Genomic DNA, 144,179 nt, shown 5'->3' on the forward strand with positions numbered 1-144,179 from the left:
GATCATGATTCTATTGAATTATGATAAATATGAGGCACTCTCGAGCAGTATTCCCTGCATGTCTGCATGATTGAGCCACTAACTTAAAGCCCTGGTGAAAAGTGTCGGCAGTTGAGAATTGTGGAATATAAAGTCTGTAGCTGGCCGTAGCTCGCCGGGCCGCCGTGGGCGGCAGGTAGCGGGACAATACGGCGCTTTTGGGGATAGCCCGGCATCCGGAGCCACCTGTGCTGGGCAACACGTGGCGAAGACGGAAATTTAGTTTGCCTAGGGGCGTTATGACCTACTCGATCTTTGGGTAGATCCCAGAAATGCCGTCGGAGGGATTTCGGCGATGATAGAGCGTTCGACATTGGCCGAAACTGAGTATTCTTCCGCCGCGTTTTCGTACTCGTGGGAGACGGGAGAATCGTGGAGAGAGTGGACTTCACCTTCAGCCATCGAGCGGTACTGACTTGGAGACGGCGCCTTGTGTTCCGTGCAGAGTTCTGCTGTTAGAGTTCTTTGTGTGCTCAGAAGCGAGATTTTCACCAACGCTTAACCACTTCCAACAACTTACCTAATATTCTAGATCTGGTAGTTATCCTTGCGAGGTGCCGAGTATTTATCAACGCAGCTGCCGGTAATAGGGGCGCGTAATTGTGAATTGTTAATGTGCCAGTCTCAGGAGTGTGTGGGTGGACAAAGAAATTCACTTTTTTTTGTAAATTTTGTCAGTTATGGGGGATATCAGATTAAAATGCCAATATTACAATCGAATTTCGACTTCACTGTAGCTAGCATTTACCCTGTCCCAGTGAGCTTTACTGCACAGCTTGCCCAGGCAGGAAGGAAAGAAGATTTGCGGTCTTCTATGTCAGCGACGGAGAAATATGCTTACAAATGATTCATACATGATGATGATGATGATGTTTGGTTTGTGGGGCGCTCAACTGCGACAAACATAATATCGCCGAAATCGCCTGCTCTGTTGGTCAGATAACAGTGGAAAGAATTGACATAAATGTAGCCTGCATTTTAAGAATCACGAAATTTACGACACATACGTGGAATAACAGTATTCCACGTCTGTATAAGGGAAGGGGATGTAATTGTTTGTGTAGAGTGGTCATATGTATGAGCACCGTGTTTTATTTTAGAGTTTGCTTTATTGAGGCAATTTTACATTTAATAATCAGACTTTGACTGGACGGAATGTGAAGACTGTGACACTGGAACCCTGGTTCACGACTTGCTCTCGACCACCTCCCTGACCTGCTTCGTCAGCCACTCGACGCCCTCCTGCAGCCCCTCGCCAGTGAGGGCGTTGCTGGCGCAGATGTGCCACGGCTTGTCCAGGATGCGCTCGAGACCGAGGGCGATGGCGATCTTGACGCTGGAGAGGGCCTCGCGCACGTCGGTCTTGTTGGCGAAGAAGAGGATGGGCAGGCGGCGGCCCACGACGTCCGGGTGCTGCAGCAGCAGGTCCAGCTCCTCGCGTACCACCACCAGCCGGAGCCGGTCGCTGCTGTCCACCACGAAGATGACGCCGTGGCAGTCCTTGTAGTAGTGCTCCCACAGGTCGCGGTAGCGCCCGTGCCCCGACATGTCCACCGCCGTGAACGCCACGTTCTGGTCTGCAACGACAGCCACTTACAGGGACGACCACCAAAGTCGCGTAACGGTGCAATACTTAGAACAATACTGGCCCAGATTGATGATAAAATCTTCAGAGTCAGCAATAATTTCAAATATGTAACTACGTATTTTCACGCAATTTGGGTGAATAGATCCTGAGAAATCAGTACCCAGAAAAACCAACTCTGGCCGCAATAACGGCCTTGATACGCCTGGGCATTGAGTGAAACAGAGCTTGGATGGCGTGTAGAGGTACAGCTGCCCATGGAGCTTCAACACGATACCACAGTTCATCAAAAGTAGTGACTGGCGTATTGTAACGAGCTAGTTGCTCAGGCACCATTGACCAGGCGTTTTCAATTGGGGAGAGACCTGGAGAATGCGCTGGCCAGGGCAGCAGTCGAACATTTTCTGTTCAAAATGTTCAAATGTGTGTGAAATCTTATGGGACTTAGCTGCTAAGGTCATCAGTCCCTAAGCTTACACACTACTTAACTTAAATTATCTTAAGCATAAACACACACACACCCATGCCCGAGGGAGGACTCGAACCTCCGCCAGGCCCAGCTGCACAGTCCATGACCGCAGCGCCTTAGACCGCTCGGAACATTTTCTGTATCCAAAGAGGCCCGTACAAGGCCGGCAACATGCGATCGCGCATTATCCTGCTGAAATGTAGGGTTTCGCAGGGATCGAATGATGGGTAGAGCCATGGGTCGTATATGAAATGTAACATACACTGTTCAAAGTGCCGTCAATGCGAACAAGAGGCGACCGAGACGTGTAACCAATGGCACCCCGTACCATCACGACGGGTGATACGCCAGTATGGAGATGACGAATACACGCTTCCAATATGCTTTCACCAGAGCAAGTATGGTGGGTCTGACACACCGGTGTCAATGTGTCCTTTTTTTCCATTTCCAGGAGTGTAGTATTATATTACAAAAATGGGTCTGAGCACTATGGGACTTAACATCTGAGGTCATCAGTCCCCTCGACTTAGAAGTACACAAGTGGCCATTAAAACTGCTACACCAAGAAGAAATACAAATGATAAACGGGTATTCATTGGACAAATATATTATACTAGAACTGACATGTGATTACATTTTCACTCAATTTGAGTGCATAGATCTTGAGATATCAATATCCAGAACAACCACCTCTGGCCGTAATAACGGCCTTGATACGCCTGGGGATTCAGTCAAACAGAGCTTGGATGGCGTTCAAAAATGGCTCTGAGCACTATGGGACTAAACTGCTGTGGTCATCAGTCCCCTAGAACTTAGGACTACTTAAACCTAACTAACCTAAGGACATTACACACATCCATGCCCAAGGCAGGATTCGAACCTGCGACCGTAGCAGTCGCACGGTTCCGGACTGCGCGCCTAGAACAGCGAGACTTGGATGCGTGTACAGGTACAGCTGCCCATGCAGCTTCAACACGATACCACAGTTCATCAAGAGTAGTGACTGGCGTATTGTGACGAGCCAGTTGCTCGGCCTCAGTTGGTGAGAGATCTGGAAAATGTGCTGGCCAGGGCAGCAGTCGAACATTTTCTGTATCCAGAAAGGCCCGTACAGGACTTGCAACACGCGGTCGTGGATTATCCTGCTGAAATGTACGGTTTCGCATGGATCGAATGAAGGGTAGAGCCACGGGCAGTAACACATCTGAAATGTAAGGTCCACTGTTCAAAGATCCGCCAATGTGAACAAGCGGTGACCGAGACGTGTAACCAATGGCACCCCATATCATCACGCCGGGTGATACGCCAGTATGGCGATGACGAATACACGCTTCCAATAAGCGTTCACCGCCATGTCGCCAAACACGGATGCGACCATCATGATGCTGTAAACAGAACCTTGATTCATCCGAAATAATGACGTTTTGCCATTCGTGCACCCAGGTTCGTCGTTGAGTACACCATCGCAGGCGCTCCTGTCTGTGATGCAGCGTCAAGGGTAACCGCAGCCATGGTGTCCGAGCTCATAGTCCATGCTGCTGCAAACGTCGTCGAACTGTTCGTGCAGATGGTTGTTGTCTTGCAAACGTCCCCATCTGTTGACTCAGGGATGCAGACGTGGCTGCACGATCCGTTACAGCCATGCGGATAAGATGCCTGTCATTTCGATTGTCAATGATACGAGGCCGTTGGGTTCCAGCACAGCGTTCCATATTACCCTCCTGAACCCAACGATTCCATATTCCGCTAAGAGTCGTTGGATCTCGACCAACGTCAGCAGCAATGTCGCGATACGATAAACCGCAATCGCGATAGGCTACAATCCGACCTTTATCAAAGTCGGAAACGTGATGGTAAGCATTTCTCCTCCTTCCACGAGGCATCACAACAACGTTTCACCAGGCAACGCCGGTCAACTGCTGTTTGTGTATGAGAAATCCGTTGGAAACTTTCCTCGTGTCAGCACGTTTTAGATGTCGCGACCGGTGGCAACCTAGTGTGAATGCTCTGAAAAGCTAATCATATGCATATCACAGCATCTTCTTCCTATCGGTTAAATTTCGCCTCTGTAGCATGTCACCTTCGTGGTGTATCAATTTTAATGGCCAGCAGTGTACTTAAACCTAACTAACCTAAGGACATCACACACATCCATGCCCGAGGCAGGATTCGAACTTGCGACCGTAGCAGCCGCGTGGCTCCCGGACTGCTCGGCCACCGCGGCCGGCTATTGTATTACAAGCAACATGGAAAATACCTTATACTTTAGTTGGATGCGAAGTGTATTGACATCACAAATATACAGGAAATTACCCGAATATGACATGATGGTCTGTCACTTGTGGCATGGTCGACTTCCTTAGGTTAATTATGGTGCATTATTGGATTAGAAAATGTCTGTTACATCCAATTAAATATACACTCCTGGAAATGGAAAAAAGAACACATTGACACCGGTGTGTCAGACCCACCATACTTGCTCCGGACACTGCGAGAGGGCTGTACAAGCAACGATCACACGCACGCCACAGCGGACACACCAGGAACCGCGGTGTTGGCCGTCGGATGGCGCTAGCTGCGCAGCATTTGTGCACCACCGCCGTCAGTGTCAGCCAGTTTGCCGTGGCATACGGAGCTCCATCGCAGTCTTTAACACTGGTAGCATGCCGCGACAGCGTGGACGTGAACCGTATGTGCAGTTGACGGACTTTGAGCGAGGGCGTATAGTGGGCATGCGGGAGGCCGGGTGGACGTACCGCCGAATTGCTCAACACGTGGGGCGTGAGGTCTCCACAGTACATCGATGTTGTCGCCAGTGGTCGGCGGAAGGTGCACGTGCCCGTCGACCTGGGACCGGACGGCAGCGACGCACAGATGCACGCCAATACCGTAGGATCCTACGCAGTGCCGTAGGGGACCGCACCGCCACTTCCCAGCAAATTAGGGACACTGTTGCTCCTGGGGTATCGGCGAGGACCATTCGCAACCGTCTCCATGAAGCCGGGCTACGGTCCCGCACACCGTTAGGCCGTCTTCCGCTCACGCCCCAACATCGTGCAGCCCGCCTCCAGTGGTGTCGCGACAGGCGTGAATGGAGGGACGAATGGAGACGTGTCGTCTTCAGCGATGAGAGTCGCTTCTGCCTTGGTGCCAATGATGGTCGTATGCGTGTTTGGCGCCGTGCAGGTGAGCGCCACAATCAGGACTGCATACGACCGAGGCACACAGGGCCAACACCCGGCATCATGGTGTGGGGAGCGATCTCCTACACTGGCCGTACACCTCTGGTGATCGTCGAGGGGACACTGAATAGTGCACGGTACATCCAAACCGTCATCGAACCCATCGTTCTACCATTCCTAGACCGGCAAGGGAACTTGCTGTTCCAATAGGACACACGTCCGCATGTATCCCGTGCCACCCAACGTGCTCTAGAAGGTGTAAGTCAACTACCCTGGCCAGCAAGATCTCCGGATCTGTCCCCCATTGAGCATGTTTGGGACTGGATGAAGCGTCGTCTCACGCGGTCTGCACGTCCAGCACGAACGCTGGTCCAACTGAGGCGCCAGGTGGAAATGGCATGGCAAGCCGTTCCACAGGACTACATCCAGCATCTCTACTATCGTCTCCATGGGAGAATAGCAGCCTGCATTGCTGCGAAAGGTGGATATACACTGTACTAGTGCCGACATTGTGCATGCTCTGTTGCCTGTGTCTATGTGCCTGTGGTTCTGTCAGTGTGATCATGTGATGTATCTGACCCCAGGAATGTGTCAATAAAGTTTCCCCTTCCTGGGACAATGAATGCACGGTGTTCTTATTTCAATTTCCAGGAGTGTATAAAAAGCACAACTACTGCTCTCCACAAACACCAACTAAGTGCTATTGTCCGCCATGAAGATCACATCGTTGTAGTACTTGTAGAACTTTTCTTACAAATCACGATATTGCCCTATCTGTACATTGCTGTAGTGAGAACATTTTGGTCTGCAAAGATAACTAAAACATTAAATTATTATAAAATATCAACATTATTTATGCTTTGCAGCCACCGGCGAGTTCCACAATTGTCGTGAAGAAATCATCCCCTCCCTACCAAACTCTCAGAAGGCAACTCTTACAACAATATGGAGATCATTTCGCTGTAAGCACTACCATCAGGGTTTGGACATTCCGTCCCACTCAACATCAGTATAGAACTACGGTTCATTCCATGTCCTTTCCCCATTATCCAAGTTGTTTTAGATAGATTATCATCTGACGCACCCTCCTGTTTCCTGGAGACAAACTGAGGCCAGAATTTCGGACCTACATTTACTGAAGATTTAGACGGGTCACAGCTAGATTCTGAGCACTCTGTATCCTGGTGAGCAGAGGATGGGCGGATGGCATGGGGGGAGAGGGGGGTGGCAAGGGGGGGGGGGGAGGAGGGAAACCATGGATCAATGGATCAACTGGCACAGTTTGCTGATTTTTTGGTTGTACTCCAAGGTCAGTCCATTTTTCGCCCAGAGTGGCGGAGGAATGAAATTGCTCAGGACAGAACGGTGTTAGTCGCATTATAATGTTCTTCTGAGCCTTGCTACCGGGTCCTAGTATCAACTTGACATAATATTTCGGGTATCCACTTGGCCGCCATCTTTAGTGTCCATCCGAAACGATGCCAACGCCAAAGCGGGCCACCTTATACAGCATGCTGAAGCTTTTGTGCTGCCCTAACCTAATGAAAAACATGCAATGCCTCCACGTGATAGCTTATCGTTATCGAAAATTGTTATCAAAATTATTTCGCAGCTGAGCCCAAGTAATTTTTTAAAAATCAGGTTAATACAGGGTTTCATTTCTTGCTTAAGCTGAAGCCATTATTCTGTTAATACGATTATTACTAATTTTAATCGCTTCTTTAAGTTCACAGTCCCAATAGCGGGATGTAGCAGCAGCTACCTGTGTCTCCTCATATTTCACGTAGTGTCCCTCGATCAAGCAGTGCCTCGTCGCTTCGTATTATTCCGATTGTTGCAACCTAGTGTGGCGGTCATGTTCCACAGGCCTGTCGTGGATAATGTGAACAGTCTGGCCTACATAAGCTTTCCTGTAGTGACACCAGACCATCTCAGCCTCATACTATCTTTAACAGCGTCCTAACCTTGCTAAACGGACGAATGTACACTTGTTTAGATTTGTGATAATGAGGTGAATCCTGAAATATTGTTGTAAGTTGATCTTAGAATCCAGCCGCAAACATGAAAAGAATACCATAAATTATTACAGCGAGAAAACATACTTAGTTACACCAGAGATCATTTGCACAATGCAGCTGAGTTGGGACTCTCATGAACCTAGGACCTTGTCGAGATGGGGCGGCTTGTGTGCCTCAGCGATAGAGATTGTTTACCATAGGTGCAAAAACAACAGAGCGGTATCTGTTGAGAGGCCAGAAAAACGTGTGGTTCCTGAAGAGGGACAGCAGCCTTTTCAGTGGTTGCAGTACAAAAGTGTCGGTAATCGACTGATATGGCCTTGGAACAGTAGCCAACAGGGCCTTCTTATGCAGATCCTGCAAACGGCTAAAGGCAGAAGAAAACTATAATCGTTATAATTCCCTAGGGCATGAAACTCTACTGTATCGCAAATTGATGACGGTATGCTCTTGGGCAAAATATCACGGAGGTAAAATAGTCCACCATTTGGATCTCCAGGCGGAAAGTACTCAGCAAGATGATGTAGTCAGAAAAAACAAAACAACATTCTACTGGTAGGAGCGTGGAATGTTACATCCCTTAACCGTTTAGGTGGGCAAAACAATTTCAAAACTGAAATTGGCAGACTGAAGATAGACATAGTGGGAATTAGTGAAGTGCGATGGCAGGAAGCACAGAACTCCTGATCAGGTCATTGCAGGGATATAAACACAAAACCAAATAGGGGTAATGAAGGAGTGGATCTAATAATGAATAAGAAAGTAGGAATGCAAGCAAGCGTCTGTGAATAAGACAGTGAACGCATTATCTTCGCCAAAGAAGGCACCAAGTGAACACTCATAACAACATCACAAGTTTATGTAGCAACTAGCTCCGCAGATGATGAAGAAATTGAATCAGTGTATGATCGGATAATATAAATTATTCATCTGGTTAGGAGCAGCGAAAATGTCTTTGTGATTCGATAGCAGGAAGAGGAAGAGAAAGAAAACTACTAGGAGAACATGGAATAGGGACAACGAATGAAAGAGGAAGAAACCTTACAGAATTTTGCGTAGAGCACGGTTTACTCGTGACTAATACTTGCATTAAAACCATGAAGGAAGTTTGTACACGTGGAAGATACCTAAAGACACAGCCGGGTTTGAAACAGGTTACGTAATGGGAAGACAGAGGCTTCGAAACCAGATTGGAAACTGCAAAACATTTTCAGGGACAGGGACTGCCAATAATTTATTGGTTATTAATTGCAGATTAAAAACAGATGAGATTGCAAAAATGGAGGAAATTAAGCAGGTGAGACATGGGCAGATGGAAAGAATTAGAGGTAAAAGAGATTTCTAGGAGAAGTTTAGACAACGACTGATTGAAGCAAGGGAAAGAAATACTATAAAAGACAAATGCCTAACTGTGAAAGTTGAAATAGTGGAGACAGCATAGAATCAGATAAGCAAAGAAGGCAAAGCTCAGTAGAAATCTTGGCTAAAGCACAAGATGTTGAAGCTAACTGACGAATCCACCAAATGGAGTCAAAAGGAAAGAGAGATGTTAAGACAATGAGACAAACAGGAAGTACAAAACGGCAAAGCTAGAATGACTAGACGAGAAAAGCAAAAACGTAGAAGCATAAATAATTAGGTTGGAATTAGATGCTGCCTTCAGGAAAACTAAAGAAATCTTTGAAGAAAACTGAAGAAGCTGCATGAATATCAGGAGCTCAGATGGCAAAATAGTACTAAGAAAAAACTGGAAAGTTGAAAGGTGGGAGGAATGTATAGATCCAAATAAGGGAAACAAACTTGAAGATAGTATTATAGATAGAGAAGATGAAGTAGATGAAGATGAGATGGGAGAAACGGTTCTACGAGAAGAATTTGACATAGCCCCAAAAGTCATAAGTCGACAAAAGCTCCCAAAGTAGACGACATTCCCTCAGAAACACTTAGGACCTCGGGAGAGCAAACCACGACAAAACTATTCCACCTGGTGTGCAAGACACATGAGACAGGCGAAATACCCTCACACTTCAAGAAGAATGTAATAATCCGAATCCCGAAGAAGGCAGATGCTGGCAAGTGTGAATGTGACCCAAACCATCAGTTTAGTAAGTCATGCATACAACATGCTGGGACGAATTATTTATAGAAGATTGGAAGAAGCCGTCGAAGCCAACCTCGCGCAAGTTCAGTTTGGGTTCCGGAGACATGCAGGAACACGCGAGGCAGTACTGACCTTCGACTTCTCTTAGAACAAAGACTGAAGAAAAGCAATCCTACGTCTATAGCATTTGTAGATTTAGAGCAAGTTTTTCACAATGTTGAGTCGAATACACGCCTTGAAATTCTGAAGGTAGCAGGGGTAAAATATAGGAAGCGAAAGGTTATTTGCAACTTGTACAGAAACTAGACAGCAGTTATAAGAGGCGAAGGACATGAAAGTTAAGCAGCAGTTGAGAAGGGAATGAGACAGGGGTGCAGCATAACCCAAGCGTTATTCAGTCTGTACACTGAGAAAGCAGTGAAAAAAACCAAGGACAAATGTAGAGAAGGAATTAAAGTTCAAGGAGAAGAAATAAAAACTTTAAGGTTTGCCGATGACCTTGTAATTCTGTCAGAGACGGCTGAGGAGTTGGAAGAACAGTTGTACGGAATAGACAGTGTCTTGAAAAGGGGGTATAAGACGAACCGTAACAAAGTAAAACAAAGGTAGCCGAATGTAGTCGAAACAAATTTGGTGATGCTGAAGAAATAAGCTAAGGAATTAAGACGCCAAAAGTAGTAGACGAGTTTTGCTATTTGGGCAGGAAAATCACAGACGTTGGCCGAAGCAGAGAGGATATAAAATGCAGACTGACAATGGCACGAAAAGCTTATCTGGTAAAGAGAAAAAAAATAAATGATTGTATGGCATTGCCGACCAGGAGGACCCATCCGGTGAAGTTGGACCACCGAGTGCGAGTCTTATTTCAGTCGACGCCACATTGGGCGACTCGTGTGCCGGCGATCAGGATGAAATGATGGCGAGGACAACACAACAACCAGTCCACGAGAGGAGAAAACCTCCAACCCGGACGGGAATCGAACCCGGGCCCGCTGCATGGTAGGCAAGCAAGTAACCACTTTTTTTGTCTCATTTTGTTCGTTATGGTTCGTTGCATTTCGTCGTAGCGGAAGTCACATGACATCCGTCGAAGCTAGTTGTTGATCTTTTCACTCAGTTTTTTTATTACACAGGGCAGTCAGCTCTTTGACCGAACACGCTGAGCTACCGTGCCGGCTAACCACTCAGCTAAGCAGGCGGACTGGAAAATGTAAATTTATTGGTATCTAACACAAATTTAAGTGTTAGGAGTCTTTTCCGAGGGTATTTGTTTGGAGTGTAGCCTTGTACGGTGTGAAACATTGACGATAAGCAGTTCAAACAAGAAGAGAATAGATGCTTTTGAAATGTAGCGCTACAGAGAAATGTTGAATATTAGAAGGGTAGATCGAGTAACTGACGAGGTGGTATTGAATCTTAAGTCGAGAAAAAAGAAATTTATGGTACAGTTTGACTAAAAAAAGGGATCGGTTGATAGGACAAATTCTGAGACATCAGAAAATTGCCAGTTTGGTAGTGGAAGGAAATGAGAGGGGGTAAACGTTATAGACAAAGACTAAGGGATGAATACAAAAAGCGGATTAAAATGAATGTAAGTTGAAGAGGCAGGTACAGGACAGAATAATGTGGAGAGCTGCAACAAACCATTCTTCGGATTGGAGACCAGAACAACATCGTTGAGGTGGTAGACTCTAAGTTAGACTTGGGAGTTGTTCAACCATATTGTAACACAAATGACTCAGCTGTCATGAAAACCAGATCCAAATATAGGTATTTGTACGTCACGGTTGAAGCACTGCACATTGTTGCAGAAATTTTTTGTATTATGGGGTAGAGACTTAGTACATTTGCTGCTGCAGTTTTAAGTGTTTCCTGTATACCAAGGTGCTATCCAGACTGATTTTAGAATATTTAGTGTACCAGTTACGCCTGTGAATCTTAACGTTAAAAGGCGTCTGAAGGGTAATTTTGGCCATCTACTAGATCAGAGCCCCAGGGCGCCATTTCGAATCCCGGAGATGAAAAAAATTTCATCACAACAGCTTGGGCAGAAAGGTGATGAGGTAATATAAACATTGCCCTATGATCCGATTCCGCGTCTATGTCTTGAAGTAGATCTCAGTCGTCTCTTTAGTCCTTGGTGCCATTCGAGAGAAGCGATCCAAGTCTCGACGAGACCGCTGACATATTGTTACTTCTCGCTTTCGTTCATTTCTGAAAACACAATACTACACTGCGAATTCAGTGAGCACAATGGTCTATGCGCTATTGCGCAACACTTACACATCGAGTAAGACCAATCTATAAACCTTAATTCTTACCACGCATGCCCAAGGCGACAGGAGATAAGACCCTGCCTAGTACTATTGAAGAGCTGGACGTTGATTTAATTTCTGCAAATATATTGCCAACACAGTATTTTGCTTCTAAATCGGATAGGTTGAGAAAAATGTTAGCGATCTGGCAGTGGTAAAGCTGAAACATAGACCTAGTACAAAGTGAACCCCACCGAGAAAATTTCGGAAACGGTTCAAAAATATTTTCTGAGTGTTTTGGTACGAGGACCCTAGGTATCCGGTCGCTATTTACAAAGTAATTCATTTTGTTTGATTTCTCATCTCGGTTTATTGGACTAAAAATATCTGCACTACAGTACAAATATAGATGGCATGAACAGTATATTGTTTCGAAACAAACTTGTCCCATTGACTCACGTTAATCGCTCCCACTTCACTCTTAGCCCTCAAACTTGCATTTAGTACTGCTCAGTTTTGTCTCGGGTTTGTTTTCCTGGCAGTTTTAGTTATACGTTAAGACCGATACACGAAGCAGTATAGACAGGTTCAAACGGAAGAGCGGCATAACGACGTTATGCTGAACATTTCCCGCATCGACAGCAGGTCACAGTACTTTTGCTTTTGCAACTTTCACAACCCTTCTAAGTAAACCTATCCGTACTACTGTTCATAATTGTAAAGGCACAAGTAACTCGCCAGTAAAACAAACTCGACACATACTCGAGCAGTAATGCACGCAGAGTAAAATGTGCGTAACTGTTGTCAACAGCAAGTATCGTGAGTGAATTGAACAAGTTTGTTTCCAAATACAACACACAATGGAGACAGTCAACATTTGCAGTGTTGTGCAGATATTTTCAGTGCTTTACACATACAAAGATACATGGTGGTAAGAAATCAAACGATTACTCTCTAACGAAACAACGGAGTCTCCTTGTTCCTCATGCCAAAATACTCAGAATATATCCCTGAACAATTTCCGAAAGTTTGTCGGTAGTGTTGGGGTTAATCCTGTATGTCGATTCGACTTTGGGCGGTTTCTCTTTCTTTCGAATCACTCTTCCTCTGGCTTGTATTTACAGAAGACTTGAAACTTCTTTAAGTAAACGTACTGAGATAGTGAATTAAATTCATTATGGTACCAATTATTTACAACTTTTCATACGCTACATTCTTTTCACAAGTCTTATTTCACGCCGACCGATGTGGCCGAGCGGTTCTAGACGCTTCAGTCCGGAACTGCGCGACTGCTACGGTCGCAGGTTCGAATCCTGCCACGGGCATGGATGTGTGTGATGTCCTTAGGTTAGTTAGGTTTAAGTAGTTCTAAGTTCTAGGGGACTGATGACCTCAGATGTTAAATCCCATAGTGCTCAGAGCCATTTGAACCATTTGTTGCTGTACATGTCATGACTTCGGGGTTTCAAATTCCCTGTCTGACCAAAAATGTCCGGACACTTATTAATGGACATTAATGTGGAGTGTGTCTACCATCTACCTTTATGACTGCTTGAAGTCTGCTGGGGACATTTTTAATGAGGTGTCTGAATGTCTGTCGAGGAATGGCTGCCCGTTGTTCCTCAAGAGATAAAACTAAAGACGTGAGTGATGTTGACGCTGGGTTTTCGAGTGAAGTCGATGTTCTACTTCATCCCAAAGGTATTCCATTTGAGTCAGATAGGGACTCTAGGCAGGCCAGTCCTTTTCATGTTTTTATCCTAAATCCATTGCCTCTGTGATACTGCTTTATGAGAGGGTGCAGTGTCACACTCATACAATCAATCATCGTCTCCGAACTGTTCCTCTACTGTGTGCAGTACACAGCGCTGTAAAATGTGCTCATATTCTCCAGCATTACGTATTTCCTTAAGTGCGATAAGGCGTCCACACCCTAAAGAAGAAAAGCATCCCTATAACGTAACACCCCTATGCTCCATACTCCACTGTTAGCGCTACATGTAGTAGCAGGTGAAGTTCTCCAGGCTTTCGACAAGCACAGATCATTTCTTCGGATTTCCATAGGATATAGCGTGATTCATCACTTCAAATGACTTGTTTCCAGACATACTGTCCAGTGGAGTCGCTTTTTGCACCACCTCAGCCGTCCGTTAGCACTGATTACAGAACTGTGTGGCTTCTGAGAAGCTGGTCGAACGTAGTACCCATTCTTTTTAGCTCCCTACGCACAGTCATTGTGCTAGCTAGCACGATAGAGCTCAGAACGACTTCTAGCTGTGATTTCATGCGACTTTTTACAACCACTCTCCACAATGCTTGACGATTCCTGTCCGTCAGTACATGAGACCTGCCTGGTCTAGATCAAGCTGTGGTTGTTCCTTCGCGTTTCCACTTAACAGTCACATCTCCAAAGTCGACCTGGGCAGCATTAGAAGGGTTGAAATGTCCCTCATGGATTTCTAACACAGGTGAAACTCGATGACTGGTCAAAGTTTGAAGTCACTGAGCTCTCTTGACAGACCGATTCTGTTGTTTAATGCTTCTCTACTGACAGCACAATACTCCCCTCCTTCTTTTATACTGGCGGGTCCGCCTCTCGCAACATGTGAGGTCAATTCCGCATTACATAGGGGTGCCCTGATATTTTTGATCAGATAGTGTGTACTTATACTCTGACGATAAAGAAATGCGATTGCTCACAATATTAAGGAACCACACTACTGGCCATTAAAATTGCTATACCACGAAGGTGGAAAGTTTCCAACTGATTTCTCATACACAAACAGCAGTTGACCGGCGTTGCGTGCTGAAAGATTGTCGTGATGCCTCGTGTAAGAAGGAGAAATGCGTACCATCACGTTTCCGACTTTGATAAAGGTCGGATTGTAGCCTATCGCGATTACGGTTTATCGTATCGCGATATTGCTGTTCGCGTTGGTCGAGATCCAATGACTGTTAGCAGAATATGGAATCGGTGGGTTCAGGAGGGTAATGCGGAACGCCGTTTGCAGCAGCATGGACTATCAGCTCGGAGACCGTGGCTACAGTTACCCTTGATGCTACATCACAGACAGGAGCGCCTGCGAAGGTGTACTCAAAGACGAACTTGGGTGCACGAATGGCAAAACGTCATTTTTTCCGATGAATCCAGGTTCTGTTAAGAGCATCGTGATGGTCGCATCTGTGTTTGGCGACATAGCGGTGAACGCACATTGGAAGCGTGTATTCGTCATCGCCATACTGGCGTATAACCCGGCGTGATGGTATGAAGTGCCATTGGTTACACGTTTCGGTCACCTCTTGTTCACATTGACGACACTTTGAACAGTGGACCTTACATTTCAGATGTGTTACGACCCGTGGCTCTACCCTTCATTCGATCCCTGCGAAACCCTACATTTCATCAGGACAATCCACGTCCTATGTTGCAGGCCCTGTACGGGCCTTTCTGGATACCGAAAAAGTTCGACTGCTGCACTGGCCAGCAAATTCTCCAGATGTCTCACCAATTGAAAACGTCTGGTGGCCGAGCAACTGGCTCGTCACAACACGCCAGTCACTACTCTTGATGAACTGTGGTATCGTGTTGAAGCTGCATGGGCAGCTGTACCTGTACACGCCGTCTAAGCAAGCTCTGTTTGACTCAATGCCCAGGCGTATCAAGGCCGTTATTACGGCCAGAGGTGGTTGTTCTGGATACTGATTTCTCAGTATCTATGCACCCAAATGCCCAGGCGTATCGTGTTGAAGCTGCATGGGCAGCTGTACCTGTACACGCCGTCTAAGCAAGCTCTGTTTGACTCAATGACCAGGCGTATCAAGGCCGTTATTACGGCCAGAGGTGGTTGTTCTGGATACTGATTTCTCAGGATCTATGCACCCAAATTGTGTAAAAATGTAATCAATTGTCAGTTCTAGTATAATATATTTGTCCAATAAATACCCGTTTATCATCTGCATTTCTTTTTGGTGTAGCAATTTTAATAGCCAGTAGTGTATTTGTCATGATGGATTAGTACGCGAACAGTGTTCTTATGCTGTGAGAAGTTTAATGAAAACAGTTAACTTAGTGGGAGTGGTCTCGAAATTTTTACAGATATTCTTACGCTCGATGGAAGGTAAATAAGAGTGAGCTCCTATATAGCCTCACAGAACGCACCATGCGGAAATTATTTGGACACTGGAAGGAACGGTTTTAGTCGCGTGTGGACTCAAAGTGATCCTTCTTTCAAAGCGGACACTACTAACTGAACATATTTCATTTGTTGTTATTGTGGTCTTCAGTCCGAAGACTGGTCTGATGCACTCCGTGCTACTCCATCCTGTGCGAGTCTCTTTATCTCCGAGTAGCTACTGCAACCTACATCCTTCTGAATATGCTTACTGTATTCATCTCTTGGCCTCCCTCTACAATTTTTACCCTCCATGCTTTCCACCATGCTAAATTGGTGATCCTTTGACGTCTCAGAATGTGTCCTATCAACTGTTCCTATCTTTTGGTCAAGTTGTGCCCTAATTTCTTGTCTCCCCAGTTCTATTCAGTACCTCTTCATTAGTTACGTGATCTACCCATCTAATCTTCAACATTCTTCTATAGCACCACATTTCGAAAGCTTCTATTCTCTTTTTGTGTAAACTGTTTATCGTCCATGTTTCACTTCCATACATGGCTACACTCCAGACAAATACCGGGTGATCAAAATGTCAGTATAAATTTGATTACTTAATAAAGGATGGGATAATGTAGATAGAGAGGTAAAAAGTGACACACATGCTTGGAATGACGGGTTTTATTAGAACAACCCCATATTGCTATACGCGTGAAAGATCTCTTGCGAGCATCGTTTGGTGATGATCGTGTGCTCAGCCGCCACTTTCGTCATGCTTGGCCTCCCAGGTCCCCAGACCTCAGTCGTGCGATTATTGGCTTTTGGGTTACCTGAAGTCGCAAGTGTATCGTGATCGACCGACATCTCTAGGGATGCTGAAAGACAACATCCGACGCCAATGCCTCATCATAACTCCGGACATGCTTTACAGTGCTGTTCACAACATTATTCCTCGACTACAGCTATTGTTGAGGAATGATGGTGGACATATTGAGCAGTTCCTGTAAAGAACATCATCTTTGCTTTGTCTTACTTCGTTCTGCTACTTATTGCTATTCTGATCAGATGAAGCGCCATCTTTCTGACTTTTTTTGAACTTTTGTATTTTTTGGTTCTAATACAACCCCATGTCATTCCAAGCATGTGTGTCAATTTGTACCTCTCTGTCTACATTATTCCGTGATTTATTCAGTTTTCAAATTTATACTGACTTTTTGATCACCCGGTACTTTCAGAATAGGCTTCTTAACGCTTAAACCTACGTTGGATGTTAACAAATCAATCTTATTCAGAAATGCTTTTCTTGCCATTGGCAGTTAGTATTTATATCCTCTCTCCGTATGCCATTGTCACTTATTTTGTTTTCCAAATAACAAAACACATTTACTGCTTTAAGTGTCTCGTTTCCTAATCTAATAATCTCAGCTTCACTTGATTTAATTTGCCTTATGCTTGTCCTGCTTTTGTCGAGTTTCATCTTATATTTTCCTTTCAAGACAATGTTCGTTCCGATCAACTGTTCTTCCACGTCCTTTGCTCTCTCTGACAGAATTAAAATGTCATCGGCAGACCTTAGTTTTTATTCCTTCTCCCTGAACTTAAATTCCTACTCCAAATTTTATTTTGCTTCCTTTAATGCTTGTCAATGTACAAACTGAATAACATAGGGGGTAGGCTACAACTCTGTCTCACCCCCTTCCCAACCATTGCTTCCCCTTCATACCTCTCGGCTCCTACGACTGCCGTCTGGTTTCTATACAAGTTGTAAATAGATTTTCGCTCCCTGTATTTTGCCCCTGCTAACTTCAAAATTTCGAAAACAGTATTCCAGTCAATACTGTGAAAAACTTTTCCTAAGTCTACAAATGCTATAAACGTAGGTTTGCCTTTCCTTAACCTATCTTCTAATGTAAGTCGTAGCGTCAGAATTCTCTTTAATCCCAACAGATCTTCCCCGAGATCGGCTTCTATCAGTTTTTCCATTCTTCTGCAAAAAAATTCGTCTTAGTATTTTGCAACCATGTTTTATTAAACTGATAGTTCGGTAATTTTTTCACCTTTCAGCAACTATCAGCAAGGCTATCAGTAGTTCTGACGAAATATTGTCTACTCCCGGGGCCTTGTTTCGACTTAGATCTTTCAGAGCTCTATCAAATTCTTCTCGCAGTATTATATCTCCCACCTCATCTTCATCTATGTTCACTTCCCTTTCTATAATCTTACCTTCTAGTTTATTTCCCTTGTATAGGCCCTCTAGGCACTCCTTCCACCTTTCGGCTTTCCCTTCTTTTGTTAGTACTGGTTTCCCATCTGGGCTCTTGATATTCATACAGCTTCTTTTCTTTTCCCCATAGGCTTGTTTAATTTTCCTGTAGGCAGTATCTACTTTTTCCCCTAGTGAAATGTGCTTCTAAATCCCTACATTTGTGCTTTTTAAACACTTTATTTCATTTCATCTTTTCATTTTGCGCATTTTTTTATATTTCCTCCTTTCATTAATTAAATGCAGTATCTCTTGTGTTATCCAAGAATTTCTACTAGGCCTTGTCATTTTATCTATCTGATCCTCTGTAGACCTGTTAGCTGACAGGGAGACCTAGTCACAAATATGTTTTCCGCCTAGCGGAGTGGCCGCGCGGTTAGAGGCGCCATGTCATGGATCGCGCGGCCCCTCTCCCCGGAGGTTAGAGTCCTCCCTCGGGCATGGGTGTGTGTGTTATTCTTAGCATTATGTAGTTTAAGTAGTGTGTAAATCTAGGGACCGATGACCTCAGCAGTTTGGTCCCTTAGGAAACACACATCAGTACTCCCCGCAATTTGAAACATACGTGCTAAAACATGGATCTGTGGCTGCTCACACTTTTAACTGGTGTGTGATTGACAAACTTGGCGATCTCAAAATCAAAATATGCTGTTTTTCTACAAATTTTTGGCTTCTACCAGTTGAGTGCGAGTAATCGGAGTTGCAGATAAAATCTGTGTTGACACTAATTACCCAGAATGTACCGTAATGTCGTGGAAATCATCAACACAGTGACTAATTAACTGGTTGTAATATCATGTAGTTTTTCAGATGATGGTCATCAGGCATCACTTATCTTTCAACGTCAAATTATTTATCGCATTATAAAACCTAAATTAACAGAACTCGTAAGCAAAAGAACCATGTCATTCTCAACTTATTTGTGTATTCTGACAAAAGAATTACGAACATTTATTTTCTGTGTCAAACTAGCTCTAAAACACATACTTTGAAATTTCTCTATGTTGAATCCCACTGTAGGTACAATTTCCATGGCTCTGTCTTCTTCATTCTTGAAATGGTTGATTACAGTTGACTTGCCGCTATTGTTCAGTCCAACGACGAGAACATTCACCTCTTTCTTTTTTCCAAACAGCGTCGTCAACTTTTCCCACAGACCCATAGCCAACTAAAGATTTTTCTGCAGGAGAAAAATTAGAAATATTTCCGAATTTCGTAATAGAGAAAGATGCAGTACAGAATTTTGTTCGGACATAGTGAATTCTGTCTGACTCTACTTACTTCAATCAACATAGCAGAATTAAAATGTTATTTGCAATGGTGTTACTTCTTTGTCGAGTCTCAGTCGATACGGGCAAGCAGTAGTTATTAGAATTCTTAAGTCCTCTGGTTGTTTATAGTCAGCGAATTAATAAATCGTTTTTTTAGGCTACTCGCCAAACGTAGATTTTCCACCTGAAACAAAGACCATAAAAAGTGCCTGTAAATTTTAAGAATTAAAATAAGATGAAATCAAGAAAATATGAACGCTTAGACATACAGACAGGAAATTCATATCACATACAGCATTCAATGTAGAGGTAAAATATCACAGCACAATTGAATAGTTTCAAACCTGAAAATTATAACGATTAAGGGATCTCCTTTACTTCGACAACAAATAACGAGATGAAACCATACGGAGCACCTGTACAAATACGTGACTGACTCGAGCAATGTCTGACTAATACAATGTAGTACGTTATACTGGAGAACGAATGTTCCACAGAAACGAAAGTAACGTCGGGGTGTTCACCAGGGAAGCTTGAAAGGACCTCTCATATTTTCAGTATAAATGAAGTACTTTTTCAGATATTGTCAGCAGCGTAACGGTAAAAGATTGTTCACTTTCGATGCAATTGAGCACTGGGAAGTATCGTCTTTGGATGATGGTAAGGAATTACATAAGGACTTGGACAAAATATCCGCTTTGTGTAATGAATGGCAGCTCTCTTTAGACGTGGATGTATGTAAAATAGTGCCAGTAACAAAGAGAAAGAACCTTATATTATCTGATTACATGATTAATGGTGAATATCTTCAGAACGTCACATCGCGTAATTATTTAGGTCTAATACTACCAAGTGATATAAAATGGGAAGACTACATAAAGTCGTTTCAGGGAAGACGAATGGAAGACTTGGATATGTTAGAAGGGTTCTGGGGAAGCGTGTTGTGTCTGTAAAATAAATCGCATACAGGGTGCTCACACCAGCTTGCGATGTATACCATAGTTTCCTCCCAGTACGCTGCCAGCTAGCGTGGCGTTACCAATACGAAGTGTGTCCCCTTGTGAGTTGCGCTCTGTCATTCGCTTTTTTCGCAGGAAAACAACTATCCGCTGTCGACATCCATCGGGAGTTAACCTCTGTTTACGGGGACGGCTGTTTGAGCATTAAAATGGATCGACGTTAGCGTGTACAGTTTGTGGAAGGCATGAAGATGTGCATGACGAACAGTGAACAGGGAGGCTTGCTGCAGTGAGGTGTGATGATGCCATTACTGCACTTGCAATATTGTGGAGGAATAGCGTCGCGCTACCGTTTACACCATCCTCAAGCGGCTACCTTTTGGGGCTGCAATTTGACACTCAGCTATTGCAAAGACCCTGACAGACCATCTGCACCACTGCAAAATCTATGCAAGATGGATGCCACGTTTGCTGAGTGAGATCTACAAGCAGCATAGGATGGATTCGGCCAGATTTTTTCTGGAAACTCGTCAGAGAGAGGGAGATCTGCGCTTCACTCAACTTGTCACTGGGAATCAGACCTGGATCCACCATTCCAGTGCATGGTGTGGAAGAATCCTAGCGAAAGTGCCCCGAAAAAGGCAAAGGTCACACCATTTGGCAGGGAAAGTTACGCCAACCAACTCCTGAGACTGTCAGGGGGGTTTTGCTCGTTCACCGTCTGCCTTGTGATGGATTTCGATCGATGATGATTCTGCCATCAGCCCCAATAAGCGTAAGATACAAGACCCTGCTGACCTACCAAGTGCACTTGTTTGTTCGCCTAAAGTATCCCATGACAGTTCTGTACATTTATGCAGACAATTGACCTTATTACTAACTAATTATGACAGTATGGCTCCATGAACATCTCACGATATGAGATTCATCTATACTGTTGTGCAAAACTTAAGAATGAAAGTAGCTTTCACTGCTAAGTAACATACCTCAATGAAACTTGGACCAAACATAGAGAGAGCTGTTACAGTATATTGTGAATTGCGTGTTCCCACTTGTCACCATATGAGAGTACGTAGAGCATTGTCGAACGTGACCGTTTTGAAGGTCTGTGTATTTTGGTGTGGGAACACATGAAGTTTCTTCTTCTTCTTAAGCGTCTGTTATAACATCACAACACTTTAAAATCTGTTACTATACATCGATAAGGAGTGCTAACCTCCTAGACATGGGCGCATCTGAAGAAATCTTGTACACTTGGATGGGCGAGGATTCGACAAAATCCATTCATTGACGGGGCGTGGAATGTAGTGGTTTACTTGTGGTCGGCTGCAGATTGAATCGGTATCGGTGCTGCAGGGCGCGTTGGTCAAAGACAGCGCGACATTCTCTAATTTTATCCTCAGACTGCGAGAATGCTCTGTGTCTCCCATCCGCTTAGAGACAGATTTCAAATTAAGCACTATGCTTGAGGTGCTATAAATATGTAGAGCGCTGTCTGGTATACTTTGATGATGTATGTTGTTGTTGTGGTGGTCTTCAGTCCTGAGACTGGTTTGTTGCAGCTCTCCATGCTACTCTATCCTGTGCAAGCTCCTTCATCTCCCAGTACCTACTGCAACCTACATCCTTCTGAATCTGTTTATTGTATTCATCTCTTGGCCTCCCTCTACGATAATTTTACCCTCCACGCTGCCCTCCAATAAAAAACTGGTGATCCCTTGATACCTCAGAATAGGTCCTACCAACCGAGCCCTTCTTCTAGTGAAGTTGTGCCACAAACTTCTCTTCTCCCCAATCCTATTCAATACTTCCTCATTAGTTATGTGATCTACCCATCTAGTCTTCAGCGTTCTTCTCTAGCACCACAAAACTACACTCCATACAAATACTTTCAGAAACGACTTCCTGACACTTAAATCTATACTCGATGTTAACAAATTTCTCTTCCTCAGAAATGCTTTCCTTGTCATTGCCAGACCACATTTTATATCCTCTCTACTTCGACCATCATCACTTATTTTGCTCCCCAAATAGCACACATCCTCTACTACTTTAAGTGTCTCATTTTCTAATCTAATTCCCTCAGCATCACCAGACTTAATTCGACTACATTCCATTATTCTCGTTTTGCTTTTGTTGATGTTCATCTTATATTCTCCTTTCAAGACCATGTCCATTTGGTTCAAATGCTGTTCCAAGTCCTTTGCTGTCTCCGACAGAATTACAATGTCATCGGCAAACCTCAAAGTTTGTATTTCTTCTCCATGGATTTTAATACCTACTCCGAATTTTCCTTTTGTTTCCTTCACTGCTTGTTCAATATAGAGATTGAATAACATCAGGGAGAGGCTACAACCCTGCCTCACTCCCTTCCCAACCACTGCTTCTCTATCATACCCCTCGACTCTTATAACTGCCATCTGGTTTCTGTACAAATTGTAAATAGCTTTTCGCTCCCTGTATTTTACCCCTGTCACCTTCAGAATTTGAAAGAGAGTATTCCAGTCAACATTATCAAAAGCTTTATCTAAGTCTACAAATGCTAGAAACGTAGGTTTGCCTTTCCTTAATCTAGCTTCTAAGATAAGTCGTAGGGTCAGTATTACCTCACGTGTTCCGATATTTCTATGGAATCCAAACTGATCTTCCGCAGCGCGGCTTCTACTAGTTTTTCCATTCGTCTGTAAAGAATTCGCGTTAGTATTTTGCAGCCGTGACTTATTAAACTGATAGTTCGGTAATTTTCACATCTGTCAACACCTGCTTTCTTTGGAATTGGAATTATTATATTCTTCTTGAAGTCTGAGGGTATTTCGTCTGTCTCATACATCTTGCTCACCAGATGGTAGAGTTTTGTCAGGGCTGACTCTCCCAAGGCTGTCAGTAGTTCTAATTCACAAGGCTGTCAGTAGTTCTAATGGAATGTTGTGTACTCCCGGGGGCTTTGTTTCGACTCAGGTCTTTCAGTGCTCTGTCAAACTCTTCACGCATTATCGTATCTCCCATTTCATCCTCATCTACATCCTCTTCCATTTCCAAAATATTGTTCTCAAGTACATCGCCCTTGTATAAACCTTCTATATACTCCTTCCACCTTTCTGCTTTCCCTTCTTTGCTTAGAACTGGGTTTCCATCTGAGCTCTTGATATTCATACAAGTGGTTCTCTTTTCTCCAAAGGTCTCTTTAATTTTCCTGTAGGCAGTATCTATCTTACCCCTAGCGAGATAACCCTCTACATCCTAACATTTGTCCTCTAGCCATCCCTGCTTAGCCATTTTGCACTTCCTGTCGATCTCATTTTTGAGACGTTTGTATTCCTTTTTGCCTGCTTCATTTACTGCATTTTTATATTTTATCCTTTCACCAATTAAATTTAGTATTTCTTCTGTTACCTAAGGATTTCTATTAGCCCTCGTCTTTTTACCTACTTGATCCTCTGCTGCCTTCACTACTTCATCCCTCAAAGCTACCCATTCTTCTTCTACTATATTTCTTTCCCCCATTCGTGTCAATTTTTCCCTTATGCTCTCCCTGAAACTCTGTACAACCTCTGGTTCTTTCAGTTTATTCAGGTCCCATCTCCTTAAATTCCCACCTTTTTGCAGTTTCTTCAGTTTTAATCTACAGGTCATAACCAATAGATTGTGGTCAGAATCCAAATCTGCCCCTGGAAATGTCTTACAATTTAAAACCTGGTTCCTAAATCTCTGTCTTACCATTATATAATCTATTTGATACCTTTTAGTATCTCCAGGCTTCTTTCATGTATACTGTCTTCTTTTATGATTCTTGAACAAAGTGTTAGCTATGAATAAGTTGTGCTTCTTCTTTCGTTTCTTACCCCCAATCCATATTCACCTACTACGTTTCCTTTTCTCCCTTTTCCTACTGACGAATTCCAGTCGCCCATGACTATTAAATTTTCGTCTCCCTTCACTATCAGAATAATTTCTTTTATTTCATCATACATTTCTTCAATTTCTTCGTCATCTGTAGAGCTAGTTGGCATATAAACTTGTACTACTGTGGTAGGCGTGGGCTTCGTATCTATCTTGGCCACAATAACGCGTTCACTATGCTGTTTGTAGTAGCTTACCCGCATTCCTGTTTTCCTATTCTTTATTAAACCTACTCCTGCATTACCCCTATTTGATTTTGTTTTTATAACCCTGTAGTCACCTGACCAAAAGTCTTGTTCCTCCTGCCACCGAACTTCACTAATTCCCACTATATCTAACTTTAACCTATCCATTTCCCTTTTTAAATTTTCTAACCTACCTGCCCGATTAAGGGATCTGACATTGCACGCTCCGATCCGTAGAACGCCAGATTTCTCTGCTGATAACAACATCCTCTTGAGTAGTCCCCGCCCGGAGATCCGAATGGGGGACTATTTTACCTCCGGAATATTTTACCCAAGAGGACGCCATCATCATTTAACCATACAGTAAAGCTGCATGCTCTCGGGAAAAAGTACAGCTGTAGTTTCCCCTTGCTTTCAGCCGTTCGCAGTACCAGCACAGCAAGGCCGTTTTGGTTATTGTTACAAGGCCAGATCAGTCAATCATCCAGACTGTTGCCCCTGCAACTACTGAAAAGGCTGCTGCCCATCTTCAGGAACCACACGTTTGTCTGGCCTCTCAACAGATACCCCTCCGTTGTGGTTGCACCTACGGTACGGCCATCTGTATCGCTGAGGCACGCAAGCCTCCCCACCAACCGCAAGGTCCATGGTTCAAGAGGGAGGTTATGATTTATATGTCCGAGAATTAACACCGAATGGATGTAATGCACAGTCATCTATCTACATTCGCAATGATACTCGCAAAATAGAGAAGGGACGGTTTAGCTATGATACTGAAATTGGAAAACATGCTGTCGCATCATTGGTTGGTATTGAAACTACTGTAAATTTGCTCAAATTGTTTGCACTATCAACTGTGATGCTTATTATTTCAGTACATGGATGGTGTCTTTTCTATCCCATCTGCCCACTGGTACGCTGTTGGTTACCACATAATGATTGACTGACATGGCTTGTTTGAGTTGCAGAATGAGTTTTAGTGGAGGGACAACACCTTCTGGGGGTCGCTAGCACTGAAACAGTGCTCGGGTACATGACTTCAATACGAGGAATCAGTCTAAACGGAACGCAGAGCCATCAGCTATGTCGTCACTGTGACAGATGAGTTTAAATGTAGAAGTTGTCAATCGCCTTCGAACAGCAGTTTGGAAACTCTCCACAACGCCGCCAAACTCTTCGAGTCTTTTACTATGTAACTGTCTTTTATTTAAAATCATCCAGCGTGTGTGGTGTGTTATGATAGCAGCAGTAACAACATGACTTATACCACGTGATGTCTAGTTTTCTGTGAGAAGCAATGGATCAGAACATGTTAATGTTAGTTTAGAACCCGACACCGACCTCGAAGTCGTGGCGGAAAAATCAAAATGTAAGGCAGTGTACAAAGCGTGTTACAGCACAAAAAAACAATGTTTCAAACAATGACACAAGGTCACAGGGAGGATCTCTTCGACTTATAATATAGTTTGTGGAATACGGTTATGCTCCTACAGTGCAGGCGATGCATCTTTATACTGGGCCGTGCAATGGATCAAATAGCTGTATTTTGAATAGGATCATCACATGTGCTCGATGCCGGCACGTAGACAGTATCAATTTTCGATATATGGGAGTAGAGAGATGCAGTAAAAATCTTATCGAGTTCTCTGTCAGATGAAGTTAGTGGAGCTTTTATAGTATGTAATTTTTCTCTGTTGGATGGTACAGAATAACAAAGATAGCATGTTGGGGTGATAGACGTGAATGGGTCCTGAGGGACTACTTAAAACAATGTTGGAATTTTAATGTATCAGATAAGTTCTAGAAAGGTTGATCTTTTCGAGATATGAGAGTGCCAGATTTATGATTCTCTAGTGACTGTAATCATTAAAGGACTTCTCCATAGGATCCAACGCAGGTATGTAGTTGAATGGAGAGACTCGATTCCAAATCCCAGAGAGCATTTTCAGCAGATAGCGTAAAACTAGAGATCTGAAATGCTAGTGTACATTTCTTACGATCTCAATCAGCACACCATCTACTTTTTGTAATACTTCTCAATCAACCATCTCCTTTAACCCAGTCGATATAGCACCGAACCTCTAACATGGCATTGAGACAGAATGCATTACAAATACTGGAGAAATATCTAGTGCCAGCGGCGTGAGGGAGTTTCAAATACCTGTTTCATACCAAGTCCCTTTCACTTTCTAAATTTGGTAGTTTTATTACGAGGTTGCACTGTTGGCGACGTGTAACCGCACTTTTGGTCTGATACTATACACTCCGGCGATCACTGTCTATATTCAGTGTCACGGTATTTGTCTGAAAAAAAAAAACAAACACTTCATTCAGAGGTAATGACATACCTCGATTTATAAAGCTAGTATAGCTTTAAACATGGATACTTGTGTGCACCTGTAGAATCAAGACCGCTTGTGACCGTAACGTACAGTAGTTGTTGCGATCAGGTTTTTTAACATCTGGCGGTTTGTAAGACGATTACGCCTCTCTTTCTAAGACACAGTGGTAGCACTCGCAAGAAAAACTTATAAGACATGTCCACCCATTGCTGATTTTCTCTCAGTATTATTTCGTATCGTCAGCAATCATTTATTGGCGAAGTATTATACTTAATAGTAGGGGATGCTTGATAGGTTCGCCATGAGGCTTATAAAGTATGTGTGTGCATGTTCCTATATGTGCAAAGGGAATGACTATGTCTGGTGAAAAGGAAGGTATGGATTTGACGTGGAATACCGTGATAGCAGAGGGAAAAGTATGTCAAGTCATAAGAATGGTACAGATATTTCTATTTCCAGGGCTGCAGCCGTCATCAGGGTGTATTTCTGATACTTCACTCAATGTTGAATGTCGTTCACTTGAGACTGCAATCGTAACATTTAATTGCAAGCATAGCAATCAAATACGTATGTGACCGATTTCCTAGGACAATTCTGTCTAGGGGTGCGTGGCGCGCTGGCGATGGTCTGTGGCGAGAATGATTCACGTTTCCCATTAACGGCAGGAGATGTCCGAATGGAAAGCCCTGTTGGGATGCAGGAATGTAGCTGACTTAACCATATCATCCTCTAGACGGCCGAATAGCGAACTAATGCTTAGTATGTGATGTACAGCTGTCGTGGTCACGTGAAAATTTGAGAATATTCAATATGGACATTCGTTTGCGCTGAACCATTATTCCCTCCTATGTAAATTGTCCGGTGGACTGCTACTTCAAATTTCCCATCTTTATTTAGTTGAGAGAACATCGATTGTGGTATGCGCATCTAGCAGGTGAAAGTCGAATGGAAGACACATTTACTGGTTCTCTAGACATGAGAAACACCTTAGCTGAGTTTGTGAACTATAAGGATGATATCAGTTTCCTGTATTTTTTCGATGTTTCACGTAAAGATCTTCGCAGACATGTTAAATTTCTAGTCACTCCTCCTCGCAAAAGTTTCGGGTTTGTAGAGAAATAATTTCCAGTCTATATCTTCGGAATTATGTTGCACGAGCGATCGGTAGGATACTGTTATATGCTTGATATCACGAAGTATCGCGAAAATGGCATAATATTCTGGCAAATCATGTGAAAATACATGTGTTCTTGTAATCCCAGAGTCTGGAGATTGGTGTAGAAAGCAAGCAAGCAAGCAAATAGGTTGGGACCCAAAACGGTGACGCCTTTGTGCTTAGGGGAACCGACCCAGCCTTTGTACAACAGTCTTTGCAGTATATGTACGAGTGTCTGGTGGTCGCTACTCCGGTCCTATCGTGAGTACATCGATAGCCATAAGGGGAATGAAAGATTTTTTTTACATCGAAAATTATGTGCGCTATAGATACTGAGATTCGTTCCAGAACCACGGCCGTAAAGAGGAGACATATCCAGAACACTGCTCGGTGTCAGACAAATTTTTTGTTTTTTTTTCTTTATTGTTATTTTTAAATCTGTTTACAGGCACGCCAGCAGCAGCATACTACACCGCTCTTTGGCCGCAGACAAACATTAAAGATACTAATGAAGACAATTAAAGAGAAAAAAATATGGTGGACTCAGAAACGGAGACAAACACTTTTTAAAACACATGGAGCCGTTCACAGGCGTAGAGTCCAAGAAAAAATTTGTTCAGACACTTGGACACATACATAGACGAAAATTGTCACACGTTAACGTAGGTGCACAAAACGAATAACACTGAACCACTTAAGCACAAAACGACGGCACACACAGAAACACGAGGCGTTGATCTCCGGCGCGCGAATGTTCACTAACCATGTACGAGTCCGAGGACCTACCAAGAGAGGAGGAGAGGGGGTGGGAGAGGGAGAGGGGAGAGCAGCTGCCATGGGCAGAGGAGATAGGGGGAAGGGAGAAAGGGGGAGGGGAAGCCCTGGGGAAGAGGGATGGAGGAAGGGGACAGGGGAAAAGGAAAGAGAAGGGAGGGAGGGTGCCTAAAGGAAAGGACACAGGAAGTGGGGGGCGGGGAGGATCAAAGTTGATAGGAGGGGTAGATGGAGGGGAGGAGAACATCATCAGGGAGGGGGAGCTGGCGTAAGCCACCTTGGGAGAGGGTAAGGAGGGTGGAGAGATGGAGACCGGGTGGGACGTGGGAATACAGGCGCGGCAGCAGGCAGGGGTGGGAGAGGATGGGCGAGACAAGCGTGTGAGGAGGATTGAGTTTGCGGGAGGTGTACAGGATCCGTATCCTTTCAAGGAAAAGGAGGAGGCAGGGTATGGAATGAGGTCGTACAGGATCCGCGTGGGGGAGGGGAGACGGATACGATAGGCGAGGTGGAGAGCATGGCGTTCAAGGATTTGAAGGGATTTATAAAATGTAGTGGGGGGGGGGGGGGCGGAGATCCAGGCTGGATGGGCGTAACAAGGGATAGGGCAGATGAGGGATTTATAGGTGTGCAGGATGGTGGAGGGGTCCAGACCCCACGTACGGCCGGAAAGGAGCTTGAGGAGACAGAGTCGGGAGCGTGCCTTGGCTTGGATTGTCCGGAGATGGGGGGTCCAGGAGAGACGACTGTTGAGGGTGACGCCAAGGTACTTGAGGGTGGGGGTGAGGGCGATAGGACGGCCATAGATGGTGAGATAGAAATCAAGGGGTGGTTTTGCCTACAATGATCGCCTGGGTTTTGGAGGGATTGACCTTGAGCAACCACTGGTTGTACCAAGTGGTGAACTGGTCAAGATGGTATTGGAGAAGGTATTGGGAGCATTGCAGGGTGGGGGCAAGGGCAAGAAAGGCGGTGTCATCGGCAAACTGGAGAAGGTGGATGGGAAGTGACGGCGGGGGCAAGTCCGCCGCATACCAAACGTACAGAAGGGGGGAGAGGATGGAGCCTTGGGGCACACCGGAGGAGGGAATAAAGCTGTAGGAATCCGTGTTATGTAGGGTGACGTAGGAAGAACGGTGGGGGAGAAAGGAGCCGATCAGATGGACGTAGTTAATGGGAAGGGCGAAGGTTTGGAGCTTGAAGAGGAGACCAGAATGCCATACGGAGTCCTAAGCACATTCAAGGTCCAGGGAGAGGAAGATTGCGGAGCAACGGGAATTAAGCTGTTCGGACAGGAGATGAGTGAGGTGAAGGAGAAGGTCGTCGGAAGAGAAGGATGGCCGAAAGCCACACTGGGTAACGGGAAGGAGGCAGTGCTGGTGGAGATGCTGGTGGATGCGTCGGGTGAGGATAGATTCCAGGACCTTGCTGAAGACCGAGGTAAGGCTGAAGGGATGGTAGGAGGAGACGGCGGACGGCGGTTTGCCAGGTTTAAGGAACATCAGGATATGGGAGGTTTTCCACAGGTCGGGGTAGTAACCGGTGGACAGGACTACATTGTAGAGCCTGGCCAGGGTGGAGAGGAAAGAGACAGGAGCTTCATGAAGGTGACGGTAGGTGACACGATCGTGACCAGGAGCGGTGTTGCGTTTTGTGCGGAGCATAGCAATGAGATCCTGTGTAGTGATAGGGGCATTGAGTTCCGTGTGTGTCAGACAATGGCACCAATCTTAATATTTAATTGTAGTTACACTGATAAATATGCCTGTTTCCCAGTATTCTTCAGAATCTGGAGATGGCGTTAGAAAGCGTAGCAGCAAGCAAACATGTCGGCGCCAGAAACAGTAACGCTTTTGTTCCGAGGTCGGGCTTGCCCATTCTTTGTACACCGGTTCAGAGAGTCCGAGAAAGCTTATGGCTTCTGTCGATTTGGCTCGTGGCTCCTCCTGCGCGGGCGAATAGTGAACTAATACCCAGTTTGCGTTTGCGCTGGGAGTATTGATAGCATTCTTCCGGGATGTGGGATCGTCCACAATTGGCAGGCCTCTCTCTTTGGTTGACGCTCTTCCTGGTGGTCATGGACCACGTTTACAGTTGTAGTTTCATCCGTCGGTGCTGCGCAGCGGGACGGTGAATAAATGGGATGTATTTGACGTATCTGTAGATCACTTTTGCAGGGTTTAACTGTCAGTGCAATATGGCGAACTGTACAAAATAGTTTTTTTGCCGCTGAAAGTCTCATCTGCAGAAAAAAAGGCAGACACTGCTTCCATACAAGGAGCATCAAAATTTGGCGGGCAAATTGAGCAAGAGCCAATCATAATGCTCCATCCATTCACAAAACATCCTTTGTGCTGGGTCATAGTAGCCTCTACATAGCGGTGAGAACGTTTGTGTTTCGGAGATGTTAGTTGAAAGCAGCACTTAACGATTTCCAGGAAGGATAACACGTGATGAACAGAGTGCCTCGTTATTTTCGTGAACAGGAATTCCCATTCAGACAAGCTGATACATCACGATGGCTACAACAAAAGCGAGGGTTAACTATTACTGTGGAAGCTTACCAATTCCTAGAAGGGACTGATAGGTAATACACAGGCTGTCCCATTAGGATCGCAAAGAAGAAAGCATTCGGTGTTATTCTATGCTATTTTCGTTAGCAGTTTCTGAAAGCATTATTGAAGATTTCTATAGCGCAACCAGAGGGGAGCTTGGCTCTTATTTACATAGACATGTGACATCAGTATAACATTTAACTGCACCTGCGCGGGTGAGTAGCTTGGCAGACATCTCTCGCTTGGCAATTAGGCCTGCGATGGACTAGCAGGTATGCGTGGTGGCTGGGTAAGCCCATACGCGGCCAGAGGTGTCTTGCGTATCCCATTAGGATTGCTAGGAACAATGCACCCTGTGCTGTTCTGGGAAGCATTGGAACAGAGTTCTATAGTATGACCTGTAACGTCAGTATCCATAGATAGAGAGGTATCGCGCCAGCAACGGAAACATGCACTTGTGTCCCAGAGGGTGACTTGCCTCTTATTTACATAGTCATGTGACGTCAGTATAACACTCGAAGAACTATACCTGTAGACGCGGCTTTAATCTGCCATCGGCAGCAGCCTGAGAGCAATAGCTTGCACTCCGGCACTAGCTTTTGTTCGGTGGTGGCTCGCGGCGGCGTCTGCGCATCCGTGGGTTGGAACAGTTTGCTGATGCATTGCGACTGATGACACTGCGAAACCATTTTTTACATGCACTGAGTTTTTGTGCACTGCATTACTTTCGGCTGTTTAAGCGTTGTGAGCGTGGCTGCAGAACCTTTTACATGTATTATTTTGACAATTTACTAGTTGCATGCATGTCTGTAGGCTGTACATTGCGTTATTTCGATAGTTTCTGAGTTCTTTGCATATCTGTACATCAGTGTGACGCATTATTTCGGCCATTTACGAGTGGTTGGGGTTTCTGTATGCTGTGTTATTTCGGTAATTTACGAGTTTTTTGCCTCTCTGCACATCAGTGTACTGCGTTATTTATGAGTAGTTTGCAGGTCTCCAGATTCTTTACTGTGACACCAAGCACGTCAGGGCGAGTGTTTTGTATCAGTCTAATAAATAAACTATATGAAATTCGTCCCTAAATAAATTGTTCGAAAAATAAATAAAGTGCACTCCTTCCTCTCTCCAGCAGCCCAGAACTGGCTGAGTCCTTTTCCTGCCCTTTTCCCCCTTCAGACCGCCATCTTGGATTACTTCATGGGAGGGACGACAGCACCCTCTGGTGGCAGTACTGTGTACTAGGTCAGTTTGACTCCAGACCTTATGGTAAACACACTGGACCGATCTACTGCCTCAAATAGTTTAAATGAACTCTGCATGCAAAATAAAACCTTACATCAACCCTATCCAGCACAGGCAGAGTCCTTTTCCCGCTAAATCCTTTTTTTCAGCTATTTTTTTAGGTTAGTGTAGGTAGCTGTGGTGTGTTGCATTGTCCTGCTGGAATTTGAAATTCCCGCCATTTTATGGGGGATGGGAGGGGGAGGGGAAGGGAGGGGGTTAGGTTAGTGGAGGTAGCCCAATTGACCTATTCTCCCTCCAAAATTTGAACTTCCCACCATGACGTGATAGCGATGTTGCCATATCTACCGCCGCCATCTTGGATCCGCCATCTTGAATGAATTTGGCAACAATAGAGAGTGGGGTGGTGCCGCCCTTGTTTTACTACTCGCACACCCTATTAAGAACCATATCCCGGCAGTTGTTACACACAAGGTACCATCACGAATCAGAGTGACTTCAGTGTAATTATTATCTTTGAATAAAAGTGTCATTCTGTTCGTCTCATTGCATATTTCTTTAAGTTACCTTCCGTGGTATACTGTAGTATTTCTTTGTATGTATGGTCCAAGTTTCATCGAGCTATCTTACTTGGCAGTTATACACCATGAGAAAGTTACTTTCGTCCTTAAGTTTTGCACGTCAGTGTGGTCGTTATCGTACCGCGTCAGTTTTGGATAATATCAAGATGCAGACGATTAGTTTGGCACGTGCTAAATCCAGTTTCCACGAGTATTAGAGGGCTATTGAGAGGTTAAGGATCGTTTACGGCCTTTCAGTGTTTTCGGCATTTTGTTGTATCCACCTCATCTTAAACTACTTATTTCTTCAGATGTACTACGCTTTAGTAGTGAGGAGATATTTTGGCACAAAAATGTAGTGTTGTTAGATTTTGTAGCACTTGACTCATCTATGTCTAAATAGTATATATCACACAAAACTCAAAATTCTCTGAAATAGGCAGACCCTTCAGTTGAATGAAGTTTTGGAGAAAGTCGGTCTGAATCGCCTGTTGCTCTAAGTAACCACACTTATTATTTACACAAATGAAATGAGTAGTTCTGTCGGTTATTGGAGTCTGAAAGTATTCTCCAGATAATCCTAAATATCTAGTATGAACAGTGTTCTGGAGTTTTCACAAATTTACGGAATATCATATTGAGAACTCCATAAGCTACTCGGTGAAAATATTTTCGATATAATGATTAGTTTCTATATGTACTGATCGTCATGTTGGTGACAGTGCACAAGTGAAACAACATATAAAAACTGTACATGCCTAATGAATCAGGCAGATTTACGCGGGACAGATAGCTTCCAAGACCATTGCAACAGCATTTTCTTACAAAATAACGTTATGATATCCAGTTCGTAATGACGAACATCACAAAATATGGAACAGACATCCGGAAACGGGGATAGAGAGCACAGGGAGACAGCCACGAAACAATTGGCTAACTTGCATTGACCGTGTCTTTCTCATTATGCAATTGGATTTCCGCGACAGTTCTAGGATTTTCGGTAGCCCAAATTCTACAGTTGTGGGCGCTGACAGACTCTCGGAGTGTGAAACGGGATTCGACGCTCCACAGCACTTGTCCCATTTTTTTTTTTTTTAAGTGCCCACAGCGCAAACTCTCTCTGTGTCTCAAAACTGGTGGTTAAGAGTTCATAATGACGATAGATTTTGTACGGATAGCACTGAAGGGTACATCTTAGTGCTCTTCAAACGATAATGCGTGGAATGCCAGTGCGACGTGGGACTTCACGAGTGGTTACTCCGTCATGCGGAGATGAACCAGAAAAAATCTCCATTTCTAACTGAAACGTTCGAGATGCAGAAGCATTTGCGTCTGGTCACTCACTATGTGACCGACCGTCTAAACAACCCGTTGCCTCGGACACCGTGATCATTTTCTTCACAGCGACATTTGTCACAGGACCTTTACCCGTTCGAGTACTGTGCTTATGGCGACTGGATCATAAACCTGCAGTAGCTGATTCTCTGTTCTGATAGTGAAGCTTCACTAAGAGAGCCTTTTCTGGTAAAGTCAACATTCCGCGACAGCCGGCGCATCTGACTCCCTCTCTCACTACAGCTCGTTTTATACACGATTCTCTTGCGGCATTACTGACATGTTGCTGCCCAGTGCCATCTGTTGACCGATTTGTGCACGCTTTTTCGGTTTCAATAAAACTCCATTTCATTCCAGGCATGTGTGTCAAGTTTTTCCTCTCTATCTACATTATTCCGTGAAGTAGCGCATCTTCAAATGCCAACAGACTTTTTGGTCACCCTGTAGATTGCTATGTTTCACTATTCCAGACAGCGTCAGATAGGATGACAATGCGATTATTTAGCGAGTCAGTCGAGGTATGACAGTGTACCTAAGTGTTCGTCATATTAGGAAAGTTTGCATGAAGTCCTGTAAACATTGTTGTTGCCATTTTGGCAAAAAGGGGTCTGTCCACAGCAAGCTCGTGATAAAATGATGAAGAAAGGGCAAAATTTGCCACCAAGAATGTTGAATTAAACGTTCTGGTTCATGTTAATGTTAACCTGAATGAGTGTTGGCTAGTCATCGTACGAAAATACCCCGCACAATTGTACATAACCACATCCAGCCTGAAGTGCATCATTGATACAAATGGAGTTAAACGCCTCAGTGGGCCCTTGTTGTACTGGAAGCCTCGTATCATTTGAAAAAGAGGCTAACCAGCAGCTCGTCGGACCGCTCTACACACCTCGAATCAGCTACTGCCCAGTTTCTGTGTTCTTTGGCTCAGTAAAGATGTGCAGTTCGATGTGCTGGTTTGAGCAGCAGACCTTTGCGAGGTTCCGAATTCCGAAAGTCTAACTGTGCAGTTGTGTTTGCAATGAGCATTCGGAAATTGGTTGAGATTGACCTCCATTCCTTGACTATAGCAATTATTATCCGGTTTGAAACCGGCTGTTGTTGACAAAACGTAACACTTGTCTCCGGTTCCCGTCGGTAAGGATGCTTTTAGAATCACTGTTATTGCGCCGTGTTACATGGCTATGAGTGGTTCACAATTCCTTGTGGACAGGTTAGTCAGTCTGCGTCGATACACGAACAATTCGGACAACTTCTTTCACTGTGTGATCATGGGCACGTCCAAACACGATAGCTCCTTTAAGCCATTCTGTACTGTCTCCACGCTGATCCACCTTAATGCGTTGATTCCATACCACCGACTGACGTATACACACCATTTCACTGTCATCACTTACGTCAGCATTAGAGTGTCACATGACGGCCTCTACCAGTTCTACACCACCCACATCGTTCCAAAGCGACTACTGTGCAATTTTAAGGTGGGTCATTGGTATTTTGTCTAGTGAGCTTATGTAACAAATTATTTTCAGCCATAATGGCTGGGCTTATTGGCAGTTGGGAGCTCCAACGTTAAGCGTGTAATGGGGCCCCTTAGGGATATGGCGGCTAAGGAGGGGAAGAAATCCAGTGTGCACTACGTGTGCATTCCAGGTGGAGTCATTCCTGATGTGGAAAGGGTCCTTCCGGATGCCATGAAGAGCACAGTGTGCAGCCAGCTGGAGGTGGTGGCACATGTCGGCACTAATGACGTGTGTCGCTTTCGATCTGTGGAAATTCTCTCTGGATTCCAGCGGCTATCTGATTTGGTGAAGGCTGTCGGTCTTGCTTACGAGATGAAAGCAGAGCTCACCATCTGCAGCATCGTTAACAGAACCGACTGCGGACCTTTGGTGCAGAGCTGAGTGGAGGGTCTGAATCAGAGGCTCGGACGGTTTTGCGGCCGTGTTGGCTGCAGATTCCCTGACTTGTGCCATAGGGTGGTGGGGTTTCGGGTTCCGCTGAATAGGTCAGGAGTTCACTACACTCAGCTGGCGGCTACACGGGTAGCGGAGGCTGTGTGGCGTGGACTGGGCAGTTTTTTAGGTTAGAAGGCCTCGGGAAAGTACGGGGCGGGCTGCAATCTCAAAGGGTGCATGGCAAATACAGGACGTGCTTGGATCAATGAACAGTCGGAATTGTAGTTGTAAATTGTTGTAGTTGTGCTGGGAAAGTCCCTGAGCTTCAAGCGATAATAGAAAGCACAGAAGCTGAAATTGTTATAGGTACAGAAAGCTGGCTAAAGTCTGAAATAAGTTCTGCAGATATTTTTACGAAGTCTCAGACGGTGTTCAGGAAAGACAGATAAGGCAGAATTGGTGGTGGACTGTTTGTGTCTGTCAGTAGTGGTTTATCTTGTAGTGAAGTCGAAGTAGATACTCCGTGCGAATTGGTATGGGTGGAGGTTATACTTAACAGCCGAACTAAGTTAATAACTGGCTCCTTCTACTGACCCCCAGACTCCGATGATATAGTTGCTGAACAGTTCAGAGAAAATTAGAGTCTCGTTACAAATAAATACCCCACTCATACGGTTATAGTTGGTGGGGACTTCAACCTTCCCTCGATATGTTGGAGAAAATACTCGTTCAAAACTGCTGGTATCTTCCGAGATTGTCCTAAATGCTTTCTCCGAAAATTATTTCGAGCAGTTAGTCCACGAACCCACGCGAATTGTAAATGGTTGCGAAAACACACTTGACCTCTTAGCCTCAAACAATCCAGAGCTGATAGAGAGCATCAGGACTGATACAGGGAATAGTGATCAATACCGTTTCTTCCAAATCCACCAGAAACAAACGCAAAATAATTTTATTTAAAAAAGGGGATAAAGTGTCACTAGAAGCCTTCCTAAGAGACAAACTCCATTCCTTCCGAACTTACTATGCAAATGTAGACGAGATGTGGCTCAAATTCAAAGATATAGTAGCAACAGCAATTGAGAGATTCATACCTCATAAATTGGTAAGAGATGGAACTGATCTCCCGTGGTACACAAAACATGTCCGAACGCTGTTGCAGAGGCAACGGAAAAAGCATGCAAAGTTCAGAATAACGCGAAATCCCGAAAATTGGCTAAAATTTACAGACGCGCGAAATTTTGCACCGACTTTAATAGGTTACACAACGAAACATTGTCTCGAAATTTGGTAGAAAATCCGAAGAAATTCTGGTCGTATGTAAAGTACACAAGCGGCAAGACGCATCCAATACCTTCGCTGCGCAGTGCCGATGGTTCTGTTACCGCTAAAGCGGAGTTATGGAACGCAGTTTCCCGAAATTCCTTCATCAGGGAAGACGAATGGAATATTCCAGAATTTGAAACACGAACAGCTGCTAGCATGAGTTTCTTAGAAGTAGATACCTTAGGGGTTGCGAAGCAACTCAAATCGCTTGATACAGGCAAGTCTTCAGGTCCAGATTGTATATCGATTAGGTTCCTTTCAGATTACGCTGATACAATAGCTCCCTACTTAGCAATCATATACAACCGCTCGCTCACCGATAGATCTGTACCTACAGATTGGAAAATTGCGCAGGTCGCACCAGTGTTTAAGAAGGGCAGTAGGAGTAATCCATCTAACTACAGACCTATATTATTGACGTTGGTTTGCAGTAGGGTTTTGGAACATATACTGTATTCAAACATTATGAATCACCTCGAAGGGAACGATCAATTGATACGTAATCAGCATGGTTTCAGAAAACCTCGTTCTTGTGCAACGCAGCTAGATCTTTATTCGCACGAAGTAATGCCTGCTATCGACAGGGAATCTCAAGTTGATTCCGTATTTCTAGATTTCCGGAAAGCTTGTGACACCGTTCCTAACAAGCGACTTCTAATCAAGCTGCGGGCATATGGGGTATCGTCTCAGTTGGGCGACTGGATTCGTGATTTCCTCTCAGGTAGGTCGCAGTTCGTAGTAATAGACGGCAAATCATCAAGCAAAACTGAAGTGATATCAGGTGTTCCCGAGGGAAGCGTCCTGGGACCTCTGCTGTTCCTGATCTACACTCCTGGAAATGGAAAAAAGAACACACTGACACCGGTGTGTCAGACCCAACATACTTGCTCCGGACACTGCGAGAAGGCTGTACAAGCATTGATCACACGCACGGCATTGCGGACACACCAGGAACCGCGGTGTTGGCCGTCGAATGGCGCTAGCTGCGCAGCATTTGTGCACCGCCGCCGCCAGTGTCAGCCAGTTTGCCGTGACATACGGAGCTCCATCATGGTCTTTAACACTGGTAGCATGCCGCGACAGCGTGGACGTGAACCGTATGTGCAGTTGACGGACTTTGAGCGAGGGCGTATAGTGGGCATCCGGGAGGCCGGGTGGATGTACCGCCAAATTGCTCAACACGTGGGGCGTGAGGTCTCAACAGTACATCGATGTTGTCGCCAGTGGTCGGCGGAAGGTGCACGTGCCCGTCGACCTGGGACCGGACCGCAGCGACGTACGGATGTACGCCAAGACCGTACGATCCTACGCAGTGCCGTAGGGGACCGCACCGCCACTTCCCAGCAAATTAGGGACACTGTTGCTCTTGGGGTATCGGCGAGGACCATTCGCAACCGTCTCCATGAAGCTGGGCTACGGTCCCGCACACCGTTAGGCCGTCTTCCGCTCACGCCCCAACATCGTGCAGCCCGCCTCCAGTGGTGTCGCAACAGGCGTGAATGGCGGGACGAATGGAGACGTGTCGTCTTCAGCGATGAGAGTCGCTTCTACCTTGGTGCCAATGATGGTCGTATACGTGTTTGGCGCCGTGCAGGTGAGCGCCACAATCAGGACTGCATACGACCGAGGCACACAGGGCCAACACCCGGCATCATGGTGTGGGGAGCGATCTCCTACACTGGCCGTACACCTCTGGTGATCATCGAGGGGACACTGAATAGAGCACGGTACATCTAAACCGTCGTCGAACCCATCGTTCTACCATTCCTAGACCGGCAAGGGAACTTGCTGTTCCAACAGGACAATGCACGTCCGCATGTATCCCGTGCCACCCAACGTGCTCTAGAAGGTGTAAGTCAACTACCCTGGCTAGCAAGATCTCCGGATCTGTCCCCCATTGAGCATGTTTGGGACTGGATGAAGTGTCGTCTCACGCGGTCTGCACGTCCAGCACGAACGCTGGTCCAACTGAGGCGCCAGGTGGAAATGGCATGGCACGCCGTTCCACAGGACTACATCCAGCATCTCTACGATCGTCTCCATGGGAGAATAGCAGCCTGCATTGCTGCGAAAGGTGGATATACACTGTACTAGTGCCGACATTGTGCATGCTCTGTTGCCTGTGTCTATGTGCCTGTGGTTCTGTCAGTGTGATCATGTGATGTATCTGACTCCAGGAATGTGTCAATAAAGTGCCCCTTCCTGGGACAATGAATTCACGGCGTTCTTATTTCCATTTCCAGGAGTGTATTTTGTTGATCCCAACCTACATAGGTAGGAATGATCATCAAAATAAAATAAGAGAAATCAGAGCTCAAACAGAAAGGTTTAATTGTTAGTTTTCCCGCACGCTGTTCGGGAGTGGAATGGTAGAGAGATAGTATGATTGTGGTTTGATGAGCCCTCTGACAAACACTTAAATGTGAATTGCAGAGTAGTCATGTAGATGTAGATGTAGATGGCTATGTCTGTATACCGTGACTGTGTGGGAAAATTATTTATTTCAAGTTTCTGCTGCCAGTCACTTTTTATTTTATGCTTAATCTAACATAATGCAACGCGTTTAGAACATGTTTTGTTCATTTTCAAGCGTTTATACATACATACATACATCGAGAAATGTTACTTAAAAATAAACAGTTTTAAACTAGATTAATCTAGAACACTTTGTTTTTTACTATTGCTGCTGTTGTGGCATTTGGGGGGAAAGAGGGGGGAGTGTATATCTAGAAATCGAAGTCAGAGATGTCTTCTGCTGGTTTTCTTCTTTGTTGTTGACTATGTATATCACAGCGTGTGTCGGATGCAGATAGATTTGCATCAGTTATGTGTTACGAAAATAGTGAGAAAGGCTTTTATATGACAGTTGATCACTTACAGTTACATACTCTCGCTGCTTCACTTGTATCACTGGTGTAATGGCGGAGCTGTTGATTGACATTACACTATTGCACATGATATTTTGTCACTGATTGCCACTGCACAAATTGCTTCGATGTTATACACACAACAGAAGATGACGGACTGTAGCATGTGAGTCTGTATCGATTATCGATGTTTAGTATCGATAGTCTTGGTTCTAGCCCATTATTTACGTTGACATTTCGTGAATCTATTGAGTTAGAACTGGCTTAAGACTGTTGAAGAATTTTGAGTTTTTGAATACGATTATTTCAATAAGAATGTTATTGTTGTGGTTGGCAGGAGAGCCAACCGTGTTTTTCTAAAGGAGGCCGAAATGCACGCGTTTAGCTCACGCAGGCTGGCGTGAGGTCTGGAACATGACAAGGGAATTAGAATTGAGAAAAACGGACGTAGCTGGTGGAATACTTAACTTTAATCCATTAATAACGAACGTCGCTCTTGACAGTACATGATTTAAAATATCAATAGAAACTGATCATGGCGCCTTGCTAGGTCGTAGCAAATAACGTAGCTGAAGGCTATGCTAACTATCGTCTCGGCAAATGAGAGCGTAGAAGTCAGTGAACCATCACTAGCAAAGTCGGCTGTGCAACTGGGGCGAGTGCTAGGAAGTGGCTCTAGACCTGCTGTGTGGCGGCGCTTGGTCTGCAATCACTAATAGTGGCGACACGCGGGTCCGACGTATACTAGCGGACCGTGGCCGATTTAAAGGCTACCACCTAGCAAGTGTGGTGTCTGGCAGTGACACCACAGTTATCTCCATGCTTTGCGTTATGTATGAAAATTTCCATTTCTTCCGTGATATACAATCTTTTACTTTTTCCTATTTTGTGTAAAATTTCGAGGTTGTCTTCGATTTTCAAAGGATGACCTGTGTCTTTAATGTGAGTTGCTACTGCCGATTTGTTACATTTATCAAGCCTGTAGCAGCATAAATGTTCTTTGAATCGGGTTCTGAAATTTCTGCCTGTTTGGGCAATATAATATTTATTGCATTGGCTGCAGATACTTTTGTAAATGCCAGATGCATCAAGACTTGTATCTGGTTGTTTTATATTGTGAATAAGCTTCCTACTTAGGTTGTTGTTGGTGTTGAAGCTAATTTTCACTTCTGTTTTTTTAATACTCTTGCTAATTTGTCAGATACTATTCCAAGATAAGGCATTTTTACATATTTGACTGCTGGGGCACTGTCAGTTGTGAGTGTAGTTTGATGTTGTTTGTAAAGTTTATTTTTTATCTGTTGTGACACGGTATTAATTAGAGAAGGGTCATATCCATTGTTTATTGCAGTATATGTTATGGTTTCTATTTCTTGTAGGAGTTCTGTATGTTGAAGTGAAAATGTGTGTGCTGTGTACAGCATTGATCTATAAGCAGCTTTTTTGTGGAAGGAGGGATGTGTTGAGGAGTGTGGTATAGTGGTGTCAGTGCCAGTAGGTTTTCTGTAAACATTGAAAGCTACCTTTTGTTTCTGTTTTGATATTTTTATGTCAAGAAAAGGTATGGTCTTGTCTTCTTCCTGTTCAAGGGTGAATTGAATACTTTTATGTAGGCTATTGAATTTGTTAAAAAGGTTTGTCACTTCATCCTCTGTGCCATCAAATAGAATGAGAGTGTCATCTACATATCTCTAATAGAATTAAACTTTGGTTGTTATGTTATCATTTAGTGTTAGAATTTTATTTTCTATATGGTTGATAAATATTTCAACTAATGGGCCACTGAGAGGGCTTCCCATTGCTAGTCTTTGGTCCTGCTAGGAAATTTTATTGTTAAAAGAGCAGTAATTATGTGAGAGCACTAGATTAAGTACATCTACAAGTTCTATGATTTCTGGTTTGCTCATTGTCTTGTTTCTCAATAGCTTCATTCTTACTGTCTCAACTGTTTCATCTACAGGTATACTGCTGTACAGGTTAACAATATCTAGGGATAGAAGCTCGGCTTGAGGTGGTACCATCAAATCTTTCAAACTGTTAATAAGTTCATAGCTGTTCTTTATGGAATATGATTTTTCAAACGTGTATTTGTCTACAAGTATGTCATTTAGTTCTCTCATTAATTTGTAGGCTGGGCTATTAATTGAGTTCACAATACGCCTGATAGGTGTGTTGGTTTTATGGACTTTTGGTTGTGCTCTGAGTTTGGGGGCTGTTGAATTCCTCACAATAAGGTCTAGTACTTCATTCTTAGTGAAAATGAAGTTACTGTTGTTGAGGCATTTTCTTATTTTTGCTTGAAACTTCGGTGTGGGGTCAACTTGGACTTCCAGTATATGGTTGTCTGCAAAGAATTCGAGTGTTTAGTGTACATAATCATCTTTAAACATAATAACTGTTGTGGAACCTTTATCAGATTTTACTGCCAGGTCAGTATGGTTTCGTAGTTTCTTATTGACTGTCTGGAGTATATTTATTTCAAAGTTGTTTGTTTTTGTTACTTTTGTGGTTATGTGCTTCTGTATAATTTTATTATCCTTGTGGCCTATTACTGTTTGTTCAGTGTCATTAAGTTTTGCAAAGTCACTGGCTATCTTTAGTGAGCATATGGTGTCTTTTATGTTTTTGTGATTGATGCTTGGATTTATATTACGCTTCAAACCCTTATTTAGTAGTGTCATTTCTGTCTGACTGAATTCAATGTTTGTTGAATTTACAACTGTTGGGAAAAATTTATTGGGGATGTAACTGTAAGTGATCAACTGCGATAAAAAAGCCTTTCACACTATTTTCGTAACACATAACTGATGCAAATCTATCTGCATCCGACACAGGCTGTGATATACATAGTCAAAAAAGAAAACCAGCAGAAGACATCACTGACTTCTACTTCTAGATATACACTTCCCTCCCCCCTCCTTCCCCTCAAATGCCACACCAGCAGCTACAGTAAAAAACAAAGTGCTCTAGATTAATCTAGTTTAAAACTGTTTATTTTTAAGTAACATTTCTCGATGTATGTATGTATGTATAAAAGCTTGAAAATGAACAAAACATGTTCGAAACGCGTTGCATCATCTTAGATTAAGCATAAAATAAAAAGTGACTGGTAGCAAAAACTTGAAATAAATAATTATGTAACAAAGTTATACTTGCATTGTTGTTGTTGTTGTTGTGGTCTTCAGTCCAGAGACTGATTTGATGCAGCTCTCCATACTACTCTATCGGGTGCAGGCCTCTTCATCTCCCAGTACCTACTGCAGCCTACACCATTCTGAATCTGCTTGGTGTATTCATCGCCGGCCGCGGTGGTCTCGCGGTTGTAGGCGCGCAGTCAGGAACCGTGCGACTGCTATGGTCGCAGGTTCGAATCCTGCCTCGGGCATGGATGTGTGTGATGTCCTTAGGTTAGTTAGGTTTAAGTAGTTCTAAGTTCTAGGGGACTGATGACCACAGCAGTTGAGTCCCGTAGTGCTCAGAGCCATTTGCACCATTTGGTGTATTCATCTCTTGGTCTCCCTCTACGATTTTTACCCTCCACGCTGCCCTACGGTACTAAATTGGTGATCTTTTGGTGTCTCAGAATGTGTCCTGCCAACTGATCCATTCTTCTAGTCAAGTTGTGACACAAGTTTCTCTTCTCCCCTATTCTATTCAGTACTTCCTCATCAGTTAAGTGATCTACCCATCTAATCCTCAGCATTCTTCTGTAGCACCACATTTCGAAAGCTTCTATTCTTTTCGTGTCCAAACTATTTATAGTCCGTGCTCCACTTCCATACGTGGTCACACTCCATACAAATACTTTCAGAAACGACTTCCTGACACTTAAATCTATACTCGATGTTGACAAATATCTCTTCTTCAGAAACGCTTTCCTTGCCATTGCCAGTCTACATTATATATCCTCTCTACTTCGACCATCATCAGTTATTTTGCTCCCCAAATAACAAAACTCCTTTACTATTTTAAGTGTCTCATTTCCTAATCTAATTCCCTCAGAATCACCCGACTTAATTCGACTACATTCCATTATTCTCGTTTTGCTTTTGTTGATGTTCATCTTATATCCTCCTTTCAAGACACTGTCCATTCCGTTCAGCTGCTCTTCCAGGTCCTTTACTATCTCTGACAGAATTACAAGGTCATTGGCGAACCTCAAAGTTTTTATTTCTTCTCCATGGATTTTAATTTCTACTTCGAATTTTTCTTTTGTTTGCTTTACTGCTTGGTCAATATACAGATTAAATAACATTGGGGATAAGCTACAACCCTATCTCACTCCCTTCCCAACCACTGCTTCCCTTACGCGCCCCTCGGCTCTTATAACTACCATCTGGTTTCTGTACAAATTGTAAACAGCCTTTCGCTCCCGGTATTTTACCCCTGCCACCTTCAGAATTTGAAAGAGAGTATTCCAGTCAACACTGCCAAAAGATTTTTCTAAGTCTACAAATGCTAGAAGCTCTGCGGGATAAGTTGAGTGGTCTATGGCGCTGCAGTCATGGATTGTGCGGCTGGTCCTGGAGGAGGCTCGAGTCCTCCCTCGGGCATGGATGTGTGTGTTTGTCCTTAGGATAATTTAGGTTTAGTAGTGTGTAAGCTTAAGAACTGATGACCTTAGCAGTTAAGTCCCATAAGATTTCACACACATTTTAACATTTTAAACAAATGCTAGAAACGTAGGTTTGCCTTCCCTTAATATATCTTCCAAGATAAGTCGTAGGGTCAGTGTTACCTCACGTGTTCCAACATTTCTACGAAATCCAAAATGATCTTCCCCGAGGTCGGCTACTATCAGTTTCTCCATTCGTCTGTAAGGAATTCTTGTTAGTATTTTGCAGCCGTTACTTATTAAACTGATAGTTCAGTAATTTTCACATCTGTCAACACCTGCTTTCTTTGGGGTTGGAATTAATATATTCTTCTTGAATTCTGAGGGTATTTCGCCTGTCTCGTACATCTTGCCCATCAAATGGTAGAGTTTTGTCAGGAGTGACTCTCCCAAGGCTGTCAGTAGTTCTAATAGGATGTTGTCTATTACCGAGACCTTGTTTGAACTTAGGTCTTTTAGTGCTCTGTGAAACTCTTCACGCAGCATCAGATCTCCCATTTCATCTTCATCTACATCTACATCTACATTCATACTTCGCAAGCCACCCAACGGTGCGTGGCGGAGGACACTTTACGTGCCACTGTCATTACCTCCCTTTTCTGTTCCAGTATGGTTCGCGGGAAGAACGACTGTCTGAAAGCCTCCGTCCGCGCTCGAATCTCTCTAATTTTACGTTCGTGATCTCCACGGGAAGTATAAGTAGGGGGAAGCAGTATATTCGATACCTCATCCAGAAACGCACCCTCTCGAAACCTGGCGAGCAAGCTACACCGCGATGCACAGCGCCTCTCTTGCAGAGTCTACCACTTGAGTTTGCTAAACATCTCCGTAACACTATCACGGTTACCAAATAACCTTGTGACAAAACGCGCCGCTCATCTTTGGATATTCTCTATCTCCTCCGTCAACAAGATCTGGTACGGATCCCACACTGATGAGCAATACACAAGTATAGGCCGAACGAGTGTTTTGTAAGCCACCTCCTTTGTTGATAGACCACATTTTCTAAGGACTCTCCCAATGAATCTCAACCTGGTGCCCGCCTTACCAACCATTAATTTTATATGATCATTCCACTTCAAATCGTTCCGCACGCATAATCCCAGATATTTTACAGAAGTAACTGCTACCAGTGTTTGTTCCGCTATCATGTAATCATACAATAAAGGATCCTTCTTTCTATGTACACTCCTGGAAATTGAAATAAGAACACCGTGAATTCATTGTCCCAGGAAGGGGAAACTTTATTGACACATTCCTGTGGTCAGATACATCACATGATCACACTGACAGAACCACAGGCACATAGACACAGGCAACAGAGCATGCACAATGTCGGCACTAGTACAGTGTATATCCACCTTTCGCAGCAATGCACGCTGCTATTCTCCCATGGAGACGATCGTAGAGATGCTGGATGTAGTCCTGTGGAACGGCTTGCCATGCCATTTCCACCTGGCGCCTCAGTTGGACCAGCGTTCTTGCTGGACGTGCAGACCACGTGAGACGACGCTTCATCCAGTACCAAACATGCTCAATGGGGGACAGATCCGGAGATCTTGCTAGCCAGGGTAGTTGACTTATACCTTCTAGAGCACGTTGGGTGGCACGGGATACATGCGGACGTGCATTGTCCTGTTGGAACAGCAAGTTCCCTTGCCGGTCTAGGAATGGTAGAACGATGGGTTCGATGACGGTTTGGATGTACCATGCACTATTCAGTGTCCCCTCGACGATCACCAGAGGTGTACGGCCAGTGTAGGAGATCGCTCCCCACACCATGATGCCGGGTGTTGGCCCTGTGTGCCTCGGTCGTATGCAGTCCTGATTGTGGCGCTCACCTGCACGGCGCCAAACACGCATACGACCATCATTGGCACCAAGGCAGAAGCGACTCTCATCGCTGAAGACGACACGTCTCCATTCGTCCCTCCATTCACGCCTGTCGCGACACCACTGGAGGCGGGCTGCACGATGTTGGGGCGTGAGCGGAAGACTGCCTAACGGTGTGCGGGACCGTAGCCCAGCTTCATGGAGACGGTTGCGAATGGTCCTCGCCGATACCCCAAGAGCAACAGTGTCCCTAATTTGCTGGGAAGTGGCGGTGCGGTCCCCTACGGCACTGCGTAGGATCGTACGGTCTTGGCGTGCATCCGTGCGTCGCTGCGGTCCGGTCCCAGGTCGACGGGCACGTGCACCTTCCGCCGACCACTGGCGACAACATCGATGTACTGTGGAGACCTCACGCCCCACGTGTTGAGCAATTCGGCGGTACGTCCACCCGGCCTCCCGCATGCCCACTATACGCCCTCGCTCAAAGTCCGTCAACTGCACATACGGTTCACGTCCACGCTGTCGCGGCATGCTACCAGTGTTAAAGACTGCGATGGAGCTCCGTATGCCACGGCAAACTGGCTGACACTGACGGCTGCGGTGCACAAATGCTGCGCAGCTAGCGCCATTCGACGGCCAACACCGCGGTTCTTGGTGTGTCCACTGTGCCGTGCGTGTGATCATTGCTTGTACAGCCCTCTCGCAGTGCCGGAGCAAGTATGATGGGTCTGACACACCAGTGTCAATGTGTTCTTCTTTCCATTTCCAGGAGTGTACTCGCAATACATTACATTTGTATCGAACCCCTTCCGGAAGTCAAGAAAAATAGCATCTACCTGGGAGCCTGTATCTAATAATTTCTGGGTCTCATGAACAAATAAAGCGAGTTGGGTCTCACACGATCGCTGTTTCCGGAATCCATGTTGACTCCTACAGAGTAGATTCTGGGTTTCCAAAGACGACATGATACTCGAGCAAAAAACATGTTCTAAAATTCTACAACAGATCGACATCAAAGATATAGGTCTATAGTTTTGCACATCTGCTCGACGACCCTTCTTGAAGACTGGGACTACCTGTACTCTTTTCCAATCATTTGGAATCTTCCGTTCTTCTAGAGACTTGCAGTACACGGCTGTTAGAAGGGGGGCAAGTTCTTTCGCGTACTCTGTGTAGAATCGAATTGGTATTCCGTCAGGTCCAGTGGACTTTCCTCTGTTGAGTGATTTTAGTTGCTTTTCTATTCCTTGTACACTTATTTAGATGTCAGCCATTTTTTCGTTTGTGCGAGGATTTAGAGAAGGAACTGCAGTGCGGTCTTCCTCTGTGAAACAGCTTTGGAAAAAGCTGTTTAGTATTTCAGCTTTGCGCGTATCATCCTCTGTTTCAAAGCCATCATCATCCCGGAGTGTCTGGATATGCTGTTTCGAGCCACTTACTGATTTAACGTAAGACCAGAACTTCCTAGGATCAATCCTAGGACATCCTCTTCCATTTCCATAATATTATCCTCAAGCACATCGCTCTTGTATAGACCCTCTCTACACTCGTTCCACCTTTCTGCTTTCCCTTCTTTGCTTAAAACTGGGTTTACATCTGAGCTCTTGATATTTATACATTACTTGCAATAAAAACGTAAAAATAATGGTAGTAAAGAAATATAGGGGAGAATTAATCATAAAATACCCACACGAAAGAAAGTAGTGCATGATAAGATGAAAATAGGTTTTTTTTACATAGAAGTAACACCGTAATCATTTTTCTGGCTCTTATCCCGTATCTTCATCACTGGATCACTTTTCATTAGGTGCTAATTTCTGCTGTCATCCATTAGGCCAACGTAACGTTCCGTGTTTGAAGATGGTTCACATGGCTCTAAGCACTATGGGACTTAACATCTTAGGTCATCAATCCCGTAGACTTAGAGCTACTTAAACCTAACTAACCTAAGAACATCACACACATCCATGCCCGAGGCAGGATTCGAACCTGCGACTGTAGCACAACGCGGTTCCGGACCAAAGCGCCTAGAACCGCTCGGCCACAACGGCCGGCTCTTGTTTGAGGAAGCACAGTGTGATTACTATACAGGATGGTTCACAATTCCTATAACAGCCTTCTAGGGGTTATAGAGGATAGTTAGTAGATAATGTTCTGATAAGCAATCCATGTCCAGAAACGTACCGTTTTTATATAAAATATACTACTGGACATTAAAATTGCTACACCATGAAGATGACGTGCTACAGAGGCGAAATTTAACCGACAGGAAGAAGATGCTGTGATATGCAAATGATTAGCTTTTCAGAGCATTCACACAAGGTTGACGCCGGTGGCGACACCTACGACGTACTGACATGAGCAAAGTTTCCAACCGATTTCTCATACACAAACAGCAGTTGACCGGCGTTGCCTAGTGAAACGTTGTTGTGATGCCTCGTGTAAGGAGGAGAAATGCGTATCATCACGTTTCCGACTTTGATAAAGGTACGATTGTAGCCTATCGCGATTGCGGCTTATCGTATCGCGACATTGCTGCTCGCATTGGTCGAGATCCAACGACTGTTAGCAGAATATGGAATCGGTGGGTTCAGGAGGGCAATACGGAACGCCGTGCTGGATCCCAACGGCCTCGTATCACTAGAAGTCGAGATGACAGACATCTTATCCGCATGGCTGTAACGGATCGAGCACCCACGTCTCCATCCCTGAGTCAACAGATGGGGACGTTTGCAAGACAACAACTATCTGCACGAACAGTTCGACGACGTTTGTAGCAGCATGGACTATCAGCTCGGAGACTATGGCTGCGGTTACCCTTGACGCTGCATCACAGACAGGAGCGCCTGCGATGGTGTACACAACGACGAACCTGGGTGCACGAATGGCAAAACGTCATTTTTTCGGATGAATCAAGGTTCTGTGTACAGCATCACGATGGTCGCATCCTGTTTGGCGACATCGCGGTGAACGCACATTGGAAAAGTGTGTTCGTCATCGCCATACTGGCTTATCACCCAGCGTAATTGTATGGGGTGCCATTGGTTACACGTCTCGGTCACCTCTTGTTCACATTTACGGCACTTTTAACAGTGGACGTTACATGTCAGATGTGTTACGATGGCTCTACCCTTCATTCTACCCCTGCGAAACCCTACATTTCAGCAGGATAATGCACGGCCGCATGTTGCAGGTCCTGTACGGGCTTGCTGGACACAGAAAATGTTCGACTGCTGCCCTGGCCAGCACATTCTCCAGATCCCTCACCGATTGTAAACTTCTGGTCAATGGTAGCCGAGCTATTGGCTTGGTACAATACGGCAGTCACTACTCTTGATGAACTGTGATATCGTGTTGAAGCTGTATGGACAGCTGTACCTGTACACGCCATCCAAGCTGTGTTTGACTGAATGCTCAGGCGTATCAAGGCCGTTATTACGGCTAGAGGTGATTGTTCTGGGTACTGATTGCACAGGATCTATGCACCCAAATTGCGTGAAAATGTAGTCACATGTCAGTTCGAGTATAATATACAGGGTGTTACAAAAAGGTACGGCCAAACTTTCAGGAACCATTCCTCACAGACAAATAAAGAAAAGGTGTTATGTGGACATGTGTCCGGAATCGCTTAATTTCCATGTTAGAGCTCATTTTCGTCAGTATGTACTGTACTTTCTCGATTCACCACCAGTTAGCCCAATTGAAGGAGGTAATATTGACTTCGGTGCTTGTGTTGACATGCGACTCATTGCTCTACAGTACTAGCGTCAAGCACATCAGTACGTAGCATCAACATGTTAGTGTTCATCACGAACGTGGTTTTGCAGTCACTGCAATGTTTACAAATGCGGAGTTGGCAGATGCCCATTTGATGTATGGATTAGCACGGGGGAATAGCCGTGGCGCGGTATGTTTGTATCGAGACAGATTTCCAGAACGAAGGTGTCCCGAGAGGAAGACGTTCGAAGCAATTGATCGGCGTCTTTGGGAGCACTGAACATTCTAGCCTATGACTCGCGGCTGGGGAAGACCTAGAACGACGAGGACACCTGCAATGGACGAGGCAATTCTTCGTGCAGTTGATGATAACCCTAATGTCAGCGTCAGAGTAGTTGCTGCTGTACAAGGTAACGTTGACCACGTCACTGTATGGAGAGTGCTACGGGAGAATCAGTTGTTTCCGTGACATGTACAGCGTGTGCAGGCACTATCAGCAGCTGATTGGCCTCCACGGGTACACTTCTGCGATTGGTTCATCCAACAATATGTCAATCCTTATTTCAGTGCAAATGTTCTCTTTACGGATGCGGCTTCATTCCAACGTGATCAAATTGTAAATTTTCACAATCAACATGTGTGGGCTGACGACAATCCGCATGCAATTGTGCAATCACGTCATCAACACAAATTTTCTGTGAACGTTTGGGCAGGCATTGTTGGTGATGTCTTGATTGGGCCCCATGTTCTTCCACCTACGCTCAATGGAGAACGTTATCATGATTTCATACGGGATACTCTACCTGTGCTGCTAGAACATGTGCCTTTACAAGTACGACACAACATGCGGTTTCTTGCACGATGGAGCTCCTGCACATTTCAGCCGAAGTGTTCGTACGCTTCTCAACAACAGATTCGGTGACCGATGGATTTGTAGAGGCGGACCAATTCCACGGCCTCCACGCTCTCCTGACCTCAACCCTCTTGACTTTCATTTATGGGGGCATTTGAAAGCTCTTGTCTACGCAACCCCGGTACCAAATGTAGAGAATCTTCGTGCTCGTGTTGTGGACGGCTGTGATACAATACGCCATTCTCCAGGGCTGCATTAGCGCATCAGGGGTTCTATGCGACGAAGGGTGGATGCAGGTATCCTCGCTAACGGAGGACATTTTGAACATATCCTGTAACAAAGTGTTTGAAGTCACGCTGGTACGTTCTGTTGCTGTGTGTTTCCATTCCATGATTAATATGATTTGAAGAGAAGTAATAAAATGAGCTCTAACATGGAAAGTAAGCGTTCCCCTACATATGTCCACATAACATATTTTCTTTCTTGGTGTGTGAGGAATGTTTTCTGAAAGTTTGGTCGTACCTTTTTGTAACACCCTGTATTTGTCCAATGAATACCCTTTCATCATCTGCATTTCTTCTTGGTGTAGCAATTTTAATGGCCAGTAGTGTAAGTTTGAAGATCTGATCGCTTTCAAATCCCCTGCTTCATTGTACAACTCAGCGGAGACAATAAGCTCTTCCCTCTGTGCTCTAATGGAGCGTGGACAATGTTCCGAGTACTCGTTGTGGGTTCTCTTCAACGTGACGAAAGACGTCTTCGAGTCGAGAGTGTGGCACGTCCGTGGAGCATCACATTAACCCCCTATTTACAAACGTACCAGTTTGTCGCAGCCGTTGTGCTGTCGAACGGAAATGGTATGTGATATAATAATTGCAGCAAGAATTGCCGACGGCGCCCACTTGTCAGTTTGTGTGCGTTCCGCGAAGTGGGAGATTTGAAAATGATCCGATCTTCAAACCAATTTTATATCCAAACGGTACATTTCCGGGCATGTAGTTCCTCATATAAATTTAACCTACCTAGTCCCCTGTACAACCTCCAGAAGCCTGTAATAGGAGTTGTGGAACACACTATAACTGACGGTTCCCGATGCCCTTTGTTATGCGCAGTTTAGCTGTCAGCGCGGATCTCACTGATCATCTGCTCTTTCTTGCAGTGCTGTGCCTCTCGTGATATATGAAAATACAAGTAAGTCTGGAAACGCAACAAGAAGTTACAAGGTGTGCAGAGAACGACAGCTGCTAAGACCAAGCAGTACTCCTTCTCATGCGGCACGCGATCGTTTTGAAAAGCAGCTGTGCCCTGTAGGTGTTTGTCACCAAGTCGTCAAACATAAATGTCGATCAAACCTGCACAATCTTAGTAACATAAAGCTTGGCTATGAGCTTGAAGAGCAGGTATCATTCAGACCAAGATGAAGTGACAGTTTGCAGAGTCTGGGAGCTTTTTTCGTGACGGAATACAGGACTTAGAGAAGTTGAATTTCTGAATTTGTAGAACTTCGTTTCCCAAACGAACGCGAGAAACAGAAGCTGCCGTTTTCTTTTTAAAGTGTGCAGCATGCAGCAAACCTATTCGCGGGAAATAATTAAAAATGGTTAGTCTTTAATCGACCAGTTAAATGCAATAATTGTAAATTGCTAGAATAGCAAGTCACCTCACTAAACTGTCCCCTGCACCTACTTTTGTTACATTTAGTGCGACATCGAAGGCACATTTATTTAAATTAATAATAATGTTTCAAATAAAGGCAGGAATGCTGCTTCTACAACCTTGTATAAAGGTGCCAATTTTCGCCATTTCCGACAGACAGCCTGGCGTCGAGGGTGGAGCACACAACGCACGCCCATTCCTTTCAGCACTCCGTGGCCACGTCTTGCCCACTGTGTGAAGTACTTGCTCTTGGCTTGGGCAAGATAGGAGTCAGTGAAAAAGAAAGAAAGGAAGGAAGGACGATTAGTGCTTAACGTCCCATCGAAGAGTCAAGAGAGGAGTCTTCAAGTCACCCCTGCTTAAGTTCGTATCGGCATCAGGCGGTAGGAGACCTGCTCAACGGAAAAAAGTGAATGGCGAAGCTATAGTGAGCAGCAAAATTAGACATGCAGTGTTTATAAAGCCCGTAATTGTCTCCCAATGCGACGCAGAAGTTTGAAATTTCAATCAAAGATACCTACAACTTTCCTTTGTAATGGTGCAATAGTGTGGCGCCCTGCGACGAGACCCACGGGCTCGCCGACGCTTCAAACAGTAAGACGTTTACATATGTGGAAAACAAGGCCAGAGCTCAGTTCAGGTGTCGTGTAAGGTGGGTTAATTGGCACCAAATTACATCACAACTCTACCCAACGCCACCGTGGACGTGTCATACAATCGGAAGGTCGTCACACCCACTTTTCACACCTTCTTTCGACGCCTCTGGGATGGAGCTGCCGACCGCTGTGACCGAACGATTCTAGTCGATTCAGTCCGGAACTGAGCTGCTGCTACGGTCGCAGATTCGAATCCTGCCTCGGGTATGGACGTGTGTGATGTCCTTAGCTTAGTTAGGTTTAAGTAGTTCTAAGCCTAGGGGACTGATGACCTCAGATGTTAAGTTCCATAGTGCTTAGAGCTATTTGAACCATTTGAGATGGAGCTCAGAACGTTGAAATCCCACCGTTTCCTTTCGGGTGGCTGAGCAAAACATTTTAGACATGTCGCCGCTCAGAATTGACACGGAAAGGCCTCAAGGGGTGGCGTGAAGGATTCAGATTGGCTCTCAGCACTGTGGGACTTAACATCTGAGGTCATCAGTCCCCTAGAACTTAGAACTTCTTAAACCTATCTAACCTTAGGACATCACACACATCCATGCCCGAAGCAGGATTCGAACCTGCGTCCGTAGCGGTCGCGCGATTCCAGACTGAAGCGCCTAGAACCGCTGGGTCACACCGGCCGACGTGGCGTGAAGGGCATCAATGAAATCACCCCTTCCCTTAGGACGTTGATTCCCATACATTTCGTTGAGCTCGCGGGTGACGTGGCAGGGTGCCACGCTTTTGTATCATTACAGGAGGAATATATGAAATGTATTAGCGGTTGCGAATATGGACAACCATAAGCTGTATAATGAAATGACGAAAATGAAAATCTGTGCTAGCCCGTGACTCGAACCCAGATTTTCCTTTTATCGCCAGCAATCGCCTTACCATCTGGCTATCTGAGCACGACCCACGTCAGACCCAAACTTCCACATGTCACAAGCATGTGCCAACAACCTGTACTCGTACATCCATTATGTATGTTCCCATACAGGAATGTATGTCCAAAGGAACGTTGCATCGTAATACGGAATAACACATGCACTACAATATTGTATTACAGCGGAAGGTTGTAGGCGCCTTTGAGCCAAATTTCAGACTTCTGTGTCGCAATGGGAAACACTACGAGCTTTGAAAAAGTGACCTTTTAATTCTGTTGCACAATGTTTAAAACTGCCTGCGCCTCGTTAAAAGGCGTGTTAAGCATTAGTTCTCGGCCCGTCTCCATCGACGCCGCCGCTCCAACGTTGGATATTTTTCCGTGAGATGAGCCCGTCTTGTCATTACTTTCTTTTCCAGCAAACTTCATTCTTTCCTCTCTAGTCAGGCCCTTGGTTAAGCACTCATTGGGGTGAATACCTGTGGTAGAGCAGCGTACACTTTCTAGGGTTTCTGTAAAATGCGAGTGTATGTGCGTGTGTGTGCCGCCCGGAGTGGCCGAGCGGTTCTAGGCGCTACAGTCTGGAAACGTGCGACCGCTACGGTCGCAGGTTAGAATCGTGCCTCGGTCATGGATGTGTGTGACATCCTTAGGTTATTTAGGTTTAAGTAGTTCTAAGTTCTAGGGGACTGATGACCTGAGAAGTTAAGTCCCATAGTGCTCAGAGCCATTTTGTGTGTGTGTGTGTGTGTGTGTGTGTGTGTGTGTGTGTGTGTGTGTGTGTGAGTGTGAGTGTGTGTGTGTGTGTGTGTGCGTGTGTATGTGTGTGTGTGTGTGTGTGTGTGTGTGTGTGTGTGTGTGTGTGAATCGCGTGTTTTTCCAGTGTATAGTTCCATTAAATTCACTGCACCGTTTGCCCACAGCTCGATGTTAGCTTCAATTCAATGAACATGGTCAATGTAGGCCAACTTGAACTATGGTCTCACTGATATGCATTACTAAACTTCTGTTACTTGTTTTTGTCTGATGCATGTAACTTTTTACTGTGTTGAGTAATGGCTGCAGGAATGAGATACATTATCCCTTGCAAAACATGGTACTTCAAATAGGAAATGCGCCATCAGCAAATAGTATAGGACTCGACTCTCACCTTGAAGTAGACAAAAAGAGTTCAAATTGCTTGTGCAAGGAATAAACTATGTTATCATCCTCGTGGCATACGTGTGAATCTCCTTCCTCCCCCGCCTCCATCAGACACCAACCAAACGTCTCCTCACTCCCGCCGCCGCCGCCGCAAGCTGCACTTCCATTGTAACCGAGGTCGATTAATCACGCTAGGGTGATGGCTGTAGACCCCGATATAGCCTGTTCCGACCTTTATGTCGATAGATTTCAGCGCTTGATTTGCAAAAGGGAGTGGTTTAGAATTGGCGAGCGCCAGCCTGTGCGCCAATATGTCGCATTGTCTTTAACCCTTTCACGGTGTATTAAAACTTAACAGAATGACATACTGTTGATGGCAAAATATATCCACACGATGGCTCTTTCCTCGCTCGCAGTCGCAGACACTCTGGAATTAAAGGACATTCACAAAAACGTGTGGAACCTATGGGCGTTTTCGTGTCCATACTTTGCCTCATTTGCACAAGCCGATTCTAGGCGCGCAGTCCGGAACCGCGCGACTGCTACGGTCGCCGGTTCGAATCCTGCCTCGGGCATGGATGTGTGTGATGTACTTAGGTTAGTTACGTTTAAGTAGTTCTAAGTTCTAGGGGATTGATGACCACAGATGTTAAGTCCCATAGTACTCAGAGCCATTTGCACAAGCACTCTGCTATGGATCCCCTTCTTTGCTCGGGTCCTTGTGCAGCATTTATTTTGTTAAAAAACCTAACAGTGACTGTAGGTAAAGAAGTATCTAAATAACATAATTACGAGAAATACAAAGTGAGGACAACGTTTCATTCGCCAATTTTAGATAGAGGCTACAGCGAGATTTTAGATTTTCTGCGTGGGAAACTGCAGCGATAAGGCTGGCAATAACATTTTGTTAGCTAGTAACCAGCCACTTATATATCGTTTTGAACTATTTGTTTCGCATTTCGAAAGAAAGCATTTCAGTGATTATTCCTGAAACTGAGAAGGTTAATTAACATTCAGAGTGTCAGTTGTATTTTATTTCATAAAAAGTTGTTTACCCAGTTTAAATCATGAAAGATTATATGTAGAATAACATCCTCGGACTCGAAAAATTTGGGAATTTCATAGACGCCAGAATCCACTAGAACGGAGGTTGCGTTTTCCAATTTTGTATTTTTTGCATCATCAATGTCCTACATTTCTATTTCTAGTAGTTCGTCGAGGAGATACACATACCTCGTCATTTATTTTGCTCAGATGTCAGGCTCCTCAGTTGTTACGCTAGTAAGTCTATTAAGTCCCCATAGCATTAATATTCGTCCACAGTTTTTGTATGCAATTTTAATAAATATCTGGCTTATTCTTCGCTGTTTTCTTACTTAGAAACTTACGGTATCTTATTCTTTACATTGATATGATAAGATACTTTTTATCTACTACTTGATTCTCAGGGCATCACATATCAAATTTTAATTTGAATAAACTGTGTAATCGGCATTCCACGACTTCTCATTGTATGGAATCATCTATAAATTTAAGCGCGCTGTCTTTGGAATCAAGAGGCATTGTTCCATGCAGATCGCTTCACAAAATAACCTCAGAACTCTATACGATCAAACGCACATGGGCCACCGCAGCCTGTCTGCTAAGACGTGCAAAGATTTCCATCGAAGACGGGAAGAATGCGTCTTACGCACGGCCTCCATTTCCCGGAAATTACTAATCTACATCTACATCTACACCTACATCTACATCTACATCTACATGGATACTCTGTAAATCACATTTAAGTGACTGGCAGAGAGTTCATCGAACCACCTTCACAATTCTCTATTATTCCAATTTCGTATAGCGCGCTGAAAGAACGAACACCCATATCTTTCCGTACGAGCTCTGATTTCCCTTATTTTATTGTGGTGATCGTTTCTCCCGATGTAGGTCGGTGTCAATAAATTATTTTCGCATTCGGAGGAGAAAGTTGGTGATTGGAATTTCGTGAGAAGATTCCGTCGCAACGAAAAACACCTTTCTTTTAATGATGTCCAGCCCAAATCCTGTATTATTTCAGTGGCACTCTCTCACATATTTCGCTATAATACAAAACGTACTGCCATTTCTTGAACTTTTTCGATGTAATCCGTCAGTCCTATCTGGTAAGGATCCCACACCGCGGAGTAGTATTCTAAAAGAGAACGGACAAGCGTATTGTAGGCAGTCTCCTTAGTAGATCTGTTACATTTTCTAAGTGTCCTGTCAGTAAAACGCAGTCTTTGGTTAGCCTTCCCCATAACATTTTCTATGTGTTCCTTCCAATTTAAGTTGTTTGCAATTGTAATTCCTAGGTATTTAGTTGAATTTACGGCCTTTAGATTTGAATGATTTATCGTGTAACTGAAGTTTAACGAATTCCTTTTAGCACTCATGTGGATGACCTCACACTTTTCGTTATTTAGGGACAATTGCAAATTTTCCCAGCATTCAGATATCTTTTCTAAATCGTTTTGCAATTTATTTTGATCTTCTGATGACTTTATTAGTCAATAAACGATAGTGTCATCTGCAAACAACCTAAGACGGCTGCTCGGATTGTCTCCAAAATCGTTTATACAGATAAGGAACAGCGCACGATCTATAACACTACCTTGCGGAACGCCAGAAATCGCTTCTGTTTTACTCGATGACTACCGTCAGTTACTATGAACTGTGAACTCTCTGACAGGAAGTCACAAATCCAGTCACATAATTGATACGATATTCCATAAGCACGCAATTTCACTACGAGCCGCTTGTGTGGTACAGTGCCAAAAGCCTTCCGGAACTCCTGAAGTACGGAATCGACCTGATATCCATTGTCAATAGCACTCAACACTCCATACGAATAAAGAGCTAGTTGTGTTTCACAAGAACGATGTTTTCTATACCCTCGTTGACTGTGAGGCAATAGACCGTTTTTTCCAGGTAATTCATAATGTTCGAACACAATGTATGTTGCAGAAGCCTGCTGCAACCGACGTTAATGATATGGGCCTGCAATTAAGTAGATTACTCCTACTTCCTTTCTTTAATATTGGTATGCAACTTTGCAGTCTTTGGGTACGGATCTTTCGTCAAGTGAACGGTTGTATATGATTGTGCATGCGCAGTTGCACTGTTGAAAATTTATGCGCATGTACAAAATTGAGCACAGAAAAGGCATCGTGTGGAATCACTTTCAATCCACCGCCGGATGCAGCTGTAACGCCTAGCAGGAGACTCGGAAGCAGACACAGTTTTTTCTTTCTTATCGTATTAATCAGTGCACAGCACTACACTTTATACTGATACACCCATCACTGTGGTCCATACTAAAATCATTACCCTTAAGACACGCTTCTCACACATAGAGAAAGAAAGCTGCCGACTTGTGCGAATACATTAAACTTTTCAATGAGCGTCTCCAAACCAAAAATGCAACATGACTTTACTGTTTTGACTACACTCTTCTTTGACAGTAAGTGGTTTGGATCCTGCTGCAATAAACATAATCAAGGGTTGATACATACATAAATGAAGATAATACAGATCACTGTACTGAAACTTCGTTTTGAGTCTCAGGAGGCGATGGTAGCAGCGGAAATATTCTCGGAGGTCATTTTTTCCCAAAGTAATTTTCGAACTAAACGGACGATTTCGTTGCAGACAAATTCTGCAGGAATTAACTCTTCATCTATTAGCTGTTCGCATTCGAGAATGAATGTTTATGTTGTAGCAATTTTTCGGGAAGTGTTAAGTTAACTTTATGTCATGTCGTGTTGTTAAGTGTATGTCCTTTATCTCAGAAACCCGTTCAGTATTACCTATGACTTGTACGCTACTGGCCGTTAAAATTGCTACACCTCGAAGATGACGTGCTACAGGCGCGTAATTTAACCGACAAGGAGAAGATGCTGTGATACGGAAATGATTAGCTTTTCGGAGCATTCCCACAAGGTTGGCGCCAGGTGGCGACACCTACAACGTGGTGGCACGAGGAGAGTTTGCAACCGATTTCTCATACACAAACAGCAGTTGACCTTCGTTGCCTGGTGAAATGTTGTTGTGATGCCTCGTGTAAGGAGGAGAAACGCGCGCCATCACGTTTCCGACTTTGATAAAGGTACGATTGTAGCCTATCGCGATTGCGGTTTATCGTATCGCGACATTGCTACTTGCGTTGGTCGTGATCCAATGGCTGTTAGCAGAATATGGAATCGGTGGGTTCAGGAGGGTAATACGGAACGCAGTGCTGGATCCCAATGGCCTCGTATCACTAGCAGGCGAGATGACAGGCATCTTATCCGAGTGGCTGTAACGGCTCGTGCAGCCACGTCTCGATCCCTGAGTCAACAGATGGGGACGTTTGCAAGACGACAACCATCTGCACGAACAGTTCGACGACGTTTGCAGCAGCGTGGACTATCAGCTCGGAGACCATGGCTGCCGTTACCCTTGACGCTGCATTACAGACAGGAGCGCCTGCGATGGTGTACTCAACGACGAACTCGGGTGCACGAATGGCAAAACGTCATTTTTTCGGATGAATCCAGGTTCTGCTTACAGCATCACAATGGTCGCATCCGTGTTTGGCGACATCGCGCTGAACGCACATTGGAAGCGTGTATTCGTCATCGCCATACTGGCGTATCACCCGGCATGATGGTATGGGGTGCCATTGGTTACACGTCTCGGTCACCGCTTGTTCGCATTGACGGCACTTTGAACAGTGGACGTTACATGTCAGATGTGTTACGATGGCTCTACTCTCCATTCGATCCCTGCGAAACCCTAAATTTCAGCGGGATAATGCACGACCGCATGTTGCAGATCCTGTATGGGCCTTTCTGGATACAGAAAATGTTCGACTGCTGCCCTGGCCAGCACATTCTCCAGATCTCTCATCAACTGAAATCGTCTGGTCAATGGTGGCCGAGCAACTGGCTCGTCACAATACGCCAGTCGCTACTCTTGATGAACTGTGGTATCGTGTTGAAGCTGCATAGGCAGCTGTACCTGTACACGCCATCCAAGCTCTGTTTGACTCTATGCCCAGGCGTATCAAGGCCGTTATTACGGCCAGAGGTGGTTGTTCTCAGGATCTATGCACCCTAATTGCGTGAAAATGTAATCACATTTCAGTTCTAGTATAATATATTTGTCCAATGAATACCCGTTTATCATCTGCATTTCTTCTTGGTGTAGCAATTTTAATGGCTAGTAGTGTAGTTACCATTGTGAACTACCATTTCTATTTGAAAACAATGATCGCAAAAGTGTATCTGACCCTCGTGCATAGCCATGCGTGCTAGGCGCTCCGGTCCCAGACCGAATCCGCTGGGAGGATTAACGACGAAGACCGCTAGGAAGTGAAGATGAAATATACATACAACATTAAATCTAATCTATCTGAAAACGTAATTCTCTATGTAGTTGGTTGTTATACTATTTCTTAACATTTAACACTATCTGAGAATGTGACATTTCTTCTTCTTTCGTTGTTTCAGATATGACTGGCTCTAAGTTTTGACGACCCTCGTACCTGATGCAGCTGACTATATTAAATCAACTCTCAATCTTCGCTGTTACCTTAATTTCGGAAACATGTTGTAACATATTTAATCAATACATTATCAATTAATCAATTAAGTATTGCTACAGTCAAGACAACGTATGTAATAGATGTATATAAACACATAGAAGGTATAAAGGGAAGAACTGTGACATCATAGTGAAGTCAAATTTATTGTCATCCATAACTTCTTCCATTAAACATAATTTTAATTTTAACTTAAAATACGTCCACAACCTATTATGTATCTTATTTATTACCATTATTTATGCTAGCAACAAATTCAAACATAATTTTACGTATACATTTGTACTTTTTCCTATTTTCTTTTTCCTCTAGTATCATGTTTTGTAAAATTCTCAAAAAATGTACTAGTGAAAAAACTTAATTTGTAGACATAATATGTATTGCGCTAGCGTTCTCGCTTCCCGCGCACGGGGTTCCGAGTTCGATTCCCGACGGGGTCAGGAATTTTTCCTGCCTCTAGATGACTGGGTGTTGTTGTGTCGTCTTCATCATCATGATTCATCCCTATTACGGTTGGAGGAAGGCAATGGCAAACCACCTCCACTAGGACCTTGCCTAGTACAGCGGTGCGGGTCTCCCGCGTCGTCCCCTACGCTCCTCGGAGTATGGGACCTCTTAATATGTAAAATCAAGAAATGTACTATTTACTATATAACAACAGGCAGCAGGGCTTTACTTGAGAAATAAATAAACATGCCAGCCAGCGTGTATGTGGTTTTTAGATGGTTTCCAACATCCGAGTAGGTGAAAACTGCTGGTGGCTGGTGCCCACGTCCGTCTCAGATACACAAATAGTAAACACTTCGAAGATATTCTCACATTTTCACACTAGATAACAACGACGCAGACAGGTGGGTTGTATAAATTCCGTCCCAGCCAGGGTGGTGCTGGTGGGGGCAGGGGTTCGTCGACCCTTACCATCAATATTGCCACATACATAATATAATATGTCGACAGCATGAAGTTACGGATAAGGCCAGAAAAATTTTAGACTGATGTGGCGCAGTGGTTAACACACCGCTCACGTATTCAGAATGATAGCATCTCAGATTCCCGTCCTACAACCCAAATTAAGATTTTTCGCTGTTCTCCAAAATCACTTAAGGCATATCTCAGGATGGCTACTATTAAAAGGACACGACAGATTTCTTTCCTCAGTTCGAGGCTGCACTACATCTCGAACGAAACGCAATCGATGGGACTCGAAACCCTAATCCTTCTTGCTTTCGTTTCGGATATTTACACATTTCTAGCCCTTTTACTGATACGTGACTCGTCATCTTCATGCCTATTTTCTTTTGCTTTCGTTTGTGTGTGCATGCGTGCGTGAGTGCGTGGGCTCCCCTGAGTTCTATTGTACAGTTTTGGAACACGTTTTATGCACGCATATTATTGACATTTCTGGAGACTGAAATCTCCTCTGTAGTAATCAACATGGATTTCGAAAACAACGGAAGTGTGAAACGCAGCTCCCAGTGTTCGTCCAAGATGCCCAAAACGTAATACATACCGCCACCGCGGTTGATGTCGTGCTCCTTTGTTTCCAGAAGGCGTTCGATATAGTTCCGCACTGTCGCCTAATGAATAAAATACGAGCACACGGAATATCATACCAGCTTTGTGATTAGATGGAAGAGTTATTCGCAAAAAGAATACAGCATGTCTTACTTAATGGAGAGAATCTTCATACGTAGTATTAACTTCTGGCATACCCCAGATGAGTGTTTTGGGACCACTGCCTTTCATAACATGCACGCTGTTTCACTGTGATAGACATAAACGAAGGGGGCGGTAGAAGACAACGAAAAAACAAATAATCCTAATACAAACCCCAGAAAACAATGGTTCCCCTATGTGACGTTTCACAGCTGAGTACTATTGCTATCGCTTGAGCCTTGTCCCGCAGTGACGCAGGGTCGGCCAGGGTTAATCGGATTTGCCATGTTAATGTTAAGGGATGGCTGGATGGCCTTCCTGCCACCACCCCATACCCACTGGGACGGAATTAGTGTACCCCAGCTGTCTGCATCTAGTGTAAATCGTGAAATAGCGTGAATGTGTTTCAAATGTCTGCGAGTCGTGTAACTGAGGCGGGACGTGGGGACCAGCCCGGTATTCACTTAGTAGGATGTGGAAAACCGCCTAAAAACCACATACAGGCTGGCCAGCACACCTGCCGTCGTCGTTAATCCGCCGGGCGGATTCGATCCGGGGCTGGCGCACCTACCCGAGTCCAGGAAGCATCGCGTTAGCGCTCTCGGCTACCCTGGCGGGTCGTTTCAGTACTGAGTACTTGAACACCTTATATCAGAGCTCCCGAGGGTATAAACTTTAGGTATGCTCTTGAGGACAAACGCATTACAACAAGCGTTTCACTTAGCCACCGTTAATGTGAAGGCAAAGCTTCAGCGCGTCTCTTCATCGGTGCCCATACGTTCAAAAATCCCAGTCGTGTCCCAAAAGCATTGACAACCACCTACAATGAACTTGTGGATTTCAGCGACGCTGTCAACTGGGCTGTAATACACCAACTCATTTAAATACCTACACACAAATAATCCAACGAGTTCTAGTTGGGGACCTGGGAGGCCATAGTATTGGCAAGCCACGTACGATACACTTTTTTTGACACAGTTTTCTCCAATACTTACGATTCCAGAGCGATGATGAAACCAAATGCAGGCAGTTTATCATTTTTCAATTCACGCCTCACTTGCTGTGTTTATAAATAAACACAGTCTTAGGCATTAACAGTGTTACTGCATTGGCATGACTACACTTGTGCATATGTCATATTGGGGAAACCATTGGCCTCAGCACGGACATTTATTGGGACTGTTTGCTTGTTCCATTGTCCTCTACGCCCCTTACTTTTGTACCTCTAATAAACAAATTGTGTATAAATGACTAAGTGGATCACGTCGGAAGGTCCATGGGGCTTTTCGTGGACGATGGTGTTAAATACAGAGAAGTCGCAACGCTAGAAAATTGTAGGTAAATGAAGAAAGACCTGCAGAGGGTCCACGCTTCGTGGAGAGATTGGCCTTTGACCCTCAACACAAACAAACGTAGCGTACTGGGCGTAACTAGACAGCAAGACCCATTATTTTATGGTTACACGATTGCAGAAAAATCACTGGAATCAGTCACATCCATTAAATATCTGGGACCGATTTGAAGTGGAATGATGAGGTAAAATTAATCGCAGGTAAGGCAGATGCCAGACCGAGATTCATTGGAAGAATGTTGAGGATGTGTTATCCGTCCACGTAGGAGTTAGCTTACAAAACCATCGTTCGACCAGTACTTGAGTATTGCTCGTCATTGCGGGACCTGTACGAGATATGATTGACAAAGGAAATGGAGTAGATCCAAAGAAGAGCAGCACGTTTCATCACAGGTTCATTTAATAACCGCAGGAGGCGTTACGGAGATGCTCATCAACTCCAGTGGTAGACGCTGGAATATAGGCGTTGTGCAGCACACTGTAACGTAGTATTAAAATTCCAAGAGCTTTCGTTCCTAGTAGAGCCCCGCGCGAAGGTAGTATTAGAGAGCTTACACAGGCTTACCAACAGTCGTTCTTCCCGCAGACCATTCGTGACTGGAAAAGGACAGGGACAAAGTGGCAGTGGTACGAAAAGTACCCTCGGCCACACACCACAAGGTGGTTTGTGGCTTGCAGAGCATATATGTGGATTTAAATGTGAGTTTTTGTATGTAAAGTGTGGGGGGCGGGGGGTTGTAGGTTATTAGAGGCCGAACACAAATAAGTTAAACGTACAGAAGAAATTCCATAGTATCCTACTGAAAGAAGCTAGTGCTGGATGGCCAAACTAGGATCTGAACCCAGCTCCTCCCGAATGCGAATCCACTGGGAGATTTTTTTTTCCACGTCGTGGTGTGTAGGGTGGATGAGACAAGGTGGGCGGGGGTCGCAAACCGAGGAAATTTGTGGATTTGTGGCAAGGTCTTATGGGACCAAACTGCTGAGGCCATCGGCCCCTAAGCTTACGCAATACTTAATCTAACCTACAATAACTTACGCTAAGGACAACACACACATCTATGCCCGAGGGAGGACTCGAACCTCCGACGGAGGGAGCCGCGCAACCCGAGGACTGGCCACAATGTCTCCTCCCTACCATTTCTGGGGATGTGGCAAAAGGGATGCTGTGGTTTTATTGTTTATTTTTTGTAATTTTCTTTAATTAATTAATTTGTCTTTTTAAGCAGTAAGTAACTAAAACTAATAAGTGCACTCGTTGTGTCGAATTGGGGACGCACATAACTGAAAACATACTTATAGGTGCACCAAAGGGCAAAAAGAATGAGGTAAAAGTGTGAGGCTAACGAAGCCATTAAATAAAACCTAAGGGTGGAAACAGTACCACTATTAGCCGGTACTACATCTTTCACCGGATAGGAAACAAAAACTTGCGAGAACCTTTCGCACTGGGCACAAAAAGAGGAAAGGGGGCAAATACTGCTACACAGTGCGAGGGGTCACGAAGAAACTACCGAGTGAGGTGGCGCAGTAGTTAGCACACTGGACTCGCATTCGGGAGGACGACGGTTCAATCTCGTCTCCGGCCATCCTGATTTAGGTTTTCCGTGATTTCCCTAAATCGTTTCAAGCAAATGCCGGGATGGTTCCTTTGAAAGGGCACGGCCGATTTCCTTCCCAATCCTTCCCTAACCCGAGCTTCCGCTCCGTCTCTAATGACCTCGTTGTCGACGGGACGTTAAACACTAACCACCACCACCACCACGAAGGAACTCTCCATCTGCTTTATCATCCAGGTATGACTTCTCGCAATGACCAAGGTAGATCCCACGTTGTACCGTGTAGTATTGTACCATTCTCTTGTAATTTTAGTTTCTCTTACCCATGATGATCCAACTGCGTGGAGGGTCGTGGAACGCACTCCACAAATAGTTGAAAAAATACTGTCGACACTTTGGGTTACGGAGGATCTTGCAATGTCGTTCCTGCAAATAGTTCCAAAAGTCTCAAGTGTCCTTAGTGTCGTCTTGAAACAAATAATGCACTGCATGTCCACGAAGCCACGTCACGACATTAGTTTTCGTGCGTGGGTAATACGTCTCATCCGGGAATAATATAGTCTTGGGTTCGATATGATTCGGCGTCACTCGAATGTAAAGCATTATGCTGACTCACTTAGTCTCTTACCGCAGTTCTCAACCTATCCCTTTCCTTATTCTGTAATACTTCCTGTCTAAAATAGGAGTATAGGACTGTAGAGGAGACGGATATTTAACATTGAATCAAAGCCTAAACGTAGCGACAGGAATAACGGAGAGTGAGGAAGGGCAGGTCATACTATTTCCAACATGTGCTAAAAATGTTTATTTCGTGGTCACAGCCGCACTGGCAGCAGTGGCAAAACGTCATCACGTATGAAGAACACTGATATAACTTGAAGATAGACAGTTACTGTAAGTTTTACAAAGCTGATCTCAATCAGGCATATTATCATGTTTGTAACAGATGTCTCCGTACCTGGAACTAAAGTGCTAAAACAACTAGAACGCAGCCACTAAACATTGTATTTTTTAATCCTGCGTTGTTACTGTGTTCGTTGTACCACCGTTGCTACGAGGGGTCTTACAGACCCGACCTGCGTATCAGTCTGATTTGTTAAGGATAGGGAGCACAAAAGGGCTTCACAAATGGTTCAAATGGCTCTGAGCACTATGGGACTTAACATCTGTGGTCATCAGTCCCCTAGAACTTAAAACTACTTAAACCTGACTAACCTAAGGACATCACACACATCCATGCCCGAGGCGGGATTCGAACCTGCGACCGTAGCAGTCGCGAAAAGGGCTTCACATTCACGTATGTTGTCTCGATGAAGTAAACAATCACGTTTTGCTTTGGGTTTGAGTTAATTGTTGTCCCTTATTACTACGTAAGCAAATTAGACAGTGATTCTAACATTTACATACCGTACAGGACAAAAATGGTTACGCAATGTGACTGTGGTGTGTCATAGCTCACAAAGTAGAACAATGAAAACTACGAAAACTAAATTCAGGTATGAACAGACGAATAGAAAACACCTAAGAAAACGTTATAAGTAAACGGAGAGTCTCCACAATGTCTTTTGAACGAACTGTTTCCACATGTCGTTTTACCACACTGGGCCGCTACATGCAGTCTTTACAAATTAAACTTGAGTGTTTTGTGAGACACAAACGTAGAGCATTTGTAACAAACATATTGCGTTTGTAACAAATATATTGCGTTTTGCTATTTTCACGCCCATAGCACCGTCCTCTACCGGCCGGAGTGGCCGTGCGGTTCTAGGCGCTACGGTCTGGGGCCGAGCGACCGCTACGGTCGCAGGTTCGAATCCTGCCTCGGGCATGGATGTGTGTGATGTCCTTAGGTTAGTTAGGTTTAATTAGTTCTAAGTTCTAGGCGACTGATGACCTCAGAAGTTAAGTCGCATAGTGCTCAGAGTCATTTGAACCATTTGAACCACCGTCCTCTCTTAGGCATCCCATTGTCTTGCTGTTCGACCCCCGCCACTCTGTTGACATATCTTTTGAGAGGTCGGTTGATATGCTGACTGCCAGCCCTATGTAGTAATTGACCTCTGACAAGAAGAGCCTTCCCAAGCGATTTCATAAAGTATCTCCTCTTCGTCTCCCCCTGGTTGTTAGCTCTGAAGATGACGAGACTATTTATGCCTGCTACATTCAATAAGCAAAAGAATAAGGCCAACGGCCACCTTCTATTTATTCTTCCTACATCATAGGTGGCACACATCTGATCTATTAAATCTACCCAACCCTTAGTAGCATTATGCAGAGTTATCATCTCCGGCTTTATTTCTTCCCCAGTTGTTGCCTCTATTTTGTTGTCATGGTGCATAGTACTCATTCAAGGAGGCACCTGTTTTTCTTTGCTACATAACCCACTAATGTGCACGTATTCTGAAAGCCAAAGATACTTTTTAAATCATTTCTACGTCATTCTGGGGGAATTTCCGTCTTGTTCTTCCTTGCTGTTCCCAAAAGTGTTAATTTTTTCTCTTTCAGAAGTGACAGGGTCATTTCATAGCTCGTAAACCGGTTATCCATCGTTATGTTCCTTGATGTTTTGGAAATAACATTACACAACTTTTTGACATCAGCTGCGTGATTACTTACCGTCCATCTAGCTGCTCACCTAAATAAACTTCCAAATTTGACGTGTACGCCTTTCTTGCATCGGCTAGACTGAACACTTTTAGTCCACATTTTCCAGGTTTAGAAGGAATGTACATTCGAAAACTATATCGTCCTCGAAATTTGACACGCATTTCATCTACAGTGACATATTCTCCAAGAGAATAGTGTGCTATGCAGTTTTTGGTGAACAACTCAAATGTATTTCGTTTAGGAGCCAATTTATCCTCTTTTCGCCTGTCGGACCTCGTTGTCGGACCTCGTTAACACTGTGCCAGAAACCTGAATCTCGGTAGGGTCATTGTAGAGTAGAATAATTCCAATCCTGTTCCGTCACTGTCCCAGAGTTCTTGTAAATTAATCCTACCAACCTTGTAGATTCCACCCATAACAACAGACCAAGAAATGCTCCAATTTCACCTTTATCTGTCTCATGAATGAAGGTCTGAGACGAAGAGTATCTCGACTTAGCGGATTCTGTACATTGGTTAGTATGTATCACTACTCCATGCCTTATTTCATCCGTAGAAAACAGGCGCCATATTTCTACTTCTGTCCTTTTATTCTTTGCCATTCCCCTCACACCAGAAATATGTGACACAATATTATGTGACCTCGGTCTGATACGAGGAGTAGGCATGTCTGTCATCCATTTAGTACGCTTGTCCTTACCAATAAAATATTTCTTATTGTTCTGATATCTATCACTGTCATCCCCACTTCGGTCGCTTTCCGTGTCGTGTTCACTATACAGTTCGACGTCTACGTCTCCACCTTCGTCACCTGATTCGTCACTAACGATTTCATTTCGCAGAACATCGTTACACAGATCTTCTGTTACATCTATTTTAGCCGTCGTCTGAAATAAATAGGCTGATACAGCAATCTGAACGTGCGCTACAAACGTGTTTGTGTTGGGACAAACGGTACCATCATTGCTACTCTGGGTCCTATAGCCCAACAAGTACTTATCGACTTGCTATGGTCGGTCTGGCATACCCAAACACGCTACAAGCACTCCCAGACAGTGGACTTCCGCCGTCACTTGACGAGCAAATGGCACAGCTGTGTAAGAAAGGAAGCGGCAAGGAGCGCTGCTCGTGTGCAATGTTGTGAACCTAACGAAAACGAATCGCTCATACAAGTCGGGGTCCGGGAGACCCACCAGCAGCAATGCAGGGTTAAATGCGAAGCATTTCAGAGTTTACAGCCCAGATTCTTTTGGTTGACCTGAAAAAACTGTGGCAAGACCATTCAAACTGAGGGCGAAAAAAATCTACAATATTTGATAAGGCTTTGCGGTAGCACTGAATTCAGTCGATGAACAAAACGGTGAACGAATGTTGCAGCAGAAAACGTGTTTACTGCATTACACTGAAATGGCCAAACATAACTGCAGCTCCATCGTAAATGCTAGCTTGCTCGTGAGTTTTAAAAACCTCTTATGGACTTGATCAACGGCTTGTGACATAACGAAGTACTGAGGAGTCAGGACACTTGCGAGTAATTACGCACATAAGTTGTTTCATCCAGAATAGCTAACACAAAATTCGACTCACTTATCTCCTTTTTCATTTTATTTTTGATCATGTTTGAAATAAAAGCAGTGAAGACAGTATATATTACATTTGACACTCCTGGAAACAAAGAAGAGTGTTCTAAGTGACGCTTCAACTTTTCTTCATATTCACTAATAAGACTACGGATTCACTGTTGTATGTTTGAATATGAAAACATTGTATGCAAGATTTCAAGTTATGATGCTTGATGAAGTTCTCGGTTACCCAGATGTGTTGCGTTCTTCGCCTCTACAGAGGTGGTATGTCATTGTCTTCATCCGACGTATCACAAAAAATGGTTCAACTGGCTCTGAGCACTATGGGACTTAACATCTATGGTCATCAGTCCCCTAGAACTTAGAACTACTTAAACCTAACGACAACACACAACACCGAGCCATCACGAGGCAGAGAAAATCCCTGACCCCGCCGGGAATCGAACCCGGGAACCCAGGCGGAGGAAGCGAGAACGCCACTGCACGACCACGAGATGCGGGCCGACGTATCACATCCTGTAAGCTATCAGAAGACCTATAGTATAAAACAGAATGTGAAGCACATTTCAATGCGACATTTTTTGAATGCATGAAGCCTCCTGGAGGTGACACAATAGGCACCAGTGCTGCCGGATGACAAACCCTTGCCTAACTGCAACCAGTGTCTCGCCTCATCTGCTTATCTACATTTATCCTCTGCGAACCACTGCCAAGTGCATCGTAGAGGGTACGTCCCACTGTACCAGTTATTAAGGCTTCTTCCCGTACCATTCAAGTATGGAGCACGAGAAGAAAATGATTCTTTAAATGGCTCTATGCCTGCTGTAAGTGATATACTCTTGTCCTCACGATTCCTATGGGAGCGATATGGAGAGGGTTGTTGTATTTTCCTAGAGTCATCTTTTAAAGCCGGTTCTTGAAACTTTGTTAGTAGACTTTCTCGAGATGCTTTCCGTCTATCTTCTAGAGTCTGCCAGGACAGTTCTTCCAACACTTCTGTGACACTCTCCCACGGGTACATCAAACCTGTGACCATCTTTACTGTCATTTTCTGTAAACGTTCAATATCTCCCGCTAATGCTGTTTCATATGGGTGTCACACACTTGAGCAGTATTCTAGAGCCGACTGGTGTGGACGAGCGCTTCTAGGCGCTTCAGTCTGGAACCACACGACCGCTACGGTTGCAGGCTCGAATCCTGCCTCGGGCATGGATGTGTGTGACGTCCTTAGGTTAGTTAGGTTTAAGTAGTTCTAAGTTCTAGGGTACTGATGACCTCAGGTGTTAAGTCCCATAGCGCTCAGAGCCAAGTATTCTAGAATGGGTTCCATGAGGTATTTGTAAGTAATCTCCTTTGTAGGATGACTGCATTTCCCTCATATTCTCACTAATAAACCGAAGTCTGCTTAACTAATTAGTGAACCTATGTGATACTTCCGTTTCATACCCCTGCTGTTACTCCCAGATATTTGTACGTGTTTACAGATTACAGCTGTGATTCACTGATACTCGTGTTATGGGCTTCGGATACCATGTTTTTTCGTTCTGAGAAGTGCGCAACTTTACATTTCTGAACATTTAAGCAAGCTGCCAATCTTTGCACCCCATTAAAATCTTATAAAGATCTGACTGGATATTTGTACAGCTTCTTTCAGATAGTAATTCATGATATATAACTGCATCGTCTGCAAAAAAAAGTCTGAGGTTAATGCTAATATTGTCTGTAAAGTAATTAAAACGAGGGTCGTTCAATACGAAATACCCCACTTTTTTCCCTAGAACATATTTATTGATAAGAGTCAGAACTTGGTGACAATATAGGTCAACATGTCTTTTCTGTGTCAGATTTTTCAACGTAGTCGCCATCACGTTCTATGGCCGTACGCCAACGTTGTGGAAGAGCATGTATTCCCTGTTGGTAAAAGCTCTTGTCCTGTAGGCGTAGCCATGTTTTCACTGCACGACTGTCACTCTCGTTATCTTCAAAGTGTGGTCCCCGTAGAGAATCTTTAAGCGGCCGAAAGAGATGAAAGTTCGAGGGTGCCAGGTCTGGACCGTAGGGTGGATAATGCAATGAAGTCTAGCCCAATCGGGCGGTGTGTTCCCGTGTTCTCAGACTTCTGTGTGGACGTGCATTATCGTGTTGGAGCAAGATTCCTGCTGGTTTCTTGTCCTATCTAACACGTCGGAAACGGTTCTTGCGTTTATTCAGAGTCTTCCGGTATGCCTCGGAATTTATGATTAACCCTCTTGGCATCACATCCACGATAATGACGCCATCACAATCCCAGAAGACTGTCACCATGACTTTTCAGGCAGAGGGGGTTGTCTTGAATTTTTTCTTTTGTGGTGAATGAGGATGATGCCACTCTATGGACTGTCTTTTTGTTTCCGGCGCCAAGTCGTGCACCCAGCTTTCGTCTCCCGTAACGATCCGTGACAGAAAGGCCTCTCCGTCGCTCTCAAAACACTCCAGCAATTCAGATGAAATGGCCTTTCTTTAAATCTTGTGGTCCACTGTGAGCATTCGTGGAACCCATCGCGAACACCTCTTTGAATGTCCGAGAGTCTCGATCATAGCAGACGTACTTCCAATGCTGACCGACAACTGAAGAGCCAATTGTCGAGTTGTGACGCGCCGGTCGGCACCGATACCGCACGAGCATGGAGCAGTGGCTGTGATAGGACGCCCCGAGCGTAGCTGATCATGGAGTTCTGTTTTGCATTTCCTGAGGCTCTAACTTTCTTTACCCACCGTCCAACTGTACTCCTATCAACTGCAGCATTGCCATACACTGCACACAAACGTTTATAGATGTTCACCACGGTTGTGGGGCATGACTTATTGAATGACCCTAGTATATAACATGAACAGCAAGGGACTCAATACACTTCCCCACGGTACACCCGAACTTACTTCTACAGCTGCCTATGACTCCATCGAAGATAACATGCTGCGTTCTCCCTACCAAGAAATTCTCAGTCCAGTCACAAATTTCGCCTGATACTCCAAACGATCGTCCTTTTGATGACCAGTCAAACGTTTCTCTGAAATCGAGAAATACTGAATCTACATGCCTGCCTCGATCCATGCCTTTCACGAGGCCATATGAGAGAAGTGCTAGTTCGGTTTCATTAGACCTTTGCTGGTTAGCATGGAAGAGATCGTTTTGTTCGAGATACTTGTGGGGAAGCGGGTGATAGGGGAGAAGTGCAGCTTAAATTGAAACTGAAATGTCATGCAATTCACGACTCTAACAAAGCACTGTCGACGATGAAAACCACATCAAGCACCAGCATAAATCTTAGAACGGCCTGGGGAAGAAACACTGAACCTCTGAATTTAGAATCTAACACCTACTGAAACTCCAAGAGAAACGGAAAAAAATCGCAACACCAAAATATACACTCATGCTCATAAATTAAGGATAATTGCACACTACGGTCGCAGGTTGGAATCCTGCCTCGGGCATTGATGTGTGTGATGTCCTTAGGTTAGTTAGGTTTAATTAGTTCTAAGTTCTAGGCGACTGATGACCTCAGAAGTTAAGTCGCATAGTGCTCAGAGCCATTTGAACCATTTTTTTATAATTGAACAAAACTGGCGCTAATACACTCCTGGAAATTGAAATAAGAACACCGTGAATTTATTGTCCCAGGAAGGGGAAACTATATTGACACATTCCTGGGGTCAGATACATCACATGATCACACTGACAGAACCACAGGCACATAGACACAGGCAACAGAGCATGCACAATGTCGGCACTAGTACAGTGTATATCCACCTTTCGCAGCAATGCACGCTGCTATTCTCCCATGGAGACGATCGTAGAGATGCTGGATGTAGTCCTGTGGAACGGCTTGCCATGCCATTTCCACCTGGCGCCTCAGTTGGACCAGCGTTCGTGCTGGACGTGCAGACCGCGTGAGACGACGCTTCATCCAGTCCCAAACATGCTCAATGGGGGACAGATCTGAAGATCTTGCTGGCCAGGGTAGTTGACTTACACCTTCTAGAGCACGTTGGGTGGCACGGGATACATGCGGACGTGCATTGTCCTGTTGGAACAGCAAGTTCCCTTGCCGGTCTAGGAATGGTAGAACGATGGGTTCGATGACGGTTTGGATGTACCGTGCACTATTCAGTGTCCCCTCGACGATCACCAGAGGTGTATGGCCAGTGTATCAGATCGCTCCCCACACCATGATGCCGGGTGTTGGCCCTGTGTGCCTCGGTCGTATGCAGTCCTGATTGTGGCGCTCACCTGCACGGCGCCAAACACGCATACGACCATCATTGGCACCAAGGCAGAAGCGACTCTCATCGCTTAAGACGACACGTCTCCATTCGTCCCTCCATTCACGCCTGTCGCGACACCACTGGAGGCGGACTGCACGATGTTGGGGCGTGAGCGGAAGACGGCCTAACGGTATGAGGGACCGTAGCCCAGCTTCATGGAGACGGTTGTGAATGGTCCTCGCCGATACCCCAGGAGCAACAGTGTCCCTAATTTGCTGGGAAGTGGCGGTGCGGTCCCCTACGGCACTGCATAGGATCGTACGGTCTTGGCGTGCATCCGTGCGTCGCTGCGGTCCGGTCCCAGGTCGACGGGCACGTGCACCTTCCGCCGACCACTGGCGACAACATCGATGTACTGTGGAGACCTCACGCCCCACGTGTTGAGCAATTCGGCGGTACGTCCACCCGGCCTCCCGCATGCCCACTATACGCCGTCGCTCAAAGTCCGTCAACTGCAAATACGGTTCACGTCCACGCTGTCGCGGCATGCTACCAGTGTTAAAGACTGCGATGGAACTCCGTATGCCACGGCAAACTGGCTGACACTGACGGCGGCGGTGCACAAATGCTGCGCAGCTAGCGCCATTCGACGGCCAACACCGCGGTTCCTGGTGTGTCCGCTGTGCCGTGCGTGTGATCATTGCTTGTACAGCCCTCTCGCAGTGTCCGGAGCAAGTATGGTGGGTCTGACACACCAGTGTCAATGTGTTCTTTTTCCATTTCCAGGAGTGTAGCATAGGCACATAGGCAACACACACGACACAGATCTGTAAGTCCGCGGTAATGGTGATAAGTGAAGGAAACTGTCCCTAAACACATGTATTACAAAACGCCACTGTTTCCTGCGAATGTACCCCGACGTCAATATGGGATATGACTCCCATTCACACGTACACAGGCCGCACAACGGGTTGGCATACTCTGGATCTGGTAGTCGAGCAGCTGCTGGGGTATAGCCTCCCATTTTGTACCAGTGCCTGTCAAAGCTCCTGAAGTGTCCTAGGGGTTTGAAGATACGTAGCTCGATGGGGTTTAGGTCTGGAGAACAGGCAGGTGACTCCATTCACCTGATATCTACTGTTTCGAGGTACTCCTCCACGATGGCAGCTCGGTGGCGCCGTGCGTTATCATCCATCAGGAGGAAGGTGGGACCCACTGCACCCCTGAAAAGGCGGACATACTGGCGCAAAATGACGTCCCGATACACCTGACCTGTTACAGTTCCTCTGTCAAACACATGGAGGGGTGTACGTGCACCAATCATAATCCCACCCCACACCATCAAACCACGACCTCCATACAGGTCCCTTTCAACGACATTAAGGGGTCAGTATCAGGTTCCTGGTTCACGCCAGATGAAAACCCGGCGAGAATCACTGTTCAGACTATACTTGAACTCGTCGGTGAACATAACCTGGGGCCACTGTTCCAATGACCCTGTCCTGTGTTCTTGACACCAGACTTTACGGGCTCTCCTGTGACCAGGGGTCAGTGGAATGCACCTTGCAGGTCTCTGGGCGAATAAACCATGTCTGTTCCATCGTCTGTAGACTGTGTGTCTGGAGACAACTGTTCCAGTGGCTGTGGTAAGGTCCCGAGCAAGGCTACCTGCAGTACTCCGTGGCACTGATGGTGAGATATCGGTCTTCTTGTGGTGTTGTATACGGTGGACATCCCGTACTGTAGCGCCTGGACACGTTTCCTGTCGACTGGAATCATTGCCATAATCTTGAGATCATACTTTGTGGCACACGGAGGACCCGTGCTATAACCTGCTGTGTTTGACCAGCCTCCAGTCGCCCTAGTATTCTACCCTTCATAACGTCATTAATATGTGTTCTTTGAGCCATTTTCAATACACAGTCACCATTAGCACGTCTGAAAACGTCTGCGCACTTACTCGCTGTACCGTACTCTGACATGCACCAACACACCTCTGCGTATGTGGACTGCTGCCAGCGCCACCGTGCGACGACTGCAGGTCAGATGCACCGCATGGTCATACCCCGAGGTGATTTAAACCCACAAACCGCCCACCAGAGAGTTGTTTCACCATGTATCAGCATTATCCTTAATTTATGAGCATGAGTCTAATTAATGTAGAGTAATGAAATTTCGAGAATATATTTATCTAGGTAACAGATTTAAGTGATTAACATTGCAAGATCACAGGTTAATGTAAGCGCGAGATAAGCCTTTGCAAATGTGAAATTCTGGTACATTAATAACCGGCGTAAGCGACAGAATGATGAATGTAAACATGTATATATACATGCATTGTGCTGTACAGGTGCCGGATGTCAGTCAGTTTGTGGGATGGAGTTCAATGTGTGTTGCGCTTGATCGGTCAGTTCACGGACTGTTAATGCTACTTGTTGATGACGGTGGAGTTGTCGTTCGATGATGTCCCATACGCACTCTATTGGAGATCTGGTGATAGAGCAGGCCAGGGCAACATGTCGACACTCCGTAAAGCGTGCTGGGTTACAACAACGGTATGTGGGCGAGCGTTATCCTGTCGGACAAAACTCCCTGGAATGCTGTTCAGGAGTGGCAGTGCCGAATCAAAATACGTACAAATTTGCTGTCAGAGTGCGTCGGACAATCACGAGAGTGCTCCTGCTGTCAGACAAAATCGCACCCTAGGCCGTGACTCCTGGTGTAGGTCCAGTGCATCTAGCACGCAGACATGGTGGTTTCAGGCCCTCAGCTGACCTCCTTCTAACCAACACATGGCCATCACTGGCACCGGGGCACAACCAGCTTTCATCAGAAAACACAACAGACCTTCATGGTGCCCTCCAACGAGCCCTCGCTCGACACTACTGAAGTCGCATATGGCGGTGGTTTGGAGTCAGTAGAATGCATGTTACAGGGCGTCTGTCTCTAAGCTGTCCTTGACGTAACCGATTTGTTACAGGTCGTTGTGTCACGGTGGTGCCAATTGCTGCTGCAGATGCAGTACGATGCGCCAACCACGATGGTCTCCCCTTTCAGTAGTGTCACGTGACGGCCTGGAGCCCGGTCTTCTTGCGACCGTAGAGACTGAATTTTCTCGTGACTACCGCAGCCAGCAATTATGTACAGTACCTACATTCCTGCAAAGTGTTTCTGCAATATCGCAAAAGGAACATCCAGTTTCTCGTAACCATATTACACGGCCTCGTTCGAACTCACTGAGGTGTTGGTAATGGCGTCTTTGTCGCCTTAAAGACATTCTTGACTAACGTCAACTCACCACGTCCAATCTCAAAGGAAATTAACTCTTACGACCGTTACACCGTGTATTTAAAGCAAACCTGATTTGACTGTGCTAATTTAATTTTAGTTTCTAATCACTGAAATAATACAACATAATTCGGTAATGTGTGCAGTCTCATTTCACTTAAACCTCTCGTTCTAATAACTTAACATTTTTTCAGTGTGCATGTCAAAAACAAGGCTGCTGCCGCTGAACCACAACACTCACTTAGGTATAATCACTGTACATTCGATTTCGAAAGTGGCAACTGTTCATCATCTATCGCTACAGTAAAGCTGCTTGGTGCACCTATCCAAATGAAGTTCACATACTAAGCGGTTAACTGCTGATAACACTGTGTGTTTTTCCCTGTCTGTCCTCTTCCCTCCGTGAAAACCAATTTATCGAGTTTTAAATAAAACTCGAAATTTCTTGAACATTTAGGAATTTTAGCCAATCATCATTGTGCCTACGGTTTGATTTGTTCTTGCCTCAGACACATGCAGGTCCATTGGTTTTCTCCCTCTTCCATTACGTTGCAACCGTATGTAAGATGCTTCCTTCTGAGAAAACTCTTTGTATCCTTATTAAAAGTTCCCCTGACTTAATGGGAAAATCAATTAAAAGCAGGCCAAATGACTAACTTCTGTAACAGGTTTAATAGTGGGATACGCCACGGTGTGTGATGGGGCACCAACGTGGCGTACTAACATGGCAGATGCCTGACAAGCGATATTTTTTCGGTTGCCTGTGACAAAACTAAAATTCATTAGATTAGTGTGACGACCTCAGCCTGTTTAACCAGACTTGGCCCGCCATTAGATTTGTTCAATGTTAATATGAACCCAGATGTTTTTGAAAGTATGGAAGAAGCTCGCAAGATTCATGGCCTTATTTGGTGTGCTTTATTTCCCTAACTTGGACGTAATTCGCTTCAGATATGATCTCAATTTTCATAGTGTGCAAGTTGCCTGCGAATGGCTTGTGAGCCGCTCAGCAGGAGCTACTTGCCGTCGGTTTTCAGGGCGCTCAGCCACAGCGGGGATCTTCTCTCCGTAGATCTACTCTGACAGGAAAATGTCTATAGCGTTGGCTTATCACTCGCATATCAGCAATTTCACTCCTTTGGGTGCATAACATGTGACATAGAGAACGCATTTAGAAGAGTGTTTCTGCTAAATACTGTATGTTACCAAATTTTCTTTAAAATGTTTCGCGAAGCGTATCTCCTAAGAATGCCAAATTTTTGGCAGATAACCTGTTTGGCAGTACGTAGAACAGAAGTAGGATCTTGAATCTCTCTTATTAGGCACGGGCATTTATTTCAGCAAATAATAGGTGATATAATCTCGCTGCGTTGCAGTGATATGTTTACTCCACGCTTTTAACGAAAGGAGTTAAGTGACGAATAGATAATATCTTCAAAACAACCATTGTAGTCCAGGTGACGCCGCAGAATGGAAAGGTCCTCATTCAGTTCGGTACCGCAGCTGTCATTCGTTACACCCGCTCTTGAAAAAAGTTTATCTATCAGCAACACTAAGCTTAGTTTAAACACTACGGTCCCACTCAAAGGTGATGTTGCATTTTTCCGACCCATGAACTGACTAATCCGACCAATTGGAGGGGCACCTTCAGGTTAACGCGAAACCCAAACCACAATACAACTTTGTTTTTGCACACAACTATTATCAGATATTGACGAAGCGATAACCGACAGAAATAATCCTGTATACTCACTCTAAAATCAGGTTGAAACGCAACCTGACTGCACTAGTCACAAATAGCTGGCTTGATTTGCTTCTGATCGTTTATTTGTCTTTACTTGTCATTTCCCTTTTGTTCAGCATAGAGTTGAATTCCTCATCAAGTGTACGCTGCAGAATAGTATAAGCAGGCAGCTCGTGTGTGGTGGAGAAATGGTAAGACACTGCACCAGCAGTCAGGACGATGGTGGTTCAAATCTCAATCCGGACATCCAGATTTAAGTTTTCCCTGATCTTTCTAAATCTCTTGCAGCAAATGCCGGGATGTTGCCTTTAAAAGGGTACGGCCAGTTTCCTCTCTCATCCTTTCCAAATCAATCCTGTGCTCCGTCTCTAGTGACCTCATTGTCGACAGAACAGTGAACCTTGATCTTCCTTCTTTCACTTATTCGTATTGATAACTGCGATTCTCGACCGATAGAAAGTAATATAATTGTTTGAAGTTTTCTAAAATATTTTTGTCTCCAAATCGTCTATTTACCATTCCATGCCATTCTTCCGAGTAAAAACAGATACGGAATACTTTCCTGGGCGAGTAGACCTAATCGAAGATGCCATTAAATATCTGCACCTCCATTCACACTCCGCAACCCAGTGTGAAGTTTATGGCAGAATGAACTTACTACTCTACACTTATTAGGCATCGCTTGTTTCCACGTGCACCAAAGTCTGCAGTTGGTTGCATCTGTTCTCCCAATGACATTGTAAGACCAATTAGCGTGGCTTCGTTGCGTTATGTGTAAGTGTCGAGCTACCCATCCAAAGATCCAGAATTCAATGTCATTTGGTCCAATCGTTTTTTCTGCGACCTACCAATTGTTTCACCTCTGATAATGGTTTGTTAAAGCGAAAACTGCCAAGTTGCTCTGTGGTTCACAGCCTACGTTAACCCGTAGGTCTCCCTGTAATGGACTGAATAAGTCAGTTCAACGATTATAGGAAAGTAGGAACATACAAAGTCCAATGGGATCATACCTAGTAAATCATTGTGGTATTTGAACCAGTTTTAATCGTCTTCCCTTTTATGAGTCTCTTGTTACGATTCTGCCTGTTATAAACAGTATGTTGCAAGATGAAATGGAACGTTGGTTTTGCTTGATTGATAGGATAGTGAGAAACCGTACTTTATCTGTGAAACCCTTGTACATCTGCTGTGGAAAACTGCTGTGATAGTATCCATACAAATAAGGATAGTGTGTTTATTATCTTACAAAAACCTGTCACAAAATGTCCAAGAAAAGATATACACTGTTCAAAATTACTTTAAAAAAATGGTTCAAATGGCTCTGAGCACTATGGGACTCAGCTGCTGTGGTCATTAGTCCCCTAAAACTTAGAACTACTTAAACCTAACTAACCTAAGGACATCACAGACATCCATGCCCGAGGCAGGATTCGAACCTGCGGCCGTCAAAATTACTTCAGGTCAGACACAACAGCGCGTTTATGCGATGGTGCGAAGCAATGTCACCATGTCCCACATGAAACATAATCTTTCATGTTAGGTTTCATTCTACTCCTTGAAACTCCTGGACTATTCGGTGTCAAAGGATAGAAATTCAAAGAGAAACCAGCTGGAGGCATAATTACAGAAACCAGTACCTGTATGTTAGAAATATTGACCCTGGCTGTTGAGGCACTTGTCCCACTATGACACAAGGTGGTGAATGGCTGTCTCATAAGATTCCCGGGGCTGCGATGTTAGCCAGTTCCGCACATACAGCTGGACGTCGTCGTCCGATGTAAATCGTTTGCCCCTCAGAGCCTTTTTAGGGGGAACAAAAACAGTGTTATCACAGGGAGAGAGTCTGGACTGTATGGAGAGTGGTGAGAACCTCCCATTTGAATTTCTGCAGGAGTTCCGCGACTGTGTTGGCCGTATGAGGCTTTGCATTGTTGTGGAGCAGGATGACACCACGGATGAGATTGCCTGGTCGTTTTGATTTGATCACTTGGCGAAGGGTGGTCAAGGTTTTCGTGTAACGCTGGGCATTCACTGTAGTTCCCTGCTGCAGGAAGTGAATCAGAAGGGGGTCATCTTGTTCAAAGAAGAACGTCAGCATAACCTTTCCTGTGGATGACCTTGGCTCATTTTGGTGGTGGTGACCCTGGATGCTTCCACTGGGGACTTTGTTGTTTTGATTCTGGTTCGAAGTGATGAACCATGACTCATCTCCAGCCACCACTCGTGCCAGGAGCACATTCCCTTCCTGAGCATAGCGCTGCAGATGAGCAAGACAGTGGGCCATTCGACAAGCTTCCTGGTGTGGTTGAAGACTGTGGGGCACCCACTTTGCGCATGTGCAGTCTTTCCTTCATGATGGTGTGAACACTTCTAACGCCCAGTCCGACCACGGCGGCTATGGCTTTCGCTGTCACTCGGCGGTCCTGGGTAATCAGTGCATCCACCAGCTGGACGATGTCATAGGTAATGCAGCGTGGTACTCCAAACCGTGCATCATCGGCCAACGACAACCGTCCTTCCCTGAAACGCTTGTGCCACGCCTTGACCCTTGCAAGGGACATGCAGTGTTCGCCGTAAACTCGTGACATTCGTTGATTAATGTCCGTTCCTCCTACTCCTTGCGCTGTCAGAAAACGAACGACACCTCTTTGCTCTTCTATTGACACGCCTCGATGCCATTGTTTGCAATGCGACTGGCAGCGTTGGACGATTGATACATGTTGCTGCTAGCTCTCTATGGTCACGTGACGTGCACGCGTGACCTCTAGCGACGGGCTGAAAACTTCCACGATCTGGTCGGAACCACACCTCATTACACACGCCATGACGCCACGATGCATCACCGAAAGTCAGCAGAAACAAAATTTCGTACAGCCGATGGTAGTTTATTTCGTAAAAAAAAATTACATAATTTAAGCTCAAAAACAGCAAAGTAAATGAGAGAGGTAAGTATTATATTGTATTTTTAAAAGGCTGTACTATTTTGAGGATACCTGCAGAATGGCTGAAGTCTTTTTTCATGAATCTACGGAAAAAATAGAGGCAAACATGAATAAAACAGTTTAGTTTCAGGAGTGGTCTCGGAACAAAGAGTTCTTTCTTTAATAGCCAAGTCTTTGTGTAAAACAGTGAGAACCAGAAAGTAGAACTATATGTTCTCTTCATAGCTTATGAAAGGGCAACTGGCAATGTTCAGTACTACGTTCTTATTGATCAGATCGGCAGTACACTGACAAACTGCACTCGAATACAACGGCCAACACAAAGGTTGTATATGATGATTAGGACGATGTCAGAATTATAAAAAGTGTCAGGCAAAGATGTTTATTATTTTCAAACCTCTTTAACTTTTCTTCTGAAGCTGAGTTTCGAAAGGTGTTGAAGTAAGTCGGCAAAAAATGAAGATCGATTGTACACTCTTAAACAACATCCGATATTCAGCTGACATTGCGACGCCCACAGATAACATAGAACTTCAGCTACTTCTAAACAGAATTAGCAACAGTAGTAAAGGATTTGGACTTAATATCACTTTTCTAAAAAAAATCATCATTAGCAAGAAGATAATAGACAACGGACCCAAAAACGCAGAAAACTGCATATAATGGCACAGAGAACTGTAGAATACTTGCCAAATGCTTTGAAGAACTACATAACTGTGATCCACCGAAAGAAAAATTTAATTTTGATATTGTAAACCCAACACCACCAGACTCAAAGCCGCCAACCACAGAAGAAATAAAAGAAATCACAAAAGACCTTAAAAATAATAAAGTACCTGGAAATGATAATATAGTTGCTGAATTATGGGAGTACTCTAGTGACAACATGATACAATGTCTATCAGAAATACTCAAACAAATCTGGACAACACACAGCTTACCACCAGAATGGACATCTGCATCAATACATCCAGTACATAAAAAAAGTGAAGAAAACAGACCCTAGCAATTATAGGGGAATCTCCCTCTTACCAGAACCCTATAAGATCTTGTCTAAGGCGCTTTTAAAAAGAGCAGAAGAAATACTTGACAAACAACTAGGGGAGTATCAAGCTGGATTTAGGAAGGGAAGGTCATGTGCAGAACAAATATTAAAAATAAAGAACATAATAGAAATGAGGAAAATCAGGAACTTAAAATATGCAATTACTTTTGTGGATTTTAAAAAAAGCCTATGATTCAACTGACAGAAACACACTGCTTGATATCTTAAAAAGAACTGGAACTCGATATTAAAACAACTGAAATGATTAAAGTAACTTTGACAAATACAAAATCGAAAGTAAAATTTAGGGGATCGCTCTCAAAATCGTTTGAAATAAAGCCAGGTTTCCGATAGGGATGTGGTTTGTCACCTCTGCTTTTCAATTGAGTGTTAGAGAAGGTAGTTCGAGAATGGAGGAAGGCCATCAATACTAAAGGGATCCAACCAGGAAGGAATAAAAACAATATCACTGTCGACTGTTTAGCCTTTGCAGATGACATGACATTGATTACAGATTCGCTAGATAATGCCCAAGAACAGATAAGAGAACTGTAAAAACAAGCAGCCATGGTAGGACTACAAATATCCTTTGAAAAAACAAAATTCATGACAAACATCTGTCATGCTCCACAAAATATTGCAGTTGACAACAATACAATACACAAAACAGATTCCTTTAAATACCTAGCAGAGCGGATTACAAATAATGCAAAAGAAAAGACAGCTATACGAGTAGAAACTAGAGTGTACAAAATGGAAAGAGTGTTTCATATGACCAAAAGGGTTTATAACAAAAAATCCTTGACCTGGAACACGAAATTAAGACACTACCAAACAGTGGCTAGACCTAAAGTTCTGTATCCGCCAGAAACACTTAATCTAACAAGAAATGGAGATCTTGAGAAACTAGAGAAGGTCGAAATAAGAATTTTAAGGAAAATACTGGGAGCTTAAAGGAGCGATAATGCTGAATACAGGTTAAGACCAAACAGAGAGCTATACTTGAAAACTGAAAAACTAACTGATGTTATGAGGAAGAGAAGACTACAGTTTTTTGGGCATATATTCAGAATGGATAACAACAGACTAACCAAGTAGATATTCTCGTTACTCAAGAGCTACAAATCCAAGCCCGCATGGTTCATAGAGATTGAAAAGGACATGGAAAACGCTGGAATTACAATAGCCACAATAGAAAATAGAACACATTTCAGAATTGCAGTTCAAAAAGCAGGATTTCAGGACAGCAAGAAAACAACTAGACGAAAGTGGACACAAGAAGAAAAGGAACAACACTCTAAAAGGATAAAGGAAATTTGGAAACTAAGGAAATCTAATACAACGAAGAGTAGACAAAGTTGATTCATCGTACCCTCCAAATGGGTTATTCGAAATAAGAAGAAGAAGACAACGTAATTGTCAAATTGGATGAGAACATTGTTGAAAGAGTCAGTGACATCAAACACCGAGGATGCAGGCAAGGGAAAAATGAGATCATGATGAAGAGTAGAGTCTGCTGTTGGTGCTACACTGGCAGCATGTCAGGCAGACGTGAGAGGCGCGGTTCTTACTGAGGTGATATGACACGCGATGCATCATGTTGTAATAAAGGTCACGTGATGCGACGGTGGTCCATGCCACACTCATCTTCCCACAGGAGCCACACGTCAACCAACAAGACACAACGGGTGGCAATAGTCTCGCGTGTGGCACATCGCTGCCAGTCTTGCCGCAGATAACTTCCAAGTATGTCACACATTTACTCGAGACTGGAAAGAGCTATGGCACTCCTTCCAGCGTTAAAAACAATTTCGAAATGTTATACATTTGGTACACAGTACTCCATGACCTAAATTGCACTAAACGCAGACTGGCCACTGACTACATTTTTAATCCAAGCCGCCCGGGGTAGCCGAGGGGTTCTAAGCGCTACAGTCTGGAACCGCGCGACCGCTACTGTCGCCGGTTCGAATCCTGCCTCATCTACATGACATCTACATCTATATCTACATGACTACTCTGCAATTCACATTTAAGTGCTTGGCAGAGGGTTCATCGAACCACAATCATACTATCTCTCTACTATTCCACTCCCGAACAGCGAGCGGGAAAAACGAACACCTAAACCTTTCTGTTCGAGCTCTGATTTCTCTTATTTTATTTTGATGATCATTCATACCTATGTAGGTTGGGCTCAACAAAATATTTTCGCATTCGGAAGAGAAAGTTGGTGACTGAAATTTCGTAAAAAGGTCTCGCCGCGACGAAAAACGTCTATGCTTTAATGACTTCCATCCCAACTCGTGTATCATATCTGCCACACTCTCTCCCCTATAACGTGATAATACAAAACGAGCTGCCCTTTTTTGCACCCTTTCGATGTCCTCCGTCAATCCCACCTGGTAAGGATCCCACACTGCGCAGCAATATTGTAACAGAGGACGAACGAGTGTAGAGTAAGCTGTCTCTTTAGTGGACTTGTTGCATCTTGTAAGTGTCCTGCCAATGAAACGCCTGTATCGGGCATGTATGTGTCTGATGTCCTTAAGTTAGTTAGGTATTAGTAGTTCTAAGTTCTAGTGGACTGATGACCTCAGATGTTAAGTCCCATAGCGCTCAGAGCCATTTTTAACCAAAACTTTTCGAAGTAATAACGACGGGCAGTAGCGAAAAGATATGGTTCAAATGGCTCTGAGCACTATGGGACTCAACTTCTGAGGTCATTAGTTCCCTAGAACTTAGAACTAGTTAAACCTAAGTAACCTAAGGACATCACACACATCCACGCCCAAGGCATGATTCGAACCTGCGAACGTAGCGGTTTCGCGGTTCCAGACTGCAGCGCCTAGAGCCGCACGGCCACTTAGGCCGGTAATAGCGAAAAGAAAACTAGTTCATTATCAAGCTGTGATATCAGACTATAAGACGTGAAAAAAATCACTTTTTTTACCAATTAGTTTCCTCAAAATCGAATGAAAAAGGCTGCATAGTCGAGAGCACATAATAATCGTACCACAGTGGTTCTTAATTTTTTATGCGAAAAGCAAATATTTTACTGATAAACTAACTACAGAGGCGGATGTAGCATTCCGTCATCTACATAAAACAATTTTTTGGGGCACATCTGATGACCTGAAATTTCCCTCTCCATGTATTGTACGATACAGTTGCGTGGAGCAACTAGCACACCGTGTTGTGCTGCGCGACACGACAGAGAATAGTATCGGTGTTGCCTCGCTGACTCCCAATGCGAACCAGTACAGGCGCTTCAACTACGTTGCTACTGGTTGCTTCTGCATCGTATCGCGAGTCGCATCGGGTATCGTATCGCATATTGTATCGCCTAAGTGAGAACCTTGCCTGACATGTAATAGCGATCTTCAGTTTATCACATGTTGGTGACTCGTAAACTAGGTACCGTTGTGTGGAACAGAATATTGGACAATTTAAGCAACACCCATGAACAGGCTCGAGGTGTTTGAAACATGAATGTATCGCTGCTTGCTAATCTCATGGATAAATCATTTGACCGATGATGAGGTGCTGTCCCATACTGATTTGAAGTCACAACCACCACTAACTTTGGAAAAGAGGCGTAGTTTGCGAAAATCTTTCAAACCAGAGGTACGGCTCCATGCTTCTCATCACTGCAAGGCAGAGAGAAAGAAAACATGAATCTAGGCGGAGAACAGTTTCATGGTAGTAGAATCTCCCAGAGTCTATCGATATCTCAAATAGCGCCACATTGACTACATTGATTAGAACCGCCGAGAAAAGTGGAGAATATTCCATGAATATCGCACAAAGCAGATGTGTCACTTGAATATTTGCAAAAATTAAATATGTCGATTTAAATTTCAAGAGTCGCCCAAAATCTACAGTATTGATTGGGTCGTGTTTGAAGCATTTTCTATTTTGATGCATCAACGAAAATCTTTTGATACAGTAAGACACTGAAACCGTTGGAGATTTGTACTTCACTGTGAGGTATTGCATCCTGCTCACATTCCGACTGTTGAAGTTGTGGTGGTTTCAGCCCTGAGGTCGGTTTGACACAGTTCTCCTGTTTCTTCACATGTCAATTAACCTCTTCATTCCAGCATAACTGCTGCATCCTACATAATCGGCGATAATGAAGGCTGATTTTATTAATGGAGACAACCTGCAGTAGACGATCCTTGAGGATAAGGAGCAAAAAAGGTTATATGACCAGTAATGCATTCCGTGGGAAAAGCTGAGATGAAACATCCTTAACAGTGACCGCAGCATCATAAATCTGCACGGGGTAAGCCAGACGACCGCTTGGAACATTCTACATGACACGTGCCAATATCCATAAGACTTGCTCCGCAGGAACGATTTTGTCTCCGCCTCATTACACAGGCCTCCCTGACGCTGGGATTTCTGTCATCTATACTATTCACAGGTGAGGCTACCTCTTCCAAGGGTGGTGTCGTCAACGTTCACAACACCCATCCGTCGTATGACGACAGCAAACAATCGCATCGGTTCAGTGTCAGTGTGAGGATTGGGAATACTGGCGACCGCCTAGCGTGGTCAGTCATACTTCCACAACAGATCACAAAATAGGTTCAAATGACTCTAAGCGCTATGGGACTTAACATCTGAGGTCATCAGTCCCCTACTACTCAAACCTAACTAACCTAAGGACATCACACACATCCATGCCCGAGGCAGGATTCGAACCTGCGACCGTAGCAGCACCGCGGTTCCTGACTGAAGGGCTTGGAACCGCTCGGCCACAGAGGCCGGCCAACGCCTCACAGACGAGGCGTATCCGCACCTATTGCCTATCCTGCTCGAAAACGTGACTTTGGTCGCACGAAGGGTAATGTACCTACGACAGGATGGTGCACCAGCTCACTGTCGTTTTGATGTGGGGCTGAAACATTAATACAGACGGGACATTCACACCTGTCTGGTGTGTTCTCATGTGTGCTTTCTGTCACTGAAGCCTACTGTGTAAAAGATCTTTCATCTCCACCTTCAAGTGGGTGTAACTCCCATGGAACACATTTATGGACATATATCCGCATGACACTTCTTGCTTCTTATTCTCTCAGGGATCATTCTCTTGCAGTCTGACCTTATCCAGCAAAATCGCCGCCCTGTATACTAATATCGACGCTTGTCCCAGCGATTCTTTCCTTACGTTATCCCTTCAAAAGCATTTTTCCGCAACGACTCATGTCAAACTATAAGCTCGAATATTTTCCCTCTCTTCGTTTCCTTACGTTCTTTATTGACATTTTGTACCGTTGACTCTTTGCAGGTTATATTCATTTCTTACTTGATCAACCCATGTGATTCTCTCCTGTAACATTATATTTCAAATTCTTTTAAGTGATGCATTTCTATCTTCACCGCTGTCTACGACTCGCACCCACACAGAGCTGCGTTCAAACGGAGCTTTTCAGCAATCTGTTTCTGGTTTCGAAGTTTATATTTTTGTATGTTAACAACTGTTCCTTTTTATACAAAACTTTTTGCCTTGTGGAATCCTTGCTACCATGCCTTTCTAACATATTGCTTCCTTATTCCTTCTACTTACGAGATAGCATAATTCAACCAACTCTTGTCGAAGTTTAGCATTTAGCTAACTAATTTGTCCACCTGCTGAGAACACCATTCCCAATTTTTTTTTTGTCCTTTATTGATCGTTGTCTTTGGTCGTTGCGGACGTCACATGACATCTGTTCAAGTTCGTTTGTTGATCCTTCCACTCAGTTTTTTTTATTACAGAGGCCAAGCAGCTCTCTGACCGAACACGCTGGGTTACAGTGCAAGCAGTTTTGTTCGTTGTATATGTTCGGGTCGGACGTCTCATCGACACTCGTTCAGGTTTTTCGTTGATCCGTTCACTCCGTTTTTTTTTTGTTTTTTTTTCCTCAGAGGGTAGCTAACCCCCTGACCGAACACGCTGAGCTGTAGTGCCGGCGTTTCTGTGCAGATTATAGCCATCAGCTACAGCACGTTTCCTTTCACCATGCACCCATTCGTTTCCAATTCAGTGTGACGAATGTCTTCTTGAATTTAATACGTCTTCTTCGATAACGAGGCATTATCTTATGTGAGGGGTGCTGAAAGGGATGGCGAGGGGAAATCCAGCTGTCGTGCGAGGGCAGAAATGGTTAGTCGCCGGGGATTCGCTGTTCTTAAGGTCTCTCACACGCAGTTTCACCTGTCAGTGACGAGGAAGGCTTATGTAATCTTCCATAATGCAGTACACAAAAATGTCTACTGCAGTTGCCTTAATTATGATACGTTTACTCAGTATTGGGACGAACTGCTGTGGTCATTAGTCCCCTAGAACTTAGAACTACTTAAACCTAACTAACCTGAGGACATCACACACATCCATGCCCGAGGCAGGATTCGAACCTGCGACCGTAGCAATCGCACGGTTCCAGACTGCGCGCCTACAACCGCGAGACCACCACGGCCGGCCCTGACAGAAACACTTCCTTAAAGTAGCTTAGCACTCCGTTAGGGTAGCGTTTTCCGAACTGTGTTCTGCGAAAGTGAATAAGCACTCCGCGAAAATCTATTAATAATATGGCACTTTTTCGAAATTCTGACGATATCATTTACTTTTTTAAATATCATTATGAGTTCTGTGTTATTAGTTATGACTTAAAATGGAAATAATCACTGAATAAAACAGCTTTTCTCTTCTAAAAAAATTTTACTGACCTCAAAAACAAGTGTTCCATCAAAGTACCAGGATTCTCAAAGTGTTTCGCCAGAAGAAAAGTTCCGCCAGTGGAAAGGTTCCGCCAGAGGAGAAGTCTGGGAACCATTGAGTTAAGATGTCCAGGAAATGTACGTCCATTCAGTTTTCTAACGAGAAACATATTGCTAAATGTATAATTAACCTGTTATTTCATTTTATAATCAGCTTGTAAAAAATATACCTCCCAATATTTTAGTTGCAACTAGGTCAAAGACGAAATAAAATTTTAGAATGATAATAACATACTGAACAGGCTATCGTTCGTAATATACATAGCAACGTCCTTTTATTTTGTCTTTTTCGCTTGTGCACAGTTTGGGTTGTGTAGCTATTTTCAATGGTATGGTATAACTCGTCAAATTGACATATTTGGGTTACAATCAAAAACTAGGTTTGCCAGACATTGATAAATACATATGGGTAGCCTGACTTTAAGATAAACAACATGACAACAAGAGTTTCTTGAACAGCTGTGACGTATTTAACCAACTGCAAATGTAATAGCATGCTATTCAAGAAACACTTGGCGCTATATTTACTCACATTTTAAAGTCTGGCCACTCAACTGTATTTTATCAATTTATGACCAATGTGATTTTCTTCTGTAAAACAAATATGTCCGTTTGATGGGTTATATCATACACTGAAAACGGATACACAGCCGAAACCGTTTAGTAATGGAAAAGACAAAATAAAAGGATATTCCATTTCAAATTATAACAGCGAGTGCGGCCGATCATTGTTATTAAATATACACTATCGGTCAAAAGTTTTCGATCACTTATTACAACTACGGATTTGTCGTTGAAACAGGGATTTTGTTTTCAATATTCTATCATATCTCCGTTCCGAAGATAAAACAAGTATAAACATGTAAAGACTAACCGCTCCTGTTGTATGTTTGACTAGTTGCTCGCACAGAGTATCCACAACAACATTGACGTACCTTTACCTAAGGCGGTCCCATTCTAACAGGCTTGATTCCTTCAGCTGTTTGTGTAGCAATCAGTTCGCATTAGTTTACAGTACATTACGTACACCTAGCAGTGTGATTGTATACATGATCAGGTTCATGCCATATTAGCTCCTAATGAGACAGAAGCATGAGATTAGAACTGAAAAAGTCCTGTAATTGTAGCTCTGCAACAGAAAGGCTATTCTAGAAGGTCAGTAGCAACAAGACTTGGCGTAGCCAGATCTATGATGGTGTATACATTGCAGGGGATCAAGCAAACTGGTGCCGATGCAAGTTTTTTGCGATCTGGAAGAGCTCAAGTAACATCATACACGGAAGATCAGTTCATATGTGTACAGAGTAAACGTCAGAGGGCTCGTACTGTACCTGAAATTCGCAAGGAAATGAATAGTATGCGAGCATCTCCCACCTCTGTCTCAATAGTGTAGCGCTGTCTTCGTGAATAAAGATTAAAGGCCTGTACAGCGACCAAAAAACCTTTCTTATGCAAACGAAATAAGGTGACAAGATTGCAATGGGTACAGTAACATTAAAAAAATGGAGCGTGCAGTAATGATCCAAGGTGTTATTCGCGGAAGAATCTAGCTTTGAAGTATTTGGAAGCCATCGCCACATGTTTGTTCGTCGACTTTGTGGAGATGGTTCCAATGGCTCTGAGCACTATGGGACTTAACTACTCTGGTCATCAGTCCCCTAGAACTTAGAACTACTTAAACCTAACTAACCTGAGGACATCACACACATCCATGCCCGAGGCAGGATTCGAACCTGCGACCGTAGCAGTCGCGCGGTTCCTTTGTGGAGAACGTATGAAGAGTCAGTAACGCCAACTGCGATGCATGGCGGAGAGTTAGTCATGCTGTGGGGATGTTTTGTTTGAGGGCGATAAAGTCGGCGATCAAGTGAGAGTTAATCGAACATTAAAGGAAGGGAGGATATCACAGGACAGTGATCAACATTGCAGTTCCATCTGGAAAGAGACTTATTGGTCGCGGGTTTGTTCTGCAGCAGGACAATGATCCAAAACATGCTTCTAAATTGTGCAGAGGATATGTCAATAGAAAAGAGAAACGCTTGACTGGCAATGTACCAGTTCAATGACGTTAGATTTTTCTAATCATCTTACTTTTTCTAAAGTAGTAAATATAAATCTAAAACATGTGTGTATTAACAAGACAGGAAAACTTATCTTAAATATCCCTTTTCACTGAAGGAAGAATTTCTATACAGAACATTACATCAGTATTGCAGCACTTAAGCTGCAAGTTATAATTTTGCTTTGTTACCACGTGGTGCAAATGGCTCTGAGCACTATGGGACTTAACATCTTAGGTCATCAGTCCCCTAGAACTTAGAACTACTTAAACCTAACTAACCTAAAGACATCACAAACATCCATGCCCGAGGCAGGATTCGAACCTGCGACCGTAGCAGTCCCGCGGTTCCGGTCTGAAGCGCATAGAACCGCACGGCCACCGTGGCCGGCTTGTTACCACGTACCATAGTAAACATACTGCTGTATTCAAATGAGCATAATTTCTGTGCCAATAGCGGTACAACTACGCTGACACTATTCCTATCAGCATCACAGTTGTTTCTGAAGGACTACTGTCGTTATATAGCGACATGATAACTTCCTAAGCGGCTTTTCGAAGACACTTTCTCTCTCCCACGGTTTTTTTTCTTCTGTGGTGCATTGTGTATGACAGTTTTCATCTTCTCTTTAGACATATTTTCCTAAGAGGTTCGTCGTTAAGTTCTTCAACTGTGGACAGCATAAATGTGGTTTCTTACTTGGGACGGCAGCTTTCAGGCCCAGATCAACTCTGCTGGGTTCAGATGCCAGCCGTGACACCGAAGCAGCCATGACTGCTTTTCCATTTTTTTTTCAGCTCGTCGGTTTTGTATTGGGGAAACTGCGATAGCCATGACTGCTTTTCCATTTTTTTTCAGCTCGTCGGTTTTGTATTGGGGAAACTGCGATTTAAAAAGACTATATAAGTTCTGTAAGCTCCACTCTTTTCTTTTTTTAATTCTCAGTTCGTTTCACGTTTCGTCGCTGAAGCCAATTCACGTGGTTTACCGTCGCGTGGCATTGGCGATTCTAGAGAACCGCTTTGTGAATGTGGGATGATTCATTTCGTCACGTCAATGTCATATCTTATTCATCTTCAAAAGCAGTAGACAGTTCGAGTAAAGACTTTCCTGGAGTAACAACTGTGCTGACTCTCTGAAGACAATGCCGTTGTCCCTTTTGTTGTGTCATCTGTACAAAGCCACATCAAATCGCTAATATTCACCCAATGGATCTGCCTCAAAAATCGGCCCCTCCGTGCCAATAACTTCTCTTTGCACCATCATCATCAATAACAACACAACAAGAAGTTAGCATAGTGGCCGCCGAAGTTATCAAAAATTGAAATAAAGGCCTTTTCCATTTTAGACCGATCAACAAAGTCATCATCGTAAAATACTTTTTTCTTCAATAATAATCAAAAGACTGACAGCATATCTCATCCTCACTTAGTAAATGAATCTAAATTGAAAATCTACATATTCATACGACGTTTCCCCATAGTACCCAGCTCTGGTGATTTTCCATCTTTCGTCTTCTTTCTAGAAATTCTCCTTGAGAACATTTACATAATGTTTGCATGTATATTTAAAGCTTTGTAACGTCTACTTTACGGAGACATTTTGTTTATTGGTGTTGGTACGTAATGTGCAAATCCTTTTCTCGACCGACCTTGTATGGTAATGTCCTGGCCACCAGACTAACGTCGAAATCTTGTTCTTCTCACTCACATTGACGACCTTGCTTCTACCTCTCTACTTTATTTGCAGCTGCCAATCCTAAGATAATTTTGAACAGTTTGTAGAGGTACACTGCGGCTATCCTCTTGCCCCCCCCCCCCCCCCCACACACACACACAGGAACGCACGTACGGACCATTCCCGTAGTATTCGTAAAGATACGATTAATTACGGGTCGAACATAGATAGATGAAGCACCCAATCAGCTCACGCACTGCTGTCCATGATTGAAACGTCAAGAAAATGTAGCACATGGGGCAGTAAAAAAAAGTACCCTCAGTCAAGTCCCTTCCAGTTCAGATATGCCTTTGAAAATGCGTGACTGGATTTTCTGGAGTCCTTTGTCAGTAGCTGATAATATATGAGTTGTTTCACTAAATAATAGGTATGTTTATGTAATTTTCAAGCGAATATGTGGCGTGTCCTTTCTTCGCTTTTTCTCTGTGCTTATTGGTTTCATTCTGTGCTTTCTTTCTCTAAAATTCAGTTCAAGTGCAGGCACGTCACTTACAAATTTAACAAACCAACCACTTGGCCGCAAGTTGGTTTAATAATAATACACTGATTTATTTTATTCTGGATGCAGTGAGTGTATTGGTACCGACAGTAAAATACAGCGGCTGATGCTTTACCCACTGATGTTGTTTCCGTCTCTGATGACTTCGCTGTCGACTGGCAGGTTCTGTACGAGCGAGGCGGCGCAGTTATTAGCATAGTGGAGTCGCATCCGGGAACTGACCGTCCTGCCATCCAGTTTTATTGATTCCGTAGTTTCCCTAAACCATTTATGGTGAAAGCCAGAACGGTTTCTTCGAATAAATTACGTTAAATTTCCTTTCCCATGCTTGTGCACTCAGAACTTGAGCGCCGTCTGTAATGAATTCGTTATCGATAGGCAGCAACAAAAATTAAAAGAAACATCCCTGCTTTGGCAGCAAGCTGCATGAACACGTTTCGTGGTGCTTGGTTCTTTTATAACTGAAGTTCTTACAGCTAAGATGATCCACTATAAGGTTTGTAACTGTATTACAGTCATGTTTCTCAAAATGTGAACGTCTGTCAAAATAGCATCAAGATGGTATCGTTTGGGTTAGAAATTTTTACGGTTAGGAGGAAAAAACATGCACACACACTGCGTGGTTATTCTGTTATTTAACGTTATTAAATCGCAATGACCGACAGAATAAATTGTATAAGATTTTAGTCTTCGCGAACCGCTTTAGTAGTCTGTGTAGTTCTCGCATTGGAAGCTTGCGCTGTGCTGTGCTCAAGCAGAAATTACCGAGGGAAGGGTAAATGAAATGGTCATTGTTGGCCGGGATGTTCCATTCAGGTTCAGCCACCAAGTGCAAGTCTTATTTCAATCGGCGCCACGTTGGGCGACTTGCGGCGGATGATAGAGAACGAAATGATGATGAGGACAAGGGAACACCCACTCCACGAGCGGAGAAAATCTCCAACCCGGCCGGGAATCGAACCGAGGCCCAGCGCATGGGAGGCAAGCACTTTACCACCCAGCTAAAGAGGCGGATGCTGGAGATGGTGCAGTGAAGAAATGAATGTTATTAAGAAGCAGCCAGTTTAAAATCTAAGGCCGGCTATCCCAGTCTAGGTATTCATTGTTTCTCTAATCTAATCAACGACGAAGTGATTAATGACAGACCACAATCTCTGATTAGGAAAGGAAATAGTCCGTACCCTTTCAGAGGAACCATTCACATTAAAATACATGGTGTTTATAAATTAGTTAAAAAAATAACCATTAACTGTGAAAAGGGTAAATAACTGACAGAAATGTTTAATGCAGCACTGCATGCGGTATATCTTCAAGTACTGCTTCCGCCTAACACTGTCAGTTTCCCATTCTCGAAGGACATTTTTGTTTTAGAAACGGACAGTTCGAAGATGCGGAAAACCATCTGAGAACCACTTTGGGGCTGGCTGTCACGTCGTTGTTCTCTTGTTCCGATATATTCCGTTGACCATTTTGCTATATCGACATCGCTGTCACTTGATCGGGGACAATAGTTTATTAGGACAACGATAAGGAAAGAAACAGCAAGCGCTTGTTTAAGGATGCATCTGCGTAATCGCCTAGAGCGATTAAAACCTAGCGAGGCAACTCGGGGTACGATGCTGGAATCGTATTCGGGAGGACGGGGTCCAAATCCCCGTCCAGCCTTCTGGATTTCGATTTTTTTTCCAAACTACAGGGTTTTTATAAATTAGTTACACAAAAGTAACCTTTCATTGTGAACAAATAAATACACTCCTGGAAAATGAAATAAGAACACCGTGAATTCATTGTCCCAGGAAGGGGAAACTTTATTGACACATTCCTGGGATCAGATACATCACATGATCACACTGACAGAACCACAGGCACATAGACACAGGCAACAGAGCATGCACAATGTCGGCACTAGTACAGTGTATATCCACCTTTCGCAGCAATGCACGCTGCTATTCTCCCATGGAGACGATCGTAGAGATGCTGGATGTAGTCCTGTGGAACGGCTTGCCATGCCATTTCCACCTGGCGCCTCAGTTGGACCAGCGTTCGTGCTGGACGTGCAGACCGCGTGAGACGACGCTTCATCCAGTCCCAAACATGCTCAATGGGGGACAGATCTGAAGATCTTGCTGGCCAGGGTAGTTGACTTACACCTTCTAGAGCACGTTGGGTGGCACGGGATACATGCGGACGTGCATTGTCCTGTTGGAACAGCAAGTTCCCTTGCCGGTCTAGGAATGGTAGAACGATGGGTTCGATGACGGTTTGGATGTACCTTGCACTATTCAGTGTCCCCTCGACGATCACCAGAGGTGTACGGCCAGTGTAGGAGATCGCTCCCCACACCATGATGCCGGGTGTTGGCCCTGTGTGCCTCGGTCGTATGCAGTCCTGATTGTGGCGCTCACCTGCACGGCGCCAAACACGCATACGACCATCATTGGCACCAAGGCAGAAGCGACTCTCATCGCTGAAGACGACACGTCTCCATTCATCCCTCCATTCACGCCTGTCGCGACACCACTGGAGGCGGGCTGCACGATGTTGGGGCGTGAGCGGAAGACGGCCTAACGGTGTGCGGGACCGTAGCCCAGCTTCATGGAGACGGTTGCGAATGGTCCTCGCCGATACCCCAGGAGCAACAGTGTCCCTAATTTGCTGGGAAGTGGCGGTGTGGTCCCCTACGGCACTGCGTAGGATCCTACGGTCTTGGCGTGCATCCGTGCGTCGCTGCGGTCCGGTCCCAGGCCGACAGGCACGTGCACCTTCCGCCGACCACTGGCGACAACATCGATGTACTGTGGAGACCTCACGCCCTACGTGTTGAGCAATTCGGCGGTACGTCCACCCGGCCTCCCGCATGCCCACTATACGCCCTCGCTCAAAGTCCGTCAACTGCACATACGGTTCACGTCCACGCTGTCGCGGCAAGCTACCAGTGTTAAAGACTGCGATGGAGCTCCGTATGCCACGGCAAACTGGCCGACACTGACGGCGGCGGTGCACAAATGCTGCGCAGCTAGCGCCATTCGACGGCCAACACCGCGGTTCCTGGTGTGTCCGCTGTGCCGTGTGTGTGATCATTGCTTGTGCAGCCCTCTCGCAGTGTCAGGAGCAAGTATGGTGGGTCTGACACACCGGTGTCAATGTGTTCTTTTTTCCATTTCCAGGAGTGTAGCTTACAGCAATAAATACAGCATATCAAATGGTTCAAATGGCTTTGAGCACTATGGGACTTAAGAGCTAAGGTCATCAGTCCCTAAGCTTACACACTACTTAACCTATATTATCCTAAGGACAAACACACACAACCATGTCCGAGGGAGGACTCGAACCTCTGCCGGGAACAGCCGCACAGTCCATGACTGCAGCACCTTAGACCGCAAGGCTAATCCCGCGCGGCTTGCATGATTCCCTATAGAAACTAAATTTTTATTTAGTTCACCAGCAATGCTCAGCAAATGATTGTTAAATGCTGAACATGTATCTGACTTATCAGTAACAGAAATATTTGTACTGCGAATCGACTTTATATCGTCGACCTGACACTTCCTACACAACTGACCATATGGTTTTACTTTTATCCTATGAATTCGCTATTCTATTTATACTCTTTGCCTTCCTAATAACATTTTTCAGCACCTTGCAATACTGTTTGTAACGGGTTATCGTAGGTTGATTGTGACTACTTCTAACATTTTGATATTATTCCCGCATTGTTCTACAGTAATTGAAACGATCTTTCCTTCTGGGAGGCGATGAGACTTGACACTTGACGGCTCTATCTTAATAAGCAACGGAGAGAGAAGTAATACAGAATACAAATTATAATATTTCCGTTTGGCAATAAGACAATTTGCACTAACTGTACAAGAGCGATTACGTTAATGATTGCATGTAGTAGCTGTAAAACTAGCACACTTTTGTCGCACACCCCTAAGAATTTCCTGCTTATCATTTGTATCAAGTATTTAGATATCACGGGAAGACTACCAAAAGAACGTAGCAATTTTATGGTTAGCGGTCATGACGACTTTCTTAAGTACAAAAGTAAGGGCTTGATTTTTAATCCCTTGTATCTCATATTAACAAATACATAACTGTCAAGCACACATCAATTACGCTAGTTAATTACAAATCTATCCTTCCTAAGTACCGTAATGAAACAGTACTTGCAGCTGTAGTAATGTAACACACCTCACACTATTTGACAATCATTTTCGTTTACACAGCATATTTGTTGTCAAACCAAAGAAGAACTAACTAGATTGTAGGTTCTTTTTCGCCTTCTATGTCATCAGTTCCCTCATTAAATGGTTTCAGGAAATTCACAATTGTTCCTGTAAACTAATTGTTATAAAGCTTTAACCGGAATTATTTTCCGTCATTAAAGCAGTAACTTCGTTATATTGAGTGTGTATGGACTGCTAGCTGTTTCGACGTATACTGACCTCTTGTTTGGAAGATAAGCAGAGACCACTTTTTTTCGTGTACCATACAACGTATTTTTCGATACTTATTGTTCCTGCGATCTTTGGGGCATCATTTAACAAAAAGCTACCTTCATCGAAAGTGTGGCTAAGTGCAGCACAAAGAACCTTTCTTCATATTCTAATGCTTTTGTTATACTGACACCCTGGTCTCTGACAAAAAAAAACAAAATTATGCAGTATGTCCGGCGAGATGTTCCAGTCAGCCATACTCTCTTATATTTCTTTTTTAATATTTATTCCCATTTCTTAAAGTCCGGGAATAAAGTATTATTCACAAGAGACTAATCCGTATTAATGTCACATGCTGAAAGCGTCAAACGATGCACCTGGTTGTGTGAATCAGTCCACAAATCGGCGGCTGTAGCAAATGATTTATTAATAACTTTATTAACAACAGAAGGCATTGTTCTTGGTTCAAATGGCTCTGATTACTATGGGACTTAACTTCTGAGGTCATCAGTCCCCCAGAACTTAGAACTACTAAAACCTAACTAACCTAAGGAAATCACACACATCCATGGCCGAGGGAGGATTCGAACCTGCGACCGCAGCGGTCGCGCGGTTCCAGACTGTAGCGCCTAGAACCCTTCGGCCACCAGGCCGACAGGTATTGTTCTGTTTCATATTGCATCAACCTATTCTCTGAAATGTCAGCTTGTATAAGAGGAATGTAGCATGACATCTTAAGAGCTGATTTCGCTAAAATGTACATCTAGACCTTACCCAGTTCTTTAAAATCTTCACGAGAAACAGCATTTAAAGATCTCATATCTTTGCCGCATAACACAACACATTTTGCTCTTCTATTTACTTATTTATTTATTTTCCTCCTGGTGTGTAGGATTTCTTACAAGTGTGCGTCTTTAAATAAGTTGTTTCCGACTGGAAACACAACAGTATAGAGCAGTTCATGCACGATACGTACCCAGGGTACTTTCTGTTTTCTTCTACAACCAACAGAAACTTATGTCATAGTTCGCGTTTTAGCCTTCCAATTTCTTCAGTGTCTATACATTGGTTTCAATATTACTGCACAGGCTTCCTCATGCTGCAGGATTACAGACAGAAGACGAATGAGAAGCCTGTACTGGCAGCAGTTGTGCGCATATCGAGATACTTTTAACGTATTTATCAGACATTACCTAGTATTCGGTCATGCCTCCTACGCTCGGCCACAATAATTGGTGCGGGCAGCCTATACAGTTAGACTGTCCTCTACCCATCTTACATTTCGTACTCGCTTACTCGGTGATGCAGAACTGGTATTACGCGATCACGTGACCCTCCAACGCTGGCTTAAGTAATGGCAGTCAAGTGGAGTGTATGCGCCAGTGGATTGTGCACAATCGGCATAGCAAGATGGGTAGTTGGCGAGACGTGACAGAAGTGCAGAAAGGAGCTGTCGTTTTTCGACGTGCCTATGACCAAAATGTGAATGAAGTTGCCTGGTTTGTGATGTATCAGTCCTGAATGTCCAACATGTCTACAGGGAATGATGTACCACTCGTAGCTATGTAACACGGAATAAAAACAGTGTTTGTACACAGTTCCTAACCGACAGCGACCTAAGACAACTGTCAGTGACAACCTGGTTCGAACCCGACAGGAATTGCTGTAGTCAGTGAACGCAGGTCTCTCTGAGCCAGTTTCCGTGTGAACATTGTGAAGAAAATTGCATGCAATGGACATCTGGGGTCAGGTACCTCGCAAAACGTCACTGCTTACGTCTTCACTACGTCAAACAAAACAGAAACTGGACAGTAGCTGATTTGCGGCGTGTAGTGCGGTCCAAGGAGCCCCGGTTTTACCTCTTTCCATATGCTGCAAGGCGTAGTGTTTGGATGGTGCTCATGAGACCGTATGCAGTTCTGTGATATTTTGGGGTTATTTTCATATGGTGACTTGGGACCATTCATTCAGATGAACATGAACATTAACCAGTATACTGTTTCAACATTCTCGGCGAACAAGTGTTACCCTTTCTTCTACGTCTTCACGCTGAGTATACTGCGAACAGTCCCGTATTCCTAAATGACGACAGCCGTTTTCGCAGGGGTGCATGCAAGATCTGGTTTGACGATCACTCTGGTACCCTATCGCTCCTCGACTAGCCCGCTAAATTGCCTATTCTAAGAACAACAGAAAACGTCTAGGACTATTTGGAACAGCTGCTGAAACGTATCAGTTTGGTTTTTCCAGGGGATCTAATCGTCAATGAATGGCTTCTGACGAACATGTCCCAAATTAAGTAATTTGTGGACTACTCCTCGTCGAATTGGGGCCATTAATAATACTAGAGGCGGTGTTAGGGGGTATTAGCGTGACGCCTTATGTAGATGACAAATCTGCAGTTTCTCTTTCAAATTATGGACCTCTCAAATCATGGTTCTTTTCAACTTTACTTTCAACCCCGCCGATGCGATTATGTGGAATCAAAACAGCACGCTGAAGGCGCACCCAAGCATCATAAGACGCAGCACGCCGAAGGCGCACCCAAGCATCATAAGGAAAAAATCTTTTTGTCAGCTATGTCAGGAATCAGTTACTACCTGAAACTGCGTTTGCTCTTTCCGCTTACTTCTTTTACGGAGATATGTTGAAAAATTAACGGAAATTGAGAAGATAAATCAGTATTGTATTCTACGTAGTTAATGATCCAAGCCAGCGTGTCCGAAATAATATTGGGTATCCTCCATCACACGAAAATTAGCTATCACATAACAGCAATAGCATATGCATTAAGATCGGTAATAACGGAATAATAGCTGACTATGTATAAGAGAAGACACAGAAGACCGTTTCCATCAAAAGTGGCGAAGGCGCTTCGTCATAAGCCCCGTGTCTTGTCCTTAAGTGGCGGCATTCTTTCCGTACCATTCACTGCACTTCGTTTTCGTAGTTGTATCTGAGCTGCCAGCATCGACGCTTGCTCTCCACTGGTGCAAAAGCAAAATGCTAATGAGAATTCTATTTCTGGTACTGAAAGTTGTCAGTCGATCAACCACCTACAATAAGTTGTCTGGCATCTAGTAACGAACAAGTACAGAGAGTAAAAGTGCCCCTTTCTGTTCGTAGTTACGCTGAGTGTCAAGTCACGACATATAGTCGAGAACACGTTCGCCGAAGAACGGCTATGTCTCTTAAACAAAGTAGACACTTACGAGAGTGTTTTTCCTGGGGACCGTCACTTATAGTCCTCATAAGGAACAAAACAACATACAAATAGTTCAACCCTTTCCTCGCTACATTAAACGCTTAGAATTCAATATATTTACTAGTAATACCGGACGCGATTAGAAGACTAAACCGCAAGCAATATACACTGACGGAAAAAAGTCACAATATCAACGAATTGTACGACATAAACAAAAGTTGGCACGTGTCTTTCTACATTTGAAAGACTTTTCTGGAGACTAGAAATCTACTCTGTAGGATCAGCATGGTTTCGAATAAGACGATCGTGTGAAACCCAGCATGACTTCCGCAAGGCGTTCGATACAGTTCCCCACAGTCGTTTAATGAACAAAGTAAGAGCATATGGACTATCAGACCAATTGTGTGATTGGATTGAAGACTTCCTAGATAACAGAATGTAGCACATCATTCTCAATGGAGAGAAGTCTTCCGAAGTAAGAGTGATTTCAGGTGTGCCGCAGGGGAGTGTCGTAGGACCGTTGCTATTCACAATATACATAAATGACCTTGTGGATGACATCGGAAGTTCACTGAGGCTATTTTCGGATGATGCTGTGGTGTATCGAGAGGTTGTAACAATGGAAAATTGTACTGAAATGCAGGAGGATCTGCAGCGAATTGACGCGTGGTGCAGGGAATGGCAATTGAATCTCAATGTAGACAAGTGTAATGTGCTGCGAATACATAGAAAGATAGATCCCTTATCATTTAGCTACAAAATAGCAGGTCAGCAACTGGAAGCAGTTAATTCCATAAATTATCTGGGAGTACGCATTAGGAGTGATTTAAAATGGAATGATCATATAAAGTTGATCGTTGGTAAAGCAGATGCGAGACTGAGATTCATTGGAATAATCCTAAGGAAATGCAATCCGAAAACAAAGGAAGTAGGTTACAGTACGCTTGTTCGCCCACTTCCTGAATACTGTTTAGCAGTGTGGGATCCGTACCAGATAGGGTTAATAGAAGAGATAGAGAAGATCCAACGGAGAGCAGCGCGCTTCATCACAGGATCATTTAGTAATTGCGAAAGCGTTACGGAGATGATAGATAAGCTCCAGTCAAAGACTCTGCAGGAGAGACGCTCAGTAGCTCGGTACGGGCTTTTGTTGAAGTTTCGAGAACATACCTTCACCGAGGAGTCACGCAGTATATTGCTCCCTCCTACATACATCTCGCTAAGAGACCATGAGGATAAAATCAGAGAGATTAGAGCCCACTCAGGGGCATACCGACAATCATCCTTTCCACGAATAATACGAGACTGGAATAGAAGGGAGAACCGATAGAGGTACTCAAGGTACCCTCCGCCACACACTGTCAGGTGGCTTGCGGAGTATGGAAAAAAAAATCTGCATCTCACTGAGTTCGAATGGGATCGTGTAACAGAGCTAGGAGAAGCTGGATGTTCCTTTTGCGATAATGCAGAAAGACTTTGCAGCAGTGTACCCACTGTACTTGATAGTTGGCAGCGGTGGTCACGAGAATGTACGGCCGCAAGAAGATTTGGCTCCAGACGACCAAATGGCATCACCGAGAGGGAAGACCATCATGTTCAGTGTATTATTCTTGCGCATCGTATTGCAGCTGCTGCGGTTGGTAGCGTAGTGACACAACGAACTCTTACTTCAAGGATAGTTCCGACCTAGACGCCCTCTACAGTGCATTCCACTGACCCTTGCGACTTCAGTGGTGTCAAGCGAAAGCTCTTTGGAGGACAAAGTGGAGATCTGTTGTGTTTTCTGATGAAACTGGTTCTGCCTCAGTGCCAGTGATGGCCGTGTGTTGGTAAGGAGGCCAGTTGAGGGCATGCAACCAACCTGTCCGCATACCAGACACACTGGGCCTATACCTGGAGTTCCGGTCTGGGGTGCCCTTTCGAATAGCAGCAGTAGCACTCTCGTGGTTATCCAACACACCCTGACTGCAATTTGTATGTCAATCTGGTGATCGACCAGCCGACTGGAGTGGCCGATCGGTTCTAGGCGCTTCTGCCTGGAACCGCGCGACCGCTCCAGTCGCAGGTTCGGGCATGGATGCGTGTGATGTACTTAGGTTAGCTAGGTTTAAGTAGTTCTAAGTTCTAGGGGACTGATGACCTCAGCTGTTAAGTCCCATAGTGCTCAGAGCCATTTGAACCATCTTTTTGGTGATTCGACCTGTTGTGCTGCCATTCGTGACAAGCATTCCAGGGATATCTTCCAGCAGAATAATGCTCGCCTACATACGGCTGTTGTAACCCAATGTGCTCTACAGAGTGTCGACATGTTGCCTTGGCCTGCTCGACCTACAGATCTGTCCCCAATCGAGCACATATGGGACATCATCTGACGACAACACCAGCGCAATCCAAAAATAGCATTAACCGTCCCTGTATTGACCGACCAAGTCGAACAGGCGTGGAATTCCATCCCAATAACTGACATCCTGTACGACACAAAGCATGCACGTTTGCATGCTTACATTCAACGTTCTGTCAGTTACACTGGTTAATTGAGATACCAACATTTAACATTTACAATGGCTTATCCCACACTTGCATTAACCTGTGATCTTGCAATGTTAATCACTTAAATATTTTATCTAGCTAAATGTATTCCCAAATTTTCATTACTCTACGTTAATTATATTTTCGTGTTGCGATTTCTTACCGTCAGTGTATAAAGTGGACTACTCTCCTCACGTCCAGCAATACTAGAATTTTGTGGACTTCAGAAATTTAAGTCTACAAAGTTCGATTATGTTATCTTCGCTGGGCTTTAAAATAGACTGTGGTTGTACTGTACTTTGTTAAATCAAACGTTTTTAAAAAATTGAAATGTAAAGAGTTCCGCTACTCAGTCATCTGACTGTCCTGGTAAGATACATATCTATAATCTCGAAATAACGACAAGGCGTGTGTAATACAGTACTTCTTACAGTGCCATATATGAAAGCTTATTCCCGATCTGTTCACAGATGGAGCAATGGATGACGCTTTACATGCATCTACCTGTATGCTAGCTGCAGTTACCTCCATGGGAGTGGCACTTAGGAAAGGTCTGTAGTACACGTGAAAATGTCTACGCAGTATTAAACTAGTTCGAGGCTACGCAGTTACTGTAACTAAGAATCACTTAGACAGACGCAGGAAAAGCGCAAATTACAAAAGTGCAGCAACCACTGTTACTGCAATTATACGAACGCGTGGTGTTCAAAAGAACAGACACCACGCAGAATCCGCATCTGTGATAAATTAGATGTAAATTGAAGGTGGAGAGGGGGATGAGGGGAGAAAGGAAAAGAAAGGGAAGGGATAAGTGATATAAGCTACATCGAGACATCACGCAGAATCAGCGGCGACGAGTGCAAATGTATACCGGACAAGGATTCGAACCTGGGATCTCCTGCTTAGAAGGCAGGTGCGTTAACCACTGCGCCATCTGGGACACAGTGTCGTCGCAACTGCACAGACTGTCTCAGCACACCTCGAGGCTGATCCACATTCCCACAGTGCGCCGCCTATCCACAGCCCCTGTTCATTCCTCCGTGTTCGCTACACAGAGATCAAGCTTCTGCTATCGGACTTTCTATATTTTTAAAAATATCAACAATCCTAATTCACAACATGCAGCGATGTTAGAATGTACAGGGTTGTTATCGACACCAAACCAACACCAACAACGATGATTTAGGTACACATGATGACGTGATAGATAAAGTATACGAAGATATTGATAGGGTAATACAGTATGTAAAGCACTGAAGAAGGTGGATCCATTGCCAATCTAGGCGAATCAATAATATGCAAGATGCACAAGTACGTCCGACCTCCTGCAGTAATCTCTGCGTGGCGAGCATGGAGGAAATGGACAGGGACTGTGGATAGATGGCACTCGGTGTAAATGTGGGTCGGCTGTGAGGCGTGCCGAGATAAGCCGCGCAGTTGCCATAACACTATGTTCCGGATGGCGCACTGGTTTTCGTACATGCCTAGTAAGCAGGAGATCCCACGTTCGAAACCCGGTCTGGCACACATTTTCACCCGTCGCCGCTGATTCCACTTAATGTCCCGATGCAGCTGAGATCAATAATCCCTTTCCTCCCCTTCCACCTTCAATACTATTACTGAAAGAGTAAAACACTGACGTCACAGGAAAGGAACTGCATCATTTTACTCGCTGTAGTCTTTTTTTAGGGTTCAGTGTCTCAACATGTAAAAACGGAACCCTTACAGGATCACTTTGTTGACCGTCTGTCCATCAGGCTGTCTATCCGACTGTTCAAAACCCTTTTTCTCATAAACAGCTACACGTATCAAGTTGAAATTTATGTCATATACTGAGGTCCATAGTTCTTTGGTGGTGTAAGAATCTTAAGCTTCTAAGTGAATGTAGTCAAAAGATACGACCATTTATGTCACATATTTTGATTCTAGCAAACTCACTCATCAGTACCTATAGGGTGCTTCCCGTTGGTCTCGAATGATAAGAAGAAAGCTTTCACAGTGTAAGTAATGAGAAAAATCTGAACTTGTTAATTTGTAATTATATCACAGTAAAAATATTTCTTTTGTCATTTGTTATCCGACTTCAAAATTGAAAATAAAACATTCTCGAAATTCTAGGAATCTCTGGGATCGACATTTTGCCCGTGGCAACGTCGATAACACGCAAAAATCGTCGAGATCCCCGATTTCTTGAATGGATGAACTGTCTATAAACGTAATTAACTCTTTGTGGAACCCTTAGTGCGCGAGTCCTACTAGCACCTGGCCAATTCTTTAACTTACTCATTGGTTATAAGTTAAGCAAGGGACAAGGGGGTTGAAGTTTTTGACAATATAAGGCGCAAATAGACATTAGTAAACATGTAACTGGTAGACAGCACATGGAGCAGGTAGCAAACAAATATTGTACTGACGGGGACGGTTATGTCGTTAATAGGTTATACGGTACTCCTTTCTCAAAGTCACGACCTATCTCCGAGTAACTGTGTCTTAAGGGAGGAATCGTGGAATAGAATAGAAGGATACTCCAAAGCAAAACCGGCGAAAAACATACCCGACGAGGAGTAGGGAAGGACAGGAAACTCACTCCTTTAGAAATAATCTTCGTAGACTGAACTTTCATAGTGCCCCACTTTCAAAGACACATGTATCAATTTAGTGTCAGTCTGAGGAAAGCAAGAACATGAATGTTGACTAGTAGCAAGTGTATTCAGAGTCGTGAATCTGTAAACTGTTTCGTCATTTACCGCGAAACTCACACGAGTTGCTCCCCCTCACCTGTGAATATCCTGGATAAGCTATTGAAAACCGGCCCAGTGTCCGCAATGTGTTTTGTTTTTAAGATGTCCTCGAAGTTATGACTAAAATAATACTAAGGACGTAATAGCAACCAAGGGCGTCTATACATGGAGAAAAGGGGAACCGCCACCATCCCCAGCTCCCAAGAAAAGGTAAAATATAGTGTAGCCAGGGGTCTTTCTTTCAAGCGAATGATTTAAAAGTCGGTATTATGCAGGTTTTTAACAGGATCGGAATGGGAACTTTTAATGGCTACTTACAAGTCGCCATTTGTCTTCCAAAATATTAAAAATATCCCATACCCCAAAGTCTAGCCCCCCTCTCCCCTTACAAGATATCGTACAGGCGCGGCAGCAGCTCGGTTTCTATTACGAAATGCCGGTGGTTTTGTACAAGTTAACATCTCACTATTCGCTTAAAAAGCGAAAGCACTAAACCTAGATACTGGTTAGCAGAGGGCGATTCGAATCAGAAAAATATATGTATTCGGCCAGATAGTTTACATCTCAGTATTTGATGACTGCTAAAAACTTGAAGACTTTAGAAATGAATTCAGATCCTCAGGAAAATTAGCTGCATTCTCGCAAATACAAGCCGTGCGATGAAAGACAGAATGACATCTTGAGAATTAGGTATACAGTACCTCCAGATAGAAGCATAATATTTTTAGTATTTTAATAATAAAGCCCTTTAATTATCATAAAAGGAAGGTACTTCATGTATTTATTTTATTTTTGTTATTAATTGGCTCCTTGGATCATGTCAGTACAGTAGGTTGTACAATTGATATGGGATAAGTCCACTTACGAACAGTAAATTCTTAATTCATTGTTTAAAATAGTAACACAACGCTGCTGTTGTCAGAACCTTGCTAAAAGATAAGATCATGAAAATTTTGCAAGCTATATAAAAAACTAATAAACAAATCTTTCGATCATTCTCATAGGCCGAGAAGCCGTCGCGTAACATAGATACCCTAGTATCCATTAACGGCTCCACAATGAGGTCATATCATTCAATTTTACATAATTTGTCTTAAATGCAATAGACACTCTAAAATTTAGAAACATCAAAAGTTTGGAGAAAATAGTATGACGATCAACTGCGCAAGAAATGCCAGAAGTTTTTCAACGAAATAAGAAATAATGAAGATGAAAAAGTCACGGAATATCATTCTCAAACATCGACGGATCGGGAGAGAGAGAAAAATTTCATAAAATATATGCAATGCTAAAAAATTTTGATTCAAACAGTAATGAAATTTTCTTGTAGGGACGCATAAGTTAATGCACGTAGAAAAGCAAAGTCTGTTGCTAAGTATAGTGCCATAAGTGTCTTGCCAGACAAAATTAAGTGATGTGCTTGAGTGCTGTTCAAATGGTTGTAGTTTACCTTTCTACGAACCACTAACACGGTACAAGGAAAACGAGAACTTAAAACAGAGTGACGTTTTCGTCAGCAGAGCCACGCTGCTGTGATCTGGATCGATGTGAGCCCACATGCCAGACAAACCGTTGGGGTAGGGGGCAGGTGTTCCCACGCGCATGCTTCGTTGAGTTCAGTTCCAGTCCGTTGTGCAGGTTGCGCGCTATATGTTGTAGTAGCACACTAGCTGATTGCCGGACAGAAAAGGAAGGTTAAAAGCAAAGCGTTAAACATTTACTGCCACTTGTTAAGTGGCATACACGGCACAGTTTCCTCATCTTAGGATAAATATCGATGTGGCGACAGCAACGCTATCTGCCCATTTATTAAAATGAAATAAAAAAAAGAAAAAGGGAGAGTTGGCTTTAACGTTCCAACGAAGACGAGGTTATCAGAGACACAGCTCGAAATGAACAGGAATGGGGAAGGAAAAAGGCCGTGCCATTTTCAGTACAACCATCTCGCTATTTTCATAATATATATGGGCAAGATCAGTTTGGATTCCGTAGAAATGTTGGAACACGTGAGGCAATACTGACCCTACGACTTACCTTAGAAGCTAGATTAAGGAAGGGCAAACCTACGTTTCTAGCATTTGTAGACTTAGAGAAAACTTTTGACAATGTTGACTGGAATACTCTCTTTCAAATTCTGAAGGTGGCAGGGGTAAAATATAGGGAGCGAAAGGCTATTTACAATTTGTACAGAAACCAGATGGCAGTTATAAGAGTCGAGGGACATGAAAGGGAAGCAGTGGTTGGGAAGGGACTGAGACTGGGTTGTAGTCTATCCCCAATGTTATTCAATCTGTATATTGAGCAAGCAGTAAAGGAAACAAAAGAAAAATTTGGAGTAGGTATTAAAATCCATGGAGAAGAAATAAAAACTTTGCGGTTCGCCGATGATATCGTAATTCTGTCAGAGACAGCAAAGGACTTGGAAGAGCAGTTGAACGAAATGGATAGTGTCTTGAAAGGAGGATATAAGATGAACATCAACAAAAGCAAAACGAGAATAATGCAATGTAGTCGAATTAAGTCGGGTGATGCTGAGGGAATTAGATTAGGAAATGAGACACTTAAAATAGTAAAGGAGTTTTGCTATTTGGGGAGCAAAATAACTGATGATGGTCGAAGTAGAGAGGATATAAAATGTAGACTGGCAATGGCAAGGAAAGAGTTTCTGAAGAAGAGAAATTTGTTAACATCGAGTATAGATTTAAGTGTCAGGAAGTCATTTCTGAAAGTATTTGTATGGAGTGTAGCCATGTATGGAAGTGAAACATGGACGATAAATAGTTTCGACAAGAAGAGAATAGAAGTTTTTGAAATGTGGTGCTACAGAAGAATGCTGAAGATTAGATGGGTAGGTCACATAACTAATGAGGAAGTATTGAATAGGATTGGGGAGAAGAGAAGTTTGTGGCACAACTTGACCAGAAGAAGGGATCGGTTGGTAGGACATGTTCTGAGGCATCAAGGGATCACCAATTTAGTATTAGAGGGCAGCGTGGAGGGTAAAAATCGTAGAGGGAGACCAAGAGATGACTACACTAAGCAGATTCAGAAGGATGTGGGTTGCAGTGGGTTCTGGGAGATGAAGAAGCTTGCACATGATAGAATAGCATGGAGAGCTGCATCAAACCAGTCTCAGGACTGAAGACCACAACAACAACAACATATGGGCAAACCTCCGAAAACCTGTAATTTCAACTCCTTCCTTAATGAATGCGAGTCCAGTGTCTTGACAAGAGCGCCAATTATCTTGATAAAGAGCGAAGTAATGCACTCTGAGCTCGCATTCATGTAGGTTCCGTTGAAATGGAGATGGCATATACCCTCGGCCTGCCCAAGATTGAGTGTTGTTTGTAAATAAATTCATTGTAACGGTGGTCGGCAATTAATGAACAGGGAGGTGTCCGTGTGACTGAGTGGATGAAACAACTGAGTAGGCAATGAAACAACAAACCTGTGTAAAGTTACAAACATAGTGAGGAAACTGAAATAAAAATCAAAGCGAGTAGCAAATGTTTGTAGTTTGGAAAAATAATGACATCACAAGGCATCAAGTTTTCAGACTTAAACATCAATGTCCCATTACCAAAATGCATAAAAAATAAGTCTTACTTTTGTTTTTATGTCCTAAGTGTATTATAAATGTAAATTACAAAAGTTTTTAACCAGATACATTTCACTTTATTGGTAAAACATCATCATTGTTGATTCTGTAAACATTTTGAATATATAATCCACTTTCATTCCTATAGAATTATAAAAATAAAAAATTAAATGTGTATTCAACATCTTGCAGAATCATCAGTCACTACATTTACCACTAAAATTAGTACAGTAGCCGCTATGGAAGATGGCAAAAATCTAGACACCACAATATTGTAAAACTGGTCATGTCTTGAAAATCATACATGATAGAACTAGAAATCAGACAATGCTAAAACAGATGCATGATAAACCATGAACAAAACTTGAAGGAACAGTTTTTAAAAAGAAATATTCATTCGCCACCATCATTAATGAAGGATTATCTCTAGAAACTATAGTGCAAAGGCATCAAAAAAGCAGCAGAAGAATCATATGATCATTACCTTTCACTAAATTACTCCCCCCCCCCCCCCCCCCCCACACACACACATACATACACACACACCAACTGAATGGCTCAGTGCTTCAGTTTCATGTCTTCCATATATGTTATATTTTCTAGGACCTAAACTGAGTTATTTTGTCAGAACTAAGCACAAAAAGTCACTACTTAAAAAATAATAAAGATGGTATAAATCTTTATTTACACGTATGCTTGACATGTGGATGTCAATTCTTGAGAGAAATTCAGAAACACTGTGATATGAATGAGTACTTCATTGATAAATGTAACAGTAGCATAGCTAGATGCCATTGTGAATATAGCACCAACAATGCCTTATGCACTGACTCCAGCAAATGACAATTTTCTCAGTAGGACACCGAAATTTTACACACTCTGCATGTGTTGCTCGCAGTCAAGTGACTGACAGCACTTCAGAATGCATCATGACATACTTGCAAGCTGAACTGTTCATGGAATGGAAATTTGCTTACATTAAAATTACGATGCAATTCCTCTTTCTATTGAAATATTCATTTGATCTGGTACTAGTATCATGGCACCCAACACAAAGTTGTCCCTGGCCTACATTCATCTCTTCTGTTAAGCTGGGATACAAGGTAAGAGACTTTACAGAGCCTAAGGTACAACTGACCCCTTTTTTTTTCAGTGGTCTCTCATCAAACCTCTCATTTTATTTAAGGCATACAGGCCACAACCTGTCAGTTCTTCACTCCCTTTTCACAGAGGAAGTGGTAAAAGAAGTGCTTTCAAATCTTTTCCAATTCAAAGTCCCCAAAAATTAAAAATAACAAAGTGCTGCAGAGAAAATATTCACAATGTGAAATTCTGCTAGTTACAAATTTTTATTTTCCTTTCCTCTTTAGAATTAATATTGACCATGACTATTCTGTTTCCAAAAACATAGGATTTTATACTCTCGCTTTGAATATACTGTGTTTCTGGTGTCTCCCTTTCAGATACCAACAGCTACAGCACACACTTCTCCAAAACTCAAGTTTTTAATATTCTTAAATTCACTTCAAGTTCCAGTGCACTCTTTTTCTTCATTTCAATTCACTGTCTCCAACTAATCTCTAAATTCTATACAATTTCTTGAATGCTGGGAATCATCTGTAAAATATGGCGTTACTGGATGACCCTCATCGTGGGATCCCAATCTCTCACAAAAATCAACTCCTCTAGAAATTCATCAGTCAGTTTCTCTAGTGAAGCGTCTTTTCTTGGTGTGACAATAATGCTTGTATCATCAGATCCTGATCTGTTTAACTTGCAGCAGTTCACATGGTCATTGGCTATACCATCACCTAGTGCTATGATCGGCTGTGCAAAATGCTGTTCCTTGCATAAACATTTTGAGATACTCTCAGGTGAATAATACAGAATACAGTTATCCATTTTAGCTCCAAAAATGATCCCATCTCTTAGCAGTATACTAGAACCCTAATATTCCCTTTTGCATTTTTAATTCTGGGGATAAGTTGTCAGTTGCATGTTTTCTCTTCTTTCTGTCCCAAAATCAGATCTACATATGGGTACGCAGATCATTTTTCTTCTAGTGTTCCATTTATAAATGTCTCTGTTATGCTCAAAATCAAATGAATTGCTAAGAACCAATTTCAAATGAATGAATGTATTGTAAAAATACAGTTAATATTTTTATCTGCTTTCACACGTGCTTGCTTCACATATGAATCCCATACATACACACATTTAACAAAATCTTATCCCTTAGAACACCTGGAAGTGACAGTATGTTAACTTAACTTTTTCTGTGCCCTCAAAATGACAATTATTCCTGAGCAGAAAGCCGCATTTTCACTTTAGGTTTCCATCCTTATATATGTCCGCACACTTAGGCCTTTCTATTCTGTTTATTGTTTATGCTGGTACAATATATGAAACAATTGTGACATATTTTTTGACAGTACAAAACCATATGAGCTACAGTTTTCCAACTTTAAGGAGGGTCAATTTGAAAACTATCAGTTAATGACTTTAGCAGAAAAGTAATATACTATTTTCTCTACTGATGTTTCTTTTCTTGTGCGACAAAAGTGCTTATATCATTTGTAAAAAGGGTTAATTCAGTCTTCTGATTCAAATGACATGGTTATGGCATTCATTCAGAATAAGAAGAGATGTCTTACTGTATCTTTTTTACCTATGCAGATAGTATAGTACCCCTTTGATTATTACTTGAACTGTCTATTATAACATTCTGCATCCTGTTTCTCCAAGAAGAACTAAACCAGGCATGTAATGTAACTCTCCTGATAGAATGTTACATATACACACTCAAATGTTTGGAATAAGTTCCAAGTGATCCCAATTGGCAAAACTGTATTCATGGGAGTTTTGGGGCTAGCTCTCAGTTTTCATCAAATATAATCCATGATATTTCAACTAGGAACCTCCAAGTCATCTTCACACGAGCCACCAAAGAATGAAAGGTCCCCCCATCCTGCAGTTTATTAGTGTGTTGCGTGTATTCACACATGCATCAAGATAGTGTTGGTAGGCTGACCACACAACCCAGCAGGCAACACTCTCAATGGTGAAGTTGGAAAATTCAACTCTCCTGAGGGATGTGACTTGCTGCAACCATTGGCATACTGTCTTCTTCATCTAGAGCAAACTCTGGAAATAATGGTATTCCATGCATTATCCAACTGGTGGCACTATCATACTTCATCAGATTTTCTGCCACACATATTTCAAGAGATTCTTTAATAATGGAGTCCCAAAATCGTGTCGGTGTGACCAAAATTATTGTTTTATCATACTCCATTGAATGTCTGACAGATATACAATGTTCAGCAATAGCAGATTAGGTTGGTTGCAAAAGGTGAGTGTAGTGTTCTTCTGCAGTCCACAGGGTCTGGCCTATGTGACGTATTTTGTAGATTCCAGCCCTATGTAATAATAAATCTTCCTTCGCTGATCCCACATGACCTGAAATTTTAGACTGCGGGCACATTCACCTGAAATTTATGGAGGATTCTGGCTGACTTGGATGGAATATTCCCTACAAAGGGAAGAAAAGCTGAAGATATTGCCAACATGCTGTCCTCTTTATCCACTTCCTGGTTTTTACCTCTAACTGACAGTGCCTTGTTAATCTGCTGGCTAGAATATCCTTTCCTCTGGACACTGCGTTTAGGTGGGTAAGCTCTTTAGGCATGTACATTGTGTGCAAGTGTGGCAGCTCTCTGCACACAGTGCAGAACCTTCCAAAACACAGTTTTAATCTGCCAGGAAGTTTCATATCAGTGCACACTCCACTGCAGAGTGAAAATCTCATTCTGGAAACGTCCCCCAGGCTGTGGCTAAGCCATGTCTCCGCAATATCCTTTCTTTCAGGAGTGCTAGTTCTGCAAGGTTCGCAGGAGAGCTTCTGTAAAGTTTGGAAGGTAGGAGACGAGGTACTGGCGGAAGTAAAGGTCTGAGTACCAGGCGTGAGTCGTGCTTCGGTGGCTCAGATGGTAGAGCACTTGCCCGCGAAAGGCAAAGGTCCCGAGTTCGAGTCTCGGTCGGGCACACAGTTTTAATCTGCCAGGAAGTTTCATATCAGCGCACACTCCACTGCAGAGTGAAAATCTCATTCTGTCTCTACAATTGTTTTAAGTACAAAATAGCTGGAAATCTGATAAACTTGACCAGAAATTTAAAATGTCTGAATTTCTATTAAAACAAATAAGTATGAGACAAAAAGAATGCAAATTCAAATTCTGGCATGGTCACTGCATCATTGGCACTTTACATTATAAATACACTGATATGCCACACTTAACAACCAAAGTACATTTAGCATGGTGGGTCACTGCCAAGTAATATAGCTTGGTGAAACTTGGGCCACACATAGAACTGCTACAGAAGATAAATAAAAGAAATATGCAATGAGGCCACACTGCAAGCAGGAGCTGAGAATGCAATTGTGTGTGTGAGTTGCATTTGCATGAGTGTGTGTGTCGTCTAATTTTGACAAAGGTCATACTGGCCAAAAACTATACTTGAGACAGTCTTTTTGTTGTGCCTATCTGTGGCTCAGCATCCCCATTATATGGTGAGTGGCAACATTCCTTTGCACATATTGTTACAGTCCTTCATGGATTTTGCATTGTTTAAAATGTGCAACGTGACAAACAGAAATGACACTTTTATTCAAAGACGATAATTACCCTGAAGTCACCATGATTCATGATGGTCCCCTGGACATTACGAAAGGATTGACATTGTTCTTAATAGGATGTGTGATCACCACTGATGGCATGCATGTGCTCCTGTGCTAGCCCCAAGGTTAGTAAGGAGTTCTTGTGGTAGAATGTTCCATTCCTCCGCCAGTGCACTTGACAATTGCTGGATGGCTGTTCATGCATGTTGGCATGTTGACAAGTTGCAATGTGTTGCCCCAATGCATCCCATGTGAGTGTGATGGGATTTAAGTTGGGGGAATGGGCAGGCTAGTCCATTCACCAAATATCTTTCTCTTTCCAAGACCTCCTCCTCCTGCTCTGTTTGATGCAGTTACACATTGCCTTCCATTAAGTCATGGCTCAATGCACCCCTGTAAAGTTGTACACAGGGAAGTAGCAGTGTGTGACAATAACACTGACCAGTGATTTTACAATTTTCAAAGATTTGGAGGTTGATATGCCAACGCAAAATTATGCATCCCCAAACCATAACATCTGGACCACCAAAACAATCTTGTCTGACAATATTCCTGGGTCCATTCTGCACTCCCACCTCTCACCAAGTGAGGTACATCCAGTTTTGTCAAACATGATCACTTTGATGGTGCAGGTCTTATGGTGTTGGAGGTCTAATGTTACATGGGTATACTGACATCCAAATCTTTGAACACAGTACACTCACCAGTCACCGTTATTGTAATATTGTACTCCTTCCCCCTGTGCACAGCAGCCAATTCCATGGCGCCTGAGGGGGGCCCCGAGCCCCCTCAAAAATTTGTTTGGGGAGGCGGAGGCCCCCCCCCCCCCTCTCCCCCAATAATTTAAGAAAATTATTAGTTATATTATGCTTTGTAAAACCACAAAATTATGTTGGAATTTTTTATTTTACTTGTTTGACAATATTTACCTTTTAAAATACATTCAGTAATGAGCTAAAACAAATAATTGTAACAGTAGTATGCAGGTTAACTGAAAACGAGTGGTGTGAATCATGATAGTGTTACGGTGCTGCGGGAACACTTAGAATTTGTCCCAGTGCGCGAACCTTCAGGTAAAGTCTGGCACTAGCGGGCCAGTGCTGAGGCCTCAGCAACATCAAAAGGACTGAAACAGAAGTACCTGGAACCCTCCACCTTGCATCACCTTCACGTCGCAGTCATTCAGTGTGTATAGTTTCATTCAGTGCATGCTGCAGACGTGTTTAGTGTTCTGACTTTAGTGTCTAGTGGACTATTTTATATGACTATATTTTATCCATTTACTTTAGTCTCTTAGTGTATTGTGAATTAAGTTTGCAATGGATAAATTTGTTACCAAAAAGGCGCACTTGGAAGTTGATGATACTGCAAGTTAACCTCCAACAATTATTGTGTCGTCAACTGCTTCGTCGTATTCAGGTGAGAACTGTTCACAGCCAAAACCTGGACAATCCGGTAAGGGAAGACCATTGCAGAAGTCTTGATTCATCAAATATGCATGGCTAGAATATGAAGCATCTATCGGAAAAGTTTTTTGCAAAACCTGCAAAGAGGCATATGCTAAAAATCTATTACAATTTTCTTCAAAAAAAGAAGATGCATTTACTTCCGTAGGATTTTCTAACTGGAAAAAGGCTTTGGAAAAATTCCATCTTCATGAAAATACGTTTATGCATAAAGAAGGTGTTCTGAAACTAAATTCTATCACTAACCCAGTGTAGCCTCCCAGCTGAATGAACAGTTAGATAATGATATGAAGAAAGGTCGTTTAGCTCTTGAGACTATTTTTACTACCGTGCAATTTCTATGCCAACAAGAACTAGCAATTAGAGGGCACAAAGATGTAAACTCAAATTTTTTCAATTGTTGGAACTCCGAAAGAATGACATACCTGAGTTTAAAAATTGGTTAGGGTGTTTGGGGTATAAGTGGACATCCCATGATATTCAAAATGTGATCATTGATCTACTAAGAAAGTCTGTGTTGAGAAAGGTATTGGCTTCAGACAAGAAGACTGAACATTTTTCTATTATGGTTGATGAAACAAGTGATTCTTCGATTCATGAACAAGTGTCATTTTGTATTTGTACTGAAGATGATTCCTTAATCATCAACGAAGACTTTATTGTCTTATACGAGACCCCCAAAACTGAATCACAAACTCTGTTTAGTATTTTAAAAGACATTTTTGCTAATCTTGTTTTGTCAATGGATAACTTAAGAAGACAGTGCTATGATGCTGCCTCGAATATGACAGGTAAGTTCAAAGGAGTAAAAAAGTTAGTTTTGGATACACAACCAAAAGCACGTTATGTGCACTGCACTGCTCACAGTTTAGACTTGGCAGTTGTAGACAGTCTCTGCCATCTTACGTCTATGAGGGATATTATGGCTTTAGCCAAGGACTTAATAAACACCGTAAGGAAATCCAACAAGGATGGGACTTTTCAGAAGCATATGCTGTGAGAGCGCCAATGACCAAGCTGCTCTACTACCCCTTTGCCCGACTTGATGGAGTATGCGAGCTTATAGTATCTTGAGAATATTTAAAAACTTTGAAGAACATATGTTGCTGTTGTGGTCTTCAGTCCAGAGACTGGTTTGATGCAGCTCTTCATACTACTCTATCCTGTACAAGGTTCTTCATCTCCCAGTATCTACTGCAAGCTACATCCTTCTGAATCTGTTTAGTGTATTCATCTCTTGGTCTCCCTATGTGATTTCTACCCTCCTCGCTGCCCTCCAGTACTAAATTGGTGATCCCTTGATGCCTCAGAATATGCCCTACCAACCGATCTGTTCTTTTAGTCAAGTTGTGCCACAAATTACTCTTCTCTCCAATTCTATTCAATACCTCCTCATTAGTTATATGATCTACCCATCTAATCTTCAGCATTCTTCTGTAGCACCACATTTCAAAAACTTCTATTCTCTTCTTGTCGAAACTATTTATCGTCCATGTTTCACTTCCATACATGGCTACACTCCATACAAATACTTTCAGAAATGACTTCCTGACACTTAAATCTATACTCGATGTTAACAAATTTCTCTTCTTCAGAAACTCTTTCCTTGCCATTGCCAGTCTACATTTTATATCCTCTCTACTTCGACCATCATCAGTTATTTTGCTCCCCAAATAGCAAAACTCCTTTACTATTTTAAGTGTCTCATTTCCTAATCTAATTCCCTCAGCATCACCCGACTTAATTCGACTACATTGCATTATTCTCGTTTTGCTTTTGTTGATGTTCATCTTATATCCTCCTTTCAAGACACTATCCATTTCGTTCAACTGCTCTTCCAAGTCCTTTGCTGTCTCTGACAGAATTACGATATCATTGGCGAACCGCAAAGTTTTTATTTCTTCTCCATGGATTTTAATACCTACTCCAAATTTTTCTTTTGTTTCCTTTACTGCTTGCTCAATATACAGATTGAATAACATTGGGGATAGACTACAACCCAGTCTCAGTCCCTTCCCAACCACTGCTTCCCTTTCATGTCCCTCGACTCTTATAACTGCCATCTGGTTTCTGTACAAATTGTAAATAGCCTTTCACACCCTGTATTTTACCCCTGCCACCTTCAGAATTTGAAAGAGAGTATTCCAGTCAACATTGTCAAAAGCTTTCTCTAAGTCTACAAATGCTAGAAACTTAGGTTGGCCTTTCCTTAATGTATTTTCTAAGATAAGTCGTAGAGTCGGTATTGCCTCACATGTTCCAACATTTCTACAGAATCCAAACTGATCTTCCCCGAGGTCGGCTTCTACCAGTTTTTCCATTCATCTGTAAAGAATTCGTGTTAGTATTTTGCAGCAGTGGCTTATTAAAATGATAGTTCGGTAATTTTCACATCTGTCAACACCTGCTTTCTTTGGGATTGGAATTATTATATTCTTCTTGAAGTCTGAGGGTATTTCACCTGTCTCATACATCTTGCGCACCAGATGGTAGAGTTTTGTCAGGACTGGCTCTCCCAAGGCTGTCAATAGATCTAATGGAATGTTGACTACTAACGAGGCCTTGTTTCGACTTAGCTCTTTCAGTGCTCTGTCAATCTATTCACACAGTGTTATTTCTCCCATTTCATCTTCATCTACATTCTCTTCCATTACTACAATATTGTCCTTAAGAACATCAACCTTGTATGGACACTCTATATACTCCTTCCACCTTTCTGCTTTCCCTTCTTTGCTTAGAACTGGGTTTCCATCTGAGCTCTTGATAATCACACAAGTGGTTCTCTTTTCTCCACAGGTCTCTCTAATTTTCCTGTAGGCAGTATCTATCTTACCCCTAGTGAGGTAAGCCTCTACATCCTTAAATTTGTCCTCTAGCCATGCCTGCTTAGCCATTTTGCACTTCCTGTCGATCTCATTTTTGAGACGTTTGGATTCCTTTTTTCCTGCTTCATTTACTGCATTTTGTATCTTCTCATTTCATCAGTTAAATTCAATATCTCTTCTGTTACCCAAGGATTTCTATTAGCCCTCGTCTTTTTGCCTACTTGATCCTCTGCTACCTTCACTATTTCATCTCTCAAAGCTACCCATTCTTCTTCTACTGTATTTCTTTGCCCCCATTCCTGTCAATTGTTCCCTAATGCTCTCCCTGGAGCTCTCAACAACCTCTGGTTCTTTCAGTTTATCCAGGTCCCATGTCCTCAAATTCCCACCTTTTTGCAGTTTCTTCAGTTTTAATCTACAGTTCATAACCAATAGATTGTGGTCGCAGACCACATCTACCCCTGAAAAAGTCTTACAATTTAAAACCTGGTTCCTGAATCTCTGTCTTACCATTATATAATCTATCTGAAACCTTCTAGTATCTCCCGTCTTTTCCATGTATACAACCTTCTTTTATGATTCTTTAACAAAGTGTTAGCTATGATTAAGTTATGCTCTGTGCAAAATTCTACCAGGCGGCTTCCTCTTTCATTTCTTCCTCCCAATTCATATTCACCTACTGCATTTCCTTCTCTCCCTTTTCATACTATCGAATTCCAGTCACCCATGACTATTAAATTTTTGTCTCCCTTCACTCTCTGAATAATTTCTTTTATCTCATCATACATTTCATCAATCTCTTCATCTGCGCAGCTAGTTGGCATATAAACTTGTACTACTGTGGTAGGTGTGGGCTTTGTATCTATCTTGGCCACAATAATGCTTTCACTATGCTGTTTGTAGTAGCTTACCCGCATCCCTATTTTCCTTTTCATTATTAAACCTACTCCTGCATTACCCCTATTTGATTTTGTGTTTATAACCCTGTAGTCATCTGCCCAGAAGTCGTGTTCCTCCTGCCACCGAACTTCACTAATTCCCACTATATCTAACTTTAACCTATCCATTTCCCTTTTTAAATTTTCTAACCTACCTGCCCAATTAAGTGATCTGACATTCCACGCTCCGATCCGTAGAACGCCAGTTTTCTTTCCCCTGATAACGATATCCTCCTGAGTAGTCCCCGCCCGGAGATCCGAATGGGGGACTATTTTACCTTCGTAATATTTTACCCGAGAGGATGCCATCATCATTTAACCATACAGTAAAGCTGCATAATAATGTACAGACTACCTTGAGTCAATGTTACAATTCAAGACTTATTTCTTTTTATGTCTTTATTGCCATGCAATGAACTCAGTAGAAGATGTTAATGAAAAAATTCAATGCCCACATCTAAGTGTTGCTGATCTGGAAAAACTATATGAGGGCTTGATTTGTATATTGAATGGAAGGCGTGATAGTTTTGAACACTTTTGGGAATTGTGTTTAAAATAAAAACCTTCACAAGTTGATGATCCTTTGCTTCCTCAGAATTGAAGTATACCAAAGAAGTATGAAAACAATGAAGCCAGCTCACTGCTGGGACAGAAGCAATTGAACAACTTGGCTGTTCTTCATGCCTACCGAGATGTTTTGGATGAATTGGATATCCAACCAGTCATCAACAACTTCATATTCAGTAGTCCAGTCAGACGGTCAACATTTGCACCTTTCTAAAGACACTCTAGCACTGATAATAGCATTTAGAGTAATATTAAAAATCTTTATAAAATAGAGAATTAAATACATATATAATGTTAAATTTTCAGTTTTGAAATATTAGTACTGTATTACTATGTTACTATAGTACTGTATTAGTTATTTTCCAATACTTAAATATTTTTAGGGTGCAAGACCCAATTAAAACCCACTATTTACATACTTTTTGACTGAAAGTATTAGGAATACTGTATTAACTTTACTAACTGTATTGAAGCATTAAGCTTGAAATGCTGTTTTTATGTAATGAACTCTGAGCTTTATTCAAAGTAAGCTTAAATTAGATATTTCACTTATTAATCAAAGTGCTATTACTTTGCAACAGCAATATTTTATATTTTATATTTTTAATGATAATTTAGGATTTATTTAAATATAATTTCAGTCTTTTCAGTGCTATATATTAACTGCTCCGTAATAGTCTATAATCATGATTATTACTGTAAATTAAATGAGCTTTTTACAAAAATACCGTGTGTGTTCATGTTTTGTTTCTTTTTTCAAAGCTAAAAAATGTGTCAGGCTTGTCGAGTTTTCCGGACTGTCAAGTTATCAAGAGTCCAGTTTTTGGGGTTCTAATATTGATCATATGACTCTAAAATGCTTAAAAAAACTTTAAAACTCAATATTTTTCATCGAAAATTTAGAAAATTTTCTGGGGCAAGACGCCCAGTATGCCCTCCCCCCCCCCCTTTTTTTATATGTCAGTGCCCCTGTGCATCTTCTCAGGGGTGCAGTCCACACCTACATCTACACAGATATTCTGCAAGGCACCGTAAGGTGCATGGCGAGAGTACCCTGTTCCACTACTTGTCATTTCCCTTCCTGTTCCACTCGCGAACAGAGCAAGGGAAAAACGACTGTCTGTATGCCTCCATATAAGCCTTAATTTCTCATGTCTTAACATAATGGTCCTTACACGTGATGTATGTTGGCGGCAGCAGAATTGTTTGGCAGTTTTCTTCAAATGATGGTTCTCTTAATTTTCTCAATAGTGTTTCCCAAAAAGAATGCTGCCTTCCCTTCAGGGATTCCCATTTGAGTTCCCAAAGCATCTTCGTAATGCTTATATATATATATATATATATATATATATATATATATATATATATATATATATATTTTTCCAGACCTACTGGTAACAAATCTAGCAGCTCTCCTCTGAACTGCTTCAATGTCTTCCTACACTCCGACCTGGTATGGCTCCCAAAAGCTCTAGCAGTACTCAAAAATAGGTCACACCAACATCCTATATGTGGTCTCCTTTACAGATGAACCACTCTTTCCTAAAATTCTCCCAATAAACCAAAGCCAACCATTTGCCTTCCCCGCCACAGTTTTTACATGCTCATTCCACCTCATATCACTTTGCAACATTACACCCAGATATTTAAACGGCATGACTATGTCAATCTGGATGCTGGTAATACTGTATCCAAACATTACAGGTTTGTTCGTCCTACTCATCCACATTAATTTACATTTTTCCACATTTAGGACCCATTCATCACACCAAATGGAAATTTTGTCTAAGTCGTCTTTTATCTTCCTACAGTAACTTCAAAACCTCACCATACACCACAGCATCATCAGCAAACAACCGCAGACTGCTGCCCTCCCTGTCTGCCAAATTGTTTGTGGTATATAGAGAACAACAGCAATCCTACAACACATTCCAGGGCTGCTCCTTGTCTCTGATGAATACTTGCCATCGAGGACAACATACAGGGTTCTATTATTTAAGAAGTCTTCGAGTTGCTCACATATCTGTGAACTTATTCCATACGCTCATACCTTTGTTAACAGTCTGCATTGGGGCACCATGTAAAATGCTTTAAGGAAATCCAGAAATATGGACTCTGCCTATTGCCCTTCATCCATAGTTCTCAGTATATCATCCAATAAAAGGGCAAGCTGAGTTTCACACAAATGATATTTTCTAAAACCATGCTGATTCATTGACGCTTCTTAGCCTCATTCAGCCACAACTTCATTTTTCTGGATGACAATGTGTGATACATCAAACAGCACAGGTGGAGTAGTTCTTGAAACAAGACGATATTTGGCAAGTGGACTGGCCTGCCCATCCCCCCCACCCCCCACCTCCCACTCCCTCCCATGGCTTACATTCCATTGAGCAGATGTGAGACATGTCAGGGAGACATACTGCACCATGACCACGGCCATCCGACATTTGTCAAGTGTGCTGGTGCAGGAATGGCACACTTTACCACAAGTACTCCGTAATGATTTAGTGGTCAGCATCGGACAGTATGCATTGCCATCTGTGGTGATCATATACACTGTTAGGAACCAATTAGTGCCTTTTGTAATGTCTAGGGAATCATCATGAATCGCGGTGACTTCAGTGTAATTACTATCTTTGAATAAAGGTGGCATTTCTGTACTTCTAACTGTGGATATCTTTCAGTTATTCTCTGTACCATATTGTAACAGCTCTTTCTATGTATTCTCGAAGCTTCATCAAGCTATGATACTTGGGAGTGATATCATGCTAAAGTTACTTTCGTCCTTAAGTTTTGCACAGCAATGTATTATGTGACTAAATTTTGATTTGCTCTGGAAGGCATTCTGTACAATACTACACTGTCACTTAATGAACAAAATATGACTGTATGGAATATTGGGTCAGTATTGAGATTGAATTGAAGAGTTCCTAGGAAATAGCATGTCAGTCTTAATAGAGTAATTTTCAGCTCTACAAGGAAGTGTTGTAGGACCATTAAGACTTTTTGGATAATGTAATGGGCTCCTAGAGGCTATTCACAGATTATACTGTCGAATAAAGAGAACACTACAAGATATTTTGTATACTGTACAAATGACTTGGAAACCGGCTTTACAAATATTTGCATGTAACAAACAGCATCTGGAAATTGAACAAGCACTGAAAAAGGGAAGGAAGTGTTTTTGATAATTTTGGTTGACAATAATAATTCTGAATGTTGATCTGGCTGCCAAATGAAGTAGGCAGAATTTCAACACTATATCATTATGCTCATTGCTGGGTGGTGTTCCGAGTACAACCAGTGTAATATTCTGCTGTGTTAAAATTTATTTTGTGGTACCATTACTTAAGTAGAAGTAGTAGCTATACAATTACATTATCCAAAGATTGGGACTTATGAATGTTCTGGTGTTTGTAGTGTAATTTCACTTCAGACAACTTAATTGATGCTCTTGTAAATAACTGTAATGTGCATTCAATTGAACAACTTCTTTGCTCTTGGATCAATAATTGTTTTAAGAGCAGTTTAATAATCTTGAGCTAATGCTGGTTTGAATAACTATCATGTTTCAGCATAACAATTTGTTCTTATGAGATGTTTTATGTTAAAGGCAATTGTTCTATGGCACACACAATTGTAATTTGCTAAGCTGTGAAATGTATTAATAAATCTGTTTTATGTAATGTATCTGTCACTCAGTCATTTCCACGCTTTCCTAACCACTGATCCCAATGTTTTTGCATAGGCAACATAATTTTAATATGGCTGTACTTCTGTCATACACTACCCACACAAAAGACATCCCAAAACCGCCAACACAGATTAAAGCATTCAGAATGTGCACAATGTAGTATTAGGTGATTGACAATTAAATTGTGTCTAATACCAAATGTCACACACATATCAGAAGTTAAATTTAAAAAAGTAAGGGGGGGGGGGTACATTTTAATTAAAGAATTAGCTACGAACAAATTGGATGAAAAATTACATGGTAAGAAGTTGTACAAAGATGTTTTGCAATGGGAATACTGAGGAGTTTGAGAAGAAAATTATTATGACATCATCCCTTTTTGTCAGATTTGGCACCCTCTGATTTCCACATTTCGCCAGTCAAATATTTTTTGCTTGAATGCATTGATGTCAGAGAGGAGGTTATGGCAGCTGTAGATGAATATTTTGCAGATCTTCCAGATTACACATCAAGGAAGGAATCAAGACATTGGAAAAAACAAAAAAACAAAGAGCAATAAGTGGATTACACAGAAAAATTTTCATTTTGGATCTATGAAATACAGCACTCCCAACTAGCTGTTTTATTGCAGTTGTCTTAGTCTAATGGTGAGAATTTTTCTGACTTCCCAATCTTCCTCTAAGAACTGAGATCCTGTGACAGATGAAGAATTAGATGAGGGACTAAGTGGTCAATTCAGTTGTGATTTGGTAGTCCTCAGCACATTTCTCAAACCATCCTCACAACCAAGACTGTGAAACTAAAAAAAACATTCTCTGTTACGAGCATCACTCCATCATACTGAACAGGGTTTCTGAAGTCTGGCCAGAGTTTACCGTAATTTCTTTTTTGAATTTTTCTTGCAACATGAAGCATCATTTATAGCTGAGCTTTTGAGGGTGCTTGGCATTTAGCACTAGCATCTGTAGCTTAGCACATAGTAGATTAAAAAGCATTACACAATACACTCACTGAAATCACCTACATGACAGTTAGTTACAGTATATTGGTCATGAATTGGAGGAAGGTATAGTAAACTATGATCTTCCCCATTATCTTTAAGGGAGAATTCTGTTTGCTAGTCCATAACTGATAAATTATTTGTTTTGGATATAGAAGCTGCAAAACTAAACTTTTTTTATTTTATTTCTTTAAAGGTGTCTTCAATCCAAGGGTGGGTTTTAAATCCACAGTGCTCCACTAGACAGTCCTATTACAGGTCGTATACAGCTGCCTTCCTCTAACCTTTGAACTTATTTTCCCAGAAAGTTATAGAGGGACCTACAGTTTAACATGGATTATGATACAGTGTAGCTAGTTTCAGGGTTGCAAATGCATTCTCAAGTGCTCGTTCTTGTATACAGCCAACCTGTTGAGTTGAAACCTGGCATAATAAATAAAATAAAATTTAAGTGTAGCTGTGAAACTCCTATTTATGAAATAACTATATTAAACAGCCTATACTATGATTTCACCCCACAGGATAGCAATTTGCCATCCAAAAATTTTCCTCCATCCTCTACACTATGGTCACTGAATGATGATATGCATTTCATTATTATGTTTCTTGCCAACATATTATATCAATCAAAATTGAAGGATAACTTAGTTACACATGCAGTGCAAGAATGTCAGTGGAATTGTACATTTTTCATGTAAATTTTCTTGCAATCTGAATTCACAAAATGTCTACCTGAGACATCAGTTGTTGGGTGGAGGGGTAGGTAACTGATTTTTCCATCAGAAAAAGCATTTATGCCCTACAACTGAATTAGCTAGACCAATTTGTCTCCGAGGCTGAAGAAAGCAGTCCTCTGCAATATTCATTAAATAAACACATTACTCTGATCTGCCACCATTGTCCATGTTAGTAATTGGTCTTATTTTTTAAAGTACATAATTTTAGTACACACTACAGCTGCATCATCTACGGAATCATCTTTTGGGGCAATTCATCACTAAAAAAGAAGGTATTTATTGCACAAAAACGTGTTATCAGAATAATGTCTGGGGCTCATCCAAGATCATCTTGTAGATAATTATTTAAAGAATTAGGTATATTGCCAGTAGCTTCACAATATATATACAGCCTAATGAAATTTGTTGTTAGTAACACAGATCACTTCAGAATTAATAGCACAGTCCACAGCTACAATACTAGGAGACAGGGTGACCTTCACTACCATTCATTGAATTTGACATTGGCACAAACGGGGGTGAATTATACTGCCACAAAGATTTTTGGTCAATTGCCAAACAATATCAAAAATCTGACAGACAACCAATCGGCATTCAAAAGTAAGTTAAGGGAATTCCTGAATGACAACTCCTTCTACTCCATAGATGAATTTTTAGACATAGGCCAAAGAAATACAGTAAGCATTAACAATTGTACTGTATATAAGACTAACAATGATTATTTGGGATATATGAATCTTGTGTACTTTGACACGTTCCACATCATTACGAAAGAATCGTGTTCATGATCCATGGAACAAGTAATATAACTAACTAACTAACTAAACTACAGGCTGTCCTGGGAGGAATTGTCAATAACTGGGACATGACAGGACTGACCATTTGACACAAAATATTGAGTAATCATGGACTCCAAAATGCATATCTTAAGAGCTATGAGCACTACATCTTTGCTATTGTGAAACAAATCTCTTCTACTGAAAAAATACTCATAGCTCTTGAGGTATGCATTTTAGAGTCCATTATTACTAGGCCATTTCTCTATGAATAATCATTAATGTCATACACATGAATATTGACAATTCTTGCATGGACACCCTTTATAATGAACGAGCTTAAATAATATCAGCATCACAGAAAAAATGAGAATTTTCTTGTCTCACAAACAATGGTCATGGCAGATGTTACTCTATATGAAACATCTGAAATTTTACATTACTTCAGTCTCATTGTTATCCATCTTTTATCATTTGGATATGTAACAAAATTTCTTACTTTAAATCTCTGGAAACATTCGACACCTAAATAAAAGTTCTTTGTATGCCATGTCTTGCCCCCACTGGTGTACTACATTAGTACATGGAGTAGTGTAGAAAAATGGGGGCAATGGTGACCGTCTACAAGTCTCTGTATGCAGTCAACAAACTCCTTTATATGTGGCATGTGAAATATATGAAGGATCAGTACAACTGTTTTAAAATCCATCTGAGATACATAATATCTAAATTTATTAATGAGTCATGACAAGAATTCCACTTTTCTTCTAAGGATTCCCTTTTAAGTTCCTTGAGCATCTTCACAGAACTTTAACATGAGTAAACAAGCCACAAGAAACACTAATAACATGCCTCCAAATGCAATTGATCCATTTCTTTTTCAGACAAGTCTGATGACTGAACCAAAAAACTTTAGCAGTAAATGACAAGTAAACAATGCTCTCAGCCCTCTAGCAAACAAATGGTAACATGGTTTGGTTGTATGACAATGAAGGGTGTTAGAATTGCTTCTAACAGCTGTTCTATTGCTTGGCAACATTGACAAACTGTGTCACTGATAATATCTTAGGCAGTGCTGTGGACAGCTGCTCATAAATTCATGACCAATATGATGGAACAAAACCCCAACTCCTCCCAGTGGGCAGTCTAGTGGCACTCTTGAACAAATATAGTGCAAGGGCAAGTTATCTTGTTGACAGTATTATGTCATAAACAAAAAATTAACTCAAAGGAGAAAGATCACATACAATGTAATAAAACTACTCTGCAAAAGCTTTTTAGCTGGAAATGTTAACTTCTGAATAACAGCTTGGAACTTCACATATTGAACATTTACAGCCACAGAATGCCAAACTAAAGGAGGCTACATAAAATAAGAGAAAAGCAAAAATTTACCTATTGAGGAACACACACACACACACACACACACACACACACACACACACACACACACACGCCTGATCTGGCTGCCAAATGAAGCAGCACGCGAGCACATGCTTATCTTTCACAGGTAAATGATTGCCTTTCCCTTATTTTACATATTTTCCCATCCAGGAATTACCATTATCATTAAACTGAAGAAGGAACTAGAAAAACTCATGATATCTTTTGCACCAATAGATAGTAGTTGTTATCAAGCCCCTTAATCTGAAGACTCGTTTGTATTCCAAAACATAAAATTATGCTCATTCTAAAAAATACTAATGGGATGTGCAAAGATATTTCACAACCATATCACAAGACTGATTAATCGTAAGAGAAACACACATCAAAATAGAATAAACGCACAAAGTTGCAAATGGAGTCATCAACTAAACGCCAGGTGGACAGCAAGTATGCAAATGGGAAGGTCACAAGCATAAATAACATTTAATGTAAACTGCCAAGGAAAATGTGTCAATCAATAGTTCTCTACTCTGTCCCATATACCTAATATGAAGAATTACTCTGAGAGCTCTGCAAGATGTAAGTTTGTGACAATGTCACCAAGGAAGAGTTCAGAGAACAGGTGAATATGAGGTTTAAAAATAGCCCCCAAAACAAAAGGCACTTGCATTCAGTACTAGAACTCAATCATTGCATCAGAAGCCTCCTATTTGTCAAACAGAAACTTCTATTAATTTCTTAGTGTAACTACTTTTGAGATTTCCTTCCAATTTCTTCATGTCATCTACTGTGCTGGAGATGTGGCCTCTTACCTACTAGGTCAATGCTGGCAGCTGGGTTTTGGAATGCCACCCAGTGATACAAACTGTATTTGAGGTCTCTTGCAACACTGGGTTTCATAAACCACTTTTTGATCAAGTCATCAATGATATCAGTCATCTCCAGGAACTGTTTTTTACTAGGTCATTAAAATGGTCTCTAGTAGTTCTAGAAGCTACTGATATTGTGACATTGTGCACACCTAAAGGATTTCCACAGTACAGCAAGTGATATGTTTAATGTGAAGGTCCACAAAAAGGAAGTATGTAAGAGCACTACGAAGGCAAAGTGCATGCCTAGTAAGAGGTTAAACAAAACTTTTAGTAAGAAAATGGATGTCGGCCTAACCTATAAAATCCTTTTGGAGCAGGTTAATTTAGAGAGACTATGGTGACACCTCAGACAACTTCGTACATACAATGCTGCATGTGGTAGACATCACCACGGCAATTCTCATGAAGAGCAGACAAATTTTCCGCCATGTGAACTGTGAACTGGAGAGATGCAATTTTGTGGCAGAGGCAGTTTGATTCATCATTACTTCTGGAATAGAACAAACTAAATTTCATCATCATTCACTCATAAATTAGTAGGGAGCAAATGCATAGAGGTGCACAATATCATAAATGACATTATGATATAAGGGCTTACAAAACTCAGCTGCACAAGAATACCTTAAAGCCAAGTTTCATCTCTAGGTTACATACCAACTCTGCTACTAACACTGATCAACAAGCTAGAAAGCCATATACTTGACACAATGAATTTCATTTGAACAGGGAGATAAAAACAACATTTGCCCCAGCCCACTACTGACCACAATGAAACAGAGTTTATTGTACAGTTTCAGTGCCTAAGATTCTGGTAAAGCTAATCAGTACCCTTAACAATATTAGGAGGCCATTCACTAGTTCTTTATTAGACGTAATTTCTTCATGACTTGAATATTCTGTCTCCTGATCTCCAATACTTTGCACTGGAAGATTAGATGTGGTGCAGTTTTATCACCCTCACCACGCGAACTACACCTACAGATCTTCTTTCTCTATACCCACTGTATGTACTTATTTCTTAAAACTCCCATGGCCTTTCATTAATTCTGCCGTGTGTTTAGTCTGTCTTCCCTTCAAGACCAGGATTACAAAAATTCCTTTAAACCATGGCTCTGCCATATTTTTGTTTTTGGATCACAGTCCAGTTTTGAAGTTTTGATTTAACTATCACCTGAATCCAGTCCAGTAAATGGAGTCATCACACCCATCCTGGACAACCTATCAGCTTCTTCATTGTCACTGATTCCTGTGTGACCAGGGACCCCACAGTATTTACCTTGTCAGTTCCCCCTCACCTCACAAGGGCTTTGTGGCATTTTGCAATGATCTTGGATCTCATTGCAGGGGCTGATAGAGATTTCAGAGCTGCTTAGCTGTCTGAAAAAATGTAGATGCTACGATCTTTGTAGTGCCTACACAAATTCTCCTCCATGCATGCCCTGATAGTAGATATTTTGGCATGAAATACTGTGGCCGGCTTCCCTAGAGAGAATGCGCACTCTAAGCTAAGCCGTGCACAATATATTGTGTCCCCAGTACCTTCGCCTGTTTTTGACCTATCAATAAATCAGACTATGACTTTGCATGGTGTTATGGTTCATTCCTCCACTGCTCCCTACTTCCAATTGCTATGTCAAAAGGCTTATAGAAGCAACTGGAAGTAATTGTACAGTCAGCCGGCATTTCTCCTGACCATTCCTGTATTTACCACATTCCCTATTTTGGTGTGGGTTCTGGATATCCTACAGGTATCCAGTTATTTCGAGTTTTTTGCCTGTATGCCCATGCTGTTGACTCCATTTTGACACATAGGTGAAATAAAGGGTATGATCTTCACAACAGCAATTGGCTTCTCCTAATTCCATCTGTTATGGCTGAGCATGCCAGTCGCTGCACCTTACCTAGCTCCTTTGCAGCTACCTCCTGTACAGGCTCTACTAGTGCTCATGGGTGCCTTTCTCCTTCGGGCATATATTCCTTATGTGAGGGGATCATGATACTTTTCACATGCAAGGTTACCCCTAGATACTTCACTGGCCCCCCTCTACAGGTGGAGTTTCATTGAGAAGCTTAAGATTCCAGTACCTGTCCTAGATACGCTTCCTCGTAAATAGTACTACAACAGTTTTCTTGGTGCTGACGTTCATTTCCTGTTTCCTGTACCACTTTTGCACACTGTTCAATGGACATTGCGCCATTGTTCTAACAGTACCAGCAAAATTGAAGTGTGTGGATTTATTTGTAGAGGAATCTCAGTTAACCTATTCTTCCTAATGTGTACGTTAACCAGTTTTGCTAATGTCTTAAGAAGAAAGGACAGACTGACTGGTCACATATCATTGACATTGGCATGGTAAATTCTCCCTGGCTTCAGAATGAAAACAATCCTCAGGAATAATTGCTGCTGCTGCTCCTGCTACTAGGCCAACTCTTAACAGACTACATAGGAGTCTAATTAAATTCTCCTGCTTATTGCAGTACAGCTGAGGAGATTACATCTGGGCCTAGTGACCTGAACAGTTGAAATGTGCCCACCACCCACTAGATTTTTCTTAAATAAACACATTCTCTGGCAGAGTTCCATTTCTCCCTTTGATTATCTGTCAACCAGTTCTTGCCAGGGACTTAATTTTGGTCTTTGTTGTCTGCTAGAGTGCACTGAGGGAAAAGAGTCTCGAGGAGCACACCCAGTATTTCATGTGCTATCCTTGTATACTTACCATCCTCCTCCTGCAGAATACATCCTCAACTAGTTGGTATTCCAGTGGGGCTTTGTGAAATCTGGTTTAAGTAGCCATACCTTCCACTTCCTCACAGACTACCTTCCAGGATGATAGTTTCACTTGCTTAATCACAAGGTTGCATTTGGCAAGGGTCTCCTAATATTTTTCCCACTCTCCTTTCCTTCCAGCAAGGTTGAAAGTCTTGTTACCTGCTTCCTTTGCAATTACAGGTTATTGTTCCACCGTCGTATATTCCTGTTTCTGCACTTCTTGGTGATTAGGCATTTTATTAAACATGATGCATAAGTCAGATGTCATTGTGTCTGACATTTCTTCAAAATCTACTGGATCCATTATCGAAATTCCAACTTCAGATTGTGAATTGATGCCTTTCCTATGATTCCCAGTCTGTTTTCCCAGGATTCCCATAAACAATGGTCTGTTTAACACACATTTTGGCATCAAACTTAATACACATGTGGTCAGTTAAGGATTGGTCCAATGCCACATAACCCTGTTTGGCATAACTACACATTATAATGGACATCAAAGTTATGTCAATTACTTCTTCCCTTCTTTTGTTCATGTATGTAGGTTCTCTGCCTCTGTTCAGAATCTCCAAGTTACTTTCAGATAAAAATTCAAGCTTCCTTACACCAGGTTATGAGCACTGGCATCACAACCAACCAGTAGTTTTTCATTCCGCTGTGAGCAGCTGTCTACCAGTCTCCTCACTTCATGGGAAGTAACAGTACTGTCTTCGTAAGGAAGATGGAGTGGAGGCCAATACAGTTTCTCTTGTGCTTCTTTCCACATGTGGTTTCATCCACATGGTCACTAAATCCCAGGAACAGAAGCCCGCCATTGGCATGAAAGTACTCTCATTCTTAACATAACTGCATATTCGTGAGTTCTTTAGATTCCTAGAATAGATCAACTTATCTCCACTTCCTCTCAAGAAATGTTTCCTGAATCAGGCACAAGTCCATCTCCTGTCTTCCTAGAAGATGACTCATAGCAGCAGTTGATCCTTTACAGTGTTGCACGTTTACTGCAGGACTTGCAACCTCCAACTTGCTGCCATGGTCACTTCTAATCTCTTCGATTATCATGACAGCAACCTGTGAGAATCCTAAGTACAATTTCAGACCCTGTTCTTGCATTGCCATCAGCGATCTTTTGTCAACTTCTAGAACAAAGGTTTGTCCAGCCCATACAACCTTCAGGTTGATTATCCTCCAGTCCTCAGTTGAGACCTTCTGGGTCTATGCCTGCATTTTTACGAACAGAGTCTTATAAGGAATACCCTTAAGAAGTTCAGTACCCAGATCAATGTCTTTGCGGTCTTTAAGAGCTCGCCACTGTCTTGACCAGCAGCTTTGCCTCCTCCCATGAAGGTATCTTAAGCACCATCTCATTAAGCCAATACACTGTTTCCATCCCCTTACAAAGATAAGAGCTCCATTGTCTAGACAGACCATTCTGAATTTGGAGCCTGGACTTGCCTCCTCTCCAATCTTCTCAAAGAGAGCCATCTTAACAAATTCCACCTGCCACTAGGTTATGCTGAAGTGGATATCCCTAATGGGTAATAGCCATCCTGAAAAATCAAGACTGCAGTACTGTAGCTCCATTTCCCTATTTCTTGCTCCATTTACCTTGAGAAGTGGGAGGAGTATTAAGATTCCTCCCATGTTCTCTTGTTCCTCGACAGAGGTAGAAGGGGTCTCATTATTCCTTCACACAGACAGTTTTGAGTTCTTAGGTTCAGGACCTTTTAGTTCCTTCTATTTATATTTAGGAAGCCTTTCTTTACCTTTCTTTTCTTCTTGTTCTTTGAGAAGTTTCCTCCTCTGAGCTCCAGACAATGATTTGTTGTTGACCTGGCCCAACTTCTCAGTAACAGTTTCCCTTCTTGGAATAGTCTATCGCCCAATCCAATTTCAGAAACAGCTTCCATCGGTTCCAAATTCAATGCTTGAATGTTTAAGGACACAGCAAGTCCCTCAGTTTTTGTTTTGTTTTCCAAGTTCTCTATTTTAGTCCCATGAGAATTGGGAATCTATTGAGTCAACACCATGGCACCCCATGGGAAACAAGGCTAATTACTCCAGGAGGTAACTTAGTATCCCCCGAGGCTCCTTTAATGACATTTTCCCATGTGCCACGCACCACTTGGCATGCTTCACATTACACGTTGGGTTGGGTATGTGGGGAGTTGGAGAACAAAATGGGAATGGATAAGGTAATATGGGGCACTGTGGGACACATTTCATCCAATTCATCCACTGAGGCCTATCTAGCATAGGAGACTCTGCCTGGCACTGCACTACAGCCAGCATGAATCTCATAGTAAATACTTCGACAAGGCAGTGCTCCCCACAGAGAAGACAGTGGATAATATCAAGAAAGAAACTGACAGACACCTTCCGAACACACAACAAAACATGCCGAGTTATGTGCTTCAAAAGCTGGACCGATTTATTTGGCTAATGCATGGAATTATGACAAAAGCCTAAAATGAGTTACATCAATACAGTTCATATAAAAAGGAGCTATTATGAACCCATCTAGGGTGAAGACAGCAATCTAACCAGCAGTGTAGTCGTGAACACATAAACTAAGAACAAATAACACTGTTGATGATAACTTTGTAAGTAATTAACCTAATATTGTATTGAAATTTATCTGATGACTGTGAATTCATCATTAGCTGCATTGGTATAGATGTACTACCTATTGGTGGCATGAAAATTTGTGCCAGAATGGTACTTGAACACAGATTCCTCATTTATCATGTGTAGCTACATTAACCATTTGATATCCATGTACATTCCCTGGAACAACTAAAACCACCTTATATCTACATCCTTATGTCACAGCCCAGTGTATTAATCATCTACGTCAGGAGTAGTCAACCTTTTTTTGCCTTCCACTCACGTTTGTATCTCTGTTAGAGTAAAATTTTCTAACTGCCCACTGGTTCCACATTAAAGTTGGTTTATAAAGCACAGAAGTTAAGTTTATAAAATTTATAAGGCAGAGTTACAGCAAGTTAAAGCACATAATAATAATTACTTACCAAACCCTTCATGTTAAAATTTTAAGAAAACCCAACAAAAATATTTTTAAAATCCATATCGTTTCCTGCCCACTGTGAAACACGAAACACCAACTAGCAGGCAATAGGGACCTGGTCGATTACCACTGTCCTATATTATTAAGCAGGTCAACAAGGTCTGTTCTTTCAGATATGCAAATAACTAATATTGCATGTCAAGTTGGGCAACTCGTATTACTGCTATCAGAAAACGTTTAAAAAGAGACACTGAACTGTAGTACAGCAACTATATTGACATTGTAAGGATAGTATTAAAGGAAAGTAACAAGAAAAGCAGAAACTGAATTTATAATAATTGACATTAAGGGGACGTGCCCCTGAACGGGCTGTATTTTTAGCATTATTTTCACCCTCATAGTGCAACTGAACTATAAATGAGAGATAGCTCTAAATTCTTACACACAATTAGGGTCATTAGTCAAAGCATTTCCCAAAAAGTAATTGAGATACTTATTATACTTTGGTACTAACAACAATATTTTTAATAGTATAAAAAACGGAACACTATTTCACTGCGGTACCATTTTCTTTGGAACCACTGACTGCACAGCTTGTACCGTCAGGGTACAGACAACATTCACATAAGTGTTTTATGCCTCCAATTTCCTTCCATGATGCTGATCTGTGAAAAAGACAAGTAATTTACTTTACTACAACAAAAATATTTAAAAATTTAGCTCAAATATCACTGACATCATCTTCATGTTACATAGTAGGCAAGGGAGGTAGATCAAGTCATTCAAAATATCTGTAACGATTTTTGTGAGTTTAGCTTCAGTCATTTAGGAGAAAGCTGTACTTGAATGATGAAAATTCAAGTTTTCGGTAAATTTCAAAAAAAGATTTACAGATCTATTAACTTTCCACTATGTTCGTTTAGAACATTCCAGCTGCATATTCCAATTGTCCTTCTGTTTCCTTTCTCTTCATTGTTTTCTTTATCCTTGACTCCTTGGTAGCAGCTTCTGTAGGTGTGTCTGCTTCAGTTACCCACCACTTATCAATAGCAGTTAGAGCTGAAGCCATATTCCTTCCCGTCTGTATGTTCAATTTCTTCACAACATTGATCCTTGAAATTGCACAATAATTAAATGTTATTGCATCCATTACACCAATCTTCAGCACTGTCAGCCCAACAAATACAGTTTAGGGTATTCTCTCCCATATACAGCTGTTGAAGCTTTCATTTGCATTCTGCGAGAGACCATGCATCCATTTCCTAAGCAAATTTATATTTGCCAGTTCCCTATATATAGGCCTAATTGCCTCCATTACAGCAAGTGTTAAGGAATGCTTGTGGGTATATCGTATGCCTGTAGCATCACTCAACCAGTACTTGCACCATGAATCTTCACCTTTTTGGACACAAACCATGCTTTGGGGTTTCATCTGATGACACACTGTGAAACCATGTTGCCCAAACAGCTCATCTCATGTTCTCCAAATCTCCTACATTTCTCCTTATTGCTAGTCCATAATATTGAGTCAAAGAATCAATTTCACGACCTGCACCACCTATGTGTTTTCTGTCTGACAATTTTTTCCACTGAAGTCTTTAGATAATTTTCTCAGCTGAACTCCCATTCTTTTTTGTACATGCCCAACGCATTCAAGCTTTTTTATCAGTGTGTCCCCATATGGTCTGTCATTAACAACAGTAGGGTGTCCTTTACAGTCTCCATCCCCAAGGTAGTCTACATACCTCACTCTATGACTGACCACTGATCTAAAAATGTTTAAAACTCGTTTTGTTTCCATGTGGGCCATCAGAGTTCTTTACGCAAACATGGGTGCCAATAAATTTACTTGAACAACCCTGGCAGTGCTTTGTTAAACATTCATAATCTAGTACCTTACCAGTTTCAAAAAATGTGGCAGTTCCAACTCCATTCAAAGAAGTATTGCCCCCCTTCTGCCAAGATCCATTAAATGCTGCTACAATGCTGCATTCTCAGACAAGGCCACTGCTTCTTCTGCTACTCTTTTCACTGAATGTTCACTTACACCACTTAAAGCATTATTTATTAATTTACTGTATCTGTCAAACCTCTGTGGAGGTGGAGGCAGATCTATCACTACACAAAAAGTCTGAGGTCAACAGAAGCGTCCAATTCCACCCGTTTGCTCGTGTTGTGGTGTGTGATGTCAGCACGGCAGGGAGTTTATGAGTTGGTTTGTAGATGTTGTCTTATTGTGTTTGACGGTGGTGGTGGTGTGTGTGTGTGAGAGAGAGAGAGAGAGAGAGAGAGAGAGAGAGAGAGAGAGAGAGAGAGAGAGAGAGAGAGAGAGAGAGATGGCCAACCTACTGAATGTGTTTTAATTTACTTAGGTATGTTTGACTTTTGAATTTTTGAGGTGTTTTAGTGTTGGTTTTTGTCGTATTAATAGTTATGATTGACCTAAGGGAAATGAGCTATTCCAATTTTCGTAGTTTTATATGTAGGTATTAGTGTTTTGGTATCATCAGCTGTGGTCCAGGGAAATGTCCGATTGCAATTTTCGTAGTTTTTAGCGTAGGCTTCTGTGTTTTGGTATCGTCAGCTGCAGTTAACCTATATAGGTCAAGGAGGTGTCCGATTCCTCGCTTCCTGTATATCTTGCATATACAGGGTGTTTCAAAAATGACCGGTATATTTGAAACGGCAATACAAACTAAACGAGCAGCGATAGAAATACACCGTTTGTTGCAATATGCTTGGGACAACAGTACATTTTCAGTCAGAAAAACTTTCGAAATTACTGTAGTTACAATTGTCAACAACAGATGGCGCTGCGGTCTGGGAAACTCTATAGTACGATATTTTCCACATATCCACCATGCGTAGCAATAATATGGCGTAGTCACTGAATGAAATTACCCGAAACCTTTGACAATGTGTCTGGTGGAATGGCTTCACATGCAGATGAGATGTACTGCTTCAGCTGTTCAATTGTTTCTGGATTCTGGCAGTACACCTGGTCTTTCAAGTGTCCCCACAGAAAGAAGTCACAGGGGTTCATGTCTGGCGAATAGGGAGGCCAATCCACGCCGCCTCCTGTATGTTTCGGATAGCCCAAAGCAATTACACGATCATCGAAATATTCATTCAGGAAATTAAAGACGTCGGCCATGCAATGTGGCCGGGCACCATCTTGCATAAACCACGAGGTGTTCGCAGTGTCGTTTAAGGCAGTTTGTACCGCCACAAATTCACGAAGAATGTCCAGATAGCGTGATGCAGTAATCGTTTCGGATCTGAAAAATGGGCCAATGATTCCTTTGGAAGAAATGGCGGCCCAGACCAGTACTTTTTGAGGCTGCAGGGACGATGGGACTGCAACATGGGGCTTTTCGGTTCCCCATATGTGCCAGTTCTGTTTATTGACGAAGCCGTCCAGGTAAAAATAAGCTTCGTCAGTAAACCAAATGCTGCCCACGTGCATATCGCTGTCATCTATCCTGTGCACTATATCGTTAGCGAATGTCTCTCGTGCAGCAATGGTAGGAGCGCTGAGGGGTCGCCGCGTTTGAATTTTGTATGGATAGAGGTGTAAACTCTGGCGCATGAGACGATACGTGGACGTTGGCGTCATTTGGACCGCAGCTGCAACACGGCGAACGGAAACCCGAGGTCACTGTTGGATCACCTGCCGCTCTAGCTGCGCGTTGCCCTCTGTGGTTGCCGTACGCGGTCGCCCTACCTTTCCAGCACATTCATCCGTCACGTTCCCAGTCAGTTGAAATGTTTCAAACAGATCCTTTATTGTATCGCTTTTCGGTCCTTTGGTTACATTAAACCTCCGTTGAAAACTTCGTCTTGTTGCAACAACACTGTGTTCTAGGCGATGGAATTCCAACACCAGAAAACTCCTCCGTTCTAAGGAATAAACCATGTTGTCCACAGCACACTTACACGTTGTGAACAGCACACACTTACAGCAGAAAGACGACGTACAGAATGGCGCACCCACAGACTGCGTTGTCTTCTATATCTTTCACATCACTTGCAGCGCCATCTGTTGTTGAAAATTGTAACTACTGTAATTTTGGAAGTTTGTCCGCCTGAAAATGTACTATTGTCCCAAGCATATTGCAACAAACGGTGTATTTCTATCGCCGCTCGTTTAGTTTTTATTGCTGTTTCAAATATACCGGTCATTTTTGAAACACCCTGTGTGTGTGTGTGTGTGTGTGTGTGTGTGTGTGTGTGTGTGTGTGTGTGTCTTTTGGGATTATGGCGTGTTTCCTTTTACTGTTATATTTAGCTTGTCCCCTTCCTAAAACCCCCAATTTCCCGTGGTTGTCCCCACTAGTTTGATTGTATTTTTGGAGGGAGATGTTACTGCCTTATTTATACGTATTTCCGTGTTTGTTGCCATGTGTATCTACTGACATCATAGGCACCATATTCGAGAAGCTTAGAATAACCATTTCTGCCATAATGATGTCATGGGTCAAAGCAGACGGGTGGAATCGGACACTTCCGTAATCCCAAAGTCTCTTCCCCTTCCAGTCCATAACACTGCATAAGCAAGCTGAATATTTACACTGCAATGTCGACTATCAGTTACTGGTGATGTCATAGTATCACTGTGCATCTTACACGAGTTACAGGCAATCACTTACCGACTTGAAAGACCCTTCCTTGCTGAAATGTCCTCAGAAATATCAATACTATCTATCTGAGTGGCCCAACCACATTTGAAGGTGCTTCTCATCATTTTCTTCGATTACAATGGGACTGTGCCTCACTAGTTTCTGCCTTATGGTTGTACAATTAATAAGGAGTTACCTAGCAGTTATGTGCTATTAGCATGAAACAATCTGAAGAAAAGACCCGAACTGGGGCAAAACCACACGTGGAAATTCCATCACAATAAAGCTTCTACGTGTACCTCAATGCTTGTAACTGTTATATTGCCTCAGCCGCCGTATTCAAAGGAAATGGCCCCCTGCAACTTCTTTCTACTCCCAAGGCTAAAGGGAAACATAAAAGGATCCCATTTTGCTACCACTGGTAAGATAAAAACAGACTCGCTGAAGGAGCTAAATACCACAATGAAAAGTGAATTCCAGCAGTGCTTCCAAGATGGGGAAAAAGTGCCGACACAAGTGTATTATACCTGAGGGGGGATTACTTTGAAGGGCACATGTTTAAGATTAAATATAAGACTATTTAAGAAACAAAACAAAAAAAAATTGTTACTTTTAATCACACACTATATGTGGGATATGAAGTGTCTTTCTCTCAGTCTTCTTATACTGTACGTTGCTTGTACATGTCAAGGTAATGCACATAATCATTTCTCAAAAATCACTTCAATTACTTCCCATCTAAATTCAAAAAATGTTTTCTTTGTGTTGTTTGGATCTTTTTGCAGTATAATAAATGTGTTGAATAGATACTGATTAATAAGATGCTGAAATATATGTTTGTAATATTTCTTTTGCAGTTTCCTTGTGGTGTCCTAATAAGAAAGTTTTTTTATGAGCTGTCAATGCCACCTATTTTATCATTATACTCTAGAATTAGTTGGCGCTTACTTATTTCATCACCCCTTTTTGTTTTTGTTATAAGCGATGATGGGTTGCATATAGTGCTCGAAGAGCAAATTGCTTTTTGTCTTGCCATTTTAGCACCATGACTGCCTCTTTGGGAAACCCTGATTTCCCTCTTTTCAAGTTTTATGGCTGCAAACGCAGTCAATAGATCTTTTCTATTTGCTCGAATAATTTCTGCTTGCTGCTGAGATGTAAATTTGATAATATTATCATAAACTATTAGCAACAATTTGTTGCTTACAATTGTGCAGATACAATGAAACTGGTCCATTTCCTTCAGCAGTTGAAACAAGAGAACGTGTAAAGTAAAACTGCCAATGTTTCAGAGAAAGGGTTGATGTGGAAATAGCAGCTTTAGACAAACAAACAGCCCAGAAATTAGGTCCAATGCGTTAATCATGGGGCCCGTGAAAATGTCCAGAAAGTGCTGAACAAACAACTTCCCATTGCCCACAGCTGGAGGGTTAATGTAATGAAGTTTTCTATTGGCTGTGGAATTCTGCATAGATGATGACTAGTTTTACACTGGGTCAGCCTGCAGGAACTCTACATATCAAAGCTAACTGCAGTGTTTACCACTGGAGACGAAGATTGTTACTAGTTATCAAAAACAGTAGGTCAAAATTGCTGATATAGAGAGTAATGCCAACATAACAATTGTGTTGGTAGCACATTGTAATGTGGAGGTCAGTGATCCTGCCAAGACCAGGTAATTTTTTTTAATGCTCAGTACTGACGCATACATGCATGCAGACAAAATTGTCAGTCACAACAAACATAAACATTAATATCTGTATCCCCAAACAGAACAGAGCAATGAAGTACATATAATAAGTACACAAGGGTCAATAGCAATGGATTTCCCTCCCCCTCCCCCCCCCCCCCCCACCTCTCTCTCAAGGGTTTAATGTCCTGCTGATGATGATGTCATTGAATACAGAGCCCAAGCCACAGTCATGGGACAGGACAATAACCTTGTCCTCTTTTGAGGAAGCGTCTGGCCACCTGTCTTTAGCAAATCACAGAAAACTTAATTCACTGTGAAATAAGGGATGTAACAAACAAGACATGACAAGGTTCCATTTATTTGGGAAAAGGGAAGAAACAAACAAAATATATTTTCCATGAGCAGAGACATATGGATGTCAACAAGAAATGTGGCCCAAATGAGTGATATGAAATTTTTGTCAGATAGGAAGGATTACTTGCTGTCTCAGAAACACATTCGGCCGGGAGAATGTTTTACTGACCACTTGCACCTCAGTGACACCTATGGGCTGAGGATGACACAGCAGCCAGTTGCTATCATTGGGCCTCCATGGCCTGTTCAGGAGTAGTTTAGAAGGATTATTTGAAGTAAAACAGGAAGTCATGTGGGTATCTATGCTTGTATTGTGAATTTGGAAAGTTGGAGGCATGAATGAATAGCTGGTTATCAAAATAATCAAAACTGATTACCATATTTAACAGATCATCAAAACATCTTTAACTTCCCATGCAGCTGTGATTCATTCTGGAATAGATGCATGTCAATCATGAATTGTATATTCATAAACTTTATTAACAACACTGTAAAATACACAGTGTTTGGCGATTTTGTGTGACTAGGGAAATAGTGAAGTTGTCCCATGTTGTCATTAAATCACACCAAAACAGTGGTAAGTGTGAATTTGGACAATATTTAGGAATAATATCCCTGTTATGGAATACATTATGTGCTTACGATGTAGTTGGTCACTAAAACCGTATGTATTCTTTGAATAATTAAGATTTATGGAGTAACATAAGAACCAATTGAATTATATGAACTTTTATCCACATGAGTAGAGCAACAGCCATGTTATAAGTTAACGATCTGGTGCATAAGCTTCCTTGGATGTCAACACTAGTTCAAACTGAAATCTGGTTTGACATATGCCTAAAGACCCCTGCTTGGACAATATTGCCCTCTTCATAATCATCAGTTCATTTTGCAAGGCCTTGGCAACATAAAACCTCTCTTTTAGGACAGTGTTATCTCCTTTTATTCTTTTCTTTAGAGCTATTTGGAAACGCAAATTTGTGATGGGGTGCGTATGTAGTGTAGCAGTGAGCAAAGACGGACGAAGTAGGTAGCAGGCATCGTTCCTCCAATTAACTACTGAAGCATACAATAAATGATGGAAACAATGTAAACACACATGGTTCAGCACAAAAGGTGCCTAATATGTAATATATCATACAGCACTTCAGAGACTGCTAAAGATGTGTCATCTATTAAGGTTTGATGTACAAGTTTATAAAGAAACGTGTGGAAACACACATCAAACTAACAGCGACTTGTTGTGGATACCATCAATTGATTAAGTGACAGACATTTTTATGCAGGGATACTAAGGTATGTACACTACCTACCCAACATTATACACAAGAGCAGATACATAACACATTAGTAGTAATAGTTATTATTAAACAAAGATTTTCCTTAGTCCTGGATTACTGTGGAACGACACAATTGAAGAGAGCAGAGCTGTGCATAAGTCAGCTGCTGCAGTGCTGCTTCGCATCCAGGTATAATGGGGCAGGCTTGCTACACTGTGTGGATGGCAAATGTGCAAGCTGGCCAATATGCAGTCTTTCTCAAAAGACTTTAAAGCAAGTACTCGGTAAAAAGATTAAAGTGTCACGCATCTCATAACTTTACTTGTCAGCTTCACGATGAACTGCGTATTGTTTCATTAATCATCATGGTTATTGTGAAATTTCAGGATTGATTAAACAGCTGCAAGGCGTTCGAGGAGCTTGCATTGAAACACAAAGGTCACTATGAATTTGCGTTTGGTGCATGTTAGGTCACATGTTTCAGCATATGAAATGTAGATACATACTGAATTATTCTTTGAACTAAGAAGGCTATTAATATCCATCACCAAT

At 42.9% G+C, this 144,179-nt stretch overlaps 1 protein-coding gene and 1 non-coding gene across 3 annotated transcripts; both read right to left on the minus strand.

The window, feature by feature from the left end:
- Window positions 1-1,160: 1,160 nt before the first annotated feature.
- LOC126298755 (ADP-ribosylation factor-like protein 6) lies at window positions 1,161-108,874 on the minus strand. 2 transcript variants are annotated; one of them, XM_049990202.1, is made up of 4 exons: window positions 108,788-108,874; window positions 19,303-19,476; window positions 19,009-19,201; window positions 1,161-1,616 (listed from the first exon to the last, which is right to left on the minus strand). In XM_049990202.1, exons 3-4 carry the CDS (start codon window positions 19,181-19,183, stop codon window positions 1,225-1,227), a joined length of 567 nt encoding a protein of 188 aa, XP_049846159.1. In that variant the 5' UTR covers window positions 19,184-19,201; window positions 19,303-19,476; window positions 108,788-108,874; the 3' UTR covers window positions 1,161-1,224. The 2 variants fall into 2 exon arrangements, with proteins under 2 accessions (XP_049846159.1, XP_049846158.1); XM_049990201.1 differs by lacking the exon at window positions 108,788-108,874 and adding an exon at window positions 40,406-40,496.
- Trnar-ucu (transfer RNA arginine (anticodon UCU)) lies at window positions 105,464-105,536 on the minus strand. The gene has a single exon. It is a non-coding gene; the product is annotated as a tRNA-Arg (tRNA).
- Window positions 108,875-144,179: the final 35,305 nt, after the last annotated feature.

Source organism: Schistocerca gregaria, chromosome X (assembly GCF_023897955.1).
Source record: "Schistocerca gregaria isolate iqSchGreg1 chromosome X, iqSchGreg1.2, whole genome shotgun sequence".
NCBI lineage: Eukaryota > Metazoa > Arthropoda > Insecta > Orthoptera > Acrididae > Schistocerca > Schistocerca gregaria.

Coding starts and splice junctions, on each gene's coding strand:
- LOC126298755 (XM_049990202.1), bottom strand. CDS start 19,183: ATGGGTCTGTGGGAAAAGTTGACGACGCTGTTTGGAAAAAAGAAAGAG. Junction 1,617..19,008: donor CAACATAGAGAAATTTCAAA/GTATGTGTTTTA, acceptor CTGTCGTTGCAG/ACCAGAACGTGGCGTTCACG.